Source organism: Meles meles, chromosome 19 (genome assembly GCF_922984935.1).
Source record: "Meles meles chromosome 19, mMelMel3.1 paternal haplotype, whole genome shotgun sequence".
Lineage (NCBI taxonomy): Eukaryota > Metazoa > Chordata > Mammalia > Carnivora > Mustelidae > Meles > Meles meles.
The window spans coordinates 56,500,092-56,641,714 of record NC_060084.1 but is presented as its reverse complement, the minus strand read 5'-3'; the positions used below and the strand labels follow the sequence as shown (position 1 = coordinate 56,641,714).

General features: G+C 46.4%; 4 protein-coding genes and 3 pseudogenes across 4 annotated transcripts; all 7 read right to left on the bottom strand.

Moving 5' to 3' along the window:
* Positions 1-9,390: 9,390 nt before the first annotated feature.
* LOC123930616 lies at positions 9,391-12,912 on the bottom strand (annotated as a pseudogene).
* An 11,383-nt stretch (positions 12,913-24,295) lies between these two features.
* Positions 24,296-28,943, bottom strand: LOC123930860 (leukocyte immunoglobulin-like receptor subfamily A member 6). Its single transcript, XM_045987290.1, is given in 8 exon segments — positions 24,296-25,004; positions 25,149-25,199; positions 26,769-27,071; positions 27,295-27,432; positions 27,435-27,572; positions 27,792-28,094; positions 28,239-28,526; positions 28,910-28,943. Coding segments are annotated over 8 exon segments (1,392 nt in total). The 3' UTR covers positions 24,296-24,867.
* Positions 28,944-56,388: 27,445 nt separating this feature from the next.
* LOC123930615 lies at positions 56,389-61,848 on the bottom strand (annotated as a pseudogene).
* Positions 61,849-79,547: 17,699 nt separating this feature from the next.
* On the bottom strand, positions 79,548-83,300 carry LOC123931057 (leukocyte immunoglobulin-like receptor subfamily A member 6). Its single transcript, XM_045987730.1, has 7 exons — positions 83,264-83,300; positions 83,073-83,108; positions 82,613-82,891; positions 82,169-82,471; positions 81,647-81,943; positions 81,129-81,431; positions 79,548-79,606 (listed from the first exon to the last, which is right to left on the bottom strand). Exons 1-7 carry the CDS (start codon positions 83,295-83,297, stop codon positions 79,548-79,550), a joined length of 1,311 nt encoding a protein of 436 aa, XP_045843686.1. The 5' UTR covers positions 83,298-83,300.
* Positions 83,301-109,284: 25,984 nt separating this feature from the next.
* LOC123930614 (leukocyte immunoglobulin-like receptor subfamily A member 6) lies at positions 109,285-123,804 on the bottom strand. Its single transcript, XM_045986813.1, is given in 8 exon segments — positions 109,285-109,440; positions 109,544-109,614; positions 111,141-111,443; positions 111,650-111,946; positions 112,171-112,474; positions 112,623-112,903; positions 113,085-113,120; positions 123,762-123,804. Coding segments are annotated over 8 exon segments (1,482 nt in total). The 5' UTR covers positions 123,796-123,804.
* Positions 120,279-123,707, bottom strand: LOC123931174 (annotated as a pseudogene).
* Positions 123,805-130,862: 7,058 nt separating the features above from the next.
* Positions 130,863-138,284, bottom strand: LOC123931056 (leukocyte immunoglobulin-like receptor subfamily B member 3). The gene is made up of 13 exons (XM_045987729.1): positions 138,210-138,284; positions 138,018-138,053; positions 137,552-137,839; positions 137,105-137,407; positions 136,584-136,880; positions 136,070-136,372; positions 135,714-135,764; positions 134,719-134,835; positions 134,340-134,382; positions 134,224-134,261; positions 133,968-134,020; positions 133,165-133,209; positions 130,863-132,970 (listed from the first exon to the last, which is right to left on the bottom strand). Exons 1-13 carry the CDS (start codon positions 138,241-138,243, stop codon positions 132,824-132,826), a joined length of 1,755 nt encoding a protein of 584 aa, XP_045843685.1. The 5' UTR covers positions 138,244-138,284; the 3' UTR covers positions 130,863-132,823.
* Between the last annotated feature and the right edge of the window lie 3,339 nt (positions 138,285-141,623).

Below are 141,623 nucleotides of genomic sequence, written 5' to 3'. Positions count from 1 at the left end.
AGAGAGACAGAAACAGAGAGAGAACGAAGAGTGAACATGAGCTGGAAGGAGGGACAGAGGGAGAAGCAGATTCCCCACTGAGCAGGCATCTCACAACACAGGACTCCATCCCAGACCCTGGGAACATGACCTGAGCACAAGGCAGATGTCTAATGGAATAAAACTCTAAGGCGCTCAAATCACAACTTAAAATAAAAGGAAAACCCATTTATTCCTTGGAGTCAGTGTAGCAGATCCCCACCTGGCTTCACCTCAAACGCCCCTGAGCTCACTCAAACTGATGGTGTTTCTGGAAGATTCCACCACTTGTCGCCGCTTGAGGACGGAAGAGCTCTGTGAGTCTAGAGAGGGTTCAGGGAATGGTTTGGGATTCATCTGTTCCAAAGCGGACCTGATTTTCACCCACTTATTTACTTATGAAAACAGAGTCTGTGTTTTGGGCTGAAGAGATGGAAGGCAATAGTGGACATCAGGGAAGGTGGAAATGGCGAGCACAGGAAAGTGAAGGAAAATGTATCCCATGAAGGTGGACCAGAGCTGCTGCTGTAGGAAGGTATGAACCATCCCTGCTGTGTAGAAGGAACCCTCAAGTCACAAGGATAAGGAAAGACAAGGGAGCAACCAAGGATGTCCAACATGTGGGAGGGAAAGAACAACAGATCACAGGGGGCGAGTCCTGGACATAGAGCAGACCAGGCATGTCCTACCATCTGAACCATGCTCCCCCTCGATGATGTCAGCAGAGAGATTAGCGAGGGTGAGCTGCACGCTTTCCTCCAGATCCCTCTGGGCACCTGGGATGCATGCCCACAGCTCTGCCACAGGGAATGTGGCTTTGCTCCCCCCTCGTGTTTAGCTTCTGGCTGCGTCTGGGGTCTTTCTCTGGCTGTGCTGAGCCTCTAGCAGCAGAATCCCGAGGACCACCAGGATCAAGACAGCCACACCCATGCGGGTCAGATTCTCCACCATGTAATCTCTGGGGTCTGAGGCTAGGAATGAGGACAGAGAGGTTGCAGAGGTCAGAGAGGATGCAAATTTCCCATATCCTGCATGTCCACCCAGGGGACCTGCTTCCCCCCAGAGAGAACACCCCCCTCCACAGAAGTCCCATCACTGGGACTTTCTCCTACTCAGCACTGCTGGGGTCTGAGTTGTTTTGGGGTGGGCTCACAGTGCCAGCTGCTTCTGCAGGAAGACAGAAGCAGATGGAAGGAGCTAGAGACCCCCATCCAGCCTGTCCTCTGCTCTGTGTCTATATCCCTCAGCCTGTCACTATGTGGTTTTTGTACAGTTCCTGAACTAGCCCTTCACTGCACTAGAGGGCTTTCCTCTGCTCTCCTCACTGGATTCCTTCAGCCTCCTTGTTCTCTTTGATTTCAGACTCTGCTTCTGAGTCACTCGGGATAGATTCTGGCTGTGCCCCACCAGCTGAGGATTGCAGAGAAAAATGGCCTCCCAGCACAGAAATCATCATGTCCTTGCATGTTCTCTGCTCAGTCTGGAACACAAGACCTTCTGGGCTCATGTCCCTGTAGATGAGAATTCCCACATATTCAGTAGCCAAGGTCCCAGCAGCGTCCATGGATGAGGGGCTTGAGTCAGGGGCTCCTAACTCTCCTGTCCCTCCATGTCAACCAGCTAGCAGCAGGGGTCTGCTGCATTATTCCTTCCTTCAGGTTCTGCACTTTATCCTGTTCCTACAGTATTCCTCCTTGGTATGTTAATTAATTAATTCTTCATATACTTACAGATACACACGTGCCAGACACACACACACACACACACACACACACACACAGACTGTGTGCACACATCTACAACAGACATATAAATATGTATCCACGAAAGGTGATGGTCAGTCACTGGGTCATACGAACACCGTTACTGCCTGCGTGCAGTGTGGATCAAGATGGGAAGAAGAGCTACATAAGTAAATAAACAAACAAATAATAAATAAATAAACCAAAAATATGAGACTCATTGAAACCGTGCTAAGACCGGGAGTGCCCAGGGCTTGTGCTCCACAAGGACCGTGTGAATCCATCTAAGCCCAATGCACACAGGAGAAGGAGGATGGTTTCTGAGTCTGGGGTCCCTGTCACCTGAGTTCCCTTTGTCATCCTCTGCAGGTGCTGCTCTAGAAGGTGTGAGAAGCAGGCAGGGGACACTGGACCAGCGACTACACACAACACAGAGTGGACACCAGTGCACACGGACATGGGGTGCAGCCTCCCTGGGGACTCCTGTGAGCCAGGCTTGGCCCCTCCTGGGTCTCAGGTGTGCACCGAGGGGCATGGAGGCCCCCAGGTGAGCACGGGGGGCAGCAGAGCGGTGCCCGCAGTGGGGAGGCTTCTGTCCAGGACAGTATCCCTGGGGCTGACACCACGGATCGGATTCTGCTATGGAGGGCCAGGAGGTGAGTGGGAGGCGCTGTCCACTAATCTTCATCCTCACTCACCCCCCAATGCCCCTACTCCTTACTCTGCTGAGACTGCAGGATGGGGACCCGGGAGCACACTGTGGATCTTCCCAACCTCTCCAGGGCAGGACCCTCCTCTGTGGAGCCCCCACGACTCACCTGCCTGCGCTTGGGTCCTGGAGCCCACACTCAGCCCTGGAAGAGAGTCCCTGTGAGAGGTTTGCCCCGAATCCTAGCAGAACCCCTCCTCCCGTGAACTTCCTGAGCCTGGGGTCTCTGACAGACCAGGGCCTGGCTGTGGGGGGAATGCTCCCAGACTAGGGTGTCCCCTCAGCTCCTCAGATCTCATCAAGACAGAGCAGGGCTGTGAGAGTGGGGGTTATGGTGTCTTTCTCTCTGGTTCCAGCTGTGCAGACAGAGGGCCCACTGTGACTACGGGACTGAGAGACACACAAGGTGTGCCGCACTCTCTGGTCTCAGTCCTTTAGGGCTTTTATCCGCCTTCTCCATTCTCCATTCTCCATTCCGCATTCCCATTCTATTTCTCTATCCCTTTTTCTTTTGTGTTTTGTGACTCCAAGCCAGTGTCTGTCTGTCCATCCATCTGTCTTTCTCTGTCGTCCCTCCATTCTGTGTGTGTGTTCACATGCACACATGCATTTCTGGTCTATTTACACAGACTTTCTACGTACATTGACACACATCGACTCTACTTTCTCTCTGATTGCATCTCTGTAGGCTTTGACCTCAATAATCCTGTACATCTGGGGTGACCTTCAACATAGGCCTGGGAATCATCTTTGGGAACCCGTAAAACGCACCACACACAGGGGCTGGTTCTGGCTGCTCCACCTGGGAGCATGGTTTCCTGGGGCCTATTGTGGCTCAACGACATGGGATGAAGGCGTGTGAGAGTGCATGTGGCATCTGTGGGTGCCACATGCGGTGAGGACCCAGGGCCCCTCGGTCACCAGCCTGAGACAGGCCAGCCTGGCCCTGAAACTTGGTCACATACATGGTGTGTCTTTGGGTTCACCTGGTAGAGAAAAGGGCATGGACTTTAACTGGAAACCACATTCTAATCTGTCCCACGTCTCTGAACAAACTCAGGGTGGAAGGGCACCCTGTCTCTGATGGGAGTGTACCCGACTCTCTCTGTCCCTTTGCTCTTTGTCTCCATTACTGACTCTCTGCCTCTGCCCCCTCTAACAAGCAGTTTCTACTGTTTCTCTTCTGTCATTGTCTCTCTTGGTGTAGCTCTTGCCAAGGCTGCCTCTCTTCATAAAAACCCACATTCATCTCTTTCTTCACCACCTGGGGCTTCCAGGTCTTAGAACATCCTATCTGTATCTCCAAGAGGATGGGGACAGATCTGGACAGTCTCACCTGTGATCACGATCTCCAGGGGGTCATAGGGGGCAGACCACACATGGGAGGAGCGATAGAGAGAACCAAAGCACCTGTAGGTCCCTACATGGGCGGCTGTCACAGGACCCAGGGAAAAGTTAGCATGGGAGCCCCCATGATGGTGCCGACCAGCACGGTACAAGGGGTCCTTGGATAGCCCCTCTCTGTGAAGAATGAAGCTTTCAAACAGGATCTCTGAGCAACAGACCAAGGTCACGTTCCCTCTTGATTTCACCGGGGGACCCGCCTGGGCTAACAAGGAAAGTTTCCTGTAGACTCCTAAGAACATAGATGTTATAAATTGAGAAGGAGCCACCCTGCCTCACCCCATTCCCTGGGATCCAAAATGACTGAGGGTGCCCTGTGTCTGTCTGTCTCCTTCTCCTCTGTGTCGTTTTCTGTCTGAGTGTCCCCGTCCCTCTCTGCCAACATGGATCTTATGGGCTAGGATCAAGGAAGGGGTTGAGAGGACTGGGTTCCTTCTGGAGACTGAAGGGCAGAATTTGAACTTGAGCCTTTTCTGGCTCCTGGGGGCAGCCTGTATTCCCTGTCTTGTGACTCCTTCCTCCATCATCAGGGCTAGCAGTGGCTGGTGGACTCTCTCAGGCAGCATGACTTTGAAGCTGATTCTCCTGCTTCCTTCTACTTTGTTATTACACTAAGTTCACCTGGATAATCCAGGATAATCTCCCCATGTCAGGGTCACCTTCTTATTAACCTTAATTCCATATTTAACCTTAATTTCCCTTGGCCTATTCATAGACGTGGAGTGTTATGATATAGACATCATTGGGGGGCCATTATTCTGCCCACCTTCATGAAATGCCCTTTTATCTACAATACTTGGAGCCATTCCCGTTGTTCTAATTGGACTTGACTAACACTCCCATCAGGAAACTCTGACATTAGAAAGATTGGGACAGTGACTAGCCCCTCTAGACAAATGATCTCTGACCTGTGACCACAATCACCAGGGGGTCACTGGGTGCTGACCACACAGAGGGGGAAGCACGGTAGGATCCACTACATCTGTAAGTCCCTGCATGTTCTGGGGTTATAGGGCCAATGAAGACACCATTTTGTGATATTGTGCTGTGGAGCTTGGAGATGAAGATGTCATTGTCCTTGTACAGTCTGAATATTTCAAACTTGTGATGGGAGTGACAATGAAGAGTCACATGCTGTCCTTGAGGAACCATGGGGCTTGGCCAGGCAGAGAGGAAGGGCTTGTTCTGACCACCTGGGGGAGGAGGAGGCACAGCATTGGTTTCCCTTCCCTTGGCTCAGAGACCTCCCTTCTTTCCAAGTCTCCATGGCTCCTTTCCAAACCCACCATGCCGACACCACACAAAGACTCCTCATGCCACACAGACATGTAGGCCTCTCCTACAACAACACGTCAGCTGAGAGTTCTGGGTGAGTGCTGAACAGTGGGCTCTTCCTAGGTGTTAGTAATGTAAGTCAGTTATGTAAAAGAAGACAAATGAGATGCTGAACAGAAGAGTGATGACCTAAGTGTATGCCAACATCAGCAAACATGACAGAGCCTTGTCGGAATGTGCTGGAATTCCAGGGGTCCTGGCATGGGGATCTCTCCCCTCTGCTGAGAACATCAGTGGCAGCTGCCTGGGGCTCCTACACTCGTGGGTGTGTTGGGGAGCTCGAGTAGTTGTCCCAACCTCAGACAGTCTGTTGTTCCTGTCACTGCTTGCCAACTCTGATCTAGAGACAGCAACAGTTTCTCCTAGACCCCCCAGGTCTGAGAAGCAGTATCCTCCAGATGGCTTTAGAGCCTGGCTCAGCCAAGGGGGTGTAGTGAGGGTCTCTGGACCAAAACTGGGACTAGGGTTTCCCTGGGTCCCCTACCTTCTAGTTCACAAGAGATTCACCCACAAATCCTCCCACAGTCAAACCATCACCCAACCTCCTGTACCGTCTGCTTTCCTATTGCAGGAATTCTCTTATTCTGAGTGGATGGCAGCCCAAGTTTTGGGGAAAGGACTCACCCACTTGTGCCCAGATCCTCTGGCTTAAGAAGAACCCTGGAAAGAAAGACTCACAATGGATTGTCCATCTCCATAGAAGACCCGGCCTCCCACTCCCCCCACCTGGATTGAGCTTCACCATTGGGTCTGCTTTGTCCCCATGGGAATGTTCTGCTGTGGGGAGACCCAGCCTCCCAGGCCAATATTCCCACCATGCATTCCCTCTCTTCGTCGCCTTCTGGGACTCACCAAGACATGCGAGGCTGATGACTGCAGGGGACATGGTGCTGCTCCTGCTGCACGATGACCCAACAGAGTTGACAAGTACACAGGATGTCATGAAATGGGGCCCAGCTCATGTTCATAAGCTGACCACAGCGAGGAAAGGTGACACACAGATGCTCTTTTTACTCTGCATCTAGGTGGCTGTGGGGGCTCAGCTGAGGGTAAAGTCCAGCTTCCTGAAAATCGTTTAGACTGGACCTGTCGTGTCACATCATTTACTGTGGTCAGACTTGAAACACATCTCAGACACCATGTGTCATACCCAGAATGATGAAAGGATAGCAGTTTTTTTTTTTTAAATCTAAGCTTCAAAATCTCCATATGTAACAAAGAACATATCTAGTAGATACTATTATAAAATGAATTATAATATATGAATCAAAATTTTTTCTTTTTTTAAATTTCTTTTCAGCGTAACAATATTCATTGTTTTTGCACCACACCCAGTGCTTCATGCAATACGTGCCTTCCCTATTACTCACCACGTGGTTCCCCCAACCTCCTACACCCCACCCATTCAAAACCCTCAGATTGTTTTTCAGAGTCCATAGTCTCTCATGGTTCATCTCCCCTTCCAATTTCCCTCAACTCTCTTCTCCTCTCCATCTCCCCGTGTCCTCCATGTTATTTGTTAAACTCCACAAATAAGTGAAACCATATGATAATTGACTCTCTCTGCTTGACTTATTTCACTCAGCATAATATCTTCCGGTCCCGTCCATGTTGCTACAAAAGTTGGATATTCATCCTTTCTGATGGAGGCATAATACTCCATCGTGTAAATGGACCACATCTTCCTTATCCATTCGTCCGTTGAAGGGCATCTTGGTTCTTTCCACAGTTTGGCGACCATGGCCATTGCTGCTATAAACATTGGGGTACAGATGGTCCTTCTTTTCGCTACATCTGTATCTTTGGGGTAAATACCCAGTAGTGCAATTGCAGGGTCATAGGGAAGCTCTATTTTTAATTTCTTGAGGAATCTCTACACCGTTCTCCAAAGTGGCTGCACCAACTTGCATTCCCACCAACAGTGTAAGAGGGTTCCCCTTTCTCCACATCCTCTCCAACACACGTTGTTTCCTGTCTTGCTAATTTTGGCCATTCTAACTGGTGTAAGATGATATCTCAGTGTGGTTTTAATTTGAATCTCTCTGATGGCTAATGATGATGTATCTGATAGCCATTTGTATATCTTCATTGTATCTGATAGCCATTTGTATATCTTCATTGGAGAAGTGTCTGTTCATATCTTCTGCCCATTTTTTGATATGATTATCTGTTTTGTGTGTGTTGAGTTTGAGGAGTTCTTTATAGATCCTGGTTATCAACGTTTTGTCTGCACTGTCATTTGCAAATATCTTCTCCCATTCTGTGGGTTGCCTCTTTGTTTTGTTGACTGTTTCCTTTGCTGTGCAGAAGCTTTTGATCTTGATGAAGTCCCAAAAGTTCATTTTCGCTTTTGTTTCCTTGGCCTTTGGAGACATATCTTGAAAGAAGTTGCTGTGGCTGATATCGAAGAGGTTACTGCCTATATTCTCCTCTAGGATTCTGATGGATTCCTGTCTCACGTTGAGGTCTTTTATCCATGTCGAGTTTATCTTTGTGTACGGTGTAAGGGAATGGTCGAGTTTCATTCTTCTACATATCGCTGTCCAGTTTTCCCAGCACCATTTATTGAAGAGACTGTCTTTTTTCCACTGTACATTTTTTCCCTTCATAAAATCTATCTATGAAAGACCCACAGGAACTATCATCCTCAATGGGAAAAAGCTTGCAGCCTTCCTGTTGAGATCAGGAACACAAGGATGCCCACTCTCACCACTCTTGTTCAACATAGTATTAGAAGTCCTAGCAACAGCAATCAGACAACAAAGAGAAATGAAATGTATCCAAATTGGCAATGAAGAAGTCAAACTCTCTCTCTTCGCAGATGACATGATTCTTTATATGGAATACGCAAAGGACTCCACCCCCAAACTACTAGAACTCATGCAGCAATTCAGTAACGTGGCAGGATACAAAGTCAATGTACAGAAAGCAGTGGTTTTCTTATACACTAACAATGAAAAGACAGAAAGGCAAATTAGAGAATTGATTCCATTTACTATAGCACCAGGAACCATAAGATACCTGGGAATAAACCTAACCAAAGAGGTAAAGGATCTGTATTCCAGGAACTACAGAACACTCATGAAAGAAATTGAAGAAGACACAAAAGGATGGAAGACCATTCCACGCTCTTGGATCGGAAGAATAAACATTGTTAAAATGTCTATACTGCCTAGAGCAATCTATAATTTTAATGCCATTCCGATCAAAATTCCACCGGTATTTTTCAAAGAGCTGGAGCAAATAATCCTAAAATTTGTATGGAATCAGAAGAGACCCCGAATTGCTAATGAAATGTTGAAAAACAAAAACAAAACTGGTGGCATCATGTTACGTGATTTCAAGCTTTACTACAAAGCTGTGATCACCAAGACAGCATGATACTGGCATAAGAACAGACACATAGACCAGTGGAAGAGAGTAGAGAGCCCAGATTGGACCCTCAACTCTATGGTCAAATAATCTTCAGCAAAACAGGAAAAAATATACAGTGGAAAAAAACCAGTCTCTTTAATAAATGGTGCTGGGAAAACTGGACAGCTATTTATTTATTTTTGAGAGAGAGAGACAGAAACAGGGAGAGCGACAGAGAGCGAATACAAGCCGGAAGGAGGGACAGAGGGAGATGAAGATTCTCCACTGAGCAGGCATCCCGCAACACAGGACTCCATCCCAGGACCCTGGGATCATGACCTGAGCCCAAGGCATGTGCCTCACAGGATGAAACTCTAAGGCGACCAAATCACTACTTAAATAAAAAAGGGAAAACCCATTTATTACTTGGAGTCAGTGTAGCAGGTCCCCACCTGGCTTCATCTCAAACGTCCCTGAACTCACTCAAACTGATGGTGTTTCTGGAAGATTCCACCACTTGTCGCCGCATGAGGACAGAAGAGCTCTGTGAGTCCAGAGAGGGTTCAGGGAATGGTTTGGGATTCATCTGTTCCAAAGTGGACCTGATTCTCAATGCAGGAGGGAAAGCACCACGGGTCATGGGGGATGAGTCCTGGGCATGGAGCAGCCCAGACATGTCCTGCTACCTGAACCATGCTCCTCCTCAATGTTGTCAGCAGACACATTAGTAAGCATGAGCTGCAGGCTTTCCTCCAGATCCCTCTGGGCACATGGGATGCATGCCCACAGCTCTGCCACATGGAATGGTGGCTTTGCTCTCCCTTGTGTTTAGCTCCTGGCTGTGTCTGGGGTCCTTCTCTGTCTGTGCTGAGCATCCAGCAGCAGAATCCCGAGGACCACCAGGATCAAGGCAGCCACGTCCATGCAGGTCAGATTCTCCACCGTGTAATCTCTGGGGTCCAAGGCTAGGAATGAGGACAGAAAGGTTGCAGAGGTCAGGGTGGACCCAGTCCTCCTGGCATCCTGCATGTCCACCCAGGGGACCTGCCTCCCCCGATAGGACACCCCCTCCATACCAGTCCCATCACTGGGACTTTCTCCTACTCTCCACTGCTGGGGTCTGAGTTGTTTTGGGGAGGGCTCACGGTGCCAGCTGCTTCTGCAGGAAGATGGAAGCAGATGGAAGGAGCTGGAGACCCCCGACCAGCCTGTCCTCTGCTCTGTGTCTATATCCCTCAGCCTGTCACTATGTGGTTTTTGTACAGTTCCTGAACTAGCCCTTCTCTGCACTATGGGGCTTTCCTCTACTCTCCTCACTGGATTCTTTCAGCCTCCTTGTTCTCTTTCATTTCAGACTCTGTTTCTGAATCACTTGGGAGAGATTCTGGCTGTGCCCCACCATCTGAGGGTTGCAAAGAAAAATGGACTCCCAGCACAGAAATCATCATGTCCTCACATGTTCTCTGTTCTCTCTGGGACACAAGACCTCCTGGGCTCATGTCCCTGCAGATGACAGTTCCCACTTATTCAGTAGCCGAGGTCCCAGCAGCATCCATGGACGAGGGGCTGGTGCCAGGGATCCTGACTGCCAGGAGCACAGAGGGACCAATGTCTTTGGCTGTGTCCTTGTCCCTCCATGTCAACCATCTCGCTTCTTTCAGGGTCTGCACTTTATTCTGTACCTACAGTATTCCTCCTTGACTATGTTCATTAATACATTCTTCTTATACTTACAGATACCCACAGTGCCACACACACACACACACACACACATCTGTGTGCACACATTGACAACACACATATAAATGTGTATCCATGAAAGGTGATGGTCAGTCAATGAATTATAGGAACACCCTTATTGCTTTTATGCAGTGTGGATCGAGATGGGAAGAAGAGCTACATAAGTAAACAAACAAATAATAAATAAATGAACAAAAATATACACAGGGAATAGGGCCTGGGTCCTCCCATGGACGGATGGCCGGGAGTCCAAGATCTAGGATGTCTGGTGTTCTCCTTCCTTCATTAGGACGACCCTGTGGAATCAGATCTGTGAGGCACACTGGAGGGTCACATTCCCTCCTGAGGTCACGACAGGGCTGGGCAGAGCTGAGAGGCTGGGTTTGCCCTGGGTTCCATGGAAGGGATAGTGGGTGGTTTAAATGGGGCTCATATACCCCACATTATGCCTAGGCTGGGCTACAAGAGGGAGACACCTGAGAGCTGACCCCCTTCCTGAGAGCAGAGTCTGGAGCTGAGCTCCTGAGTGGTCTTGCACCTTTCATCACCACCAGCCGTAGAGGGTCACTGAGCTCTGAGCAGCCAGTGGGACTGAGATAGTCACAGTGGTATCTTCCTGCATATACATCTGTCATGTGTGTGATGGAGAACTTGGCCTTTTCCCTGGTCTCCAGTGTCTTCCATGTGTCCCAGGTCCATGAGTCTCCCTCTTTATGCAGGTGGTACTTCTGGGCCTCCAGAATCCCCTAACAACAGATGGTCACAGGTGTCCCCCAAAGCCTCACAGAGCCTGGCCCAGCCCAGTTGGTGTGTTTGGCGAGAGTCTCTGGAAGTAAACAGAGGCTGGGACACAGACCTTCCTCATCCCCAGGTCCCAGCTCAGCTCCAAACCCCTAGACGTCCCCATCAGTCAGCCCAGAACTTCTGTTCTCCATCCCCTGCTGCCTGGTGGGTGACCCCTGTCCCCAGTTAGGAGGTGGGACTGGGGCCCCTAGGGATAGAGTCCCCTGCTTGCTCTCTGGTCCTGGGTCACACTCAGACCTGGGAGAGAGTCCCTGTGAGAGGTATGCCCCAAATCTAGCAGAACCCATCCTTCCCATGAGCCTTTGAGCCTGGCTGTGGGGCGGGTCCCTCCCAAACTAGGGTGTCCCCTCCCCTCCTCAGATCTCACCAAAACAGAGCAGGGCCATAAGGGTGGGGGTCATGACATCTCTTCTCTCTGGTTCTGGCTGTACAGACGGAGGCTGCACTGTGACTGTGGAAGAGACAGACACACAGAGTTTGGCCATGTTGATTCTGGTCTTCCCTGTCAGAGGGTTGTCACGTCAGCAGTCCCCAGGAAGCGGAACAGCCTCTCCCCAGGTCCAGCCTGACTTTGGTGTCCATGACGGTGCAGCAGGTGGACCCTGAGGATTCCTAAGGTGCCCCATCCAGGATCAGGAGACCAAGGCAAGTCCTTCCCTCCCAGAGGTAGCCCATTCAGTCGCCTTCTTCTTCAGTACATCCAGGGTCGCCACCATGGAGAGGGTCCCCAGATCCTGGGAATGCTGTGAAGGATGTGGGTTCCTGCTGCCCTGCGGAGGTCATGTCAGCACTGACATACCTGTGACAAATCTGCTTGGCTCAGGATGAAATCATGGTGACAATGAAGATAGAGGAGAAGTAGGGGCAAATAGGGAAGGAAACAGAGCCCCTCTCCTGGCGCTGGAGCGTGGGCTTCCTTTCTGCACAACCTCGTGGACTTCTCTATTTTCCTCTGAGTCTTTCCACTTCTGCTTCCTGGGAGCACACCTCTGAGTTCCCTGCTGGCTCCTCTGTGTCCCTTGTTCTAGGGGAAGACACATCCTCTCCAAACCCGGGGTCCTTTCCCTGAGCTGTAGGGTGCAATTCATGGTGAGTGCTGTGATTTGGGGACAAAAGGTGATTCTCGTGTTTGTACTACTGCCGTGTCCACTGCCCGGATGACCTTGCGCACATCACCTGGTCTGTTGCTTGCTGTCCTGAACCCCACTCAAAGTGCTTGTGGTGTCGGGGAACCTGGGCCATGGGTGTGATCAATCACTGATATTTCCTGACCTGATTAAGAGATGTGTGGCTGAGACACAAGAGGTCCATGTGTCAGACCCCACAATCAAGGTGGATCAAAGACGCATGTCCTTGAGAGACCCTATGCGTCCCTAAGCTGGGAAATGCTGTTGGTGATGTTTCTGAAATTGTTTGCAATAGCATTTTATAGGAAATATGAAACAAGGGTTCAGAATTGAGAAGGACCATAGCAGAAACAGAGGCAAATGCTGAGTGACCATCAGTGCCTGGAGTCCAGCTGAGGGTGGTCAAATATGATTGCTCCCTCTGTGTGGTCAGAAGAGGTGCCACATTCTCACAGGCAGGAAGGGTGTTGAGTTTCTGGGTGACTGTGGAAGCAGTGTGACCCCTCCACCATGTGTGGGATGGGCACTAGCATGTCTCTGCCCTCTGCCCCAGCCCAGAGGTCAGCCCTGAGTCACATCCCCTCTGTGTGTGTGTGGAATGGTTCTGTCCTGTGGACTCACCCTCCACTGGCATCTGCCCATGGGTGGGTGTGCAGTTCCCATGGGAGCCATCCCTCATGGACACATCCCTTCTCAGACGTTATGTTCGGAGAGTGGATTCACAGAGCATGGAGACAGGAACCATCCACTCCTTACAGTCCTGAAATCAGGGCAGCTCTGGGAGCAACTGTCTCTGGAACTCAGGGGTGTGGGAGGTGAGTGTCCAACAGGAATGGACATCAGAGAGTGACCCCGATATGTAAGCAGTGTTATGGAAGACTGTGTGCAGGGTTGTCCGTCATCATCAAGGTCGTGGAACAGCAGGAATGTGGGAAAATCATTTTGCACTAAGAATGTGAAATATTGAAGGGAAGAGACGAGTTGCTGGGAGAGTGGGTGGCCCCGTTTCATCTGGTCCCTTGAATTTACTGCATAACTATCAATCCATTCTGCACACCTTGAATTCAACCCGAGATGTAAGAAAAAAAATACCTGGAACTCTACAAGTAGAGAAGTGAGTGCTTTTTGCAAGGTGGGATGTCCACAGACGTGAATCTGAGGGGAGATACCAAAGACAAATAGAGGGAGAGGGAGCCTCCATGTGGCCTCCACCAGAATGTTATAGCCCCCGAGGGCAAAATATGAACCCTTAGAAATCTCCTCCACTGAGAGATATGGCTGCCTGAAAGGGGCTCTTGGGATCAAAGAGGCAGACTTTAGGTGGGTCAGTGTGGTCTCTGGATCCCAGAAGCCTCAAAAATAACGTAGTGCCTGAGACGGTAGAGTTCCCAAGCAGCGGAGTGGGGAAACTGGTTATGGTCAGTGAGCCCAGGAGGGGACTCTCAGCTTGATTCACCACAAACCCCAAGCTGTGGCAACTGGGGGGACTGCTCTCAGCCTGGGCACCCTGCAGAGGACTGGAACATGGGAACCTTCCACCATCTTCTGGGATGGGCAAAATGGGTCCACTCCTGACCAGGCATCAGCTCTCAGGGTGACAGCCTGGTAAAGGACATACAGGGCCATCCTCTGCCTTCCCCCAGGAAGGGCAGAGCATGTGTTCTCCATACAGTGACTGTTTTCTTTCCAGTATCCTACAAAGGGCAGTAACGTGGGACCCTCGACATTCTCCAGAAGGATCACTGTGGGTGTACACCGCAGGACTGTGCTGAGTTTGGCACACATAAAAATCAGGACATTTTATCCCAGAGGATTCACTAAAGGGAGGGAGCACAGTCCTTTCAGCTCTGAGCTGGAGATTGGGGCACAGTCATTTTTATTCTGATCCTCTAAATATGCACAGAAAGCCTTCAGGGGAAAAAAGGCACACAGAGGACCAGCTTACACTGAGCCTAGCCCACTGGCAAGGGGCAGTGAACTCCCACCCTGGCGAGGACATCTGAGATGGAGCATCGGAGCAGGCCTCTCCCCCAGAAGACACAGGTGCATGACTTTACGGATCCCACAAGAGTGTAGAACTCCCTTTTCTTTTGGATTAGTGTGGCCAATGGTTTATCAATCTTATTGATTCTTTCAAAAAACCAGCTTCTAGTTTCATTGATACGTTCTACTGTATCTCTGGTTTCTACCTCATTGATCTCTGCTCTAATCTTGATTATTTCCATTTTTGCATGTGGAGTTGGTTTGATTTGTTGTTGATTCTCCAGTTCTTTAAGGTGTAGAGACAGCTGGTGTATTCTGGATTTTTCAATTATTTTGAGGGAGGCTTGGATGGCTATGTATTTCCCCCTTAGAACCGCCTTTGCTGTATCCCATAGGTTTTGGACCGAAGTGTCTTCATCTCATTGATTTCCATGAATTGTTTAAGTTCATCTTTGATCTCCTGGTTGACCCAAGCATTCTTAAGCAAGGTGGTCTTTAGCTTCAAGGTGTTTGAGTTCCTTCTGAACTTTTCCTTGTGATTGAGTTCCAGTTTCAAAGCATTGTGATCTGAGCATATGCAGGGAATAATGTCAGTCTTTTGGTATTGGTTGAGTCCTGCTTTGTGACCCAGTATGTATTCTATTCTGGAGAAGGTTCCATGTGCACTTGAGAAGAATGGGTATTCTGTTGTTTTAGGGTGGAATGTTCTGTATACGTCTATGAGGTCCATCTGGTCCAATGTTTCATTCAATGCTCTTATTTCTTTATTAATTTTCTGCTTTGATGATCTGTTTATTTCTGAGAGAGGCGTATTAAGATCTCCTACTATTATTGTATTCATATCAATATGACTCTTTATCTTGATTAATAGTTTTCTTATGTAATTGGGTGCTCCCATATTGGGGGCATAGATATTCACAATTGTTAGATCATCTTGGCGGATAGTCCCTTTAGGAATGATGTAGTGTCCTTCTGTATCTCTGACTACAGTCTTTAGTTTAAAATCTAATTTATCTGATATGAGAATTGCTATCCCGGCCTTCTTTTGAGGCCCATTGGCATGAAAGATGCTTCTCCATCCCTTCACTTGCAGTCTGGGTGTATCCTTAGGTTCAAAATGGGTCTCTTGTAGACAACATATGGATGGGTCCTGTCGTTTTATCCAATCTGCAACCCTGTGTCGTTTTATGGGCGCATTTAGGCCATTCACATTGAGAGTGATTATTGAGAGATGGGTTTTTATTGACATCGTGTTGCCTTTGAAGTCTTTCTGTCTGTAGATTGTTTCTATATTTCTGTTCAACGATATTCTTAGGATTTTTTCTCTTTTATAGGACCCCCTTGGGGTTCTTTTTGACGTGGTTCTTTTTTGGTTTGTTTGTTTTTATATATTTATTTTTTCTCTTGTCATCTACTTTTATCAGCCTTTTTGTATGTCTGTTTTTGTTTGTATACTCATAAATCTTACCTTGGGGCCCATTTGGGCTGGGCCTTCTCTTTCTTTTATCTTTCTTTTTTCCCCTGTCACTCTCTCTCTCTTTTCTTTTTCTTTCTTTTATCTTTCTTTTGGGTGGGGACTCTTGATTGCTCAGAAGCATTCCAGGGTGCCCCTTGCCTGCACCATGGCCAATACATTCAGCCATCTCTCACCAAAATGATTAGGAGGATAAATGCCCTACAGAAGAAAAATTCAGAGGCTGGGCCTTCTGCAACAGAGCTAATGGCTATGGACTTAGACAATATGTCGGAAAGGGAATTCAGGCTAACAATTATCCAGGCAATAGCTAGGTTGGAGAAAGCCATGGATGACAATATGGAATTGATTAGGGCAGAAGTGAAAGCCACCAGGGATGATGTTCACAATGTTCTCAATGAGTTCCAATCTAAACTAAATTCTGTAAAAGCTAGGGTAACTGAGACAGAAGATAGAATTAGTGATCTGGAGGACAAACAGAGAAAAAGGATCAGGAGGAAGCCTGGTACAAACAGCGTAGAAGCCACAAAAAAACAGAATAAAGGAAATAAATGACTCCGTTTAATATTCCAATGTGAGAATTATTGGAATCCCTGAGGGGGAGGATAAAGAAAGAAGACTAGAAGATATAGTTGAACAAATTTTCCTTAATTTTCCCAATCTCGTGAATGGAACCATCGTTCGTGTACTAAAGGCAGAACGGTCTTCCCCCAAGATTATAGAATCTAGAAAGACCTCAAGACACCTGATAGTGAGAATGATGAATCATAATTGTAGACAGGAGCTCTTGAAAGCAGCTAGGACAAAGAAATTCCTTAGGGAACAGAGGAAAGCCCATCAGAATAACGTCAGACCTGTCCACAGAAACCTGACAAGCCAGAAAGGGCTGGCAAGATGTATTCAGGGCACTAAATGAGAGGAACATGCAGCCAAGAATACTTTATCCAGCAAGACTTACATTCAAAATGGATGGAGAGATAAAGAACTTCCAAGACCGGCAAGGTTTAAAAGAGTATGCGACCACCAAGCTGACACTGCAAGAAATATTAAGGGGGGTTCTTTAAAAGAGGAAAAATCCTAAGAATATCATTGAACAGAAATATATGGAGACAATCTATAGAAACAAACACTTCACAGGTAACACGATGTCAATAAAAATGTACCTATCAATAATCCCTCTCAACTGAATGGCCTGAATGCTCCCATAAAACAACACAGGGTTGCAGATTGGATAAAACGTCCATATGTTGTCTACAAGACATATGTTGTCTACAAGAGACCCATTTCAAACCTAAGGATACACCCAGACTGAAAGTGAAGGGATGCAGAAGGGTCTTTCATGCCAACGGGCCTCAGGAGAAGGCTGGGGGTAGCAACTCTTATATCAGATAAATTAGATTTTAAACTAAAGACTGTAGTCCGAGATACAGAAGGGCACTATATCATTCTTAAAAGGACTATCCACCAAGAAGATCTAACAATTGTGAATATTTATGCCCCCAATGTGGGAGCAGCCAATTACATAAGAAAACTGTTAATCAAGAGAAAGAGTCATATTGATATAAATACATCAATAGTAGGAGATCTTAACATGCCACTCTCAGTAATAGACAGATCATCAAAGCAGAAAATCAATAGAGAAACAAGAGCCTTGAATGACACATTGGGCGAGATGGACCTCATAGATATATACAGAACATTCCACCCTAAAACAACAGAATACTCATTCTTCTCAAGTGCACATGGAACCTTCTCCAGAATAGACCACATAAGGTCTCAAATCAGGGCTCAGCTGATACCAAAAGATTGAGATTATTCCCTGCATATTCTCAGATCACAATGCTTCGAAACTGGAGCTAAATCACAAGGAGAAGTTTGGAAGGAACTCAGACACCTGGAAGCTAAAGACCACCTTGCTTAAGAATGCTTGGATCAACCAGGAGATCAAAGATGAACTTAAACAATTCATGGAAACCAATGAGAATGAAGACACTTCGGCCACAAACCTATGGGATACAGCAAAGGCGGTCCTAAGGAGGAAGTACATAGCCATCCAAGCCTCCCTCCAAAAAATTAAAAACTCCAGAATACACCAGCTGTCTCTACACCTTAAAGAACTGGAGAATCAAAAACAAATTAAGCCAACTCCACACACAAGAAGGAAATAATCAAGATTAGAGCAGAGATCAATGAGATAGAAACTAGAGATACAGTAGAAGTATCAATGAAACTAGAAGCTGGTTTATTTGAAAGAATCAATAAGATGGATAAACCATTGGCCACACTAATACAAAGGAAAAGAGAGAAGGCCCAAATTAATAAAATTATGATTGAAAATGGAGAGATCACAGCTAACACCAAGGAAATAGAAATAATACTCAGGAGTTATTATCAACAGTTATATGCCAATAAATTAAGCAACCTAGATGAAATGGATGCATTCCTGGAAAACTAATAAACTTCCAAAATTGAACCAGGAAGACATTGACAACCTGAATAGACTGATATCTAGTAGCGAGATCGAAACAGTGATCAAAAACCTCCCAGAAAACAAGAGCCCAGGACCTGACGGATTCCCTGGGGAATTCTACCAAACTTTCAATGAGGAAATTACACCTATTCTCCTGAAGCTGTTTTAAAAAAATTGAAGCAGAAGGAAAACTTCCAGACTCTTTTTATGAAGCCAGCATTACCCTGATCCCCAAACCTGGCAAAGACCCCACCAAAAAGGAGAATTTCAGACCAATATCACTGATGAATATGGACGCTAAGATTCACAACAAGATCCTAGCAAACAGGATCCAACAGCACATTAAAAAGATTATCCACGGGGGCGCCTGGGTGGCTCAGTGGTTTGGGCCACTGCCTTCGGCTCGGGTCATGGTCTCGGGGTCCTGGGATCGAGTTCTGCATCGGGCTCTCTGCTCGGCGGGGGGCCTGCTTCCCTCTCGCTCTCTCTGCTTGCCTCTCTGCCTACTTGTGATTTCTCTCTGTCAAATAAATAAATAAATAAGATCTTAAAAAAAAAAAGATTATCCACCATGATCAGGTGGGATTTATTCCTGGGTTGCAAGGATGGTTCAACATTCGCAAATCAATCCATGTGATAGAACAAATCAATAAGAGAAGAGAGAAGAACCACATGGTCCTCTTGATGCAAAAAAAAACATTTGAAAAAATTCAGCATCCATTCCTGATTAAAACCCTTCAAAGTATAGAGATAGAGGGAATATTCCTCAACTTCATAAATCTAATCTATGAAAAACCCACAAAAAATATCATCCTCAATGGGAAAAAGCTCACAGCCTTGCCGTTGAGATCAGGAACACGACAAGGATGCCCACTCTCACCACTCTTGTTCAACATAGTATTAGAAGTCCTAGCAGACACATAGACCAGTGGAACAGAGTGGAGAGCCCAGATATGGACCCTCAACTCTATGGTCAAATAATCTTCGACAAAACAGGAAAAAATATTCAATGGAAAAAAGACAGCCTCTTCAACAAATGGTGCTGGAAAAATTGGACTGCTATGTGTAAAAGAATGAAGCTCAACCATTCTCTTACACCGTACACAAAGATAAACTCAAAATAGATAAAAGGCCTCAATGTGAGACAGGAATCCATCAGAGAATCCTAGAGGAGAACATAGGCAGTAACCTCTTCGATGTCAGCCACAGCAACTTCTTTCAAGATATGTCTACAAAGGCAACGGAAACAAAACCAAAAATGAACTTTGGGGACTTCATCAAGATCAAAAGCCTCTGCACAGCAAAGGAAACAGTCAACAAAATGAGGAGGCAACCCATGGAATGGGAGAAGATATTTACAAATGACAGTACAGACAGAAGGCTGATATCCAGGATCTATAAAGAACTCCTCAAACTCAGCACACACAAAACATAATTATGTCAAAAAATGGGCAGAATACATGAACAGACACTTCGCCAATGAAGACATACAAATGGCTATCAGACACACGAAAAAATGTTCATCATCACTAGCCATCACGGAGATTCAAATCAAAACCATATTGAGATACCACTTTACACCAGTTCGAATGGCCAAACTTAGCAAGGCAGGAAACAACATGTGTTGGAGAGGATGTGGAGAAAGGGGAACCCTCTTACACTGTTGGTGGGAATGCAAGTTGGTGCAGCCACTTTGGAGAACAGCGTAGAGATTCCTCAAGAAATTAAAAATAGAGTTTCCATATGACCCTGTAATTGCACTGCTGGGTATTTACCCCAAAGATACAGATGTAGTGAAAAGAAGGGCCACCTGTACCCCAATGTTTATAGCGGCAATGGCCACGGTCTCCAAACTGTGGAAAGAACCACGATGCCCTTCAATGGATGAATGGATAAGAAGATGTGGTCCATATACACTATGGAGTATTATGCCTCCATCAGAAAGGATGAATACCTTTTTGTATTTTTTGTATTTTTGTAGTTTTATCTCAACATGGATGGGACTGGAAGAGATTATGCTGAGTGAAATAAGTCAAGCAGAGAGAGTCGATTATTATATGATTTCACTTACTTGTGGAGCATAACAAATAACATGGAGGACATAGGGAGATGGAGAGGAGAATTAAGTTGAGGGAAATTGGGAGGGGAGATGAATCATGAGAGACTATGGACTCTGAAAAACAATCTGAGGGTTTAGAAGGGACGAGGGGTGGGAGGTTGGGGGAGCCAAGTGGTGGGTATTATTGAGGGTATGTATGGTGTGGAGCACTGGGTGTGGTGCATAAACAATGAATTCTGTTACACTGAAAAGAAATTAAAAAAAAAAACAAACAAAACAGAAGCCATGATGGAGGCTAATACACACTCAGGATCAGGGTTCTCTAGGAGGGGGAAGAGAAAAAAAATAAATTGTCATTTATTGAAAAAAAAAAAACAAAGGAATCATCTAATTAACAACAATTGATCTCTCGAGAAGGGAGGTAACAAAAGTGCTGCCCTGAGGAGGCTGGTGATCCCAGCTGCTCCTCTGCAAGGACATGTATCATCCTCTCCCCCAGGGGCCCCTGCTGGTACATGATGAAGCATGCGTGACAGTACATTGTTCTGAGGGAAGGTTACACACAAATTTATCTTTATTTGTACATTCATTTACTTATTTATTTATTTTAAAGATTTTATTTGTTTATTTTTGAGAGAGAGAGAGACAGAAACAGAGAGACAGAGAGCGAACACCAGCCGGAAGGAGGGACAGAGGGAGAAGCAGATTCCTCACTGAGCAGGCACCCCACAACACAGGACTCCGTCCCAGATCCCTGGGAACATGACCTGAGCCCAAGGCAGGTGCCTCACAGAATGAAACTCTAAGGCGCCCAAACCACTGAAAAAAAAAAGAAAAAAAGGAAAACCCATTTATTCCTTGGAGTCAGTGTAGCAGCTCCCCACCTGGCTTCACCTCAAATGCCCCTGAGCTCACTCACACTGATGGTGTTTCTGGAAGATTCCACCAGGTGTCGCCGCATGAGGACAGAAGAGCTCTGTGATATCGAAGAGGTTACTGCCTATGTTCTCCTCTAGGATTCTGATAGATTCCTGTCTCACGTTGAGGTCTTTTATCCATTTCGAGTTTATCTTTGTGTACAGTGTAAGAGAATGGTCGAGTTTCATTCTTCTACATATCGCTGTCCAGTTTTCTCAGCACCATTTATTGAAGAGACTGTCTTTTCTCCATTGAATATTTTTTCCTGTTTTGTCGAAGATTATTTGACCATAGAGTTGAGGGTCCATATCTGGGCTCTCCACTCTGTTCCACTGGTCTATGTGTCTGTTTTTATGCCAGTACCACGCTGTCTTGGTGATCACAGCTTTGTAGTAAAGCTTGAAATCGGGTAACATGATGCTGCCAGTTTTGTTTTTGTTTTTCAACAATTCCTTAGCAATTCAGGGTCTCTTCTGATTCCATACAAATTTTAGGATTATTTGCTCCAGCTCTTTGAAAAATACTGGTGGAATTTTGACAGGAATGGCATTAAAAGTATAGATTGCTCTAGGCAGTATAGACATTTTAACAATATTTATTCTTTCAATCCAAGAGCATGGAACAGTCTTCCATCTTTTTGTGTCTTCTTCAATTTCTTTCATGAGTGTTCTGTAGTTCCTCGAGTACAGGTCCTTTACCTCTTTGGTTAGGTTTATTCCCAGGTATCTTATGGTTCTTGGTGCTATAGTAAATGGAATCGATTCTCTAATTTGCCTTTCTGTATTTTCATTGTTAGTGTATAAGAAAGCCTCTGATTTCTGTATGTTGACTTTGTATTCTGCCACGTTCCCGAATTGCTGTATGAGTTCTAGTAGTTTGGGGGTGGAGTCCTTTGGGTTTTCCATATAAAGAATCATGTCATCTGCAAAGAGAGAGATTTTGACTTCTTCATTGCCAATTTGGATACCTTTTATTTCTCTTTGTTGTCTGATTGCCCTTGCTAGGACTTCTAATACTATGTTGAACAAGAGTGGTGAGAGTGGGCATCCTTGTCGTGTTCCTGATCTCAATGGGAAGACTGCAAGCTTTTTCCCATTGAGGATGATATTTGCTGTGGGTCTTTCATAGATAGATTTTATGAAGTTCAGGAATGTTCCCTCTATCCCTATACTTTGAAGCGTTTTCATCAGGAACGGATGCTGGATTTTGTCAAGTGCTTTTTCTGCATCAATTGAGAGGACCATGTGGTTCTTCTCTCTTCTCTTATTGATTTGTTCTATCACATTGATTGATTTGCGAATGTTGAACCAACCTTGCAACCCAGGGATGAATCCCACCTGGTCATGGTGTAACCTCTTCGATATCAGCCACAGCAACTTCTTTCAAGATATGTCTCCAAAGGCCAAGGAAACAAAAGTGAAAATGAACTTTTAGGACTTCATCAAGATCAAAAGCTTCTGCACAGCAAAGGAAACAGTCAACAAAACAAAAAGACAACCCACGGAATGGAAGAAGATATTTGCAAATGACAGTGCAGACAAAACGTTGATATCCAGGATCTATAAAGAACTTCTCAAACTCAACACACACAAAACAGATAATCATATTAAAAAATGGGCAGAAGATATGAACAGACACTTCTCCAATGAAGACATACAAATGGCTATCAGACACATGAAAAAATGTTCATCATCACTAGCCATCAGGGAGATTCAAATTAAAACCACATTGAGATACCACCTGACACCAGTTAGAATGGCCAAAATTAGCAAGACAGGAAACAACGTGTGTTGGAGAGGATGTGGAGGAAGGGGAACCCTCTTTCACTGTTGGTGGGAATGCAAGTTAGTGCAGCCACTTTGGAGAACAGTGTGGAGATTCCTGAAGAAATTAAGAATAGAGCTTCCCTATGACCCAGCAATTGCACTGCTGGGTATTTACCCCAAGGATACAGATGTAGTGAAAAGAAGGGCCATCTGTACCCCAATGTTTATAGCAGCAATGGCCACGGTCGCCAAACTGTGGAAAGAACCAAGATGCCCTTCAATGGATGAATGGATAAGGAAGATGTGGTCCATATACACAATGGAGTATTATGCCTCCATCAGAAAGGATGAATACCCAACTTTTGTATCAACATGGATGGGACCGGAAGAGATTATGCTGGGCGAAATAAGTCAAGCAGAGAGAGTCAAGTATCATATGGTTTCACTTATTTGTGGAGCATAACAAAGAACATAGAGGACATTGGGAGATGGAGAGGAGAAGGGAGTTGAAGGAAATTGGAAGGGGAGATGAACCATGAGAGACTATGGACTCTGAAAAACAATCTGAGGGTTTTGAAGGGGTGGGGGGTGGGAGGTTGGGGAACCAGGTGGTGGGTAATAGGGAGGGAACGTATTGCATGGAGCACTGGGTCTGGTGCAAAAACAATAAATACTGTTCTGCTGAAAAGACATTTTTAAAAAGTGGAAAAAAATTTCTATGCTATGTAGAGCAATCTACACTTTCAATGCCATCCCTATTAAAATGTCATTGACATTTTTCAAAGAGCTGGAACAAACAATCCTAAAATTTGTATGGAACCAAAAACACCCCAAATTGCCAAGGGAGACTTGAAAAAGAAAAAGCTGGGGCATCATGTTGCCTGATTTTAAGCTTTACAACAAAGCTGTGATCACCAAGACTGCATGGTATTGGCACAAAAACAGAGACATAGGCCAATGGAAGAGAATAGACACCCCAGAAATGGGCACTAAACTCCATGGTCAACTAATCTTTGAGAAATCAGGAAAAAATATCCAATGAAAAAATACAGTCTCTTCAATAAATGGTGCTGGGAAGACTGGACAGCTACATATAGAAGAATGAAACCGGACCATTCCCTTACACCATACACCAACTCAAAATGAATGAAAGACCAAAATGCCAGACAGGAATCCGTCAAAATCCTAGAGAAAAATATAAGTAGTAACCTCTTTGACACTGACCACAGTAACTTCTTTCAAGACATGTCTCCAAAGGCAAGTGAAAAAAAAGCAAAAATGAACTTTTGGAACTTAATAAAAAAATCAATCTGCACAACAGAAGAATCACACTTTTTAAAAAGAAAAACATTTATTTCTTGGAATCAGTGTGGCAGCTCCCCACTAGGCTCTCACTTCAAACATTCCTGAGCTAGCTCAGAATGATGGTATTCCTAGAAAACTCTACCAGGTGTCCTCATGAGGCGAAGAGAGTCCTATGAGTCCAGTGAGGCTTTAGGGAATGGTTTCAGATTCATCTGATTTCACTCAGTTATTTATTATGAAAACAGAGTCTGTGTTTTGGGCTGAGGAATGGAGGGCAATAGTGGACATCAGGGAAGGTGGAAATGGAAAGTGAAGGAAAATGTATCTCACGAAGGTGGACCAGAGCTGCTGCTGTAGGAAGATATGAATCAGTCCTGCCATGTGGGATGAACCCTCAAGTCACAGGGATGAGGAAAGACAGGGAGCAGTCAAGGATGTCCAACAATGCAGGAGGGAAAGCACCACAGGTCACGGGGGACGAGTCCTGGACAGGGAGCAGCCCAGACATGTCCTGCACCAGAACCATGCTCCCCCTCAATGTTGTCTGCAGACGGATCAGCGAGGGTGAGCTGCAGGCTTTCCTCCAGATCCCTCTGGGCACCTGGGATGCATGCCCACAGCTCTGCCACAGGGAATGGTGGCTTTGCTCCCCCTCGTGTTTAGCTTCTGGCTGGGTCTGTGGTCCTTCTCTGGTTGTACTGAGCCTCTAGCAGCAGAATCCCGAGGACCACCAGGATCAGGACAGCCACACCCATGCGGGTCAGATTCTCCACCATGTAATCTCTGGGTTGTAAGGCTAGGAATGAGGACAGAAGGGTTGCAGAGGTCAGAGAGGATACAAATCCCTCATATCCTGCATGTCTACCCAGGGTACCTGCTTTCTTAGACATGACCCCACTCATCCACATCAGAACCACTACTGAAAATTTCTCCTACTCACCACTCCTGAGGTCTGAGTTGTTTTGGGGTGGGCTCACGGTGCCAGCTGCTTCTGCAGGAGGACGGGAGCAGATGGAAAGAGCTGGAGACCCCCATCCAGCCTGTCCTCTGCTCTGTGTCTCTATCCCTCAGCCTGTCACTATGTGGTTTTTGTACAGTTCCTGAACTAGCCCTTCTCTGCACTATGGGGCTTTCCTCTGCTCTCCTCACTGGATTCCTTCAGCCTCCTTGTTCTCTTTCATTTCAGACTCTGCTTCTGAGTCACTCAGGATAGATTCTGGCTGTGCCCCACCAGCTGAGGGTTGCAGAGAAAAATGGCCTCCCAGCACAGAAATCATCATGTCCTTACATGTTCTCTGTTCTCTCTGAGACACAAGACCTCCTGGGCTCATGTCCCTGCAGATGACAGTTCCCACTTATTCAGTAGCCGAGGTCCCAGCAGTGTCCATGGACGAGGGGTTGGTGCCAGGGTATCCTGACTGTCAGGAGCACAGAGGGGCTGATGTCTGGGGTCGGGTCCCTGTCCCTCCATGTCAACCAGCTCCCTTCCTTCAGGGTCTGTACTTTGTTCTCTTCCTACAGTATTCCTCCTTGTCTATGTTCATTAATTCATTCTTCATTTACTTATAGATACCCACAGTGCCAGACACGCACACACACACACACACACACACACACACACACACACATACAGAGGGAGGGAGAGAGAGAGAGAGAGAGAGGGAGAGAGAGAGAGAGAGAGAGAGAGACTGTGTGCACACATCTACAATAGACATATAAATATGTATCCACGAAAGGTGATGGTCAGTCACTGGGTCATAGGAACACCGTTATTGCCTGCATGCAGTGTGGATTGAGATGGGAAGAAGAGGTACATAAGTAAACAAACAAACAAATAATAAATAAATATATAAACCAAAAAAAAATGAGAGTGATTGAGAACGTGCTAAGACCGGGGAGTGCCCAGAGCTTGTTCCCCACAAGGACCGTGTGAATCCATCTAACCCCAATACACACAGGAGAAGGAGGATGGTTTCTGAGTCTGGGGTCCTTGTCACCTGAGTTCCCTTTGTCATCATTGGCAGGTGCTGCTCTAGAAGGTTGGGGAAGCAGACACAGGGACACTGGACCAGCGACCACACACAATGCAGAGTGGACACCAGTGCACACGGACATGGGGTGCAGCCTCCCTGGGGACTCCTGTGATCCGGGATTGACACTCCTGGGTCTCAGGTGTGCACTGAGGGGCATGGAGGCCCCCAGGTGAGCACGGGGGTCAGCAGAGCGGTGCCCGCAGGTGGGGAGGCTTCTGTCCTGGACACTGTCCCGTGGGGCTGACACCACCATCAGATTCTGCTATGGAGGGACAGGAGGTGAGTGGGAGACGCTGTCCACTCACCATCATCCTCACTCACCCCCCACGCAGCCTCTACTCCTTACTCTGCTGAGACTGCAGGATAGGGGACACGGGTGCACACATTGGAATTGCCCAACCTCTCCAGGGCAGGACCCTCCTCTGTGGAGCCCACATGATGCCCAAGTTTGTTATTGTGTCAGGCTTTCCTGAGACATGGGTCCTGAGCTGACAGAGCTTAGACAGGACAGGGTCAGGGACTCTCACCTGAGACCAGCAGCTCCAGGGGGTCACTGGGCTGGGACAACAGGTAGGGGGAGGTGCTGGCAGAGCCGTAGCACCTGTAGGTTCCCCCGTGGGCTGAGGTCACAGGACTCATGGAGAATTCAGCCTGGTGCTGCCCAGCTCGAGACTGTGATCTAAGATGCAGCGGGGGATCGGCTGCCCCCTCCTTGGACAGAAGGAAATTGCCCACAGCGCTCCGTGACTGACACAGCAGGGTCACATTCTCTCCTGGAGTCACCATGGTTCCTGGCTGCACTGAGAGGGAGGGTGTGTAGGGCAGCTGCCCTAGAGAGAGAAAGGGTGGGTGAGGGGCTGTCCAGTCCTTGTTCTGAACTGAGTCTGTCTGTGTCCTCAGAGCCTTTCCCTTCCCATCCCCCATCTCTCTCTCTCTCTCTGTCTTTCCCTCTCTGGGGACTCCACACACCTGGTCCCGGCCTCCACCACCTGAGGCTCCCCTGGTAGGACCTGTACATAGTCTGGGGTCCTGACTGATGCCATGAGATATCACCTGCAAGCAGGATGTTCAGGGGGTCACTGGGGGCCAACCACTCGGAGGAGAGTGTGTGTCCACCGTAGCACGTGTACCGGCCCCCGTGGGAGGGTCTCACCAGGCCCAGGGGAAGGAAGTCTGCCCCTGAGAGTCCAGCTGGGGAGGGTCAGGTGCCCCCTCCTTGGAAAGAGTGAATCTGTCATAGCTGACATCAGAGCGACACTGGAGGGTCAGGCTCTGTCCAGAGGTCACAACAGGGCCCTGCTGGGTCAGGAGGGAGGGCTTCCCCAACACACCTGGGAGAGACCAGCCAAGGATGGCAGGGGTTGCCTCTCCCCAAACCTCCCCATCTCCTGATTAACCCCCTGGCCTCAAGTCACTCCCGGTGACTCTGACCTGTGAGTCCCCGTGGTCCCCTCACCCACCCTCTCATTGGGGCCTCCCTGCTTGCAGAGTCCCTGTTAACCTGTCTGGTGCCTCAAAACACGGATGGAGCAACAGTCAGAATTTCTCACCTGAGACCAGCAGCTCCAGGGGGTCACTGGGGTCCGACCACACCTGGGGGTTGTTGCTGTAATAGCTGTAGCATCGGAATGACCACCTGCGGCTGGGGGTCACAGGGCCCACATGGAACAGGGCCTGAGTCCCCCCTCGGCGGGCTGGCTGGGAGTCCAGGGTCCAGGAGGGCTGGCGCTCTCCTTCCATCATCAGGACGAACCTGTGGAGTCCCATCCGTGAGGCACACTGGAAGGTCACATTCCCTCCCGAGGACACAACAGGGCTGCGCAGGGCTGAGAGGGTGGGTTTGCCCAGGGATCCTAGGAGAGGAGGAGGGGGTGGTGTTAAATGGGGCTCAGACCCCCCACATTATCCCCAGGCTGGGCTGTGAGAGGGAGACACCTGAGAGCCCACCCCCTTCCTGCGGGCAGAGCCTGGGGCTGAGACCCTGTGTGGGCTCGCACCTGTCACCACCACCAGCTCCAGGGGGTCACTGTACTCTGACCAGCCGGTGGGACTGAGGTAGCTACAGCGATATCTTCCTGCATATACTTCGGTCATGTGCGTGATAGAGAACTTGGCCTTGTCCCAGGGCTCCAGTGGCTTCCATGTGTCCCAGGTCCTTGACTCTCCCTCTTTATGCAGGTGGTACGCCTGGGCCTCCAGTCTCCCCTGGCACCAGATGGTCACAGGTATGCCCCAGGGCATCACAGAGCCTGGCTCAGCCCAGATGGTGGGTTTGGGGAGGGTCCCTGGAAGGAAACAGAGGCTGGGACACAGACCTTCCCCATCCCCTGGTCCCAGCTCAGCCCCAAATCCCCAGATGTCCCCCTCAGTCAGTCCAGAATGTTTCTTCTCCCTCCCCTGCTGCCTGGTGGGTGACCCCTGTCCCCAGTGAGGAGGTGGGACTAAGACCCCTGGGGACAGACTCACCTGCCTGCGCTCTGGTCCTGGAACCCACACTCAGCCCTGGAAGAGAGTCCCTGTGAGAGGTTTGCCCTGAATCCTAGCAGAACCTGTCCTCCCATTAGCCTCCTGAGCCTGGGGTCTCCAACAGACCAGGGCCTGGATGTGGGGCAGGTCCCTCCCGGGTCCCTCCCAGACTAGGGTATCCCCTCCCCTCCTCAGATCTCACCAAGACAGAGCAGGGCAGTGAGGGTGGGGGTCATGGCGTCTCCTCTCTCTTGTTATGGCTGTGCAGATAGAGGCCCCACTGTGACCATGGGACAGACAAAACCACAGGGTGTGGCCACATGGAGGCCTCTCCTGCCTGTCACAGGGTTGTCATGTCAGCAGTCCCACAGGAAGAGGAACAGCCCCTCCCCAGACCCAGCCTGGCTCTGGTTTCCATGAGCATGCAGCGGGTGGACCTCGTGGATTCCTGAGGTGTCCCATCCGGATGAGGAGACCAGGGCAGGTCCTTCCCTCCCAGAGCCTGTCCCATGGGTCGCCTTCTTCCTCAGCATATCTGGGAGAGACCCTACCATGGAGAGGGTCCCCAGACCCTGGGAACGCTGCAAAGGATGTGGGTTCCTGCTGCCCTGCGGAGGTCATGTCAGCACCGACACACCTGTGACAAATCTGCTCAGCTCAGGATGAAATTATGGTGGCAATGAGGCTAGAAGAGAAATAGGGGCAAAAAGGGAAGGAAACATAGCCCCTCTCCTTCTGCTGGAGCGTGGGCTTTCTTTCTGCACAGCCTTTGTGGACTTCTCTATTTTCCTCTGACAGTGTCCACTTCCCCTTCCTGGAAGCACACCTCTGAGCCCCCTGCTGGCTCTTTTGTCCCTTGATCCAGAGGCAGAGACGTCCTTCCCACACTGTGATCCTTTCTGAGGGCTATAGGGGGCAATTCATGGGTGAGTGCTGTGATTTGGGGAACAAAGCTGATTCTCGTGTGAATACTACTGCCGTGTTCACTGCCCTGGTGACCTTGCACACATCACCTGGTCTGCAGCATGCTCTCCTGAACCCCACTCAAAGTGGTTGTGATCAATGACGGGTATTTCCTGACCTGATTAAGAGGGGTGTGGCTGAGACACAAGAGGTCCACAATCAGGGTGGACCAGAGATGCACATCCCCGAACACCCTGTGCGTCCCTACAGACGAGCAATGCTATTGGTGATGTTTCTGAAATGGTTTACAATAGCCTTTTGCAGGAAATAAGAAAGAAGAGTTTCTGGAATTGAGAGGGACCACAGCAGAACAGAGGTGAAAGCTAAGTGACCAGCAGTGCCTGGGGTCCAGCTGAGGGTGGTCAGATATGATTTCCAATTCTGTGTGGCCAGAAGCAGTGCCATATTCTCATGGGCAGGAAGGGTGTCGAGTTTCTAGGTGACTGTGGAATCAGCATGACCCTCCACCATGTGTGGGGTGGGCGCTGGCATGTCTCTGCCCTCTGCCCCAGCCCAGAAGTCAGCCCTGATCCACATCCCCTCTGTGTGTGTGTGGAATGGTTCTGTCCCGTGGACCACTCCATGGGCGTCTGCTCATGGGTGGGTGTGCAGTTCCCATGGGAGCCATCCCTCATGGACACATCTCTGCTCAGATGTTAAGTTTGGAGAGTGGATGCACAGGGCAGGGAGAAAGGAACCATCCACCCCTTACAGTCCTGAAATCTGGACAGCTCTGGAAGCAACTGTCTCTGGAACTCAGGGGTGTGGGAGGTGAGTGTCCAACAGGAATGGACATCAGAGAGTGACCCCGATATGTAAGCAGTGCTATGGAAGACTGTGTGTAGGGTCGTCCATCATCATCCAGGTCGTGGAACAGCAGGAATGTGGGAAACTCATTTTGCACTAAGAACGTGAAATATTGAAGGAAAGAAACAAGATGGTGGGAGAGTGGGGGGCCCGATCACATCCGGTCCCTTGAATTTACTGCATAACTATCAATCCATTCTGCACACCTTGAATTCAACCCAAGATGTAAGAAAAAAACATACCTGGAACTCTACAAGTAGAGAAGTGAGTGCTTTTTGCAAGGTGGGATGTCCACAGACGTGAATCTGAGGGGAGATACCAAAGACAAATGGAGGGGTGAGGGAGCCTCCATGTGTCCTCCACCAAGAAGTGCTATAGCCCCCAAGGGCAAAATATGAACCCTTAGAGATCTCCTCCACTGAGAGATATGGCTGCCTGAAAGGGGCTCTTGGTGTCAAACAGGAAGACTTCTTGGTGGGCCAGTGTGGTCTCTGGATCCCAGGAGCCTCAAAAATAACATAGTGCCTGAGCTGGTAGAGTTCCTAAGCAGCAGAGCAGGGAACCTGGTTATAGTCAGTGAGCCCAGGAGGGGACTCTCAGCTTGATTCACCACAAACTCCAAGCTGTGGCAACTGGGGGGACTGCTCTCAGCCTGGGCACCCTGCAGAGGACTGGAACATGGGGACCTTCCACCATCCTCCGGGATGGGCAATATGGGTCCACTCCCGACCAGGCAACAGCTCTCAGGGTGACAGCCTGGTAAAGGACAGTACAGGGCCACCCTCTGCCTTCCCCCAGGAAGGGAAGAGCATGTGTTCTCCATATGGTGACTGTTCTCAGTTCCAGTATCCTACAAAGGACAGTAGCATGGGACCCTCGACGTTCTCCAGAAGGATCACTGTGGGTATACACCGCAGGACTCTGCTGAGTTTGGCACACATAAAAGTCAGGACCTTTTATCTCAGAGGGTTCACTAAAGGGAGGGGAGCACAGTCTTTTCAGCTCTGGGCTGGAGATTGGGGCACAGCCATTTTTATTCTGATCCTCTAAATATGCACAGAAAGCCTTCAGGGGAAAAAAGGCGCAGAGAGGACCAGCTTACACTGAGCCTAGCCCACTGGCAAGGGGCAGTGAACTCCCACCCAGGCAAGGACATCTGAGAAGCAGCATCGCAGCAGGCCCCTCCCCCTGAAGACACAGGTGCACAAGTTTACGGATCCTAGAAGAGTGTAAATCTCCAGGGGCACCTGGGTAGCTCAGCAGGTTAAAGCCTCTGCCTTCAGCTCGGGTCATGATCCCAGGGTCCTGGGATCCAGCCCCACATCGGGCTCTCTGCTTAGCTGGGAGACTGCGTCCTCCTCCTCTCTCTCTCTGCCTGCCTCTCTGCCTACTTGTAATCTCTATCTGTCAAATAAATAAATCTTTAAAAGAGTGTAAATCTCCAGCACTACGGGAAAATAGAGAGAATTCAATTTTTTTCCTCATGATTCATTTCTCTTTTAGTTTAAAATTTTCCATTTCTCTTTTTTCTTGTTTCTCTTTTCAACTATTTTCCTATTTTATCAACTTGTTTTTAAGTCATTTTAAAACGTCCATTTCTTACATCTGCATTTTATACATATGTTGGTCATTTTGGCCTCCTTTCACTCTTCAACTTTATTTTCGTATATATGTAAGTTTTGCTTTCTTTACAATTTTGAGATCGAGTGTCTTAATCTCAAATTAGTATCAAAAAAGTGTCAAATTTAAAACACAGACCAAAATTCACTCAGGAAAATGCAGATCACCCCCCCCTTTATTTCCTTTTCTGTTTTCATTTCTGACCTCTTCGGATTTGTCTACTGTATATTCTGCTTGGGTCATATTTGATATTTTTAAAAGATTTTATTTATTTATTTGACAGAGAGGGAGAGATCACAAGCAGGCAGAGAGGCAGGCAGAGAGAGAGGGGGAAGCAGGTTCCCTGGTGAGCAGAGAGCCCGATGTGGGGCTCTATCCCAGGACCCTGAGATCACTACCAGAGTCGAAGGCAGAGGCTTAACCCACTGAGACACCCAGTCACCCCATATATTTGGTATTTTTGATTCTGCTCACTCACTCTTCCATTCTTGTCTGGTCAAAATGACTCAAAGTGGGAATTCACAACAAAACAAAGAACTAGAGGTAATGTTCTCTGCCACAGATGTAATCCATATGGATACCAGTAAGATGTCACAGCTGAAGTTCTGGATAACGATGATCAAGTTAATAGCTGGGCTTGAAAAAAGCATAAAAGACACTAGAGAATGTCTTAGCACGAAATGAGATCTAATCAGGCCAAATTAAAAATGCTCTAGCAGGTGGGGTCAAGATGGTGGAGAAGTAGCAGGCTGACAGGACATTAGGTATCAGGAGATCAGCTAGATAGCTTATCTAAACATTGCAAACACCTACAAATCCAGTGGGAGATCGAAGAAAAGAAGAACAGCAATTGTAGAAACAGAAAATCAACCACTTTCTGAAAGGCAGGACTGGCGGAGAAGTGAATCCAAAGCTACGGGAAGATAGACAGCAGCGGGAGGAGCTGGCTCCCGGCAAGCGGCAGAGCAACGGAGCACAAAATTAGGACTTTTAAAAGTCTGTTCCAATGAGGGACATTGCTCCAGAGGCTAAACTGGGGTGAAGCCCACGCGGGGTCAGCATGGCCCCAGGTCCCACAGGGTCACAGAAGGATCGGGGGTGTCAGAGTGTTGCAGAGCTTGCAGGTATTAGAATGGGGAAGCTGGCTACAGAGACAGAGCCAAGGAGTAAGCTCTCAGCTCGGGGTTACCTTGAACAGGTTGCAGGCTGGGTGAGCTTGGAGCGTGGCCAGAGGCAGGGGATACAGGAGTGATTGGGTGCTGTTCTCTGGGGGTGCACTGAGGAGTGGGGCCCCAGGCTCTCAGCTCCTCCAGGCTGGAGACTGGGAGGCCGCCATTTTCATTCCCGTCCTCCAGAACTCTACAGAAAGCATTCAGGGAACAAAAGCTCCTGGAAGCGAACCCAAGCTGATTACTTAGCCTGGCCCTTGGTAAGGGTGGTGCAGTTCTGCCTCATTCAATGACACTTGAGAATCACTACAACAGGCCCCTCCTCCAGAAGATCAACAAAAAATCCAGCGAGGACCAAGTTCACCTACCAAGGAGAGCAGGATCAATAACAAGGACAGCAGCGGAATTCCAGAGGAAGAAAAAGCAAAGCAAGGAACTCATGGCTTTCTCCCCATGATTATTTAGTCTTGCAGTTAATTTAATTTTTTTTCAATTTTTTTCTCCTCCTCTTAATTATTTTTTAACTTTTACCCTTTTCTTTTTTAACGTTTTTAAACTAGTTTATCATATATATATATATATATATATATATATATATATATATATCTTTTTTATATTTTTTCTTTATTTTCTTTTTAAAATATTTTCCCTTTTTTTCTGAACCTCTTTTTATCCACTTTCTCCCCCTCACGATTTGGGGTCTCTTCTTATTTGGTTAAAGCACATTTTCCTGGGGTCTTTGCCACCCTTTTAGTATTTTACTTGCTCCTTCATATCCTCTTATCTGGACAAAATAACAAGGCAGAAAAATTCATCACAAAAAAAGAACAAGAGACAGTACTGAAGGTTAGGGACCTAATCAATACAGACATTGGTAATATGTCAGATCTAGAGTTCAGAATGATGATTCTCAAGGTTCCAGCCAGGCTCAAAAAAGGCATGGAAGATATTAGAGAAACACTCTCTGGAGATATAAGAGCAGAAATAAAAGAACGAAAATCTAAGCAAGTTGAAATTTAAAAAAGCTATTAATGAGGTGCAATGAAAAATGGAGGCTCTCATTGCTAGGATAAATGAGGCAGAAGAAAGAATTAGTGATATAGAAGACCAAATGACAGAGAATAAAGAAGCTGAGCAAAAGAGGGACAAACAGCTACTGGACCAGGAGGGGAGAATTCGAGAGATAAGTGACACCATAAGATGAAACAACATTAGAATAATTGGGATTCTAGAAGAAGAAGAAAGAGAGAGGGGAGCAGAAGGTCTATTGGAGAGAATTTCCCTAATATGACAAAGGGAACAAGCATCAAAATCCAGGAGGTGCAGAGAACGCCCCTCAAAATCAACACGAATAGGTCCACACCCCATCAACTAATAGTAAAATTTACAAGTTTTAGTGACAAAGAGGAAATCCTGGAAGCAGCCCTGGAAAAGAAGTCTGTAACATACAATGGTAAAAATATTAGATTGGCAGCAGACTTATCCACAGAGACCTGGCAGGGCAGAAAGAGCAGGCATGATATATTCAGAGCACTAAATGAGAAAAACATCCAAACAAGAATACTCTATCCACCTAGGCTATTATTGAAAATAGAAGGAGAGATAAAAAGCTTCCAGGACAAAGAAAAACTGAAAGAATTTGCAATCACCAAACCAGCTCTACAGGAAATATTGAAAGGGGTCCTCTAAGCAAAGAGAGAGCCTAAAAGTAGTAGATCAGAAAGGTACAGAGACAATATACAGTAACAGTCACCTTACAGGCTAATAATGGCTCTAAATTCATATCTCTCAATAGTTACCCTGAATGTTAATGTGCTAAATGCCACCAATCAAAAGACACAGGGTATCAGAATGGATAAAAAAACAAAACCCATCTATATGTTTCCTACAAGAAACTCATTTTAGACCCAAAGACACCTCCAGATTTAAAGTGAGGGGGTGGAAAATAATTTACCATGCTAATGGGCATCAGAAGAAAGCTGGGGTGGCAATCCTTATATCAGATCAATTAGACTTTAAGCCAAAGACTATAATAAGAGATGAGGAAGGACACTATATCATACACAAAGGGTCTATCCAACAAGAAGATCTATCAATTTTAAATATCTATGCCCCTAACGTGGGAGCAGCCAACTATATCAACCAATTAATAACAAAATCAAAGAAGCACATCAACAACAATACAATAATAGTAGGGGACTTTAACACTTCCCTCACTGAAATGGACAGATCATCCAAGCAAAAGATCAACAAGGAAATAAAGGCCTTAAATGACACACTGGACCAGATGGACATCACAGATATATTCAGAACATTTCATCCCAAAGCAACAGAATACACATTCTTCTCTAGGGCACATGGAACCTTCTCCAGAATAGATCACATCCTGGGTCTTAAATCAGGTCTCAACCAGTATCAAAAAATTGGGATCATTCCCTGCATATGTTCAGACCACAATGCTCTGAAGCTAGAACTCAATCACAAGAGGAAATTTGGAAAGAATACAAATACATCGAGACTAAACAGCATCCTTCTAAAGAATGAATGGGTTAACCAGGAAATTAAAGAAGAATTGAAAAAATTCATGGAAACAAATAATGAAAACACAACAGTTCAAAATCTGTGGGACACAGCAAAGGCAGTCCTGAGAGGAAAATATATAGCGGTACAAGCCTTTCTCAAGAAACAAGAAAGGTCTCAAGTACACAACCTAACCCTACACGTAAAGGAGCTGGAGAAAGAACAAGAAAGAAACCCTAAACCCAGCAGGAGAAGAGAAATCATAAAGATCAGAGCAGAAATCAATGAAATAGAAACCAAAAAAACAATAGAAAAAATCAATGAAACTAGGAGCTGGTTCTTTGAAAGAATCAATAAGATTGATAAACCCTCAGGTTCTTGAAGGGTCAGGGGTGGGAGGTTGGGGGAACAGGTGGTGGGTGATGGGGAGGGCACGTTTTGCATGGAGCACTGGGTGTTGTGCAAAAAGAATGAATACTGTTACGCTGAAAAAAATAAATAAATAAAAAGGGAAAAAAAAAAAAAAAAAAAAAAAAAAAAAAAAAAAAAAAACCTAATGATGTATTTGATGGCGACTAACATAACACAATAAAAAAAAAAAAAAAGTCTGTGGTTCTTTAAAAAAAAAAAAAAAAAAAAAAAAAAAAAAAAAAAAAAAAAAAAAAAGATTGATAAACCCCTGGCCAGACTCATCCAAAAGAAAAGAGAAAGGACCCAAATCAATAAAATCATGAATGAAAGAGGAGAGATCACAACTAACGCCAAAGAAATACAGACAATTATAAGAACATACTATGAGCAACTCTACGCCAACAAATTGGACAATCTGGAAGAAATGGATGCATTCCTAGAGACATATAAACTACCACAACTGAACCACGAAGAAATAGAAAACCTGAACAGACCCATAACCAGTAAGGAGATTGAAACAGTCATCACAAATCTCCAAACAAACAAAAGCCCAGGGCCAGACGGCTTCCCAGGGGAATTCTACCAAACATTTAAAGAAGAACTAATTCCTATTCTCCTGGAACTGTTCCAAAAAATAGAAATGGAAGGAAAACTTCCAAACTCATTTTATGAGGCCAGCATCACCTTGATCCCAAAAGCAGACAAAGATCCCACCAAAAAAGAGAACTACAGACCAATATCCTTGATGAACACAGACGCAAAAATTCTCACCAAAATAGTAGCCAATAGGATTCAACAGTACATTAAAAGGATTATTCACCACGATCAAGTGGGATTTATTCCAGGACTGCAGGGTTGGTTCAACATCCGCAAATCAATCAATGTGATAGAACAGATTAATGAAAGAAAGAACAAGAACCATATGATACTCTCAATAGATGCTGAGAAAGCATTTGACAAAGTACAGCGTCCCTTCCTGATCAAAACTCTTCAAAGTGTAGGGATAGAGGGCACATACCTCAATATTATCAAAGCCATCTATGAAAAACCCACTGCAAATATCATTCTCAATGGAGAAAAACTGAAAGCTTTTCCGTTAAGGTCAGGAACACGGCAGGGATGTCCATTATCACCACTGCTATTCAACATAGTACTAGAAGTCCTAGCCTCAGCAATCAGACAACAAAAAGAAATTAAAGGCATCCAAATTGGTAAAGAAGAAGTCAAACTATCACTCTTCGCAGATGATATGATACTATATGTGGAAAACCCAAAAGACTCCACTCCAAAACTGCTAGAACTTGTACAGGAATTCAGTAAAGTGTCAGGATATAAAATCAATGCCCAGAAATCAGTTGCATTTCTGTACACCAACAACAAGACTGAAGAAAGAGAAATTAAGGAGTCAATCCCATTTACAATTGTACCCAAAACTATAAGATACCTAGGAATAAACCTAACCAAAGAGACTAAGAATCTATACACAGAAAATTATAAAGTACTTATGAAAGAAATTGAGGAAGACACAAAGAAATGGAAAAATGTACCATGCTCCTGGATTGGAAGAATAAATATTGTGAAAATGTCTATGCTACCTAAAGCAATCTACACATTTAATGCAATCCCTATCAAAATACCATCCATTTTTTTCAAAGAAATGGAACAAATAATCCTAAAATTTATATGGAACCAGAAAAGACCTCGAATAGCCAAAGGAATATTGAAAAAGAAAGCCAAAGTTGGTGGCATCAATTCCGGACTTCAAGCTCTATTACAAAGCTGTCATCATCAAGACAGCATGGTACTGGCACAAAAACAGATACATAGATCAGTGGAACAGAATAGAGAGCCCAGAAATAGACCCTCAACTCTATGGTCAACTAATCTTTGACAAAGCAGGAAAGAATGTCCAATGGAAAAAAGACAGCCTCTTCAATAAATGGTGCTGGGAAAATTGGACAGCCACATGCAGAAAAATGCAATTGGGCCACTTCCTTACACCACACACGAAAATAGACTCCAAATGGATGAAGGACCTCAATGTGAGAAAGGAATCCATCAAAATCCTTGAGGAGAATGCAGGCAGCAACCTCTTCGACCTCAGCCGTAGCAACATCTTCCTAGGAACAACGGCAAAGGCAAGGGAAGCAAGGGCAAAAATGAACTATTGGGATTTCGTCAAGATCAAAAGCTTTTGCACAGCAAAGGAAACAGTTAACAAAACCAAAAGACAACTGACAGAATGAGAGAAGATATTTGCAAACGACATATCAGATAAAGGGCTAGTATCCAAAATCTATAAGGAACTTAGCAAACTCAACACCCAAAGAACAAACAATCCAGTCAAGAAATGGGCAGAGGACATGAACAGACATTTCTGCAAAGAAGACATCCAGATGGCCAACAGACACATGAAAAAGTGCTCCACGTCACTCGGCATCAGGGAAATACAAATCAAAACCACAATGAGATATCACCTCACACCAGTCAGAATGGCTAAAATTAACAAGTCAGGAAATGACAGATGCTGGAGAGGATGCGGAGAAAGGGGAACCCTCCTACACTGTTGGTGGGAATGCAAGCTGGTGCAACCACTCTGGAAAACAGCATGGAGGTTCCTCAAAATGTTGAAAATAGAACTACCCTATGACCCAGCAATTGCACTACTGGGTATTTACCCTAAAGATACAAACATAGTGATCCGAAGGGGCACGTGTACCCGAATGTTTATAGCAGCCATGTCTACAATAGCCAAACTATGGAAAGAACCTAGATGTCCATCAACAGACGAATGGATAAAGAAGATGTGGTATATATACACAATGGAATACTATGCAGCCATCAAAAGAAATGAAATCATGCCATTTGCGACAACGTGGATGGAACTAGAGCGTATCATGCTTAGTGAAATAAGTCAATCGGAGAAAGACAACTATCATATGATCTCCCTGATATGAGGACATGGAGAAGCAACATGGGGGGGTAGGGGGATAGGAGAAGAATAAATGAAACAAGATGGGATTGGGAGGGAGACAAACCATAAATGACTCTTAATCTCACAAAACAAACTGGGGGTTGCTGGGGGGAGGTGGGATTGGGAGAGGGGGAGGGGGCTATGGACATTGGGGAGGGTAAGTGCTATCGTGAGTGCTGTGAAGTGTGTAAACCTGGCGATTCACAGACCTGTACCCCTGGGGATAAAAATACATTATATGTTTATTAAAAAAAAATTTGGAAGGGTAGGCGAACCATAAGAGACTATGGACTCTGAAAAACAACCTGAGGGTTTTGAAGGGTCAGGGGTGGGAGGTTGGGGGAACAGGTGGTGGGTAATGGGGAGGGCACGTTTTGCATGGAGCACTGGGTGTTGTGCAAAAAGAATGAATACTGTTACGCTGAAAAAATAAATAAAATGGAAAAGAAAAAAGAATGAATGGGTCAACCAGGAAATTAAAGAAGAATTGAAAAAATTCACGGAAACAAATGATAATGAAAACACAATGTTTCAAAATCTGTGGGACACAGCAAAGGCAGTCCTGAGAGGAAAATATATAGCGGTACAAGCCTTTCTCAAGAAACAAGAAAGGTCTCAAGTACACAACCTAAGCCTACACCTAAAGGAGCTGGAGAAAGAACAAGAAAGAAACCCTAAATCCAGCAGGAGAAGAGAAATCATAAAGAACAGAGCAGAAATCAATGAAATAGAAACCAAATAAACAATAGAAAAAAATCAATGAAACTAGGATCTGGTTCTTTGAAAGAATAAATAAGATTGATTAAACCCTGGCCAGGCTTATCAAAAAGAAAAGAGAAAGGACCCAAATAAATAAAATCATGAACGAAAGAGGAGAGATCACAACTAACACCAAAGAAATACAGACAATTATAAGAACATACTATGAGCAACACGATGCCAACAAATTTGACAATCTGGAAGAAAAGGATGCATTCCTAGAGACATATAAACTACCACAACTGAACCACGAAGAAATAGAAAACCTGAACAGACCCATAACCAGTAAGGAGATTGAAACAGTCATCACAAATCTCCAAACAAACAAAAGCCCAGGGCCAGACGGCTTCCCAGGGGAATTCTACCAAACATTTAAAGAAGAACTAATTCCTATTCTCCTGGAACTGTTCCAAAAAATAGAAATGGAAGGAAAACTTCCAAACTCATTTTATGAGGCCAGCATCACCTTGATCCCAAAACCAGACAAGGATCCCATCAAAAAAGAGGATTACAGACCAATGTCCTTGATGAACACAGATGCAAAAATTCTCACCAAAATAGTAGCCAATAGGATTCAACAGTACATTAAAAGGATTATTCACCATGACCAAGTGGGATTTATTCCAGGGCTGCAAGGTTCGTCCAACATCTGCAAATCAATCAATGTGATAAAACACATTAATAAAAGAAAGAACAAGAACCATATGATACTCTCAATAGACACTGAAAAAGCATTTAACAAAGTACAGCATCCCTCCCTGATCAAAACTCTTCAAAGTGTAGGGATAGAGGGCACATACCTCAATATTATCAAAGCCAACTATGAAAAATCCAAATATCATTCTCAATGGAGAAAAACTGAATGTTTTTCCGCTAAGGTCAGGAACATGGCAGGGATGTCCATTATCACCACTGCTATTCAACATAGTACTAGAAGTCCTAGCCTCAGCAATCAGACAACAAAAAGAAATTAAAGGCATCCAAACTGGCAAAGAAGAAGTCAAACTATCACTCTTCGCAGACGATATGATACTATATGTGGAAAACCCAAAAGACTCCACTCCAAAACTGCTAGAATTTGTACAGGAATTCAGTAAAGTGTCAGGATATAAGATCAATGCACAGAAATCAGTTGCATTTCTGTACACCAACATCAAGACAGAAGAAAGAGAAATTAAGGAGTCAATCCCATTTACAATTGCACCCAGAACTATAAGATACCCAGGAATAAACCTTACCAAAGAGGCTAAGAATCTATATAAAGAAAACTATAAAGTACTCATGAAAGAAATTGAGGAAGACACAAAGAAATGGAAAAATGTTCCATGCTCCTGGATTGGAAAAATAAATATTGTGAAAATGTCTATGCTACCTAAAGCACTCTACACATTTAAAGCAATCCCTATCAAAATACCATCCATTTTTTCAAAGAAATGGAACAAATCATCCTAAAATTTATATGGAACCAGAAAAGACCTCGAATAGCCAAAGGGATATTGAAAAAGAACGCCAAAGTTGGTGGCATCACAATTCCGGACTTCAAACTCTATGACAAAGCTGTCATCATCAAGACAGCATGGTACTGGCACAAAAACAGACACATAGATCAATGGAACAGAATAGAGAGCCCAGAAATAGACCCTCAACTCGATGGTCAACTAATCTTCGACAAAGCAGGAAAGAGTGTCCAATGGAAAAAAGACAGCCTGTTCTATAAATGGTGTTGGGAAAATTGGACAGCCACATGCAGAAAAATGAAACTGGACCATTTTCTTACACCACACCTGAAAATAGTCCAAATGGATGAAGGACCTCAATGTGGGAAAGGAATCCATCAAAATCCTTGAGCAGAACACAGGCAGCAACCTCTTCAACTTCAGCCACAGCAACATCTTCTTAGGAACATCACCAAAGGCAAGGGAAACAAGGGCAAAAATGAACTATTGGGATTTCATCAAGATCAAAAGGTTTTGCAAGGCAAAGGAAACAGTTAACAAAACCAAAAGACAACTGACAGAATGGAAGAAGATATTTGCAAACGACATATCAGATAAAGGGCTAGTGTCCAAAATCTATAAGGAACGTAGCAAACTCAACACCCAAAGAACAAACAATCCAATCAGGAAATGGGCAGAAGACATGAACAGACATTTCTGGCAAAGAAGCCATCCAGATGGCCAACAGACACATGAAAAAGTGCTCCACGTCACTCGGCATCAGGGAAATACAAATCAAAACCAAAATGAGATATCACCTCACACCAGTCAGAATGGCTAAAATTAACAAGTCAGGAAATGACAGATGCTGGAGAGGATGCGGAGAAAGGGGAACCCTCCTACACTGTTGGTGGGAATGTAAGCTGGTGCAACCACTCTGGAAAACAGCATGGAGGTTCCTCAAAATGTTGAAAATAGAACTACCCTATGACCCAGCAATTGCACTACTGGGTATTTATCCGAAAGATACAAACGTAGTGATCCGAAGGGGCATGTGCACCCGAATGTTTATAGCAGCCATGTCCACAATCACCAAACTATGGAAAGAACCTAGATGTCCATCAACAGATGAATGGGGGGGAGTCAAGATGGCGGGGAAGTAGGAGGAGGCACCTTTCAACCTGTACCCTAAAGTGAGCTGATTACCTACCAAAGAACTCCGACCATCCATGAAATCAGCCTGAGATCAGAATTATTCACATCTGGATCTCTACAGGAGCAGAAGACGCCAGTGGCAGGTAAAGCCGACTGGGAACGTCGGACTGATATCGGAAGATAAACAAAAGGGGGAGGGAGCCACCAGAGGTGACAGATTGGAAAGTAATACCCCAACAGGAGAGTGCCCTGCGTCTGGGGACCAGCATTAACTTGGAGTCTGGTTGAAAGCACTCAAAAAACAAAGAGCAAAGGATCGCGGGGAGAAATAGTGGGAACCTGGGCGGTTAGGGTCAGGGACCTAAGTCCCCGGACCCAGGACAGCCTCCCCTGGCGCTGAGCCAGAGAGAGAGTGGCGGAGAAATCAGGTCTCCATCCCTGAGCCACCAGTGCACCTGACCCACCAGCGCGCCCGAGAACGAGTGGGGTCTGGCTCCCGTGAGGGGCTGGGAACCTGGCCAGACGGCAATCCTGAAATGTGCGCGTCCCACACCCTCCCTTGGGAGAGGTGCTCATAGGCGCTAAACTGGAGCTCTGGCATCCGGAAAAACCAGACATTCCCAGCCAGGGACAGCGGGAAAATCTCAGTGTGCGATCTCTGCTCGGAACCTCTCTGACGGTCTGGAGCTGCCCAGACAGCCGCCGCTGCCCTGGTATTGGGTACAACAAGGAGCTCCTGCATCCCCAGGGACCGTGACTCAGAACCAACTCTGCCAGCTGCTCTACAGAGCATTGTGAGGTTTCTCTCTGAGAGGGAGGTTGGGGTACAGTTTGCTCTCCTCTAAAACTCCCAAAACCATCAAAAGCTGTCAAGGCGAGAGAAAACAGCTGAAAGAACATAAAAACCCCCAGAGAACAAAAACCTGAAAAAAACAGTTTCCTCAGAGCCCACCCCCTTTAGGGGAGTGGGAGGACCTAACTCAGGGAACATCATTGTCTGAAAACCACCTGGCAGGCCCCTCCCCGAGAAAACCATCCAGGAAGGAAGGAAAAAAAAAAAGACTATAAGAGATCAACCACCACTACTTCATAAATACAACTTTTATTTTTTAACCCTTTACCAATATTCTGGTTCTTTTTTTTATATATATACAGATAATTTTTTAACCTATTTACCATCACGCTGAGATGTCCAGTACATCAAATTCTTTAATAACCTTCTAACCTGAACTTTTTGATACATACACCCATGTTTTTCTTTTGCTTTTCTATTTTTTAATTCTTTTTAAATTTTAACTTAGTTTAGTCTAGTTTATTCTTTTTTAATTTTTATTTTCTACTATACATATAGAGTTAAACTTCAAAGTAATCCCCTTTTCCCAATCAATGCTACCCCTATAGGCAAACCAGTTTCTAATCCCCCTGTAACTTAGGAAAGTTGAGTCCCTTAACAAAAACATCAAGATACATTCAGGAAGAATCAAAATAACCTTCCTCACTCACACTGAGAATTTATAACCATTCTCCCAATTTTTCCTTCTGTCAGTGTTTCTGTGAATTTGTGTTTGTCCTGATAATATATAAACCTTATACTTGGGGTTCTTTCTGATGAGGTTCTTCCCTTTTTTTGCTTATATATATATTTTTTTCTCTTGTCATATACTTTTATCAGTCTTTTTGGTTGTCTGTTTTTATTTGTATACTTCATAAATCTTACCTTGTGGCCCATTTGGGCTGAGCCTTCTCTTTTATCTTCCCTTTTTGTCCTATCTCTCTCTCTTTTTTTCCTTTTTTCTTTTCCCTTTTTTTTTCCTTTCTTCTTCTCTATTTATTTTTCTTTTCTTTTTTCTCATTTGGGTGGGGAACCCTGATTGCACAGAAGCGTTCCAGGGTGCACCTTGACTGCATCATAATCAATAAATCCAGCTGCATCTGTTCAATCATCTCTTACCAAAATGACTAGGAGGAGGAATACCCAACAGAAGAAAAATACAGAGGATGGACCTTCTGCAACAGAGCTAATGGCTATCGACATAGACAATATGTCAGAAAAGGAATTCAGACTAACAATTATCCAGGCAATAGCTAGGTTGGAGAAAGCCATGGATGACCAAACAGAATTGATTAGGGCAGAACTGAAAGCCACCAGGGATGATGTTCAAAATGCTCTCAATGAGTTCCAATCTAATCTAAATTCTCTAAAATCTAGGGAAACTGAGAAAAAAGATAGAATTAGTGATCTGGAGGACAAACAGATAGAAAGGATCAGGAGGAAGCTTGGAACAAACAGCTCAGAAGTCATGAAAACAGAATCAGGGAAATAAATGATGCCATGAAACATTCCAACATCAGAATTATTGGAATCCCTGAAGGGGAGGAAAAAGAAAGAAGTCTAGAAGATATAGTGGAAGAAGTTGTCTATGAAAATTTTCCTAATCTCACGAACGGAAACAACGTTCATGTACTAGAGGCAGAGAGATTTTCTCCCAAGATTTTAGATTCTCAAAAGTCCTCGCGACACCTTATAGTTAAAATGAGGAATTATGTTTCACGACAGAGCCTCTTAAAAGCAGCTAGGACAAAGAAGCTCCTTACATACAGAGGAAAGCCCATTAGAATAACCTGTCCAGGGTTATTGTCCAGACCTGTCCAGAGACCTGGCAAGCCAGGAAGGGCTGGCAAAATATATTCAGAGTACTAAATGAGAAGAACATGCAACCAAGAATACTCTATCCAGCAAGACTGACATTTAAAATGGATGGAGAGATAAAGAGTTTCCAAGACCGGCAAGGCTTAAAAGACTATGCAACCACCAAGCCGACACTGCAGGAAATATTAAGGGGGGTCCTATAAAAGAGAAAAAATCCTAAGAATATCATTGAACAGAAATATAGAAACGATCTACAGACAGAAAGACTTCAAAGGCAACACGATGTCAATAAAAACCTATCTCTCAATAATCACTCTCAATGTGAATGGCCTAAATGCGCCCATAAAACGACACAGTGTTGCAGATTGGATAAAACGACAGGACCCATCCATATGTTGTCTACAAGAGACCCATTTTGAACCTAAGGATACACCCAGACTGAAAGTGAAGGGATGGAGAAGCATCTTTCATGCCAATGGGCCTCAAAAGAAGGCCAGGGTAGTGATTCTCATATCAGATAAATTAGATTTTAAACTAAAGACTCTAGTCAGAAATACAGAAGGACACTACAAAATTCTTTTTTTAAATTCATTTATTTTATCAGCGAAACAGTATTCATTGTTTGCACAACACCCAGTGCTCCATGCAAAACGTGCCCTCCCTATTACCCACCACCTGTTCCCCCAACCTCCCACCCCTGACCCTTCAAAAACCTCAGGTTGTTTTTCAGAGTCCATAGTCTCTTATGGTTCGCCTCCCCTTCCAATTTTTTTTTATAAACATATAATGTATTTTTATCCCCAGGGGTACAGGTCTGAAAATCGCCAGGTTTACACACTTCACAGCACTCACGATAGCACATACCCTCCCCAATGTCCATAACCACCTCTCCCTCTCCCAACCCCACCTGCCCCCAGCAACCCCCAGTTTGATTTGTGAGATTAAGAGTCATTTATGGTTTGTCTCCCTCCCAATCCCATCTTGTTTCACTTATTCTTCTCCTATCCCCGTAACCCCCCATGTTGCTTCTCCATGTCCTCATATCAGGGAGATCATATGATAGTTGTCTTTCTCCAATTGACTTATTTCACTAAGCATGATACCCTGTAGTTCCATCCACGTCGTCGCAAATGGCAAGATTTCATTTCTTTTGATGGCTGCATAGTATTCCATTGTGTATATATACCACATCTTCTTTATCCATTCATCTGTTGATGGACATCTAGGTTCTTTCCATAGTTTGGCTATTGTAGACATGGCTGCTATAAACATTCGGGTACACGTGCCCCTTCGGATCACTATGTTTGTATCTTTAGGGTAAATACCCAGTAGAAGGACACTACATAATTCTTAAAGGGACTATCCGCCAAGATGATCTAACAATTGTGAATATCTATGCCCCCAATATGGGAGCACCCAATTACATAAGAAACTATTAATCAAGATAAAGAGTCATATTGATATGAATACAATAATAGTAGGAGATCTTAATATGCCTCTCTCAGAAATAAACAGATCATCGAAGCAGAAAATTAATAAAGAAATAAGAGCATTGAATGAAACATTGGACCAGATGGACCTCATCGACGTATACAGAACATTCCACCCTAAAACAACCGAATACTCATTCTTCTCAAGTGCACATGGAACCTTCTCCAGAATAGACCACATACTGGGTCACAAAGCAGGACTCAACCGATACCAAAAGACTGACATTATTCCCTGCATATGCTCAGATCACAATGCTTTGAAACTGGAGCTCAATCACAAGGAAAAGTTCAGAAGGAACTCAAACACCTGGAAGCTAAAGACCACCTTGCTTAAGAATGCTTGGATCAACCAGGAGATCAAAGATGAACTTAAACAATTCATGGAAACCAATGAGAATGAAGACACTTTGGTCCAAAACCTATGGAATACAGCAAAGGCGGTTCTAAGGGGGAAATACACAGCCCTCCAAGCCTCCCTCAAAAACATTGAAAAATCCAGAATACACCAGCTCTCTCTACACCTGAAAGAACTGGAGAATCAACAACAAATCAAACCAACTCCACACGCAAGAAGGGAAATAATCAAGATTAGAGCAGAGATCAATGAGGTAGAAACCAGAGATACAGTAGAACGTATCAATGAAACTAGAAGCTGGTTTTTTGAAAGAATCAATAAGATCGATAAACCATTTGCCACACTAATCCAAAAGAAAAGAGAGAAAGCCCAAATTAATAAAATTATGAATGAAAAGGGATAGATCACAACTAACTCCAAGGATATAGAAACAATCATCAGAAATTATTACCAACAGTTATATGCCAATAAGCTAAGCAACCTAGATGAAATGGATGCATTCCTGGAAAACTACAAACTCCCAAAATTGAACCAGGAAGAAATTGACAACCTGAATAGACTGATATCTAGTAACGAGATTGAAGCAGTGATCAAAAACCTCCCCAAAACAAGAGCCCAGGACCTGACAGATTCCCTGGGGAATTCTACCAAACTTCCAAAGAAGAAATAACACCAATTCTCCTGAAGCTGTTCCAAAAAATTGAAGCAGAAGGAAAACTTCCAGACTCTTTTTATGAAGCCAGCATTACCCTGATCCTCAAACCAGGCAAAGACCCTACCAAAAAGGAGATTTTCAGACCTATATCACTGATGAGTATGGATGCTAAGATTCTCAACAAGATCCTAGCAAACAGGATCCAACAGCACATTAAAAAGATTATTCACCATGACCAGGTGGGATTCATCCCTGGGTTGCAAGGTTGGTTCAACATTCGCAAATCAATCAATGTGATAGAACAGATCAACAAGAGAAGAGAGAAGAACCACATGGTCCTCTCAATTGATGCAGAAAAAGCATTTGACAAAATCCAGCATCTGTTCCTGATGAAAACACTTCAAAGTAAAGGGATAGAGGGAACATTCCTGAACTTCATAAAATCTATCTATGAAAGACCCACAGCAAATATCATCCTCAATGGGAAAAAGCTTGCAGCCTTCCCGTTGAGATTCCTGATCTCAATTCCTACACGACAAGGATGCCCACTCTCACCACTCTTGTTCAACATAGTATTAGAAGTCCTAGCAACGGCAATCAGACAACAAAGAGAAATAAAAGGTATCCAAATTGGCAAGGAAGAAGTCAAACTCTCTCTCTTTGCAGATGACATGATTCTTTATATGGAAAACCCCAAAGACTCCACCCCCAAACTACTAGAACTCATACAGCAATTCAGTAACGTGGCAGGATACAAAGTCAATGTACAGAAATCAGTGGCTTTCTTATACACTAACAATGAAAATACAGAAAGGCAAATTAGAGAATCGATTGCATTTAGTATAGCACCAAGAACCATAAGATACCTGGGAATAAACCTCACCAAAGAGGTAAAGGATCTGTATTCGAGGAACTACAGAACACTCATGAAAGAAATTGAAGAAGACACAAAAAGATGGAAGACCGTTCCATGTTCTTGGATCGGAAGAATAAACATTGTTAAAATGTCTATACTGGGGGCGCCTGAGTGGCTCAGTGGGTTAAGCCACTGCCTTCGGCTCAGGTCATGATCTCAGGGTCCTGGGATCAAGCCCCGCATCGTGCTCTCTGCTCAGCAGGGAGCCTGCTTCCCCCTCTCTCTCTCTCTGCCTGCCTCTCTATCTACTTGTGATCTCTCTCTCTGTCAAATAAATAAATAAAATATTTAAAAAAAATGTCTATACTGCCTGGAGCAGTCTACACTTTTAATGCCATTCCGATCAAAATTCCACTGGTATTTTTCAAAGGCTTGGAGCAAATAATCCTAAAATTTGTGTAGAATCAGAAGAGATCCTGAATTGCTAAGGAAGTGTTGAAAAACAAAAACAAAACTGGCGGCATCACGTTACCCGATTGCAAGCTTTACTACAAAGCTGTGATCACCAAGACAGCATGGTACTGGCATAAAAACAGACACATAGACCAGTGGAACAGAGTGGAGAGCCCAGATATGGACCCTCAACTCTATGGTGAAATAATCTTCGAGAAAACAGGAAAAAATATTCAATGGAAAAAAGACAGTCTCTTCAATAAATGGTGCTGGGAAAACTGGACAGCGATATGTAGAAGAATGAAACTCAACCATTCTCTTACACTTTACACAAAGATAAATTCGAAATGGGTAAAAGACCTCAACATGAGACAGGAATCTATCAGAATCCTAGAGGAGAACATAGGCAGTTACCTCTTCGATATCAGCCACAGCCACTTCTTTCAGGATATGTCTCCAAAGGCCAAGGAAACAAAATCAAAAATGAACTTTTGGGAGATCAAAAGCTTCTGCACAGCAAAGGAAACAGTCAAGAAAACAAAAAGGCAACCCACGGAATGGAAGAAGATATTTGCAAATGACAGTGCAGACAAAACGTTGATATCCAGGATCTATAAAGAACTTCTCAAACTCAACACACACAAAACAGATAATCATATCAAAAAATGGGCAGAAGATATGAACAGACACTTCTCCAACGAAGACATGCAAATGGCTATCAGACACATGAAAAAATGTTCATCATCACTAGCCATCAGGAAGATTCAAATTAAAACCACATTGAGATACCACCTGACACCAGTTAGAATGACCAAAATTAGCAAGACAGGAAATAACGTGTGTTGGAGAGGATGTGGAGGAAGGGGAACCCTCTTTCACTCTTGGTGGGAATGCAAGTTAGTGCAGCCACTTTGGAGAACAGTGTGGAGATTCCTGAAGAAATTAAGAATAGAGCTGCCCTATGACCCTGCAATTGCACTACTGGGTATTTACCCCAAAGATACAGATGTAGTGAAAAGAAGGGCCATCTGTACCCCAATGTTTATAGCAGCAATGGCCATGGTCGCCAAACTGTGGAAAGAACCATATTGCCCTTCAAGGGATGAATGGATAAGGAAGATGTGGTCCATATACACAATGGAGTATTATGCCTCCATCAGAAAGGATGAATACCCAACTTTTGTAGCAACATGGACGGGACTGGAAGAGATTATGCTGAGCGAAATAAGTCAAGCAGAGAGAGTCAAGTATCATATGGTCTCACTTATTTGTGGAGCATAACAAATAACATGGAGGACATGGGGAGATGGAGAGGAGAGGGAGTTGAGGGAAACTGGAAGGGGAGATGAACCATGAGAGACTATGGACTCTGAAAAACAACCAGAGGGTTTTGAAGGGGTGGGGGGGTGGGAGGTTGAGGAACCAGGTGGTGGGTAATAGGGAGGGCACGTACTGCATGGAACACTGGGTGTGATGCCAAAACAATGAACACTGTTATGCTGTAAATAAACAAATAAAAAAAATTAAATTAAATTAAAATATAATAAAAAAAAGAAAAAAAAAGAAATGAAATCTTGCCATTTGCGACGACGTGGATGGAACTAGAGGGTATCATGCTTAGTGAAATAAGTCAATCGGAGAATGACAAGTATCATATCATCTCCCTGATTTGAGGAAGTGGAGATGCAACATGGGGGGTTAGGGGGATAGGAGAAGAATAAATGAAACAAGATGGGATTGGGAGGGAGACAAACCATAAATGACTCTTAATCTCACAAAACAAACTGAGCATTGTTGGGGCATGGGGGGGGTTGGGAGAGGGTGGTGGGGTTATGGACATTGGGGAGGGTATGTGCTATGGTGAGTGGTATGAAGTGTATAAACCTGGCAATCACAGACCTGTACCCCTGGGGATAAAATTACAATATATGTTTATAAAAAATAAAAAATTAATAAAAAATTAAAAAATGCTCTAGCAGATGCTGCTGAAATTGGATGCTCTAACAGCAAGGGTAAAGGAGGCAGAAAATACAGTGAGTGGGGTAAAAGACAAGTTGGTGTGAAGGAAGGAAAGAGAGGTAAACAACTAACAGCTCATGAGGACAGACCTTGAGAAATCAGGGATGTTATGAAATAAACCGATGTCAGAGTTATTGGAACCTGGGATGGGGCAGAAGGTGTATTTGAGCAACCAGAGATGAGAACTTCCTGAACCTGGGAAAGGAAACAAGCATTTGTGTCCAAGAGCTAGCGATGACCCCTCCCCAAATTAATATAAAAATAGATAAACACCCCCAACATATAATACTGAAACGCAAATTTCAGAGATAAAGAGAAAATCCTGAAAGCAGTTTGGGACAAGAGGATCCTCACCTGTGGACAGAGAAACATCACACCAACATCAGACCTGTCCACAGAGACCTGGCAAGCCAGAAAGGGGAGGCGGGACACATTCAGGTTCTAAATGAGAGGAATATGCAGCCAAGAATCCTTCACCCAGCAAGGCTGTCGTGCAGAACTGATGGAGAGGTGAAGAATTTTCAGGACAGACAGATACTGAGAGGACATGTGACCACCAAGTCAGCCCTGCAAGAAATATTAAGGGGGATTCTGTAAGCAAAGAGAGAGCCCAAACATAACATGGACCGCTAAGAAACAATCTGCAGAAAGAGGATGTTAGGGGCACCTGGGTGGCTCAGTGGGTTAAAGCCTCTGCCTTCAGCTCAGGTCATGATCCCAGGGTCCTGGGATCGAGCCCCGCATCGGGCTCTCTACTCAGTGGGGAGCCTGCTTCCCCCTCTCTCTCTGCCTGCCTCTCTGCCTACTTGTGATCTCTGTCTGTCAAATAAATAAATAAAATCTTTTAAAAAAAAAAAAGAAAGAGGATGTTACAGGCAGTACAATGGCACTAAGTTCATATTTTTAAAAACATTTTTAATTGTGTGATGTTAGTCACCATACGGTACATCATTAGTTTTCGATGCAGTGTTCCATGATTCATTGTTTGCGTATAACACCCAGTGCTCCATGCCGTCCATGCCCTCCTGAATACCCACCACCAGGGTCACCCACCCCCCCCTAAAATCCTCAGTTTGTGTCTCAGAGTCCAGAGTCTCTCATGGCTCATCTCCCCCTCCAATTTATCCCCTGTCTTTTCCCCCTTCCTTCTCCCAATGTCCTCTGTGCTATTCCTTATGTTCCACATATGAGTGAAACCACATGATCATTGACTTTCTCTGCTTGACCTACTTCACTCAGCATAATCTCCTCCAGTCCTGTCCATGTTGATGCAAAATTTGGCTATTCACCCTCTGTGATGGCTGAGTGATATTCCATTGTATATATGGACCACATCTTCTTTAATAGTGACTCTGAAGTAAATGGGCTTAGTGCTCCAATCAAAGGACACAGGGTACCAGATCAAATAAAGAAGTAAGAGCCATCCACATGTCTAGAAGAGACCAGGTTTATTTTTTAAATTTAAATTCAATTAAGCAGCATAAATCCATCATTAGTTTTTTTTAGATGAGGAAAAATGGTTTTATTATATTTCACATATTCTCAGCATCTACCATTCAACAGAAGTGCTCAAATACTGTTGTTGTTGTTGAATTTAGAAAGCTAATCAATATAAATCATTAAAGGCATATGTTCTCATTTGTCTCAGTTAGTATAGATCCTATGTCTGAATTTTGCTTTTAAAGTCTGTATTCTTTTTTTTTAATTTCTTTTTGGTGTCCCAAGATTCATTGTTTATGCACCACACGCAGTGCTCCATGGGTTCCCTGCCCTCCTGAATACCCACCACCAGGCTCACCCATCCCCACCCCCTTCCCTCCCAAACCCTGTTTGTTTCTCAGAGTCCACAGTCTCTCATGGTTCATCTCCCCCTCCAATTTCCCCCACTCACTTCTCCTCTCCATCTCCCAATGTCCTCCATGTTATTCCTTATGCTCCACATGTAAGCAAAACCATATGATAATTGATTCTATCTGCTTGACTTATTTCACCCAGCATAATCTCCTCGAGTCATCATCAGTTTTTTTTCAAGATTTTATTAATTCAAATCAGAACCACATTGAGTTACCACCTTACACCAATTAAAAAGGCAAGAATTCATCTATTGAAGGTTATCTTGGTTCTTTCCACAGTTTAGAGACTGTGGCCATTGGTGCTATTGTTAGGGTCCGTTATCAAAGGAATGAGACTGAGACAAAGTAAAATTATACAAAGCTCTATTTTATGCCAAGCATTAGAAGTCAGACTTACCGGCTAGGGTCATCTTCGAAGAGAGCGACCACCCCCCAGTTTACAGGCTCAAGAATCGACTGACCGGTCAGGGCCACCTCTAAAGAGAGCGACCCCTCCCAGTCTTACAGGCTACCTTATATTGGGTAAAATTGCAACCCGTATCTTGGTATCTCAACCCACTGGGTTTATGTATCTCTTGCTGATTGGCTAGTTCCATCCGGTCTGGTGACTTGTTATTTAAAATTACCCCATACCAGGAACTGTTACAAACAGTACTTTTTGGGAAGGCTTAGTCAGTTAACATATTCAGTGTGAATAATAAGATGGTCATCCTTCCCAAGATGGAGTCATTTTGGTTTGGGCAAGACCTTCTCAGTGTTACAAACAGTACTTCACACTGATTAGATGTCTCCATCTGGCCTGACTCGTCCTTGTATTCTGGGCTCTGTTATCAAGAACTAGCCGACTACATTTTACTGGTTTCCTGGACTTGCTTTTAAGTAAGTTTCTCTGGGGGGAGGGTCAATTTAAGTTTACTGCACAAACAACAAAATGGCTATTTAACCGAGATGGAGTCGCTCTGGCTAAATAGGTCCTACGGCTATGAATATTGGAGTACAGATGGCCCTCCTTTTCACTACATCTGTAACTTTGGGGTAAATACCCAGCAGTGCAATTGCTGGGTCATAAGGTAGCTCTATTTTTATTTTTTTATTTTATTTTTTTAAAGATTTTATTTATTTATTTGACAGACAGAGATCACAGTAGGCAGAGTGGCAAGCAGAGAGAGGGGGAGAAGCAGGTTCCCCGCTGAGCAGAGAGCCTGATGTGCGGCTCGATCCCAGGACCCTGGGATCATGACCTGAGTCAAAGGCAGAGGCTTTAACCCACTGAGCCACCCAGGCACCCCAGTAGCTCTATTTTTAATTTTTTGAGGAACCTCCACACTATTTCCTAAAGTGGCTGAACCAATTTGCCTTCCCACCAACAGTGTGGGAGGGCTCCCCTTTCTCCACATCCTTTCGAACATTTGTGTTTCCCTGTCTTGTTAATTTCTACCATGCTAACTGGTGTAAGGATTGGTTGGTACCTCCAATTATGTGAACTGAATGCTGTGCCGAATACAAATGGTCATAAGAAACATACTTGGATCATCCCCGTCACAGAGAGAAAGATGTCAAGTTCTCACCTTTAAAGATGAAGGCCAGGTGCTGATTGCTAACCATGACTTCATGAATTGTTGGAAACTCCCTTTTATTTCTGATGAGCTTTTGTGTGCATTATGAATTGTCGGTGTGTTTTATCAAAAGCTTTGTCTGCATCTGTTGAGATTATTTCTTCATTTTTAAATTTTTATTATTATGTTCAATTAGCCAACATATAGTACATCATTTTTAAATTCTGAATTATAGTTAACATATGATATTAGTTTCAAGTGTCCGTCATAGTGAATTAGCAATTATATACATTAGGCAGTGCTCACTCTAAGAAATCCATTACCATGTGTCACACAAAAATGATTACTGATTATATTCCCTAAAGTGTAATTTTCATCCCTGGTGCTCATTTACTATGTAACTGGAAGTTGGTACGTCTTAATCCTCTTCAGCTTTTCACCAGTCTCCCCATACTCCTCCCTCTGGTTTGTGAGATGATCATTTTCACTTATTCTGTTAATGTATCAGATGATAGTGATTGAGTTAAGCTACTCTGTTCCTCCCCTCCCCCCAACATCCAGTGTGGTCATGATGTAGAGTCCTATGGCTGGATCTTATTTGTGAACGTTTTGTTTAGAGATATACGTCTAGGTTTACATGAATGAAATTTCCATGCCTTTTTCATTCTGCAATTACCTTGCCAGTTTCTGGGGTTCACAGTTCCCTGGCCTGATCCAATATTGCTTCCTCCCTTTTTATTCTCAGGAAAGGTTTGTGTCATTTTGGTGTGTGTATATTCATGTGTGTATGCGTGTGTGTAAGCATGTGTGTGTTTCCTAAGGGCGTAAGTGTTTGGAGGAAATTGGCAATGAAGCTTCCTCAACAGACACAAATATAACAAAATGATTATTGCCATGCCATTAGCTCACACTTCCCTGCCATACCACAGCTGCCTTTCTTGTATGTGATGAGAACATTTAGATCTACTCTCTTCGCAACATTCAAGAATAGGATACGGTGTTATGAGCTGTGGTCATCATGCTGTACATGAGATCCCCAGAACTTGGGGTCTTACAACTGTAAAGACCTTGTTCTTCTGACTATAATCCTGACCAACACCTCCCTATTTCCACAGTCCAGCCCTTACGGCCACCACTCTGCTCTCGATTTCTCTCAGTTTCCACATACTTCATATGGGGGATGGTGTGATCACAGTCAATGCATTCAAGGTATTCATAAGGTGATACATATTTTCTACTTCTCCATCAATGTAGTAGCTTCTATTTTGAGAATTTTATCCATTTCATCTACATGTCTCACATATCAGCATAAAAGAGTTAATAATGTTCCATTCTAAATTTAAAGTCTGTAGGATGGGACGCCATCCTAATAATGGTGATGTGTACCTCCTCCCTCCCTCTCTCTCTTCTCTTGGTTTTGTGGCTAAGCTTTATAAATGTGACCATTGCTTACAAAAAGGAACACTTTCAGCTTCATTGATTTTTCTCTATTTTTAAATTTGTCCTCATTACTAGCTATGTCTTGTCTTTATTATTTTCCTCCTTCTACCTTTGTTTGGAATAACTTGCTATTCTTTTTCCAAATTCTCGATAGAATAGATTCTGTCATTAATTATTTTAGGCTTTTTCTGTTCGAATACATTGGGTCTTGGTTCTTATTTTCCCATTTCATAGGTTTGATGTGTAACATCTACATTGTCCTTCAGTGTAAACATTCTCTCATTTCCATTTGGATTTTCTCATTTCATTCATGGGCAATTGAGAAGTCTGTTGCTTTGATTTCCAAAGTTTAGGGGTATTACTATCTTTGATTGCAGAATCAGTGACTCCCAGAGGGTCCCGCAGTTCTTACTGGTCCATGTGAAGAGTCCAGGCTGGCTGGGGTCGTCATTAGGTAGCACCCACTGTGGGCAGCTCCTGTGCCTTCCAGGGTCCCTATGTTTCCCCTCCGTGGAGTGTGGGGTCTGGGCCCCTCTTGGGCTAGTGCATGGCCAGAGCAGTATACACACTGGGCTCTGCTGGGGGATCCCCTGATTGGGAGGGAGGGGATGCACTTGTCTCCTGTCTGAGGGTCAAGTGGTGCAGCTGGGCGTAGGTCACATCCTGGGGGGTGTCAGATGCAGCAAGTGGGAAAGCAAGGGGAGGTTTGTGATTGAGGAGGGGGAGCCTGGACACTTGGAGAAGAAGGGACCCACCTGACCCTGTTTTCCTCTGCTTGTCTGTACTTCCAGTCCAGCAATCCCTCCGACACAGGGGAAGGAGAAGTGGCAAGTCCCCACCTGAGTCTTGATCTTGACTAGCTCACCTGGGCCTACGTTGGTCCTTGGGGGTCTTCATCTTGCGTGTTCTGCTGTGGACAGACAGTGAGGGGGAGGTTTGTCTCCTTGATTCCCCTCAAACACCTCAGACAATTTTCCCCATGGTTGCCAGAGCGATGCTTCAAACTTTCCTGCTCATTAGGTCAGGCGAGCTCTCCAGGGGCTTCCTGAGCCTTTGGGGTGTGTGATTCAACTCTGGCTCTGATTCTATTCTGGACAGTGTTTCTTGCTCATTCTGGACAGTGTTTCTTGCTCATGTGGTTCTATTCTGGACAGTGTTTCTTGCTAATGTGGTTGCACCTGCATGGGCCATGCTCCAGATAAAGCATGTTGTTTCCTCAGGACCTTTGCACCTGATACTCTCTACCCTGCTTTATTTTCCTTGGCCACACGTTGCCCTTGAGGATGCTGCCCACTTCCATGCATATTGTACGCCATCCACAAAGTGAACTCATGGAGGGTGGTCAGATTTGTACACAGCTATGCCAGCAGCACTAGGTGGGGCCTGGCACTAGGTGGGCTCCCTGTGCCTTTTTCTGGCTGAATGAATGAAGGGACTTAGTGACTAGTGGGAGAATCATTTCTTCATGCACCCTCTTGAGACATGGGCATGCACCCCAACAAGCAGAAGTCAGACAGTGGTGGGGAGCCAGACAAGGGGAGCACAGAGGAGGCCCCACAAGGTCACAGTGGGCTGATCCTGGGTACCCAAGGAGCATGAGGGCCCCTGCGGGACACTACTGTGAGGACCTGGAAGTGTCCACTGGCGTCAGTTTGGCACCACAAGGACCCTGGGGTCTGCACGAGGGCTGGGAGTCTCACCCAATGGTCCAGATCTAAACCCTCTTCAGGCTGAGTGTCTTGCATGGCAACATCTGCTGGGACAGAACGGGGTGTGTCTCTTGGCAAGGTCCCCTGAGCCCTCTTCTCAGCGCTATAGACACCGCCCTGCTCTCAGATAGGGCATCTGCCATCCCGTGGATTCAGCAGTGGGCTGAGGGGCCTGTGGAATTCAGTCCCCAACTCCTACCCAACCCCACCCCCAGGGCGGACCCCTTCCTCTCACAGAGGCTCTCCTCCTGGGCGGCAGGGGCTGGGCTGGAGCTGGGGAGGAGACAGGGTGTTAGGGGGGCATAGTGGGTGCAGGTGGTGGGATTCTGGGGGACTGGGGGCAGGAGTTACCTGTCGTGCAGGCTTCTGACCTTGGGGTCCGGGTCTGCAGCCCCTGCAGGATGTTTGGAATCAGTTTTGCGCTGGGCTGGGAGGGTACGACCCCCACCCCCAACCATGTGATTCCAGGGAAAGGCGCCCTTCACACATACTGTCTGTGTTTCTCCATCTCCCCAGATTGAAAGAGGGAAAAACCTTCAACTGGCACGTGGGGGCTGACCTGGGGGTTTCTTTCTAGGTTCTCTGGGTTGAGGTTCTGCACAAGTGTCCTTCTACGCTGGCCTTTCTGACTACTCTGGTTTCCCTCTGACCACTGTCCTGAACCCATCCACATTCAGCCCACAGGGCAGCCACCACCCCTGGAGCCCGTCACCCCCTTTTCTTCTTACCTGACTTCCTGCCTTTGCCCCAATGCTGGTGTCGAACCCGGAGGAGGACGAGGAGGCCGAGCAGCAGGACGAAGGCCACCGAGGCCGCGATGAGGACGTACAGGTACCAGTGGGGACCTTGGGCAGGAGCTACACCATGAATGAGCCAGTGATGCCATTTAACTGAGCTCCTACTGTGTGCCAGGCACCTGCTGGGCTCTGTGCACTCAGCTCTGTACCCATCAACGATCACCCAGCAGATGATTGCTGCCCTTCCCGCCCACGCCACAGAGTGAAAACTGAGACATAGAGAGGTCATTCATGTGTCTCAGGTCGCCCAGCATGGAGGTGGCAGGGCTGGGACTGGAAACCAACTGTGGGTTTCCTGTGTTTTGCTCATGCTGTCCCCTGTGCAGACACCAGCTCGCAGTTCTGGGCTCCCCATCTGGGGCACAGCCTGTCTCTGCATCTTCTTCTGGAGCTGAGAGTCCTTCCAGATTCCCCTTATTACCCGAATGTTCCCAGCCATTGTCCTCCCTCCCCTCCCCGTACAATGTCGCTGTCATGGCTGCGAAAGGACCCATAGATCACTCCCTGGGGGTCTTCCCCATGAGCCCTCCTCTCCCAGGATCAGAGTCATGGTCTGACGGGAAATCTACTCTGGTCCACGACTCTCTCCTTTACACTTGGGGAAACTGAGGCCCACACAGGGAGGGGCATGTGCCAGCCAGCACCTCCGGAGGACCCTGAACTGAGGGGGCAGCTCAGCCTCCGCTCCCCATGGACCCGCCCACTAAGGCTGACAGAGACCCTCACTCACCCTCAGAGCCTTCTGGGGTCAGCAAGGGTGAGGTACGGATCCTGCAGGACTCCCCACTGCACCTGGATGCACCTCTCCCACTCTGCCCCTCCCCCTCCCCCTGCCATGACCACCCCAGCTCCCCTCGACCAGCCTCAGAGATGCTGGAGTCCCTAGGTCCCCCTGGCATCTCTGAAAGCCAAGAAGAAAAGTCCCTGGACAGCAGCCCCTGTGACTCACTGTCAGCTGAGCCTGGCCCTGTGGTTGTGGGGCCGGGACCCACAGAAGGTCCTGGGGAAAAGACAGGGGTGTGGGGCAGTGAGCTGGAGCTTCCCCTGACTCCTTATCGCTGCTGAAACTCTTCCTCCTCATGTGCCTGTGGCCCCAAATGTCCGCCTCCACCGGGACAATTCTGGAGCTGGAGGCGAGGTACAGGCAAGGGTGGGAAGACCCTGTTTCCCTCCTGCACTGTGAGGGGTGGACCCTTCTGCTGACGTTCCCTTGGAACCCCTCACTGCCATCCTAGACCAGAACCCTCGTGGACACAGGGCCCTGAAGCAATGTTGGGACACAGAGGGGACAGGGTCAGCGACTCTCACCTGAGATCAGGAGCTCCAGGGGGTCACTGGGCTGGGACAACAGGTAGGGGGAGGTGCTGGTGGAGCCATAGCACCTGTATGTAGGTCCCCCTGTGGGCTGAGGTCACAGGACTCATGGGGAATTCAGCCTGGTGCTGCCCAACACTGTACTGTGATCTAAGATGCAGCAGGGGATCGGTTGCCCCCTCCTTGGACAGAAGGAAGGTGTCCACAGAGCTCTGTGACTCACACAGCAGGGTCACATTCTCTCCTGGGACCACTGTGGGTCCCAGCTGCACTGAGAGGGAGGGGGTGTAGGGCAGCTGTCCTAGAGAGAGAAAGGGAGGGTGAGGGACTGTCCAGCCCTCGTTCTGAACTGTGTCTGTCTGTGTCCTCCGAGTCTTCCCCTTCCCATCCCCCGTCTCTCTCTGTCTCTCCCTCCCCGGGAACCCCCCACGCCTGGTCCCAGCCACCACCACCTGGGGCACCCCAGGGAGGACCTCAGCAGAGTCTGGGGTCCTGACTAATGCTATAAGCCCTCACCTGCAAGCAGGATGTCCAGGGGGTCACTGGGGGCCGACCACTCAGAGGAGAGCGTGTGTCCACCATAGCACGTGTACCAGCCCCCTTGGAAGGTTCTCACAGGGCCCAGGGGAAAGTCTGCCCCAGGGAGTCCAGCCTGGGTCTGCCGGCCACGCTGCCGGGGAGGGTCAGGTGCCCCCTCCTTGGAAAGAGCGAATTGTCGTAGCTGACATCAGAGCGACACTGGAGGGTCAGGCTCTGTCCAGAGGTCAAGACAGGGCCCTGCTGGGTCAGGACGAAGGGCTTCCCTGACACACCTGGAAGAGACCAGCCAAGAATGGCAGGGGCTGCTTCTCCCCAAACCTTCCTTCTCTAGCCCTGACCCCCGGGTCTCACAGTCCGTCACCCTCCATGACTCTGACCTGTGAGTCCCTGTGGTTCCCTCACCCACCCTCTCATTGGGGCCGCCCTGGCTGCAGAGTCCCTGTTAACCTGTCTGGTGCCTCAAAACACAGATGGGGCAACAGTCAGACTTTCTCATCTTAGACCCGCAGCTCTAGGAGGTCACTGGGGTCCGACCACACATGAGGGGTGTTGCTGTAATAGCTGTAGCATTGAAATGTCCACCTGAGCCTGGGTGTCACGGGGCCCACAGGGAACAGGGCCTAGGTCTCCCCACGGGGGGCTGGCTGGGAGTTCAGGGTCCAGGAGGGCTGGCCTTCTCCTTCCTTCATCAGGAGGGACCTGTGGAATCCCAGCCTTGAGGCACACTGGAGGGTCACGATCCTTCCTGAGGTCACGACAGGGCTGGGCAGGGCTGAGAGGCTGGGTTGGTCATGGGATCCTAGGAGAGGAGGAGGGGGTGGTGTTAAATCGGGCTCAGACCCCCAAGGTATCTCCAGGCTGGGCTGAAAGAGGGAGACACCTGAGAGCTGACTCCCTTCCTGAGGACAGAGTCTGGGGCTGGGACCCTGAATGGGCTCCCACCTGTCACCACCAGGTCTAGGTGATCACTGTACTCTGACCAGTTATTGGGACATTCATAGTCACAGCGGTATCTTCCTGCATATACATCTGTCATGTATGTGATGGAGAAGTTGGCCTTGTCCCCAGACTCCAGTGGCTTCTGTGAGTCCCAGTTCCATGAGTCACCCTCTTTATGCAGGTGGTACTCCTGGGCCTCCAGGCCCCCTTGACACCAGATCGTCACACCAGTGCCACAGGGCATCACAGAGCTGGGGCTCAGCCCAGATGGCGGGTTTGGGGAGGATCCCTGGAAGGAAACAGAGGCTGGAACACAGACATTTCCCACCTCCAGGTCCCAGCTCAACCCCAAACCCCCAGAAGTGCCCCCTGGGTCAGCCCAGAACTGCTGGTCTCCATCCCCTAATGCCTGTTGGGTGACCCCTGTCCTTAGTGAGGAGGTAGGACTGGGACCTTTGGGGACAAACTCACCTGCTTGTACTTGGGTCCTGAGGTCTACACTCAGCCCTGGAAGATAGTCCCTATGAGAGGTTTGCCCTGAATCCTAGCAGAACCCCCTCCTCCCCAAGAGCCTCCTGAGCCTGGGATCTCTGACAGACCAGGGCTTGGCTGAGGTGGGGTGGCTTCTTCCCACATTAAGGCGTCCCTTTCCCTGCTCAGATCTCACTGAGACAGAGCAGGGCCATGAAGGTGGGGGTCATGGTGTTTCGTCTCTCATACCCTTGCTGTGCAGAGGGTGAGACCACAATGCCCACAGGATAGGCAGACATAGAGGGTGTGGTGCTCAGAGGTAGTTGTCCTATCATGGGGTTGTCATGTACGTAGGATATGACAATAGGAAGCCAAACAACCCCTGCCCAGAGGCCTAGCCTGGCTCTGGTGTCCATGACGGAGCAGGGAGGGAAGAATAAGGCTCCCTGAGATGCCCAATCAGGTGAGGAGACCAGGGGAGGTCCTTCCCTCCCAAGTCTCCCCCATGGGTCTCCTTCATCTCCACAACACTGGTCCTCACCATGGATGGGTCCCCAGACCCAGAGCTGCTTCAGAGGACATGGGTTCCTGCTGTGCTGGGGAGCTCATGTCAGTGCAGACACTCGTGTGATGTCTCTGAATGGCTCAAGTCGAGGTCACGGAGGCAATGAGCCCAGAGGAGAAAAAGAAGCAAATAGGGAAGGGAACACAGACCCTCTCTTGGACCTGGAGTGTGGGCTCTCTTTCTGTCACAGCCTCCAAGGACTTCTCTGTTTTCCTGTGACATGGTCCACACCCCATTCATGGGCACATGCCTGTGTGAGTCCCTCCTGGCTCTTTGTTGCCCCTTATTCCAGGGACAGAGATATCCTCCCCACCCTGTGTCATTACTACTCCAGTGTCCACTGCCCAGGTGACCGTGAGCACAGTGATCTGGTCTGTAGCATGCTATCCTGACTCTATTCCTCAGAGTGGTTGTGGGGTCAGTGGGACCTAGATTGTGGATGGGATGAATCTTGTTAGATTCCTGACTTGATTAAGAGGAGTGTGGTTAAGACCGAAGCAGTCCATGTGTCAGACTCCACAGTCAGGTTAGATCATTGATCATTTTGAGAAGTCCCAGGGAAGACTGAGAGAGAAAGGTGGGAATTAAGAACAACTAGAGACAGAAAGCTGCGATCAGGAGGTCTCCACAGGCTGATGACCCAGTAGAACCCCAACATGCCTGAGAGACTATTTTACAGTTCAATAACAAGAATGTTTATTAGGGAGCTTGAGGTTGGAGGAACACAAGTCCCAGGTGACCGCCTTGCTTCAAAGCAAGAGACTTTTCTCAAGCATATTTATAGAGGAGCTCAAGGACTGTTTCAGCATGACCACCAGAGCTAATGTGGTCCCAATCAAGTAGTGAATGAACTGCAGGGATTGTGAGAGATAGTCCTTGGCAAGACTCCCTAGACTGCAAGGACCCTGTCAGCTTGAAGTTAGGTCTCCACATCCTTGAGAGACCCCATGTGTTCTTAACACTGAGAAATGGTATTTATAATGTTTCTCAAATTATTTGAAACAGGTATTTGCAGGAAATGAGAAACAAAAGTTTCTGAAATTGACATGGACCACAAAAGAAACAGAATTGAAAGCTGAGTGACTGCCAGTGCCTGGGGTCAAGTTGGGGGTCATCATATTTCATTTCTGCCTCTGTGTGACCAGAACAGGAGTCCACATAATCACAATCAGGAAGGGCATCCAGTGTCTCACTGACTGTGGAAGCAGTGTGACCCTTCTACCATGTGTGGGGTGGGTCCTGGCATGTCTATGCCCATTGACCTAGCCCAGACATCAGCACTGAGCCATGTCCCCCCACCCACTCCTCTCTCTCTCTCTCTCTCTATGTGTGTGTGTGTGTAAGAGTTTTGTCCAGTGAAACCCCGCACAGGCAGCTGTCCACGTGTGAGGGTGTGGCTTCCATGGTAGTCATCCCTGCCAGACACATCCCTGCTCAGATGCTAAGTTGGGACAGTGGATGCCAGAAGTCAGTGGGGCTGTAACCACCCACCCCTTACAGTCCTGAGCTTCAGGACAGCCCTGGAAACAATTATCTCTGGAACTCAGGGGTGTAGGAGGTGAGTGCCCAACAGGAATGGACATCAGAGACTGACCCTAATGTGATAAGGAGTGCTCAGGAACACTGTGTGCAGACTCATCAATCATAATCCAAGACGTGAAATGGCAGGAATATAGGAAACTCATTTTATGTTAAAAGTGTGAACTACTGAAAAATTGGAGCACATTGAGTGTTTGCAGCAATAATAAAGTTATATTTTAAAAGAGATAGAAATCTGGAAATGAATTACCTCTGGAGGTAAAAATAATAAAAATAAAAACTTAATGTGACTAATCATTCTATCTGTGAGAAGATGCAGCTGAAAGGCAGAACAGAAAATTGGAAGACAATGCTGAGGATGTTTTGTCTGATGCCAGCCAGACAGACTGAAATGAGAACATGCAGATACCCAGGGAACAGGGGGCCAGTGGATACTGTGAGTCTGGAAAGAGCAGAGAGGAAGGTATGAGGCAACAGTCCCAGGGGCCAGTGGTCAGGTGTTGTAAAGAGATATAGACAGAACAGCAGCCTGCTGGTATGCATGGATGTGTCCCTCAGATCTGTGTCTCCATATCTCCCGATAAAGCAAAGGAAGTTGAAGGGAGCTGAGTTTTGAGCAGAAGAAAAAAGCAGAGAGATTTGGGACATGCCCTTGTACGGAATCATGAATGAGGGATGCTTTACTCACCCAAGGGAGCTTGAAAGGACAAAGGTAAAAGGGTCGGCAGGGCCCACATCCTCAAGCACAAGGAGACAGGGACTTCGTGTAGCCTTGGGCTTCCTCTCTATGATGGAGGAGGAGAGCCCCTAAGCAGCTGTGTTTGCAGCTCCTCATCATTGTGTCCCATCCTGTACTTGGAATAAGGCAATGTTTTCTAACTTTTTCTTTTTTTTTTTTTAATTTGGGAAATCAAAGAAGATTTAATTTATTATTTAAAATATTTTTACATCCGAATAGAAGTTTATTTTTTGAGTGTTCCAAGATTCATTGTTTATACACCATACCCATTGCTCCATGCAATACCTTCCCTCCTTAATGCCCACCACCAGGCTCTTCCATACCCTCCTTTCAAAATGCTCAATTTGTTTCTCAGTGTCTACAATCTCTCATGGATTGTCTCCCCCTCTGATTTCCCTGAATTCACTTTTCTTCATTTTCCTTCTCCTAATGTCCACCATTATATTCCTTATGTTCCACAAGTAAGTGAAACTCTGCTGTTCTCTTCTAGACAGCATGTGGATGGTTCTTATTTTTTTATTCAATCTGATACCCTGTGTCTTTTGATTGGAGCATGAAGCCCATGTAACTCAGAGTCACTATTAAAAGATGAGGTCCATATATAGAATGGAATATCAGTCAGACATCAGAAAGGATGAATACCCAATTTTTGTATCAACATGGATGGGACTGGAGGAGATTATGCCGAGTGAAATAAGTCAAGCAGGGAAAGTCAATGATCATATGGTTTCACTCTTATGTGGAACATGAGGAATAACATGGAGGACATTGGGAGAAGGAAGAGGAAAATGAAGGGGTAAATTGGAGGGGGGAGATGTTCCAGCTGTGCTGGGGAGCTCCTGTCAGCACAGACACTCATGTGATGTCTCTGAATGGCTCAGGTCAAGGTCATGGTGGTAATGAGCCAAGAGGAGAAATATGGGCAATTAGGGAAGGAAACACAGCCCCTCTCCTGGCCCCGGAGTGTGGGCTTCCTTTTTGTCACAGCCTCCAACGACTTCTCTATTTTCCTGTGACATGGTCCACACCCCATTCATGGGCACATGCCTGTGTGAGTCCCTCCTGGCTCCTCGGTGCCCATTGTTGCAGGGACAGAGACGTCCTCCCCACCTGGGGTCTTGCTGTAGGGAACAATACTTGAGTGAGTGCTCTGATATGGGAGACAAAGCTGATTCTCACTTAAATACTACTCCAGTGTCCACTGCCCAGGTGATCTTGAGCACAGTGACCTGGTCTGTAGCATGCTGTCCTGAACCCCACTCTCAGAGTGGTGTGCGGGTCAGTGAGACCTCGAATGTAGATGGGATGAATCTTGTTATATTCCTGACCTGATTAAGAGGAGTGTGGTTAAGACCAGAGAGGTCCATGTGTCAGATCCCACAGTGAAGGTGGACCAGAGATGCATCTCTCAAGAGACCCCATGAGCTGTTAGCACTCAGAAATGCTATTTCTGAAATTATTGACAAAAACCTATTTTAGGAAAGAGAAACAAAAATTTCTGTAATTCAGGGGACTTCAATAAAACAGAGGCCAAAGCTGAGTGACCACCAGTGTCTGGGGTTAAGTTGGGGGTGGTCAAACTTGATTTCTGCCTCTCTGAGGTCAGGGGGGTGGCCAGGTCTTCACGGGCAGGAAGGATATTCAGTTTCTGGCTGACTGCAGAAGTAGTGACCCTTCCACCTTGTGTGGAGTGAGCACTGACATGTCTATGCCCACTGACCGAACCCAGAGGTCTGCACTGAGCCACGTCCTCTGTGTATATGTGTGGAATGGTTCCATCCAGTGCACTGCCCAGCCAGTGTGAAATGCCATGAAGGACAGCTTTTTAAAAACTGATTATTTCTTAGAGCCAGTGTAGCAGCTCACCACCAGGCTGTCACTTCAAACACCTGAGTTCCCTCAAACAGATGGTATTTCTGGAAAACTCTGCCAGGTCTCATCAGATGAGCAGAGAAGAGTTCTATGAGTCCAGAGAGGGTTTTGGAAATGGTCTCCCATTATCTGTTTCCAAGTAGACCTTATTTTTACCCCCACGTATTCACTGATTCAAAACCAGATTATGTGTTCTATAAGGAACAGAAGTATACTTCAAAGAATGTGCTTAATAAAAATGAAGGAGAATGTGTATATGTATAGAAGTGGACCAGCATGTGAGGGTGTGTGTAGGTGTGGGTCCACACCTGCAACATGAATGCAGTCTCATGTCATGGGAGTGAGAAAGGCAGGACCAGTCAGGGACAATCAGTATTCATAGAGAGGAAATTACCAGCTTTATGGCACAAAAGTCCTCTACAAACGAGAAATGTTCTCTCCACACATTTCCTACATGCCAACCATTTTTACTCCTCTGGACATTCTCAACACACAGTTCCCTCAGTGTAATGCTCCAGATTTTCTTCCAATATTTACCCCACTCAGTGTTGATGATCTACCTTGCTGAATGGTCAGTCTTCTATCTCTTAGATTTCTCTCCTGGTTCCATCTTGGGGTCTTCTCTGACTGCCATGCTTGAAAGAGCAGCACCTGAGAACCACCAGGATCACAGCAGACATGCCCATCTGGATGAGATTCTCCACTGTTATTCCAGTTTCTGACTGACTGTGGAAGTAGTGACCCTTCTACCTTGTGTGGAATGGGCACTGACATGTCTATGCTCACTGACCCAGCCCAGAGGTCAGCACTGAGCCACATCCCCTGTGTATGTGTGTGGAATGGTTCCATCCAGTGCACAACCCCCAGTGGTGTCTTGCCCATGTATGAGTGTGTGGCTCCCTTGGGAATCATCGCTGCCAGACACATCCAAGCTCCAGTTCTAAGCTGGAAGATGGATGCCAGGGGGGAATTGGGACTCTGACCATGTACCCCTTACAGTCCTAAGCTTCTGGAAAGCTCTGTGAGCAGCTTTGTCTGGAACTCAGTGGTGTGGGAGGTGAGTATTCAACAGGAATGGACATCAGAGAGTGGCCCCAATGTGATAAGGAGTGCTATGGAAGACTGTGGAGAGTCGTCAATCATAGTCCAGTGGAACAGCCTGAATATGGGAAACTCATTTTCCATTAAGCACATGAAACATTGTAGAAGTGAACATTGGATTTTTGAAGCAATAACAAAAGTTATATTATGGAAGAAGATAGAAATTGGAAATGCGAAAAACAAGACAAGATGTTGGGGAAGTGGGAGGAGGCGCTGTTTCATCCTGTACTCTAAAGTGAGCTGATTACCTACCAAAGAACTCTGATCACCCATGAAATCATCCTGAGATGAGAATTATACTCTTCTGGATCTCTATGCGGGCAGAAGATGCCAGTGGGCAGGTAAAGCGGAGTGGGAACATCGGACTGATTTTGGAAGATAAACAAAAGGGGGAGGGAGCCACCAGAAGTGACCCATTAGAAAGTAATACCCCAATACGAGAGTGCCCTGTGACTGGGGACCAGCATTAACTTGGAGTCTGGTTGAAAGCACTCAAAAAGAGCAAAGGATCATGGGGGGAAATTGTGCGAATCTGGGCGGTTACGGACAGGGGCTTAAGTCCCCGGACCCAGCACAGCCACCCCTGGTGCTGAGCCAGAGAGAGTGTGGGGAAGAAGCCAGGTCTTGGTCCCTGAGCCACCAGCGTGCCTGAGAGCATCTGCGTGGCAGCTCCCATGAGGGGCAAGGAGCCTCACCATCCAGCAAAACCACAGCCTTTTGCACCCTCTGCTTGTGCCACGCTACCAGAGTCTGAGTCGTGCCCCACACCCCTGCCTGAGAGAGGTGCATGCAGGTGCCAGTCAGAGGTCTCTGGGCACTCCCAGCCCGGGCTAGCAGGAAAATCTCAGTGTGCTATCCCTGCTTGGGACCTCTCTGGCGATCTGGAGCTGCCCAGATAGCCGCGGCTGTCGGCTATCGAGGCTTCGGATACAAGTGGGAGTTCCTGTGACCCCAGAGACCGTGACTGGGAATGTGCTCTGCCAGCGGCCTAGGGAGAATTTATGTGCTCTGGAGCACCCAGAGGGGAACAGAGGCTTCTGTTCTGAGCTGTTCTGGAACAGCTTCTCTCTGAGAGGGTGATCTAGGGGCACTTTACTTTCCTCTAAACCTCCAAAAACCATCAAAAGCTGCCAAGGCAAGAGAAAACAAATGAACACAAAACCTCCAGAGAACAAAAGCCTGAGAAACTGGTTTCCTCAGAGCCCACCCCCTTGATGGGGGCAGAGGACTTAACTCAGGGAACACTGCCTGAAAAACCATGCGGCAGGCCCCTCCCCCAGAAGGCCAAAAACAACAAAAACAAAAAAGACAAGAGGACAACCACTACTACTTCATGGATACAACTTTTATTTTTAATTCGTTCCCACTATTCTGGTTCTTTTTTTTTTTTTTTAGATAATTTTTAAAACTATTTACCATCACAGTGAAATGTCCAGTACATCAAATGCCATAATAACCTCTTAACCAGACCTTTTTGATACATATACCTGTGTTATTCTTTTACTTTTCTATTTTTAAATTTAATTTAATTTTAGTTTAGTTTATTCTTTTTTTATTTTTATTTTTTAATATTCACATAGAGTTAAACGTCAAGGTAATCCCCTTTCCCCAATCAATGCCACCCCTTAGGTAAACCACCCCTAAAGGTTAATCCCCCTTTATCTCAGGAAAGTTGAGTCCTTTAACAAGGATATCAAGATACATCCAGGAAGAATCAAAATAACCTTCCTCACCCACACTGAGAATTTATAACCTCTCTTCCATCTTTTTCTTCTGCCAGTGTTTCTGTGTATTTGTTTTTGTCCTGGTAGTATATAAATCCTATACTCGGGGTTCTTTTTTGTTTGTTTGTTTTGGTTTTTTTTTTAAATATTTATTTTTATTTATTTACAGCATAACAGTGTTCATTGTTTTGGCATCACACCCAGTGCTCCATGCAGTACGTGCCCTCCCTATTACCCACCACCTGGTTCCTCAACCTCCCACCCCCCCTGCCGCCCCTTCATAACCCTCTGGTTGTTTTTCAGAGTCCATAGTCTCTCATGGTTCATCTCCCCTTCCAGTTTCCCTCAACTCCCTCTCCTCTCCATCTCCCCATGTCCTCCATGTTATTTGTTATGCTCCACAAATAAGTGAGACCATATGATACTTGACTCTCTCTGCTTGACTTATTTCGCTCAGCATAATTTCTTCCAGTCCCGTCCATGTTGCTACAAAAGTTGGGTATTCATCCTTTCTGATGGAGGCATAATATTCCATTGTATATATGGACCACATCTTCCTTATCCATTCATCCGTTGAAGGGCATCTTGGTTCTTTCCACAGTTTGGCGACCGTAGCCATTGCTGCAATAAACATTGGGGTACAAATGGCCCTTCTTTTCACTACATCTGTATCTTTGGGGTAAATACCCAGCAGTGCAATTGCAGGGTCATAGGGAAGCTCGATTTTTAATTTCTTCAGGAATCTCCACACTGTTCTCCAAAGTGGCTGCACTAACTTGCATTCCCACCAACAGTGTAAGAGGGTTCCCCTTTCTCCACATCCTCTCCAACACACGTTGTTTCCTGTCTTGCTAATTTTGGCCATTCTAACTGGTGTTAGGTGGTATCTCAATGTTGTTATAATTTGAATCTCCCTGATGGCTAGTGATGATGAACATTTTTTCATGTGTCTGATAGCCATTTGTATGTCTTCATTGGAGAAGTGTCTGTTCATATCTTCTGCCCATTTTTTGATATGATTATCTGTTTTGTGTGTGTTGAGTTTGAGAAGTTCTTTATAAATCCTGGATATCAACCTTTTGTCTGTACTGTCATTTGCAAATATCTTCTCCCATTCCGTGGGTTGCCTTTTTGTTTTGTTGACTGTTTCCTTTGCTGTGCAGAAGCTTTTGATCTTGATGAAGTCCCAAAAGTTCATTTTCGCTTTTGTTTCCTTGGCCTTTGGAGACATATCTTGAAAGAAGTTGCTGTGGCTGATATCGAAGAGGTTACTGCCTATGTTCTCCTCTAGGATTCTGATAGATTCCTGTCTCACGTTGAGGTCTTTTATCCATTTCGAGTTTATCTTTGTGTACGGTGTAAGAGAATGGTCGAGTTTCATTCTTCTACATATCGCTGTCCAGTTTTCCCAGCACCATTTATTGAAGAGACTGTCATTTTTCCATTGAATATTTTTTCCTGTTTTGTCGAAGATTATTTGACCATAGAGTTGAGGGTCCATATTTGGGCTCTCCACTCTGTTCCACTGGTCTATGTGTCTGTTTTTATGCCAGTATCGGGGTTCTTTTTGATGAGGTTCTCTGTTTGTTGTTTTTATATATTTATTTTTTTTCTCTTGTCATCTACTTTTATCAGCCTTTTTGTTTTTCTGTTTTTGTTTGTATACTTCATAAATCTTACCTTGGGGCCCATTTGGGCTGGGCCTTCTCTTTTATTTTATCTTTCTTTTTTCCTGTCTCTCTCTCTCTCTCTCTCTTTTTTATTTTGGGTGGGGACTCTTGATTGCTCAGAAACATTCCAGGGTGCACATTGCCTGCACCACTGGGGTCAATATATTCAACTACATCCATTCAGCCATCTCTCACCAAAATGACTAGGAGGAGGAATGCCCAACAGAAGAAAAATTCAGAGACTGGACCTTCTGCAACAGAGCTAATGGCTATGGACATAGACAATATGTCGGAAAGGGAATTCAGGCTAACAATTATCCAGGCAATAGCTAGGTTGGAGAAAGCCATGGATGACAAATGGAATTGATTAGAGCAGAAGTAAAAGCCACCAGAGATGATGTTCACAATGTTCTCAATGAGTTCCAATCTAATATAAATTCTCTAAAAGCTAGGGTAACTGAGATAGAAGATAGAATTAGTGATCTGGAGGACAAACAGAGAAAAAGGATCAGGAGGGAACCTGGAACAAACAGCTTAGAAGCCACAAAAACAGAATTATGGAAATAAATGACATTATGAAACATTCCAACGTCAGAATTATTGGAATCCCTGAGGGGGAGGAGAAAGAAAGAAGACTAGAAGATATAGTTGAACAAATTCTCCATGAAAATGTTCCCAATCTCGTGAATGGAACCAGCATTTGTGTACTAGAGGCAGAATGGTCTCTAGACCATTCTAGAATCTAGAAAGACCTCAAGACACCTGATAGTGAGAATGATAAATCATAATTGTTGACAGGAGCTCTTGAAAGCAGCTAGGACAAAGAAATTCCTTATGTACACAGGAAAACCCATCAGAATAATGTCAGACCTGTCCACAGAAACCTGGCAAGCCAGAAAGGGCTGGCAAGATGTATTCAGGGCACTAAATGAGAAGAACATGCAGCCAAGGATACTTTATCCAGCAAGACTTACATTCAAAATGGATGGAGAGATAAAGAGCTTCCAAGACCGGCAAGGTTTAAAAGAGTATGCAATCACCAAGCCAACACTGCAGGAAATATTAAGGGGGGTTCTATAAAAGAGGAAAAATCCTAAGAATATCATTGAACAGAAATATATGGAGAAATCTATAGAAACAAAGACTTCACAGGTAACACGATGTCAATGAAAACGTATCTCTCAATAATCCCTCTCAACGTGAATGGCCTGAATGCATCTATAAAATGACACAGGGTTGCAGATTGGATAAAACGACAGGACCCATCCATTTGTTGTCTACAAGAGACCCATTTTGAACTTAAGGATACACCCAGACTGAAAGTGAAGGGATGGAGAAGCATCTTTCATGCCAATGGGCCTCAAAAGACAGCTGGGGTAGCGAATCTCATAAATTAGATTTTAAACTAAAGACTATAGTCAGAAATACAGAAGGACACCATGTCATTCTTTTTTTTTAAGATTTTATTTATTTATTTGACAGAGAGAGATCACAAGCAGGCAGAGAGGCAGGCAGAGAGAGAATGAGAGGGAAGCAGGCTCCCCGTGGAGCAGAGAGCCTGATGCAGGACTCAATCCCAGGACCCTGAGATCATGACCTGAGCCGAAGGCAGCAGCTCAAACCACTGAGCCACCCAGGCACCCGACACCATGTCATTCTTAAAGGGACTATGCACCAAGAAGATCTAACACTTGTAAATAATTATGCCCCCAGTATGGGAGCAGTCAATTACATAAGAAAACTATTAATCAAGATAAAGAGTCATATTGATATGAATACATTAATAGTAGGAGATCTTAACATACTGATCGCAGTAATAGATCATCGAAGTGGAAAATCAATAAAGAAACAAGAGCTTTGAATGACACATTGGACCAGATGGACCTCATAGATATATACAGAACATTCCACCCTAAAACAGCAGAATACTCATTCTTCTCAAGTGCATATGGAACCTTCTCCAGAATAGACCACATACTGGGTTACAAATCAGGACTCAACCAATACCAAAAGACTGACATTATTCCCTGCATATTCTCTGATCACAATGCTTTGAAACTAGAGCTCAATCACAAGGAAAAGTTTAGAAGGAACTCAAACACCTGGAAGCTAAAGACCACCTTGCTTAAGAATGCTTGGATCAACCAGGAGATCAAAGATGAACTTAAACAATTCATGGAAACCAATGAGAATGAAGACACTTTGGTCCAAAACCTATGGGATACAGCAAAGACAGTTCTAAGGGGGAAATACATAGCCATCCAAGCCTCCCTCAAAAAAATTGAAAAATCCAGAATACACCAGCTGTCTCTACACCTTAAAGAACTGGAGAATCATCAACGAACTAAGCCAACCCCACACACAATAAGGGAAATAATCAAGATTAGAGCAGATCAATGAGATAGAAACTAGAGATACAGTAGAATGCATCAATGAAACTAGAAGCTGGTTTTTTGAAAGAATCAGTAATATTGATAAACCATTGGCCACACTAATCCAAAAGAAAAGAGAGAAGGCCCAAATTTATAAAATTATGAATGGAAAGGGAGAGATCACAACTAACACCAAGGAAATAGAAACAATCATCAGAAGTATCATCAACAGTTATAGGCCAATAAGTTAAGCCACCTAGATGAAATGGATGCATTCCTGGAAAACTATAAACTCCCAAAATTGAACCAGAAAGAAATTGACAACCTAAATAGACTGATATCTAGTAATGAGATCGAAGCAGTGATCAAAAACCTCCCAACAAACAAGATCCCAGGACCTGATGGACTCCTTGGGGAATTCTACCAAGCTTTCAAAGAAGAAATAACACCAATTCTCCTGAAGCTGTTCCAAAAACCTGAAGCAGAAGGAAAACTTCCAGACTCTTTTTATGAAGCCAGCATTACCCTGATCCCAAACCAGGCAAAGACCCCACCAAAAAGGAGAATTTCAGACCAATATCACTGATGAATATGGACGCTAAGATTCACAACAAGATCCTAGCAAACAGGATCCAACAGCACATTTAAAAGATTATCCACCATGGCCTGGTGGGATTCATCTCTGGGTTGCAAGAATGGTTCAACATTTGCAAATCAATCAATGAGATAGAACAGATCAATAAGAGAAGAGAGAAGAACCACGTGCTCCTCTCAATTGATGCAGAAAAAGCATTTGACAAAATCCAGCATCTGTCCCTGATTAAAACGCTTCAAAGTATAGGGATAGAGGGAACATTCCTGAACTTCATAAAATCTATGAAAAACCCACAGCAAATATCATCCTCAATGGGAAAAAGCTCACAGCCTTTCTGTTGACATCAGGAACAGTACAAGGATGCCCACTCTCACCACTCTTGTTTAGAAGTATTAGAAGTCCTAGCAACAGCAATCAGACAACAAAGAGAAATAAAACGTATCCAATTTGGCAAGGAAGAAGTCAAACTCTCTCTCTTCGCAGATGACATGATACTTTATATGGAAAACCCAAAAGACTCCACCCCAAACTACTAGAACTCATACAGCAATTCAGTAATGTGGCAGGAAACAAAGTCAATGTACAGAAATCAGTAGGATTCTTATACATTAACCATGAAAACACAGAAAGGGAAATTAGAGAATTGATTCCATTTACTATAGCACCAAGAACCATGAGATACCTGGGAATAAACCTAACCAAAGAGGTAAAGGATCTGTACTCGAGGAACTACAAAACACTCATGAAAGAAATTGAAGAAGACACAAAAAGATGGAAGACCATTCCATGCTCTTGGATTGGAAGAATAAACATTGTTAAAATGCCTATACTTCCTAGAGCAATCTATACTTTTAATGCCATTCCAATAAAAATTCCTCCAGTATTTTTCAAAGAGCTGGAGCAAATAATCCTAAAATTTGTATGGAATCAGAAGAGACCCCGAATTGCTAAGGAAATGTTGAAAACAAAACTGGCGGCATCACGTTATCTGATTTCAAGCTTTACTACAAAGCTGTGATCACCAAGACAGCATGGTACTGGCATAAAAACAGAAACATCGACCAGTGGAACAGAGTAGAGAGCCCAGATATGGACCCTCAACTCTATCGTCAAATAATCTTGGACAAAACAGGAAAAAATATTCCATGGGAAAAAGACAGTCTCTTCAATAAATGGTGCTGGGAAAACTGGACAGCGATATGTAGAAGAATGAAACTCGACTATTCTCTTACACCATACACAGATAAACTCGAAATGGATAAAAGACCTCAACGGGAGACAGGAATCCATCGGAATCCTGGAGGAGAACATAGGCAGTAACCTCTCTGATATCAGCCACAGCAACTTCTTTCAAGATATGTCTCCAAAGGCCAAGGAAACAAAATAAAAAATGAACTTTTGGGACTTCATCAAGATCAAAAGCTTCTGCACAGCAAAGGAAACAGTCATCAAAACAAAGAGGCAACCTATGGAATGGGAGAAGATATTTGGAAATGACAGTACAGACAAAAGGTTGATATCCAGGATCTATAAAGAACTCCTGAAACTCAACACACACAAAACAGATAATCATATCAAAAAATGGGCAGAAGGTATGAACAGACACTTCTCCAATGAAGACATACAAATGGCTATCAGACACATGAAAAAATGTTCATCATCACTAGCCATCAGGGAGATTCAAATTAAAACAACATTGAGATATCACCTTACACCAGTTAGAATGGCCAAAATTAGCAAGACAGGAAACAACATATGTTGGAGAGGATGTGGAGAAAGGGGAACCCTCTTACACTGTTGGTGGGCATGCAAGTTAGTGCAGCCACTTTGGAGAACAGTGTGGAGATTTCTCAAGAAATTAAAAATCGAGCTTCCCTATGACCCTGCAATTACACTGCTGGGTATTTACCCCAAAGATACAGATGTAGTGAAAAAAGGGCCATCTGTACCCCAATGTTTATAGCAGCAATGGCCACGGTCGCCAAACTGTGGAATGAACCAAGATGCCCTTCAATGGACAAATGGATAAGGAAAATGTGGTCCATATACATGATGGAGTATTATGCCTCCATCAGAAAGGATGAATACCCAACTTTTGTAGCAACATGGATGGGACTGGAAGAGATTATGCTAAGTGAAATAAGTCAAGCAGAGAGTGTCAAGTATCATATGGTTTCACTTATTTGTGAAGCATAACAAAGAACATGGAGGACATGGGGAGATGGAGAGGAGAAGGGAGTTGAGGGAAATTGGAGGGGGAGATGAACCATGAGAGACTATGGACTCTGAAAAACATCCTGAGGGTTTTGAATGGGCGGGGGATGGGAGGTTGGGGGAACCAGGTGTTGGGTAATAGGGAGGGCATGTATTGCATGGACCACTGGGTGTGGTGCAAAAACAATGAATACTGTTATGCTGAAAAGAAATTTAAAAAAAAAGAACTCAATAAACTTTAGTTAAAAGTAAAAAAAAAGAAATTGGGAAATGAATTAATTAAATTCTCTGGAGGTAAAAAAATAAAAATAAAAACTAGTGTGGCTAAGCATTACATCTGTGAGAAGCAGCAGCTCAAAGGCAGAACACGAAATTGGAAGACAATGCTGAGGATGTTTTGTCCGATGCCAGATAGACAGACTGAAATGAAAACATGCAGATACCCAGGGAACAGGGGGCTGGTGGATACTGTGAGTCTGGATAGAGAGCAGCGAGGAAGGTGTGAGGCAACAGTCTCAGGGGTCAGTGGTCAGGCATTTTAAAGAGACAGAGAGAGAGCAGTGGCGTGGTGGTATGCATGGATGTGTCCCTGAGATCTGTATCTCTGTATCTCCCAATAAAGCAAAGGAAGTTGATGGGAGCTTTTGAGCAGAATAAAAAAGCAGAGAGATTTGGGACATGCGCTTTTACGGAATTATGAGTGAGGGATGCTTTACTCACCCAAGGGAGCTTGAAAGGACAAAGGTAAAAGGGTCAGCAGGGCCCACATTTTCAAGCACAAGGAAACAGGGACCTCATGTAGCCTTGGGCTTCATCTCTGTGAGGGAGGAGGAGAGGCCCCCAGCAGGTGTGTTCGCAGCTCCTCACCGTTGGGTCCCCTCTTTTACTTGGAATAAGGCAATGTTTTCTTTCTCTTTCTTTTTTTTTTAATCTGGGAAATCAATGAAGTTTTATTTATTTATTATTTAAAATTTTTTTTAACATCTCAATTAAATTTTATATTTTTAGTATTCCAAGATTCATTGTTTATGCACCACACCCATTACTCCATGCAATACCTGTCCTCTTAATACCCACCACCAGGCTCCCCCAACCCCAGCCATACAATACCCTCAGTTTGCTTCTCAGAGTCTACAATCTCCATGGTTCCTCTCTCCCTCCGATTTCCCTCAATTCACTTTTCCTTTTCCTACTCCTAATGTCCTGCATGTTATTCCTTATCCCCCACAAGTGAGTGAAACTCTGCTGGTCTCTTCTAGATAGCATGTGGATGGCTCTTACTTTTTTGTTCAATCTGATACCCTGTGTCTTTTCAGTGGAGCATTTAACCCATTTAAATTCAGAGTCACTATTAAAAGAAGATGTGGTCCATAAATACAATGGAATATCACTCAGCCATCAGAAAGAATGAAAACCCAACTTTTGCATCAACGTGGACAGGACTGGAGGAGATTATGCTGAGAGAAATAAGTCAAGCAGAGAGAGTCAATGATCATATGGTTTCACTCATATGTGGAACATAAGGAATAGCATGGAGGACATTAGGAGAAGGAAAGGGAAAATGAAGGGGGTAAATTGGAGGGGGAGATGAACCATGAGAAACTCTGGACTCTGAGAAACAAACTGAGGGGTTAGAGTGGAAGCGGGGGATGGGTGAGCCTGGTGATGGGTATTCAGGAGGGCACATGTTGCAGGGAGCACTGGGTGTTGTACACAAACATTGAATCATGGAACACTGCATTAGAAACTAATGATGTACTGTGTGGTGACTAAATAACAAAAAATCTGCATAAGATTATCAGATTTCAAATCTATTCATTAGATGTGGTGAGTGCACAAAATCAATTTTTTACGCTAAATGCCTGCTCAAATGTATACAATTATGAAGTATTTCATAACTTACATTACATAAACATGCAAAGAAACAGGCAGAAGGCACAATCACAACTGCCACTTCCCAACAGCGAGCAGGAGAAGAACGAGGCACAAACAAATTCACTTCCAGAGAGCAGGTGCAGGGGTCGGCAGGTGCGGAGACTGCAGCCCAGAACAACTCCTCAGGCTCATGTTCTTTAGATACGAGATAACAAACAACAAAGGAGGAAGCAGATTATAGATAAACGAGATATGCCTGAAAGAGCAGTATGGGATTAGTGGTTAAGTAAACACATTTAAGGAATCATCTAATTAACTACAGGTGATCTCCTGAGAAGGGGAGAAAACAGAAGTTCCGCCCTGAGCAAGCGGGTGACCCCAGCTGCAAGGACATGTATCATCCTCTCCCCCAGGGGACCCTGCTGGTACACGATGAAACATGTGTTGTAGTAGTACATTGTTCTGAGGAAAAGTTACACACAACTTTATCTTTATTTGTACATTCGTTGACATTTATTTATTTTAAAGATTTTATTTGTTTATTTTTGAGAGAGAGAGACAGAAATAGAGAGACAGAGAGCAAACACAAACCAGAAGGAGGGACAGAGGGAGAAGCAGATTGCCCACTGAGCAGGCATCCCACAACACAGTACTCCGTCCCAGGACGCTGGTATCATGACCTGAGCGCAAGACAGATGCCTCATGGAATGAAACTCTAAGGCGCTCAAATCACAACTAAAAAAAAAAAAAAGCAAAACACATTTATTCCTTGGAGTCAGTGTAGCAGCTCCCCACCTGGCTTCACCTCACACACCCTGAGCTCACTCACACTGATGGTGTTTCTGGAAGTTTCCACCACGTGTTGCCACGTAAGGACAGAAGAGCTCTGTGAATCCAGAGAGGGTTCAGGGAATGGTTTTGGACTTCTATTTCAAAGCAGACCTGATTTTCACCCACTTATTTATGTATGGAAACAGAGTCTGTGTTTTCTGCTGAGGGATGGAGGACAGTAGCACACATCAGGAGAGGTGGAAATGGAAAGTGAAGGATAATGTATCCCACAAAGGTGGACCAGAGCTGCCGCCGTAAGAAGGTATGAACCAGCCCTGCCTTGTGGTATGAACCCTCAAGTCACAAGGATAAGGAAAGACAAGGGAGCAGTCAAGGATGTCCAGCAATTCAGGAGGGAAAGCACCACAGGTCACGGGGGACGAGTCCTGGACACGGAGCAGCCCAGGCATGTCCTGCACCTGAACCATGCTCCCCCTCGATGTTGTCAGTAGAGAAATTAGCGAGGGTGAGCTGCACGCTTTCCTCCAGATCCCTCTGGGCACATGGGATGCATGCCCACAACTCTGCCAAAGGAAATGGTGGCTTTGCTCCCCCTCGTGTTTAGCTCCTGGCTGAGTCTGGGGTCCTTCTCTGGCTGTGCTGAGCCTCTAGCAGCAGAATCCCAAGGACCACCAGGATCAAGGCAGCCACGCCCATGCGGGTCAGATTCTCCACCGTGTAATCTCTGGCGTCCGAGGCTAGGAATGAGGACAGAAAGGTTGCAGAGGTCAGAGAGGACACAAATACCTCATATCCTGCATGTCCACCCAGGGGACCTACTTCCCCAGACAGGACACCCCCTCCATACCAGCCCCATCACTGGGACTTTCTCCTACTCACCACTGCTGGGGTCTGAGTTGTTTTGGGGTGGGCTCATGGTGCCAGCTGCTTCTGCAGGAAGATGGAAGCAGATGGAAGGAGCTAGAGACCCCTGTCCAGCCTGTCCTCTGCTCTGTGTCTCCATCCCTCAGCCTATCACTATGTGGTTTTTATACAGTTCTTGAACTAGCCCTTCTCTGCACTAGGGGACTTTCCTCTGCTCTCCTCACTGGATTCCTTCAGCCTCCTTGTTCTCTTTGATTTCAGACTCTGCTTCGGAGTCACTCGGGATAGATTCTGGCTGTGCCCCACCAGCTGAGGATTGCAGAGAAAAATGGCCTCCCAGCACAGAAGTCATCATGTCCTCGCATATTCTCTGCTCAGTCTGGGACACAAGACCTCCTGGGCTCATGTCCCTGTAGATGACAGTTCCCACATATTCAATAGCCAAGGTCCCAGCAGCGTCCATGGACGAGGGGCTGGTGCCAGGGGATCCTGACTGTCAGGAGCACAGAGGGACCCATGTCTGGGGTCGTGTCCCTGTCTCTCCATGTCAACAAGATCCCTTCCTTCAGGGTCTGCACTTTATTCTGTTCCTAGTATTCCTCCTTGGATACATTCATTAATTCATTCTTCATATACTTACAGATACCTACAGTGCCAGACACACACACACACACACACACACGGAGAGATAGAGAGAGAAAGAGAGAGAGAGAGACTGTGTGCACACATCTACAACAGACATATAAATATATGTATATTCATATGTATACAAAAGGTGATGGTCAGTCACTGGGTCATAGGAACACCGTTATTGCCTGCATGCAGTGTGGATCGAGATGGGAAGAGTTACATAAGTAAATTAACCAACCAATAAACAAACAAAAAGGTAAATGAGACTCATTGAAAAAGTGCTAAGACCCGGGAGTGCCCAGAGCTTGTTTCCTACAAGGACCATGTGAATCCAGTCTAAACCCAATGCACGCAGGAGAAGGAGGACTGGTTTCAGAGACTGGGGTCCCTGTCACCTGAGTTCTCTTTGTCATCATCTGCAGGTGCTGCTCTAGAAGGTGTGAGAAGCAAACACAGGGACACTGGACCAGGGTCCACACACAACGCAGAGTGGACACCAGCTTCACATGGATATCGGGTGCAGCCTCCCTGGGGACTTCCTTGAGCCTGGATCGACACTCCCAAGTCTCCGGTGCTCACCAAGGTGCATGGAGGCACCCAGGTGAGCACGGGGGCAGCAGAGCGGTGCCCGCAGGTGGGGAGGCTTCTGTCCAGGACACTGTCCTGTGGGGCTGACACCACGGATTGGATTCTGCTATGGAGGGACAGGAGGCGAGTGGGAGGCGCTGTCCACTCACCCTCGTCCTCACTCACCCCCCATGCAGCCCCTACTCCTTACTCTGCTGAGACTGCAGGATGGGGACCCGGGTGCACACAGTGGAACTGCCCAACCTCTCCAGGGCAGGACCCTCCTCTGTGGAGCCCCCATAACTGCCACCTGTGTTACTGTGTCAGGCTTTCCTGAGATGTGTGTCCTGAACTGACAGAGCTCAGACAGGACAGGGTCAGGGCCACTCACCTGAGACCAGGAGCTCCAGGGGGTCACTGGGCTGGGACAACAGGTAGGGGGAGGTGCTGGCGGAGCCATAGCACCTGTAGGTCCCCCCGTGGGCTGAGGTCACAGGACTCATGGAGAATTCAGCCAGGTGCCGCCCAGCTCGGGACTGTGATCTAAGATGCAGCAGGGGATTGGCTGCCCCCTCCTTGGACAGAAGGAAAGTGTCCACAGAGCTCCGTGACTGACACAGCAGGGTCACTCTCTCTCCTGGGGCCACCGTGGATCCTGGCTGTACTGAGAGGGAGGGTGTGAAAGGCAGTTGTCCTAGAGAAAGGAAGGGTGGGTGAGGGGCTATCCAGTCCTTGTTCTGAACTGAGTCTGTCTGTGTCCTCTGAGTCTGTGCCGTCCCAACCCCTGTCTCTCTCTGTCTTTCCCTCCCTGGGGACCCCACAGCATTGGTCCTGGCTACCACCACCTGGGGTTCCCCTAGCAAGAGCTGTGCAGAATCTGGGGTCCTGACTAACGCTGTGGGCCCTTACCTGCGAGCAGGATGTCCAGGGGGTCACTGGGGGCCGACCACTCAGAGGAGAGGGTGTGTCCACCGTAGCATGTGTACCGGCCCCCATGGGAGGGTCTCACAGGGCCCAGGGGGAAGTCTGCCCCAGGGAGTCCAGCCTGGGTCTGCCGGCCAAGCTGCTGTGGAGGGTCAGGTGCCCCCTCCTTGGACAGAGCGAATCTGTCGTAGCCGACATCAGAGCGACACTGGAGGGTCAGGCTCTGTCCAGAGGTCAAGACAGGGCCCTGCTGGGTCAGGAGGGAGGGCTTCCTTGACACACCTGGGAGAGACCAGCCGTGGATGGCAGGGGCTGTGTCTCCCCAAGCCTCCCCTTCTCCTGTTCTGACCCCCAGGTCTCACTGTCCGTCGACCTCAGTGACTCTGACATGTGAGTCTCTGTGGTCCCCTCATCCACACTCTCATTGGGACCGCCCTGTGAGCAGAGTTCCCGTTAACCTGTCTGGTGCCTCAGAACATGGATGGGGCAACAATCAGACTTTCTCACCTGAGACCAGCAGCTCTAGGGGGTCACTGGGGTACGACCACACATGGGGGGTGTTGCTGTAATAGCCATAGCATCGGAACAACCACCTGAGGCTGGGGATCACGGGGCCCACAGTGAACAGGGCCTGGGTCCCCCCATGGGGGGCTGGCTGGGAGTCCAGGGTCCAGGAGGGCTGGCCTTCTCCTTCCTTCATCAGGATGAACCTGTGGAATCCTGTCCATGAGCCACACTGGAGGGTCACATTCCCTCCTGAGGTCACGACAGGGCTGGGCAGGGCTGAGAGGCTGGGTATGCCCTGGGATCCTAGGAGAGGAGGAGGGGGTGGTGTTAAATGGGGCTCAGACCCCCACATTATCCCCAGGCTGGGCTGTGTTAGGGAGTCCCCTGAGAGTTCCCCCTTCCTGAGGGCATAGTCTGAGTCTGGGACCCTGAGTGGGCTCGCACCTGTCACCACCACCAGTGCCAGTGTGTCACTGGGCTCTGACCAGCCAGCCCAACTGAGATAGTCACAGCGGTATCTTCCTGCATGTACATCTGTCATGTGGGTGATGGAGAAGTTGGCCTTGTCCCCGGGCTTCTGTGAGTCCCAGTTCCATGAATCTCCCTCTTTACGCAGGCGGTACACCTGGGCCTCCAGGCCCCCCTGACACCAGATGGTCACAGGTGTCCCCCAGGGCATCAGAGAGCCTGGATCAGCCCAGATGGTGGGTTTGGGAATAGTCCCTGGAAGGAAACAGAGGCTGGGACACAGACCTTCCCCACCCCCAGGTCCCAGCTCAGCCCCAAACCCCCAGACATCCCACTCTGTCAGCCCAGAACTGTTGGTCTCCATTCCCCACTTCCTGGTGGGTGACCCCTGTTCCCAGTGAGGAAGTGGGATTTAGTCCCCTGGGGACAGACTCACTTGTCTGCACTTGGGTCCTGGAGCCCACACTCAGCCCTGGAAGAGAGTCCCTGTGAGAGGTTTGCCCCGAATCCTAGCAGATCCCCTCCTCCCGTGAGCCTCCTGAGCCTGGCGTCTCCAAGAGACCAGGGCCTGTCTGTGGGGCAGGTCCCTCCCAGACTAGGGGGTCCCCTCCCCTCCTCAGATCTCACCGAGACAGAACAGGGCCGTGAGGGTGGGGGTCATGGCGTCTCCTCTCTCTGGTTCTGGCTCTGCAGACAGAGGGCCCACTGTGACCACAGGACAGACAGACACACAGGGTGTGGCTACGTGGAGGCCTGTCCTGCCTGTCACAGTGTTGTCACATCAGCAGCCTCACAGGAAGGGGAACAGCCCCTCCCCGGGCCCAGACTGGCTGTGGTGTCCATGATGGTGTAGCAGGGGGAACCGAAGCCTTCCTGAGATGCCCCATCCAGGTGAGGGCACTAGAGCAGTTCCTTCCCTCCCAGAACCTTTCCCATGGGGTCTCCGTCATCCTCAGCACAGCCCTGGGTCCTTACCATGGATGGGTCCCCAGACTCAGAGACGCAGCAGGGGACATGGGTTCCTGCAGTGCTAGGGAGCTCATGTCAACACTGACACTCGTGTGATGTGTCTGAATGCTCAGGTCGATGTCACGGTGGCAATGAGCCTAGAGGAGAAATACAGGCAATTAGGGAAGGAAACACAGCCCCTCTCCTGGCCCCGGAGTGTGGGCTTCCTTTTTGTCACAGTCTCCAAGGCCTTCTCTATTTTCCTGTGACATGGTCTACACCCCATTCATGGGCACATGCCTGTGTGAGTCCCTCCTGGCTCCTCGGCACCTTTGTTGCAGGGGCAGAGACATCCTCCCCACCCTGGTGTCTTGCCTGTATGCTGTAGGGAACAATACTTGGGTGAGTGCTCTTACATGGGAGACAAAGCTGATTCTCATTTTATTACTACTCCAGTGTCCACTGCCCAGGTGACCGTGAGCAGAGTGACCTGGTCTGTAGCATGCTGTCCTGAACCCCACTCTCAGTGTGGTTCTGGGGGTCAGTGGGACCTAGAATGTGGATGGGATGAATCTTGTTAGATTCCTGACCTGATTAAGAGGGGTATGGTTAAGACCGAAGAGGTCCATGTGTCAGATCCCACAGTGAAGGTGGACCAGAGATGCATCTCTCAAGAGACCCCGTGAGTTGTTAGCACTCAGAAATGCTACTTATGTTTCTGAAATTATTGACAACAACCTATTTCAGGAAAGAGAAACAAAAATTTCTGGAATTTGGGGGACTTCAATAGAACAGAGGCCAAAGCTGAGTGACCACCAGTGCCTGGGGTCAAGTCGGGGGTGGTCAAATTTGATTTCTGCCTCTCTGTGGTCAGGTGGGTGTCCAGATCTTCACAGGCAGGTAGAGAATCCAGTTTCTGGCTGACTGTGGAAGTAGTGACCCTTCTACCTTGTGTGGAGTGAGCACTGACATGTCTATGCCCACTGACCCAGCCCAGAGATCAGCATTGAGCCATGTCCTCTGTGTGTGTGTGTGGAATGGTTCCATCCAGTGCACAACCCCCAGTGGTGTCTTGCCCATGTATGAGTGTGTGGCTCCCTTGGGAATCATCCCTGCCAGACACATCCAAGCTCTGGTTCTAAGCTGGAAGATGGATGCCAGGGGGTAATTGGGACTGTGACCATCTACTCCTTACAGTCCTGTACTTCAGGACAACTCTGGGAGCAACTATGTCTGGAACTCAGGGGTGTGGGAGGTGAGTATTCAACAGGAATGGACATCAGAGAGTGGCCCCAATGTGATAAAGAGTGCTATAGAAGACTGTGTGCAGAGTCGTCAATCATAGTCCAGTGGAACAGCCAGAATATGGGAAACTCATTTTCCTTTAAGCACATGAAATATTGAAAAAGTAAACATTGGATTTATGAAGCAATAACAAAAGTTATATTGTGGAAAAAGATAGAAATTGGAAATGAATTAGTCAAATACTCTCAAGGTAAAAATAAAAATAAATAATAATAATAATCATCTTAGCCAACATGTAGTACTATATATTGGCTAAGTGGACATAATAAAAATAAATAAATCATTGATATAACAGAATGCAAGTACTTGTTTCATCTATGAAAAGACACAGCTGAAGAGCAGAACGTGAAACTGGAAGACAATGCTGAGGATGCTTTGTCGGGTGCAAAACAGACAGACTGAAATGAAAGCCTGCAGATATCTGGGAACAGGAAGGACACTGGGTACTGTGAGTTCCAGAAGGAAAGCAGTGAGGAGGGTGTCAGGCAACAGTCGCATTGGCCAATAGTCAGGTGTTTTACAGATGGAGACAAAACAGGCAGGTGCTGGTGTTCATGGAAGTTCCATGAAATCTGTGTTTCCATATCTCATGGTGGAGTGAAGGAAGTTGATGGAAGCTGACCTTTGAGCAGAAGAAAAATAGATATTTGGGAAAAACACCTGTAAGAAATGATGAGTGAAGAATGCTTACTCACCCATGGGATTGTGAAGGGAGAAAGACAAAAGGGTCAGCAGGGCCCACATTCCCAAGTCCAAGGAGACTCTGGGCACCAAAAGAAGGGGCACATTGGTGGGTGATTCAGTGAAGTGTCTGACTCTTGGTTTTGGTTCAGATAATGATCTCAGTGACTTGAGATTGAGCCCTGTGCTGGTGAACATGCTCAGAGATGAGTCAGGTTGAGACTCTCTCCCTCTCCCTCTGCTTCACCATCAACCCCTTCCCTTACACTCTCTCTCAAGTAGATAAAATAAATGTTTAAAATAGAAGTAGGGGCCACTGGGTGGCTCAGTCCATTAAACATCTGTCTCTTGATCTTGGCTCAGGTCTTGATCTCAATTTCATGTTACAAACCCTGTGTTGGGCTCCATGATGGACCTGGAGTCTACTTAGAAAAGAAAGGGGAAAAATAAAATAGAAGAAGGCATACAAGCACGTTGGGATCACCAGCGAGGTGTGCCAGTAGCTGGATCACACTCACATATGAAAGACAGTGTATCCATGACTCCCACCTGGGCACACGGTGCCTTCACAGAGGTCCTTGATATTGGCCATGATGGATTTATTTACACTAAAGAAAAGGTGAAATGTTATGAAGGACAGCTTATTTTTTATTTTTTATTTTTTATTTTTTTATTTATTTTTTTAATTTATTTATTTTTATTTGTTTATTTACAGCATAACAGTGTTCATTGTTTTGGCATCACATCCAGTGCTCCATGCAGTATGTGCCCTCCCTATTACCCACCCCCTGGTAAGGACAGCTTTTTAAAAACTGATTATTTCTTAGAGCCAGTGTAGCAGCTCACCAGAAGAACACCCTTGAGTTTCCTCAAACAGAGGAAGATGTGGTCCATATACACAATGGAGTATTATGCCTCCATCAGAAAGGATGAATACCCAACTTTTGTATCAACATGGACGGGACTGGAAGAGATTATGCTGAGTGAAATAAGTCAAGCAGAGAGAGTCAAGTATCATATGGTCTCACTTATTTGTGGAGCATAACAAAGAACATGGAGGACATGCAGAGATGGAGAGGAGAAGGGAGTTGAGGGAAACTGGAGGGGGAGGTAAACCATGAGAAACTATGGACTTTGAAGAACAATCTGAGGGTTTTGAAGGGGCAGGTGTTGGGAGGTTGGGGGAGCTTGGTGGTGGGTATTAAGGAGGGCAGGTATTGCATGGAGAACTGGGTGTGGTGCAAAAATAATGAATTCTGTTACATTGAAAAGAAATAAAAAAAAAAAACCAGATGGTAATTCTGGAAAACTCTATGAGCTATCATCGGATGAACAGAGACATCTGCTTCCTGTTTCTCAGGACAAAATGAAGCATCACATGTTTATTTTTGCCTCCTCTTTAGATGGAAGGTGAGACACAGGAGATGTTCACCTCAAGGGATTGAGATGGTATTAGTTAGTTTCAAGAACTCCCTAGAGATGAGGGAAGGGAATACTTAGGCATTCCTATGTCTCCTCAACCACGGGCTCTATGTTTGACTCTCTGGTGTAGCTGATACCCTCATACCATCACAAAACAAGTCAGACTCCAAGAGAGGTGAGTGAGGAGGAATTGTGGGTTATCTGCCTGGGGTCAGAGGGTCACATCCTGTCAAAGATGCAGTTGACCCCAGTGGACATGCAGGGATCCCGGGGTGATTTCAGTCTTCCCTGACCGCCACAACCTCTAATCTCAAACAACCAGGATTACACAGTGGGTAATGTCAACCAGATGGGCATGTCTGCTGTGATCCTGATGGTTCTTGGGGTGCTTCTCTTTCAAGCACCTCTGTCAGAGTAGACCCCAAGATGCAGCCAGGAGATAAATCTGAGAGAGAGAAGACTGTCTGTTCAGCAAGGTAGATCCTCACCACTGAGTGGGGTAAATCCTGGAAGAGAATCTGGAACATTACACTGAGGGAACTGTGTGTTGAGAATGTCCAGAGGAGTAAATATGGTTCACATGTAGGAAATGTGTGGAGAGAACATTTCTCACTTGTAGAGGACTTTTGTGCCATGAAGCTGGTAATTTCCTCTCTATGAATACTGATTGTCCCTGACTTGTCCCTGCCTTTCTCACTCCCATGACATGAGACTGCATTCATGTTGCAGGTGTGGACCCACACCTACACACACCCTCACACGCTGGTTCACTTCTATACATAGACACATTTTCCTTCATTTTTATTAACCACATCCCTTGAAATATACTTCTGTTCCTTACAGAACACAAATCTGGTTTTGAATCACTGAATACATGGGGTAAAAAGAGAGTCTACTTGGAAACAGATAATGGAAGACTATTTCCTAAACCCTCTCTGGACTAATAGAGCTCTTCTCTGCTCATCTGATGAGACCTTGTAGAGCTTTCCAGAATTACCATCTGTTTGAGGGAACTCAGCGGTGTTCGAAGTGACAGCCTGGTGGTGAGCTGCTACACTGGCTCAAAGAAATAATCAGTTTTTAAAATCAGCAAGGTGGAGGAGTGAAAAGCAGGATCCACCTTTTCATCCCCTCACATCAGCCAACTTCTGTCCCCTGACTTGGGATGAGATATTTCCACAGCACTTTCTATTCTTCAATCTATCCATCTATTATTTTAAGGAATGACATATTGGGATTTCTGCAACCCACCATGCAATCTCTCTAGGAAGAAGGATTACCACAATTAACATAAATCCAATTACTCATTCAGTTTGCCATCTAGATAGAGTGATTGGTAGAAATGAACAAAAAGAGTTTTAGTCTATACTCCTGAGGGAGAAGGAGGTAGTATGCTAAAGAGGGCTATTACCCACCTATCCCTGGTGTGGACTGTGAGCAAGAGATCCTCCTGAGGCCACACTCTCTTCCCTTAAGCTTGAAGAAGGTGTGCCAGTGGGAGGGTCCAGCTCCTCCCCTTACCTGTCACCACCAGGGACAGGAAGTCATCCTGCTGTGACTAGCTATTCCTGCTCTGATATGCACAATGGTATCACCCTGAATCGTGTGAGCTCATGGATGCAAAGGAGAAACTTGTCTTGTTGCTGGAATCCTGTGAGGTCTTCACGAAGAAGGCTTCAGAGACCTTCTCTTTATACAGACAGTAGACATCAGCCTGCAGAGATGCCTGACCCCAGATGGTCACAGGGCTCCCCTTGGTGGCTATGGGGCTTGGATCAGCCCAGATGAAGGGTTAGGGGAAGCCTCCTAGAAGAATCAGATGGAGAGTTGCAAGGGTGACTTCTCCTCTCATTTCCCTGCTTGTAACCCTGAGGACCCTCCCATATTGGTCATTATCAGTCCTGCCCCTCTGAGTCCCCTAGCTGCCCAGTGGGGTTGTTGGGTTGAAGCAGGATTTCTAGGGAGGGCTCACCCACCTGTGCCTGGTCCCATGAGGCCTGACATATGCTGAAAGTGTCATTAGATGCAATACATATAACAACTACAATGTAAAAGGGTGAGGATACACTCATTTAGATGTTTTAAGCTTCCTGCATTTCACTTGAAGAGGTAAAATACTAATTCTAACTTGACTGTGTTAAGTTAGGTATGCATATGATAATATCTAGATCGCTGCTTAACAGTACCCAAGAGGTATAGTTAAAACCCCAATAGGGATATTCAATTGGAATCCTAAAAAGATTTCTTAAAGCCAAGAAAAGGCAGATAATGGAAATAGTAGAACAAATGAAAGAGGAGAGAAGCAAAAATAAAATGGAGATCTGCACGTTTTGCATGGAGCACTGGGTGTTGTGTAAAAGAATGAATACTGTTACGCTGAAAAAATTAATAAAAGGGGGAAAAAAAAAAAAAAAAAAAAAAAAAAAAAAAAAAGAACTGGAGAATCAACAACAAATCAAACCAACTCCACATGCAAGAAGGGAAATAATCAAGATTAGAGCAGAGATCAATGAGGTAGAAATGAGAGATACAGTAGAACGTATCAATGAAACTAGAAGCTGGTTTTTTGAAAGAATCAATAAGATCGATAAACCATTAGCCACACTAATCCAAAAGAAAAGAGAGAAGGCCCAAATTTATAAAATTATGAATGAAAAGGGAGAGATCACAACTAACACCAAGGAAATAGAAACAATCATCAGAAATTATTACCAACAGTTATATGCCAATAAGCTAAGCAACCTAGATGAAATGGATGCATTCCTGGAAAACTATAAACTCCCAAAATTGAACCAGTTAGAAATTGACAACTTGAATAGACCGATATCTCATAACAAGATTGAAGCAGTGACCAACAAACTCCCAAAAAAGAAGAGCCCATGACTGACAGATTCCCTGAGGAATTCTACCAAACTTTCAAAGAAGAAAGAACACCAATTCTCCTGAAGCTGTTCCAAAAAATTGAAGCAGAAGGAAAACTTCCAGACTCTTTTGATGAAGCCAGCATTACCCTGATCCCCAAACCAGGCAAAGACCCTACCAAAAAGGAGAATTTCAGACCAATATCACTGATGAACATGGATGCAAAGATTCTCAACAAGATCCTAGCAAACAGGATCCAGCAGCACATTAAAAAGTTTATCCACCATGACCAGGTGGGATTCATCCCTGGGTTGCAAGGTTGGTTCAACATTCGCAAATCAATCAGTGTGATAGAACAAATCAATAAGAGAAGAGAGAAGAACCACATGGTCCTCTCAATTGATGCAGAAAAAGCATTTGACAAAATCCAGCATCCGTTCCTGATGAAAACGCTTCAAAGTATAGGGATAGAGGGAACATTCCTGAACTTCATAAAATCTATCTATGAAAGACCCACAGCAAATATCATCCTCAATGGGAAAAAGCTTGCAGCCTTCCCATTGAGATCACGAACACGATAAGGATGCCCACTCTCACCACTCTTGTTCAACATAGTATTAGAAGTTCTAGCAATGGCAATCAGACAACAAAGAGAAATAAAGGTATCCAAATTGGCAAGGAAGAAGTCAAACTCTCTCTCTTTGCAGATGACATGATTCTTTATATGGAAAACCCTAAAGACTCCACCCCCAAACTACTAGAACTCATACAGCAATTCAGTAACGTGGCAGGATACAAAGTCAATGTACAGAAATCAGTGGCTTTCTTATACACTAACAATGAAAATACAGAAAGGGAAATTGGAGAATCGATTCCATTTACTATAGCACCAAGAACCATAAGATACCTGGGCATAAACCTAACCAAGATATAAAGGACCTGTACTCGAGGAACTACAGAACACTCATGAAAGAAATTGAAGAAGACACAAAAAGATGGAAGACTGTTCCATGCTCTTGGATTGGAAGAATAAACATTGTTAAAATGTCTATACTGCCTAGAGCAATCTATACTTTTAATGCCATTCTGATCAAAATTCCACCAGTATTTTTCAAAGAGCTGGAGCAAATAATCCTAAAATTTATATGGAATCAGAAGAGACCCCGAATTGCTAAGGAAATGTTGAAAAACAAAAACAAAACTGGCGGCATCACGTTACCCGATTTCAAGCTTTACTACAAAGCTGTGATCACCAAGACAGCATGGTACTGGCATAAAAACAGACACATAGACTAGTGGAACAGAGTGGAGAGCCCAGATATGGACCCTCAACTCTATGGTCAAATAATCTTCGACAAAACAGGAAAAAATATTCAATGGAAAAAAGACAGTCTTTTCAATAAATGGTGCTGGGAAAACTGGACAGCGATATGTAGAAGAATGAAACTCGACCATTCTCTTACACCATACACAAAGATAAACTCGAAATGGATAAAAGACCTCAACGTGAGACAGGCATCTATCAGAATCCTAGAGGAGAACATAGGCAGTAACCTCTTTGATATCAGCGACAGCCACTTCTTTCAAGATATGTCTCCAAAGGCAAAGGAAACAAAAGCGAAAATGAACTTTTGGGACTTCATCAAGATCCAAAGCTTCTGCACAGCAAAGAAAACAGTCAACAAAACAAAAAGGCAACCCACGGAATGGGAGAAGATATTTGCAAATGACAGTACAGACAAAGGTTGATATCCAGGATCTATAAAGAGCTTCTCAAACTCAACACACACAAAACAGATAATCATATCAAAAAATGGGCAGAAGGGGCGCCTGGGTGGCTCAGCGGATTGAGCCACTGCCTTCAGCTCAGGTCATGATCTCAGGGTCCTGGGATCGAGCCCCGCATCGGGCTCTCTGCTCCGCGGGGAGCCTGCTTCCTCCTCTCTCTCTGCCTACCTCTCTGCCTACTTGTGATCTCTCTCTGTCAAATAAATAAATAAAATCTTTTTAAAAAATGGGCAGAAGATATGAACAGACACTTCTCCAACGAAGACATACAAATGGCTATCAGACACATGAAAAAATGTTCATCATCACTAGCCATCAGGGAGATTCAAATTAAAACCACATTGAGATACCACCTGACACCAGTTAGAATGACCAAAATTAGCAAGACAGGAAACAACGTGTGTTGGAGAGGATGTGGAGAAAGGGGAACCCTCTTCCACTGTTGGTGGGAATGCAAGTTGGTGCAGCCACTTTGGAGAACAGTGTGGAGATTCCTCAAGAAATTAAGAATAGAGCTTCCCTATGACCCTGCAATTGCACTGCTGGGTATTTACCCCAAAGATACAGATGTAGTGAAAAGAAGGGCCATCTGTACCCCATTGTTTAAAGTAGCAATGGCTACGGTCGCCAAACTGTGGAATGAACCAAGATGCCCTTCAACGAATGAATGGATAAGGAAGATGTGGTCCATATACACAATGGAGTATTATGCCTCCATCAGAAAGGATGAATACCCAACTTTTGTAGCAACATGGGCGGGACTGGAAGAGATTATGCTGAGCGAAATAAGTCAAGCAGAGAGAGTCTAGTATCATATGGTCTCACTTATTTGTGGAGCATAACAAAGAACATGGAGGACATGGGGAGATGGAGAGGAGAGGGAGTTGAGGGAAACTGGAAGGGGAGATGAACCATGAGAGACTATGGACTCTGAAAAACAACCAGAGGGTTTTGAAGGTGCGGGGGGGGGGGGGAGTGAGAGGTTGAGGAATCAGGTGGTGGGTAATAGGGAGGGCACGTACTGCATGGAGCACTGGGTGTGATGCCAAAACAATGAACACTGTTATGCTGTAAATAAACAAATAAAAAAAAAGAAAAGAAAGTCACTGATTTCTGTACATTGACTTTGTATCCTGCCACGTTACTGAATTGCTGTATGAGTTCTAGTAGTTTGGGGGTGGAGTCTTTGGGGTTTTCCATATAAAGAATCATGTCATCTGCGAAGAGAGAGGGTTTGACTTCTTCCTTGCCAATTTGGATACCTTTTATTTCTCTTTGTTGTCTAAGCAACCTAGAAGAAATGGATGCATTCCTGGAAAACTATAAACTCCCAAAATTGAACCAGTTAGAAATTGACAACTTGAATAGACTGATATCTCGTAACAAGATTGAAGCAGTGACCAACAACCTCCCAAAAAAGAATAGCCCATGACTGACAGATTCCCTGAGGAATTCTACCAAACTTTCAAAGAAGAAAGAACACCAATTCTCCTGAAGCTGTTTCAAAAAATTGAAGCAGAAGGAAAACTTCCAGACTCTTTTGATGAAGCCAGCATTACCCTGATCCCCAAACCAGGCAAAGACCACACCAAAAAGGAGAATTTCAGACCAATATCACTGATGAATATGGATGCTAAGCTTCTCAACAAGATTCTAGCAAACAGGATCAAGCAGCACATTCAAAAGATTATCCACCATGACCAGGTGGGATTCACCCCTGGGTTGCAAGGTTGGTTCAACATTCGCAAATCAATCAATGTGATAGAACAGATCAATAAGAGAAGAGAGAAGAACCACATGGTCCTCTCAATTGATGCAGAAAAAGCATTTGACAAAATCCAGCATCCGTTCCTGATGAAAACGCTTCAAAGTATAGGGATAGAGGGAACATTCCTGAACTTCATAAAATCTATGAAAGACCCACAGCAAATTTCATCCTCAATGGGAAAAAAGCGTGCAGCCTTCCCGTTGAGATCAGGAACACGACAAGGATGCCCACTCTCACCACTCTTGTTCAACATAGTATTAGAGGTCCTAGCAATGGCAATCAGACAACAAAAAGAAATAAAAGGTATCCAAATTGGCAAGGAAGAAGTCAAACTCTCTCTCTTTGCAGATGATATGATTCTTTCATTGTTTTTTAAAAGATTTTAATTTAATTTTTTCAGTGTTCCAAGATTCATTGTTCATGAACCACACCAAGTGCTCATGCATAGCATGCCCTCCTTTTTTTTTTTTAAAGATTTTATTTATTTATTTGACAGACAGAGTTCACAAGTGGTCAGAGAAGCAGACAGAGAAAGAGGAGGAAGCAGGCTCCCTGCTGAGCAGACAGCCCAAAGTGGAGCCCAGGACCCTGAGATCATGACCTGAGCCAAAGACAGGGACTTTAACCCACTGAGCCACCCAGGTGCCCCTTAACATGCCCTCCTTAATACCCACCACCAGGCTCACCTAACCCCCCACCTTCCTCCCCTCCAAAACCCTCGGTTTGTTTCTCAGAGTCCACTGTCTCTATGGTTCATCTCCCCTTCTCCTTTTCAATTTGGGCAATACATCTTTATATTATTTCTTATTTTATTCATTTTTTTATTTAAATTCAATTAGCCAGGGTATAGTACATCATTAGTTTTTTATACAATGTTCACTGATTCATTAGTTATGCTCAAAACTTTGAAATTTTGGAGAAATACAAGTATTATTCTATCCATTGCCTTGCTTATCCCTTTGTTTTGTTTCATTTAATTAGTTGGTACCTCCAATTATGACTTGATTGCTGTGCTGAATACAATTGCTCAAGAGAAACCTACTTGGAACATTCCTCATCACAGAGAGAAGAATTTCAAGTATATATACACATATATAATTTTTAAATTATGTCATGTTAATCACTGAATAGTATTTCATTTGTTTTTTATGTGGTGTCTCATGATTCATTGTTTGCATATAACATCCAGTTCTCACTGCAACACATGCCCTCCTCAATACCCATCACGAGGCTAACCCATCACCCTGACCTCCTCCTCTCTGAAACCCTCAATTTGTTTCCTGGAATCCAGAGTCTCTCGTGGTTTTTCCCTGCCTATGATTTTCACCCCCCCACCTTTATTTTTCCCATCCTTCTCCTAATGTTCTCCATTCTATTCCTTATGTTCCACATATGAGTGACTCTATATGCTAATTGTCTTTCTCTGCTTGACTTATTTCACTCAGAATAATCCCCTCCAGTCCCATCCATGCTGATGTAAATGGTGGGTATCCATCCTTTCTGATGGCTGAGTAATATTCCATTGTCTATATGAACCACATCTTCTTTATCCATTCTTCTGTTGAAGGGCATCTCAGTTCTTTCCTCAGTTTGACTATTGTGGACATTGCTGCTGTGAACACTGGTGTGCATATGGTCCTTCTTTTCACTACATCTGTATCGTTGGTGTAAATACACTGTAGTGCAATTCCCAGGTGTTAGGTAGCTTCATTTTTAACGTTTTGAGGAACCTCCATACTGTTTTCCAAAGTGGTTGCACAAGCTTGCATTCCCACCTGTGGTGTAAGAGGGTTTCCACCATAAAAGATGATGTCCAGATGCTGATGGCTAATCATGCCTTCATAGATGGTAGGAAACACCTTTTTATTTCTGCTGAGTTTTTGTTTTCATTATGAATTGTTCGTGTGTTTTCACAAATGCTTAGTCTGCATCTGTTGAAATTATTTCTTAAGTTTTAATTTTTTATTCCATAGGGTTTCTTTAAAATTTTATTTTATTTTTTCAGTGTTCTAAGATTCATTGTTTATGTACAACACCAAGTGCTAAGTTTTTTTTACATCTTTTTAAAAATTTAATTTCTTTTCAGTGTAACACAATTCATTGTTTATGCACCACACCCAGTGCTCCATGCAATCTGTGCCCTCCTTAGTACCCACCACCAGGCTCACCCATCCCCCCAACCTCCTCCCCTCCAAACCCCTCAGTTTTGTTCTCAGAGTCCACAGTCTCTCCTGTCCATATATGCATGTACAGTTGTTTCACATTTTTGAAATTATCAGCTTTCGCATTTTTTAAAATTTAATTTATTTATTTTTTTCAGCGTAACAGTATTCATTGTTTTTGCACAACACCCAGTGCTCCATGCCCCCAGTGCTCATCACAACACGAGCCACCTTTTTTGTGTTTCAGTTTATATTGCTAAGATATACACATACCAATTTTTATAGCTCCATTTCATTGTTTTGGACTGCAATATAGTATTTCTTGCATGAATATATCAACATGTATTTATCCATTCTCGTTATTATAGATATCTGGCTAATATGCATATCTAGATAATACAGGCGATAGCACTTTAACAATAGTATTCTTCCAACCCATAGACATGGGATATCTTTCATTTGTTTGTGTCTTCTTCATTTTTTTTTTCATCAAAAGTCTTACAGTTTTCAGGGTATAGCTTTCACCTCTTTGGTTAAATTTATTCCCAAATATATTATTATTGATGTTATTATAAATGAGATTGTTTCCTCCCCCTCCACACCAATTCAGCTTTTATTGTATCTTTCAAATATCACAAATATTGCATTATAGTTGTCACTAACATAACACAATCAAAAATAACAATAAAAAGTAAAGTATCAAAATAAGTCTGTAAAATTATCTGGCATCTCGCAGTTTCTGTAGCTGGACAACTTAGATCTTGTTCACCAGCCGGCTGAGGGGTTCTTTTCTCAGAAACATAGATACCACCCAAACATTTTTTGGTAATCCTTCATTTTAACTCTTCTGGAGCAGCTGAATTTGATACAAGTTCAATCTCATTTCCTTCAAGAGTTATCTCATCTCTCTGGGCTTTAGTTACTAAACAAGCAATACCTGGCCTCCCCCAAACCCTGTGGATGCGTTTTTCACCAAAAAATTTTGGATTTTGATGGGAAAACCCTTCTGCCAAGTGACAACAGTATTTCTAATGTCCCGCTGAGGTTTATGAGAGAACTAAACGGTTGCACTTAAAACAAAAGTGCATGTCACCTTGTTATCTGAAGGGTGTGGAACAGCATACAGAGATTTGTCTGTGGGATTGCTGTGAGAATAAGCAGCACTGTGACCCAGGTCTGGTCCCTACAGTACTTCAAGTCACAAGGGGAATATGGGCTTCATGTGGATACACAGGACCCTACCCTGACCTGACAACTCCACTTGCCAGGGGCAATTTCTGTTGGGGGCATTTGCAATGCCCAGCCATTGCTTGGGGCCTGCTGGCTTATTCTGGGATCTCATAGAGCCTGTTTATCCTGGAGCTCAGAGCATTTCTCTTCCTGCAGGTATAGAGGTATAGAGGGTCATATTGTCCTTGCCATGGATATGGGTCAGCATATCTAAGACCCTCATGCATGGTGAACCCTGGAGGAAATGAGGGTCTTTCTTCAAGGGTCCCATTCTTTTCTCTCTCCAGAAGTAAGGACAATAAGGGAAGGAACTATTAGCTGTGGGGCAAGAAGTATTTCAGGGATTGTCATTAGAGGTTTTCCTGTGTTGGAAACTCTCTACACCCAAATGTCATTTCCACTTTTTTTTAAAAGATTTTTTTTATTCATTTATTTGACAGACAGATCACAAGTAGGCAGAGAGGAAAGCAGAGAGAGAGAGGAAGCAGGCCCCCCACTGAGCAGAGAGCCAGACGAGGGCCTCGATCCCAGGACCCTGAAATTGTGACCTGAGCTGAAGGGAGAGGCTTAACCCACTGAGCCACCCAGGCGCCTGAGTCATTTTCACATTTTTTTTAAAATTTCTTTTCAGCATAACAGAATTCGTTGTTTATGCACCACACCCAGTGCTTTATGTAATACATACCTGGCTCCACCCACCTCCTAACCCCCGCCCTTTCAAAACCCTCCAATTGTTTTTCAGAGTCCATAGTCTCTCATGGTTCATCTCCCCTCCAATTTCCCTCAACTCCCTTCTCCTCTCCATCTCCCCAGGTCCTCCATGTTCTTTGTTATGCTCCACAAATAAGTGAAACCATATGATACTTGACTCTCTCTGCTTGACTTATTTCGCTCAGCATAATCTCTTCCAGTCCCGTCCATGTTGCTACAAAAGTTGGGTGTTCATCCTTTCTTTTTTTTTTAAGATTTTATTTATTTATTTATTAATCAGAGAGAGAGAGAGAGTGAGCACAGGCAGACAGAGTAGCAGGCAGAGTCAGAGGGCAAAGCAGGCTCCCCGCTGAGCAAGGAGCCTCATGTGGGACTCGATCCCAGGACGCTGGGATCATGACCTGAGCCGAAGGCAGCCGCTTAACCAACTGAGCCACCCAGGCGTCCCGTATTCATCCTTTCTGATGGAGGCATAATACTCCATAGTGTATATGGACCACATCTTCCTTATCCATTCGTCCGTTGAAGGGCATCTCGGTTCTTTCCACAGTTTGGCAACTGTGGCCATTGCTGCTATAAACATTGGGGTACAGATGGCCCTTTTTTCACTATATCTGTATCATTGGGGTAAATACCGAGTAGCACAACTGCAGGGTCATAAGGAAGCTCTATTTTTTTAATTTCTTAAAGAATCTCCACACTATTCTCCAAAGTGGCTGCACCAACTTGCATTCCCACCAAGAGTGTAAGAGGGTTCCCCTTAATCCACATCCTCTCCAACATATGTTGTTTCCTGTCTTGCTAATTTTGGCCATTCTAAGTGGTGTCAAGTGGTATCTCAATGTGGTTTTAATTTGAATCTCCCTGATGGCTGGTGATAATGAACATTTTTTCGTGGGTCTGATAGCCGTTTGTATGTCTTCATTGGAGAAGTGTTTTTTCATATCTTCTGCCTATATTTTGATATGATTATCTGTTTTGTGTGTGTTGAGTTTGAGAAGTTCTTTATAGATCCTGGATATCAACCTTTTGTCTGTACTGTCATTTGCAAATATCTTCTCCCATTCCGTGGGTTGCCTTTTTGTTTTGTTAACTGTTACCTTTGCTGTGCAGAAGCTTTTGATCTTGATGAAGTCCCAAAAGTTCATTTTCGCTTTTGTTTCCTTTGCCTTTGGAGACATATCTTGAAAGAAGTTGCTGTGGCTGATATCGAAGAGGTTACTGCCTATGTTCTCCTCCAGGATTCTGATGGATTCCTTTCTCATGTTGAGGTCTTTTACCCATTTCGAGTTTATCTTTGTGTATGGTGTAAGAGAATGGTTGAGTTTCATTCTTCTACATATAGCTGTCCAATTTTCCCAGAACCATTTATTGAAGAGACTGTCTTTTTTCCACTGTATATTTTTTCCTGTTTTGTCGAAGATTATTTGAACATAGAGTTGAGGGTCCATATCTGGGCGCTCTACTCTGTTCCACTGGTCTATGTGTCTGTTTTTATGCCAGTACCACGCTGTCTTGGTGATCACAGCTTTGTAGTAAAGCTTGAAATCAGGTAACGTGATGCCACCAGTTTTGTTTTTCAACATTTCCTTAGCGATTCGGGGTCTCTTCTGATCCATACAAATTTTAGGATTATTTGCTCCAGCTCTTTGAAAAATACTGATACCAAAAGGCTGAGATTATTCCCTGCATATGCTCAGATCACAATGCTTTGAAACTAGAGCTCATTCACAAGCAAAAGTTTGGAAGGAACTCAAACACCTGGAAGCTAAAGACCACCTTGCTTAAGAATGCTTGGATCAACCAGGAGATCAAAGAAGAACTTAAACAATTCATGGAAACCAATGAGAATGAAGACACTTTGGTCCAAAACCTATGGGATACAGCAAAGGCGGTCCTAAGGGGGAAATACATAGCCATCCAAGCCTCCCTCAAAAAAAATTGAAAAATCCAGAGAGGGAGGAGTCAAGATGGCAGAGAAGTAGCAGGCTGAGACTAGATCAGGTAGCAGGAGATCAGCTTGATAGCTTATCTAAACATTGCAAACACCTACAAATCCAATGGGAGACCGAAGAGAAGAACAGCAATTCTAGAAACAGAAAATCAACCACTTTCTGGCAGAGAAGTGAATCTAAAACGACAGGAAGATGGACTGCAGGGGGAGAGGCCGGCTCCCAGCAAGCGGCGGAGCAACAGAGCACAAAATCAGGACTTTTAAAAGTCTGTTCCACTGAGGGACATTGCTCCAGAGGCTAAACCGGGGTGAAACCCACGCGGGGTCAGCATGGCCCCAGGTCCCGCAGGGTCACAGAAGGATGGGGGGTGTCGGAGTGTCACAGAGCTCTCAGGTGTTAGAATGGAGAAGCTGGCTACAGAGACAGAGCCGAGGACTGAACTCTCAGCTTGGGGTTACCTTGAACTGGTCACGGGCTGGGTGAGCTCGGAGTGCGGCTGGAGGCTGGGGATATGGGAGTGATTGGGTGCTGTCCTCTGGAGGTGCACTGAGGAGTGGGGCCCTGGGCTCTCGGCTCATCCGGGCCAGAGACTGGGAAGCCGCCATTTTCATTCCCATCCTCTGGAACTCTACAGAAAGCGTTCAGGGAACAGAAGCTCCCAAAAGCGAACCCGAGCGGATTACTTAGTCCAGCACCCGGTAAGGGCAGTGCAATTCCGCCTCTGGCAAAGACACTTGAGAGTCACTACAACAGGCCCCTCCCCCAGAAGATCAACAAAATATCTAGCCAGGACGAAGTTCATCTATCAAGGAAAGCAGGTTCAATACCTAGGACAGCAGCAGAATTCCAGAGGAGGAGAAAGCAAAGCACGGAACTCATGGCTTTCTCCCCATGATTCTTTAGTCTTGCGGTTAATTCAATTTTTATTTTCAATTTTTTTTCTTTCTTTTTCTTCTTCTGCTAAATTTTTTAAAACTTTTACCCTTTTCTTTTTTAACGTTTTTTTTTGAATTTTAATTTATTTATTTTTTCAGCATAACAGTATTCATTGTTTTTGCACAACACCCAGTGCTCCATGCAAAACGTGCCCTCCCTCTTACCCACCACGTGTTCCCCCAACCTCCCACCCCTGACCCTTCAAAACCCTCAGGTTGTTTTTCAGAGTCCATAGTCTCTTATGGTTCGCCTCCCCTTCCAATTTTTTTTTATACACATATAATGTATTTTTATCCCCAGGGGTGCAGGTCTGTGAATCGCCAAAAAAACAATAGAAAAAATCAATGAAACTAGGAGCTGGTTCTTTGAAAGAATCAATAAGATTGATAAAACCCTGGCCAGACTTATCAAAAAGAAAAGAGAAAGGACCCAAATAAAAAAATCATGAATGAAAGAGGAGAGATCACAACTAACACCAAAGAAATACAGACATTTATAAGAACATACTATGAGCAACTCTACGCCAACAATAGTGACAATCTGGAAGAAATGGATGCATTCCTAGAGACATATAAACTACCACAACTGAACCAGGAAGAAGTAGAAAACCTGAACAGGCCCATAACCAGTAAGGAGATTGAAACAGTCATCACAAATCTCCAAACAAACAAAAGCCAGGGCCAGACGGCTTCCCAGGGGAATTCTACCAAACATTTAAAGAAGAACTAATTCCTATTCTCCTGGAACTGTTCCAAAAATAGAAATGGAAGGAAAACTTCCAAACTCATTTTATGAGGCCAGCATCACCTTGATCCCAAAACCAGACAAGGATCCCACCAAAAAAGAGAACGACAGACCAATATCCTTGATGAACACAGATGCAAAAATTCTCACCAAAATACTAGCCAATAGGATTCAACGGTACATTAAAAGGATTATTCACCACGATCAAGTGGGATTTATTCCAGGGCTGCAAGGTTCGTCCAACATCCGCAAATCAATCAATGTGATACAACACATTAATAAAAGAAAGAACAAGAACCATATGATACTCTCAATAGATGCTGAAAAAGCATTTGACAAAGTACAGCATCCCTTCCTGATCAAAACTCTTCAAAGTGTAGGGATAGTGGGCACATACCTCAATATTATCAAAGCCATCTATGAAAAACCCACCGCAAATATCATTCTCAATGGAGAAAAACTGAAAGCTTTTCCGTTAAGGTCAGGAACACGGCAGGGATGTCCATTATCACCACTGCTATTCAACATAGTACTAGAAATCCTAGCCTCAGCAATCAGACAACAAAAATAAATTTAAGGCATCCAAATCAGCAAAGAAGAAGTCAAACTATCACTCTTCACAGATGATATGATACTATATGTGGAAAACCCAAAAGACTCCACTCCAAAACTGCTAGAACTTTTACAGGAATTCAGTAAAGTGTCAGGATATAAGATCAGTGCACAGAAATCAGTTGCATTTCTCTACACCAACAACAAGACAGAAGAAAGAGAAATTAAGGAGTCAATCCCATTTACAATTGCACCCAAAACTATAAGATACCTAGGAATAAACCTAACCAAAGAGACTAAGAATCTATACACAGAAAATTATAAAGTACTCATGAAAGAAATTGAGGAAGACACAAAAAAATGGAAAAATGTTCCATGCTCCTGGATTGGAAGAATAAATATTGTGAAAATGTCTATGCTACCTAAAGCAATCTACACATTTAATGCAATCCCTATCAATATACCCTCCATTTTTTTCAAAGAAATGGAACAAATAATCCTAAAATTTATATGGAACCAGAAAAAACCTCAAATAGCCAAAGGGATATTGAAAAAGAAAGCCAAAGTTGGTGGCATCACAATTCTGGACTTCAAGCTCTATGACAACGCTGTCATCATCAAGACAGCATGGTAATGGCAGAAAAACAGACACATAGATCAATGGAACAAAATAGAGAGCCCAGAAATAGACCCTCAACTCTATGGTCAACTAATCTTCGACAAAGCAGGAAAGAGTATCCAATGGACAAAAGACAGCCTGTTCTATAAATGGTGTTGGGAAAATTGGACAGCCACATGCAGAAAAATGAAACTGGACCATTTCCTTACACCACACCTGAAAATAGACTCAAAATGGATGAAGGACCTCAATGTGAGAAAGGAATCCATCAAAATCCTTGAGGAGAACACAGGCAGCAACCTCTTCGACCTCAGCTGCAGCAACATCTTCCTAGGAACATCGGCAAAGGCAAGGGAAACAAGGGCGAAAATGAACTATTGGTATTTCATCAAGATCAAAAGCTTTTGCAAAGCAAAGGAAACAGTTAACAAAACCAAAAGACAACGGACAGAATGGGAGAAGATATTTGCAAACGACATATCAGATAAAGGGCTAGTATCCAAAATCTATAAGGAACTTAGCAAACTCAATACCCAAAGAAGAAACAATCCAATCAAGAAATGGGCAGAGGACATGAACAGACATTTCTGCAAAGAAGACATCCAGATGGCCAACAGACACATGAAAAAGTGCTCCACATCACTGGGCATCAGGGAAATACAAATCAAAACCAAAATGAGATATCACCTCACACCAGTCAGAATGGCTAAAATTAACAAGTCAGGAAATGACAGATGCTGGCGAGGATGCGGAGAAAGGGGAACCCTCCTACACTGTGGGTGGGAATGCAAGCTGGTGCAACCACTCTGGAAAACAGTATGGAGGTTCCTCAAAATGTTGAAAATAGAACTATCCTATGACCCAGCAATTGCACGACTGGGTATTTACCCTAAAGATACAAACGTAGTGATCCGAAGGGGCACGTGTACCCGAATGTTTATAGCAGCAATGTCTACAATAGCCAAACTATGGAAAGAACCTCGATGTCCATCAACAGATGAATGGATAAAGAAGATGTGGTATATATACACAATGGAATACTATGCAGCCATCAAAAGATATGAAATCTTGCCATTTGCGACGACGTGGGTGGAACTAGAGGGTATCACGCTTAGTGAAATAAGTCAATCGGAGAAAGACAACTATCATATGATCTTCCTGATATGAAGATTGGAGATGCAACATGGGGGGTTAGGGGGATAGGAGAAGAATAAATGAAACAAGATGGGATTGGGAGGGAGACAAACCATAAATGACTCTTAATCTCACAAAACAAACTGGGGGTTGCTGGGGGGAGGGGGTGTTGGGAGAGGGGGAGGGGGCATTGGGAGAGGGGGAGGGGGTTATGGACATTGGATAGGGTATGTGCTATCCTGAATGCTGTGAAGTGTGTAAACCTGGTGATTCACAGACCTGTACCCCTGGGGTTAAAAATAAATTATATGTTAATTTTAAAAAAAGAAAGATGAATACCCAACTTTTTTTTTTTATTTGTTTATTTACAGCATAACAGTGTTCATTGTTTTGGCATCACACCCAGTGCTCCATGCAGTACGTGCCCTCCTCATTACCCACCACCTGGTCCCTCAACCTCCCAACCCCCCCACCCCCCCGCCGCCCCTTCATAACCCTCTAGTTGTTTTTCAGAGTCCATAGTCTCTCATGGTTCATCTCCCCTTCCAATTTCCCTCAACTCCCTCTCCTCTCCATCTCCCCATGTCCTCCATGTTCTTTGTTATGCTCCACAAATAAGTGAGACCATATGATACTTGACTCTCTCTGCTTGACTTATTTCGCTCAGCATAATTTCTTCCAGTCCCGTCCATGTTGCTACAAAAGTTGGGTATTCGTCCTTTCTGATGGAGGCATAATACTCCATTGTGTATATGGACCACATCTTCCTTATCCATTCATCTGTTGAAGGGCATCTTGGTTCTTTCCACAGTTTGGCGACCGTAGCCATTGCTGCAATAAACATTGGGGTACAAATGGCCCTTCTTTTCACTACATCTGTATCTTTGGGGTAAATACCCAGCAGTGCAATTGCAGGGTCATAGGGAAGCTCTATTTTTAATTTCTTCAGGAATCTCCACACTGTTCTCCAAAGTGGCTGCACTAACTTGCATTCCCACCAACAGTGTAAGAGGGTTCCTCTTTCTCCACATCCTCTCCAACACACGTTGTTTCCTGTCTTGCTAATTTTGGCCATTCTAACTGGTGTCAGGTGGTATCTCAATGTGGTTTTAATTTGAATCTCCCTGATGGCTAGTGATGATGAACATTTTTTCATGTGTCTGATAGCCATTTGTATGTCTTCGTTGAAGAAGTGTCTGTTCATATCTTCTGCCCATTTTTTGATATGATTATCTGTTTTGTGTGTGTTGAGTTTGAGAAGTTCTTTATAGATCCTGGATATCAACCTTTTGTCTGTACTGTCATTTGCAAATATCTTCTCCCATTCCGTGGGTTGCCTCTTTGTTTTGTTGAGTGTTTCCTTTGCTGTGCAGAAGCTTTTGATCTTGAGGAAGTCCCAAAAGTTCATTTTTGCTTTTGTTTCCTTGGCCTTTGGAGACATATCTTGAAAAAAGTTGCTGTGGCTGATATCGAAGAGGTTACTGCCTATGTTCTCCTCTAGGATTCTGATAGATTCCTGTCTCACATTGAGGTCTTTTATCCATTTCGAGTTTATCTTTGTGTACGGTGTAAGAGAATAATACCCAACTTTTGTAGCAACATGGACGGGCCTGGAAGTGATTATGCTGAGTGAAATAAGTCAAGCAGAGAGAGTCAAGTATCATATGGTTTCACTTATTTGTGGAGCATAACAAATGACATGGAGGACTTTGGGAGATGGAGAGGAGAAGGAAGTTGAGGGAAATTGGAAGGGGAGGCCAACCATAAGAGACTATGGACTCTGAAAAACAACCTGAGGGTTTTGAAGGGGCGGGGGTGGGAGGTTGGGGGAACCAGGTGGTGCGTAATAGGGAGGGCACGTATTACATGGAGCACTGGGTGTGGTGCAAAAACAATGAATACTGTTATGCTGAAAAAATAAACTAATTAATTTAAAAAAAAAGAGTACAAGGACATTAAAAAAATTTTTGAAAAATCCAGAATACATCAGCTGTCTCTACACCTTAAAGAACTGGAGAATCAACAACAAAGCAAACCAACTTCACACATAAGAAGGGAAATAATCAAGATCAGACCAGAGATCAATGAGGTAGAAATTAGAGATACAGTAGAATGTATCAATGAAACTAGGAGCTGTTTTTTTGAAAGAATCAATAAGATCGATAAACCATTGGCCACACTAATCCAAAAGAAAAGAGAGAAAACTCAAATTAATAAAATTATGAATGAAAAGGGAGAGATCACAACTAACACCTAGGAAGTAGAAACAGTCATCAGAAATTATTATCAACAGTTATATGTGAATAAGTTTCGCAACCAAGATGAAATGGATGCATTCCTGGAAAACTAAACTCCCAAAATTGAACCAGGAAGAAATTGACAACCTGAATAGACTGATAACTAGTAATGAGATCGAAGCAGTGATCAAAACCCTCCCAAAAAACAAGAGCCCAGGACCTGACAGATTCCCTGTGGATTCTGCCTCTTTGTTTTTTGACTGTTTCCTTTGCTGTGCAGAAGATTTTGATCTTGAAGAAGTCCCAAAAGTTCATTTTCGCTTTTGTTTCCTTTGCCTTTGGAGACATATCTTGAAAGAAGCTGCTGTGGCTGATATCGAAGAGGTTACTGCCTATGTTCTCCTCCAGGATTCCAATGGATTCCTGTCTCATGTTGAGGTCTTTTATCCATTTCGAGTTTATCTTTGTGTATGGTGTAAGAGAATGGTGGAGTTTCATTCTTCTACATATAGCTGTCCAATTTTCCCAGCACCATTTATTGAAGAGAATGTCTTTTCTCTATTGGATATTTTTTCCTGCTTTGTCGAAAATTATTTGACCATAAAGCTGAGGGTCCATATCAGGGCGCTCTACTCTTCCACTGGTCTATGTGTCTGTTTTTAACCACATTCACAAATAAATCAATGTGATAGAACAAATCAATAATAGAAGAGAGAAGAACCACATGGTCCTCTCAATTGATGCAGAAAAAGCATTTGACAAAATCCAGCATCCGTTCCTGATTAAAATGCTTCAAAGTATAGGGATAGAGGGAACATTCCTCAACTTCATAAAATCTACCTATGAAAAACCCATAGCAAATATCATCCTCAATGGGAAAAAGCTCACAGCCTTCCCGTTGAGATCAGGAACACGACAAGGATGTCCACTCTCACCACTCTTGTTCAACATAGCATTAGAAGTCCTAGCAGCAGCAATCAGATAACAAAGAGAAATAAAAGGTACCCAAATTGGCAAGGAAGAAGTAGAACTCTCTCTCTTCACAGATGACATGATACTTTATATGGAAAACTCAAAGACTCCAGCCCAAAGTACTAGAACTCATACAGCAATTCAGTAATGTGGCAGGATACAAAGTCAATGTACAGAAATTAGTTTCTTTCTTATACACTAACAATGAAAACACAGAAAGGGAAATTAGAGAATCGATTCCATTTACGATAGCACCAAGAACCATAAGATACCTGGGAATAAACCTAAGCAAAGAGGTAAAGGACCTGTACTCGAGGAACTACAGAACACTCATGAAAGAAATCAAAGAAGACACAAAAAGATGGAAGACTGTTCCATGCTCTTGGATCGGAAGAATAAACATTGTTAAAATGTTTGTACTGCCTAGAGCAATCTATACCTTTAATGCCATTCCAATAAAAATTCCACCGGTATTTTTCAAAGAGCTGGAGCAAATAATCCTAAATTTGGATGGAACCAGAAGAGACCCTGAATTGCGAAGGAAATGTTGAAAAGGAAAAACAAAACTGGCAGCATCACGTTACCTGATTTCAGGCATTACTACAAAGCTGTGATCACCCAGACAGCATGGTACTATCGTTTCCACTTTAAAAAAATGTTTATTTTATATATTTTTAAAAGATATTTTATTTATTTATTTGACAGAGATCACAAGTAAGCAGAGAGGCAGGCAGAGAGAGAGGGGAAAGCAGGCTCCCTGCTGAGCAGAGAGCCCCATATGGGCCTCGATCCCAGGACCCTGAGATCATGTCCTGAGCCGAGGGCAGAGGCTTAACCCACTGAGCCACTCAGGCACCCTATTTCCACTTTTTAATACAACACTAAGTTCGAGGGGTTCTGTATCCATTGTCACGGCCAAGCCCCTATTAAGTTTCCATCTAGGAATGGAGTGGAGAGAACTTTGGCCCTGGTGACCAGCACCCTTGCACACAGCTGTCTGCCCTGAACTCTCAGAGATTAGGGATGGGACAGACGAGGAATGAGCTGGAAGTGATGTTCCTCCCAGCTGACAGGATGATGGTCTGGTAGGAGAGGGCGTGTCCATGAGGAAGAACAGACAGAATCTTAGAGAAGGACCTATACATAGCTCAGGCATTTGTATGGTTTACCACCGTAATGGATTATGGGAAGCTTTTCCTTCCATTATTTATGGGGTTGAAGTTAGTCTGTTGTGCTTAAAAAATGACTGGTCTCTTCGTGAACATTATGTATGTGATGGATTAATCCTATATGCAGGGTTCTTGACATGTGCTTTCCTATACACGATGTGGAGGATAAAATTGATCTGTACACTGCTGGTGGTTTCAGTTTTTGATTTTTCAACCTTAAAACATCCCATTCCACATTTGCCATTAAATACTAATTGTGTGGGATTGAACTCTATGGTTTGTGTCTACACTGAGCAACACACTTGTCAATATTCTCCCGCAGGTGCCCATGCATACACACATGGTTTCCTCTAGGGTGTGGACTCCTGGGGCAGAGCTGCGTCCCTGCTTTCACCGGGTGATTCTGATCCGCTCCCCAACTGGTCCTTAGCAATTTATACTCTTACCAGGAATGCACTGGGATTCTAAGTACACAGTATTTTCTCCAGCGATGGATATTGCCATTGTGTTCTCTTGCCTGTCCTGTGGCTGTAGTAGGACTTGTGTGTCACAGTTTCCCTGAAACCGTGGCATTACACTGAGCTGGAAAATACCAGGATGTTTACAATACAGGGAGGCACACTTGCACCTTGGGATCACCCGTGAGGCAAGCCCACAGCTGGATTACACTCACTCATGAAGACAATGTATCCATGACTCCCACCTGGGCGCACAGTGCGTTCACACAGCTCCTTGATGTTGCCAATGACGGGAGTGTTTACACCAAAGAAATGGGCAAATACTACGAATCACAACTTTAAAAATAAAAAACAAACCAAACATTTAATCCATGGAGTCAGTGTAGCAGCTCCCCACCTGGCTACACTTCAAATGCCCCTGAGCTCACACAAACTGATGGTGTTTCTGGAAGATTCCACCAGGTGTTGCCGCATGAAGACAGAAGAGCTCTGTGAGTCCAGAGAGGGTTCAGGGAATGGTTTTGGATTCATCTGTTACAACATGGTCCAAATTTTCCCCCACTTATTTACTTATGAAAACAGAGTCTGTGTTTTGGGCTGAGGAATGGAGGGCAATAGTGGACATCAGGGAAGGTGGAAATGGAAAGTGAAGGAAAATGTATCCCACAAAGGTGGACCAGAGCTGCTGCTGTAGGAAGGTATGAACTAGTCCTGCTGTGTGGGAGGAACCCTCAAGTCACAGGGATGAGGAAAGACAGGGGCAGTCGTGGATGTCCAACAATGCAGGAGGGAAAGCACCACAGGTCACAGGGTACGAGTGCCGGTCAGGAAGCAGCCCAGACATGTCCTGCACCTGAACCATGCTCCCCTTCGATGTTGTCAGCAGAGAGATTAGCGAGAATGAGCTGCACGCTTTCCTCCAGATCCCTCTGGGCACCTGGGATGCATGCCCACAGCTCTGCCACATGGAATGGTGGCTTTGCTGCCCCTCGTGTTTAGCTTCTGGCTGAGTCTGGGGTCCTTTTCTGGCTGTGCTGAGCCTCTAGCAGCAGAATCCCGAGGACCACCAGGATCAAGACAGCCACGCCCAGGCGGATCAGATTCTCCTCCGTGTAATCTCTGGGTTCCAAGCTAGGAATGAGGACAGAGAGGTTACAGAGGTCAGAGAGGACCCAAATCACCCAGGATCCTGCATGTCCACCCAGGGGACCTGCTTCCCCAGACAGGACACCCCCTCCATACCAGAACCACTATTGAGAATTTCTCCTATCCACCACTGCTGGGGTCTGACTTGTTTTGGGGTGGGCTCACGGTGCCAGCTGCTTCTGCAGGGAAGACAGAAGCAGATGGAAGGAGCTGGAGACCGCCGTCCAGCCTGTCCTCCGCTCTGTGTCTCTATCCCTCAGCTTGTCACTATGTGGTTTTTGTACAGTTCTTGAACTAGCCCTTCTCTGCACTAGAGGGCTTTCCTCTGCTCTCCTCACTGGATTCCTTCAGTCTCCTTATTCTCTTTGATTTCAGACTCTGCTTCTGAGTCACTCGGGATAGATTCTGGCTGTGCCCCACCAGCTGAGGGTTGCAGAGAAAAATGGCCTCCCAGCACAGAAATCATCATGTCCTCGCATGTTCTCTGCTCAGTCTGGGACACAAGACCTCCTGGGCTCATGTCCCTGTAGATGAGAATTCCCACATATTCAGTAGCTGGGGTCCCAGCAGTGTTCATGGACGAGGGGCTGGAGCCAGGGACTCCTGACTGTCAGGATCACAGAGGGGCTGATGTCTGGGGTCGGGTCCCTGTCCCTCCATGTCAACCAGTTCCCTTCCTTCAGGGTCTGCACTTTATTCTGTACCTACAGTATTCCTTCTTGGTATGTTAATTAATTCATTTTTCATATACTTACCGATACCCACAGTGCCAGACAGACAGACAGACACACACACACACACACACACACACACACAGAGAGAGAGGGAGAGAGAGAGACTGTGTGCACACATCCACAACAGACATATAAATATGTATCCACGAAAGGTGATGGTCAGTCACGGGGTCAGGAACACCGTTATTGCCTGCGTGCAGTGTGGATCGAGATGGGAAGAAGAGCTACATACTTAAATAAACAAATAAATAATAAATAAATGAACAAAAGGATAAATGAGACTCATTGAAAACGTGCTAAGACCGGGGAGTGCCCAGAGCTTGTTCCCCACAGGAACCATGTGAATCCAGTCTACCCCAATGCACACAGGAGAAGGAGGACTGGTTTCTGAGTCTCACCTCCCTGTCACCTGAGTTCCCTTTGTCATCATCTGCAGGTGCTGCTCTAGAAGGTGTGAGAAGCAGACACAGGGACACTGGACCAGGGTCCCCACACAACGCAGAATGGACACCAGTGCACCTGGACATGGGGTTCAGCCACTATAGGGAATCCCGTGACCCAGGCTTGGCCCCTCCTGGGTCTCAGGTGTGCACCGAGAGGCATGGATGCCCCAGGTGAGCATGGGGGGCAGCAGAGCGGTGCCCTCAGGTAGGGAGGCTTCTGTCCAGGACAGTGTCCTGTGGGGCTGACACCACAGATCGGATTCTGCTCTGGAGGGACAGGAGGTGAGTGGGAGGCGCTGTCCACTCACCATCGTCCTCACTCACCCCCCACGCAGCCCCTACTCCTTATTCTGCTGAGACTGCAGGATGGGGACCCGGGAGCACACTGTGGATCTTCCCAAGCTCTCCAGGGCAGGACCCTCCTCTGTGGAGCCCCCACAACCCCACATGTGTTACCATGTCGGGCTTTCCTGAGACATGTGTCCTGAGCTGACAGAGCTCAGATGGCACAGGGTCAGGGCCGCTCACCTGAGACCAGCAGCTCCAGGGGTTCACTGGGCTGGGACAACAGGTAGAGGGAGGTGCTGGCAGAGCCATAGCACCTGTAGGTCCCCCCATGGGCTGGGGTCACAGGACTCATGGGGAATTCTGCCTGGTGCTGCCCAGCTCGGTACTGTGATCTAAGACGCAGCAGGGGATCGGCTACCCGCTCCTTGGACAGAAGGAAAGTGTCCACAGAGCTCCTTGACTGACACAGCAGGGTCAGTTTCTCTCCTGGGGCCACCGTGGGTCCCAGCTGCACTGTGAGGGATGGTGTGTAGGGCAGCTGTCCTAGAGAAGAGGAAGCAGGGTGAGTGGCCGTCCAGCCCTTGTTCTGAACTGAGTCTGTCTGTGTCCTCCAAGTCTGTCCCTTCCCATCCCCTGTCTCTCTCTCTCTCTCCCTGGGGAGCCCCCAACCTTGGTCCCGGACCACACCTGGGCTCCCCAACAGGACCTGTGTGGAGTCTGGGGTCCTAACTATCGCCATGAGCCCTTACCTGCGAGCAGGATGTCCAGGGGGTCACTGGGGGCCGACCACTCGGAGGAGAGCATGTGTCCACCATAGCACGTGTACCGGCCTCCGTGGGAGGGTCTCACAGGGCCCAGGGGGAAGTCTGCCCCAGACAGCCCAGCCTGGGGCTGCCCACCAAGCCGCCAGGGAGGGGCACGTGCCCCGTCCTTGGACAGAGCGAATCTCTCGTAGCCGACATCAGAGCGACACTGGAGGGTCAGGCTCTGTCCAGAGGTCACGACAGGGCCCTGCTGGGTCAGGAGGGAGGGCTTCCTCGACACACCTGGGAGAGACCAGCCAAGGATGGCAGGGGCTGTGTCTCCCCAAACCTCCCTTTTCTCTTCCTGACCCCCAGGTCTCACTGTTTTTCACCCCCGGTGATTCTGACCTGTGAGTCCCCGTGGTCCCCTCACCCACCCTCTCATTGGGGCCGCCCTGGGAGCAGAGTCCCCGTTAACCTGTCTGGTGCCTCAGAACACAGATGGGGCAACAGTCAGACTTTCTCACCTGAGACCAGCAGCTCCAGAGGGTCACTAGGGTATGACCACACATGGGTGGTGTTGCTGTAATAGCCATAGCATCGGAGCGACCACCTGTGGCTGGAGGTCACAGGGCCCACAGGGAACAGGGCCTGGGTTCCCCCATGGGGGACTGGCTGGGAGTCCAGTGTCCAGGAGGGCTGACCGTCTCCTTCCTTCATCAGGACGAACCTGTGGAATCCCATCTGTGAGGCACACTGGAGGGTCACGATCCCTCCTGAGGTCACAGCAGGGCTGGGCAAGTCCGAGAGGATGGGTTTGCCCAGGGATCCCTAGGAGAGGAGGAGGAGAATGTGAAATGAGGCTCAGACCCTCACATTATCCCCAGGCAGGGCTGTGAGAGGGAGACTCCTGAGAACCCACCCCCTTCCTGAGGGCAGAGCATGGGGCTGGCACCCTGTGTGGGCTCGCACCTGTCACCAACACCAGCTCCAGGGGGTCACTGAGCTCTGACCAGCTGGTGGGACTGAGGTAGCTACAGCGATATCTTCCTGCATGTACATCTGTCACGTGTGTGATGGAGAACTTGGCCTTGTCCCCAGGCTCCAGTGTCTTCCGTGTGTCCCAGGTCCTTGACTCTCCCTCTTTATGCAGGCAGTACTCATGGGCCTCCTGGTCCCCCTGAAACCAGATGGTCACAGGTGTCCCCCAGGGCATCACAGAGCCTGGCTCAGCCCAGATGGTGGGTTTGGGGAGGGTCCCTGGAAGGAAACAGAGACTGGGACACAGACCTTCCCCACCCCCAGGTCCCAGCTCAGCCCCAAACCCCCAGATGTTCCCCTCGGTCAGTCCAGAACATCTCTTCTCCCTCCCCCGCTGCCTGGTGGGTGACCCCTGTCCCCAGTGAGGCGGTGGGACTAAGACCCCTGGGGACAGACTCACCTGCCTGCGCTCTGGTCCTGGAGCCCACACTCAGCCCTGGAAGAGAGTCCCTTTGAGAGGTTTGCCCTGAATCCTTGTAGAACCCCTCCTCCCCTTGAGCCTCCTGAGCCTGGGGCCTGGAAAGCAGGGCCTGTCTGTGGGGTGGGTCCCTCCCAGACTAGGGAGTCCCCTCCCCTCCTCAGATCTCACCAAGACAGAGCAGGGCAGTGAGGGTGGGGGTCACGGCATCTCCTCTCTCTGTTCTGGCGGTGCAGATGGAGGCCCCACTGTGACCACCGGAGAGACAGAACCACAGGGTGTGGCCACATGGAGGACTGTCCTGCCTGTCACAGGGTTGTCACGTTAGCAGTTCCCAGAAAGGGGAACAACCCTTTCCGAGACCCAGCCTAGCTCTGGTGTCCATGACGGTGGGCAGGTGGACCCTGAAGCTTCCTAAGGTGCCCCATCCAGGTGAGGAGACCAGGGCAGGTCCTTCCCTCCCATGGGTGGCCCATTTGGTCTCCTTCTTGCTCAGCACATCCGGGGTCCCCACCATGGCAAGAGTCCCCAGACCCTGGGAATGCTGTGAAGGATGTGGGTTCCTGCTGCCCTGCGGAGGTCATGTCAGAACCAACACACCTGTGACAAATCTGCTCTGCTCAGGATTAAATCATGCTGGCAATGAAGCTAGAGGAGAAATAGGGGCAAATAGGGAAGGAAACACAGCCCCTCTCCTGGCCCTGGAGCGTGGGCTTTCTTTCTGCACAGCCTCGTGGACTTCGCTCTTTTCCTCTGACACTGTCCACTTCCCCTTCTTGGGAGCACAACTCTGAGTCTGGGCTGGCTCCTCTGTGTCCCTCGATCCAGGGGAAGAGACATCCTCCTCACACCCGGAGTCCTTTCCGTGAGCTGTAGGGAGCAGTTCATGGGTGAGTGCTGTGATTTGGGGAACAAAGCTGATTCTCGTGTGAGTACTACTGCCCTGTCCACTGCCCTGGTGACCTTGTGCACATCACCTGGTCTGTAGCATGCTGTCCTGAACCCCACTCAAAGTGGTTGTGGGGTCAGGGGGACCTTGCACGTGGGTGCGATGAGTCATTGATAGTTTCCTGACCTGATTAAGAGGGGTGTGGTTGAGACACAAGAGGTCCATGTGTCAGATACCACAATCAGGGTGGACCAGAGATGCTCGCCCTCCAGAGAACCTATGCGTCCCTATAGATGAGGAATGCTGTTGGTGATGTTTCTGAAAGGTTTAATAATATTTTGTAGGGAATATGAAACAAGGGTTTGGGAATTGGGAGGGACTACAGCAGAAACAGAAATGAAAGCTGAGTGACCAGCAGTGCCTGGGGTCCAGCTGAGGGTGGTCAAATATGATTTCCACCTCTGTGTGGCCAGAAGCAGTGCCATATTCTCATGGGCAGGAAGGGTGTCGAGTTTCTGGGTGACTGTGGAATCAGCATGACCCTCCACCATGTGTGGGGTGGGCGCTGGCATGTCTCTGCCCTTTGCCCCAGCCCAGAGGTCAGCCCTAAGCCACATCCCCTCTGTGTGTGTGTGGAATGGTTCTGTCCCAGAGATCCACCTTCCACTGGCGTCTGCCCATGTGTGGTGCGCAGTTCCCATGGGAACCATCCCTGATGGACACATCCCTGCTCAGACATTAAGTTCGGAGAGAGGATGCACAGGGCAGGGTGACAGGGACCATCCACCCCTTACAGTCCTGAAATCAGGGCAGCTCTGGAAGCAACTGTGTCTGGAACTCGTGGGTGTGGGAGGTGAGTGTCCAACAGGAATGGACATCAGAGAGTGACCCCGATATGTAAGCAGTGCTATGGAAGACTGTGTGCAGACTGGTCCATCATCGTCCAGGTCGTGGAACAGCAGGAATGTGGGAAAATCATTTTACATTAAGAATGTGAAATATTGAAGGGAAGAGACAAGATGATGGGAGAGTGGGGGGCCCCATTTCATCCGGTCCCTTGAATTTACTGCATAACTATCAATCCATTCTGCACACCTTGAATTCAACCTGAGATCCAAGCAAAAAGCATACCTGGAACTCTACAAGTAGAGAAGTGAGCACTTTTTGCAAGGCGGGATGTCCAGAGACGTGAATCTGAGGGGAGATACCAAAGACAAATGGAGGGGTGAGGGAGCCCCCATGTGTCCTGCACCAAGAAGTGTTATAGCCCCCGAGGGCAAAATATGAACCCTTAGAAATCTCCTCCAGTGAGAGATATGGCTGCCTGAAAGGGGTCTTGGGATGAAACAGGCAGATTTCTAGGTGGGTCAGTGTGGTCCCTGGATCCCAGGAGCCTCAAAATAACATCGTGCCTGAGCCGACTGGGCAACAGCTCTCGGGGTGACAGCCCAGTAAAGGACAGTACAGGACCACCCTCTGCAATCTCCCAGGAGGGGCAGAGCATGTGCGCTCCATACGGTGACTGCTCTCAGTTCCAGTATCCTACAAAGGGCAGTAACACGGGACCCTCGACGTTCTCCAGAAGGATCACTGTGGGTGTACACCGCAGGACTCTGCTGAGTTTGGCACACATAAAAGTCAGGACTTTTTATCCCAGAGGGTTCACTAAAGGGAGGGAACCACAGTCTTTCAGCTCTGAGCTGCAGATTGGGGCACAGCCATTTTTATTCTGATCCTCTAAAGAGCCACAGAAAGCCTTCAGGGGAAAAAAGGCACACAGAGGACCAGCTTACACTGAGCCTAGCCCACTCGAAAGAGGCAATGAATTCCCGCCCCGGCAAGGACATCTGAGAAGCAGCATCGCAGCAGGCCCCTCCCCCTGAAGACGCAGGTGCACAAGTTAATGGATCCCACGAGAGTGTAGAACTCCAGCACTAGAGGAACATAGCAGAGAGAATTCCATTTTTTCCCCTCAAAATTCATTCTCTTTCAGTTTAAAATTTTCCATGTCTCTTCAAAACCCTTTTGAAGGGGTGGGGGTGGGAGGTTGGGTGAGCCAGGTGGTGAGTATTATGGAAGGCACCCATTGCATGGAGCACATTGCATGGGTGCGGTGCATAAACAATGAATTCTGTTACACTGAAAAGAAATTTTAAAAATCTGTAATAACTACAGCAAAATGAAAAAAATTTTTCATTTCTCTTTTTTCTTGTTTCTCTTTTTATTTTCCTATTTTATCAACATGTATTTAAGTCATTTTTTAAACTTTCATTTCTTACATCTACATTTTATACATATGTTGCTCATTTTGGCCTCCTTTCTCTCTTCAGTTTTATTTGTGCATATATGTAAGTTTTGCTTTCTTTGCAATTTTGATATCAAGTGTCTTAATCTCAAATTAGTGTCAAAAAAGTATCAAATCTCAAACACAGACCAAAATTCACTCAGGAACAAGCAGATCACCCCCCCCTTTAATTTCCATTTCTGTTTTCATTTCTGACCTCTTTGGATTTGTCTAGTGTGTATTCTGCTTGGGTCATAATTGATATTTTTTAAGATTTATTTGACAGAGAGAAATCACAAGCAGGCAGAGAGACAGGCAGAGTGAGAGGGGGAAGAAGGTTTTCTGCTGAGCAGAGAGCACAATGCTGTGCTGGATCTCAGGACCCTGAGATCATGACCCGAACCGAAGGCAGAGGCTTAACCCACTGAGCCAGCCAGGCCCCCCATATATTTGGTATTTTTGATTCTGCTCACTCACTCACCCATTCTTGTCTGGGCAAAATGACTCAAATTGGGAATTCACAACAAAACAAAGAACCAGAGTAATGTTCTCCGCCACAGATGTCATCCATATAGATACCAGTAAGATGTCACAGCTGAAGTTCTGGATAACGATGATCAAGTTAATACCAGGGCTTGAAAAAAGCATAAAAGACACTAGAGAATGTCTTAGTGCAGAAATGAGATCTAATCAGGCCAAATTAAAAATGCTCTAGCAGATGCTGCCGAAATTGGATGCTCTAACAGGGAGGGTCAAGGAGGCAGAAGAGACATTGAGTGAGGTAGAAGACAGGTTGGTGCAAAGGAAGGCAGTCGAGGGAAAGAGAGGTAAACAACTAACAGCTCATGAGGACAGACCTTGGGAAATCAGGGATGTTATGAATTACACCAACGTCAGAATTACTGGGAACCTGGGGTGGGGCAGAAAGTGTATTTGAGCAACCAGAGCTGAGAACTTCCCTAACCTGGGAAAGGAAACAAGCATTCATATCTAAGAGGTAGAGATGACCCCTCCCCAAATTAATATAAAAATAGATCGACACCCCAACATGTAATACTGAAGCTTGCAAATTTCAGAGATAAAGAGAAAATCCTGAAAGCAGGTTGGGACAAGAGGCTCCTCACCTGTGGACAGAGAAACATCACCCCAACATCAGACCTGTCCACAGAGACCTGGCAAGCCAGAAAGAGCAGGCAGGACATAGTCAGGTACTAAATGAGAGGACATGCGGCCAAGAATCCTTCACCCAGCAAGACTGTCATGCAGAATTGATGGAGAGGTGAAGAGCTTTCAGGACAGACAGAAACTGAGAGGACATGTGACCACCAAGCCAACCCTGCAGGAAATATCAAGTGGGATTCTGTAAGCAAAGAGAGAGCCCAAACGTAACAAGGACCACTAAGAAACAATACACAGAAAGAGGACGTTACAGGCAGTACAATGGCACTAAGTTTGTATCTTTTAAAAATTTTTAATTGTGTGATGTTAGTCACCATACAGTACATCATTAGTTTTCGATGCAGTGTTCCAAGATTCATTGTTTGCATATAACACCCAGTGCTCCATGCCGTCCATGCCCTCCTGAATACCCACCACCAGGTTTATCCACCCCCCCATCCTCCCCTCAAAAACCCTCAGTCTGTTTCCCAGAGTCCAGAGTCTCTCATGGTTCATCTCCCCCTTCGATTTATCCCCATCATTTTCCCCTTCCTTCTCCCAATGTCCTCCGTGCTATTCCTTATGTTCCACAGATGAGTGAAACCACATGATCATTGACTTTCTCTGCTTGACTTATTTCACTCAGCATAATCTCCTTCAGTCCTGTCCATGTTGATGCAAAAGTTGGGCATTTATCCTTTTTAAAAAATTTTCTTATTCCTTTTCATGTACCAGAATTCATTGTTTATGCACCACACCCAGTGCTCCATGCAATATGTGCCCTCCTTAATACCCACCATCAGGCTCTCCCAACCTTTAGCACCCTCCCCTTCAAAACCCTCAGATTGTTTTTCAGAGTCCACAGTCTCTCATGGTTTGTTCCCCTCCAATTTCCCCCAACTCCCTTCTCCTCAAAAGCGTATTCATCCTTTCTGATGGCTGACTGATATTCCATTGTATAAATGGACCACATCTTCTTTTAATAGTGACTCTGAATTTAAATGGGCTTAATGCTCCAATGAAAAGACACAGGGTATCAGATTGAATAAAAAAGTAAGAGCCATCCACATGCTGTCTAGAAGAGACCAGCAGAGTTTCACTTACTTGTGGGGCATAAGGAACAACATGGAGGACATTAGGAGAAGGAAAGGAAAAGTGAATTGAGGGAAACCGGAGGGGGAGACAAACCATGAGAGACTCTGGACCCTAAGAAACAAACTGAGGGTTTTAGAGGGAATGGGGGGAATGGGTGAGCCCAGAGATGGGTATTCAGGAGGGAACGGATTGCAGGTGCACTGGGTGTTGTACACAAACAGTGAATCATGGAACACTGCATTAGAAACTAATGATGTACTGTGTGGTGACTAAATAACAAAAAATCTGCATAAGATTATTAGATTTACAAATCTATTCGTAAGATGGGGTGAGTGCACAAAATCAATTTTTATGCTAAATGCTTGCTCAAAAGTATACAAATATGAAGTATTTCATAACTTACATTACATAAACATGCAAAGAAACAGGCATAAGCCACAATGACAACTGCCGCTTCCCAATGGTGAACAGGAGAAGAACGAGGCACAAACACGTCAGCTTCCAGAGAGCGGAAGCAGGGGTCCGCAGGTTTGGAGACTGCAGCCCAGAACAACTCCTCAGGCTTGTGTTCATTAGATAACAAGATAACAATCAACAAAGGAGAAAGCAGATTATGGATAAACGAGATATGCCTGATCGAGCAGTATAGGATTTGGGGTTGAGTAAACACATTTAAAGGAATCATCTAATTAACTACAGGTGATCTCCAGAGAAGGGGAGAAAACAGAAGTTCCGCCCTGAGCAAGCGGGTGACCCCAGCTGCAAGGACGTGTATCATCCTCTCCCGCAGGGGCCCCTGCTGGTACACAGTCAAGCATGTTTGGTCAGTAAATCGTTCTGAGGGATGGTTACATACAACTTTATCTTCATTTGTACATTCATTTACTTATTTATTTACTTTAAAGATTTTATTTATTTATTTTTGAGAGAGAGAGACAGAAATAGAGAGACAGAGAGCAAACACAAGCTGGAAGGAGGGACAGAGGGAAAAGCAGATTCCCTGCTGAGCAGGCATCCCGCAACACAGGACTCCATCCCACGACCCTGGGAACATGACCTGAGCACAAGACAGATGCTACATGGAATGAGACTCTAAGGTGCCCAAATCACAACTTAATAAAAGAGGAAAAACCATTTATTCCTTGGAGTCAGTGTAGCAGCTCCCCTCCTGGCTTCACCTCACACACCCTGAGCTCACTCACACTGATGGTGTTTCTGGAAGTTTGCACCAGGTGTCATCGCATGAGGACAGAAGAGCTCTGTGAGTCCAGAGAAGGTTGAGGGATCTGTTCCAAAGTGGACCTGATTTTCACCCACTTATTTACTTATGAAAACAGAGTCTGTGTTTTGGGCTGAAGGGACGGAGGACAATAGTGGACATCAGGGAAGGTGAAAATGGAAAGTGAAGGAAAATGAATCCCACGAAGGTGGACCAGAGCTGCTGCTGTAGGAAGGTATGAACTAGTCCTGCCATGTGGAACGAACCCTCAAGTCACAGGGATGAGGAAAGATGGGGGCAGTCAAGGATGTCCAACAACACAGGAGGGAAAGCACCACAGGGCACGGGGGATGAGTCCTGACAGCGAGCAGCCCAGACATGTCCTGCACCTGAACCATGCTCCCCCTCGATGTTGTCAGCAGAGAGATTAGCGAGGGTGAGCTGCAGGCTTTTTGCCAGATCCCTCTGGGCACCTGGGATGCATGCCCACAGCTCTGCCACATGGAATGGTGGCTTTGCTCCCCCTCATGTTTAGCTCCTGGATGGCTCTGGGGTCCTTCTCTGGCTGTGCTGAGCCTCTAGCAGCAGAATCCCAAGGACCACCAGGATCAAGGCAGCCACGGCCATGCAAGTCAGATTCTCCACCGTGTAATCTCTGGGGTCCGAGGCTAGGAATGAGGACAGAAAGGTTGCAGAGGTCATAGAGGACCCAAATCACCCAGGATCCTGCATGTCCACCCAGGGAACCTGCTTCCCCAGACAGGACATCCCCTCCATACCAGCCCCATCACTGGGACTTTCTCCTACTCACCACTGCTGGGGTCTGAGTTGTTTTGGGGTGGGCTCATGGTGCCAGCTGCTTCTGCAGGGAAGAAGGAAGCAGATGGAAGGAGCTAGAGACCCCCATCCAGCCTGTCCTCTGCTCTGTGTCTCTATCCCTCAGCCTGTCATTATATGGGTTTTGTACAGTTCCTGAACTGTACAAAAGCCCTTCTCTGCACTAGGGGACTTTCCTCTGCTCTCCTCACTGGATTCCTTCAGCCTCCTTGTTCTCTTTGATTTCAGACTCTGCTTCTGAGTCACTTGGGATAGATTCTGGCTGTGCCCCATCAGCTGAGGGTTGCAGAGAAAAATGGCCTCCCAGCACAGAAATCATCATGTCCTCGCATGTTCTCTGCTCAGTCTGGGACACAAGACCTCCTGGGCTCATGTTCTTGCAGATGACAGTTCCCACTTATTCAGTAGCTGAGGTCCCAACAGTGTTCATGGACGAGGGGCTGGTGCCAGGGGATCCTGACTGTCAGGAGCACAGAGGGGCTGATTTCTGGGCTTGGGTCCCTGTCCCTCCATGTCAACCAGCTCCCTTCCTTCACAGTCTGCACGTTATTCTGTACTTACTGTATTCCTCCTTAGATATGTTCATTAATTCATTCTTCATATACTTAGAGATACCCATAGTCCCAGACACTTAGAAGGAGAAAGAGAGACAGACAGACAGACAGACAGAGAGGAAGAGAGAGACTGTGTGCACACATCTACAACAGACATATAAATATGTATCCACGAAAGGTGATGGTCAGTCACTGGGTCATAGGAACACCGGTATTGCCTGTGTGCATGTGGATGGAGATGGGAAGAAGAGCTACATAAGTAAATAAACAAATAAATAAACAAAAAAATTAATGAGACTCATTAAAAACGTGCTAAGACTCAGGAGTTCCCAAAGCATGTGCCCCACAAGGAAACGGTGAATCCAGTCTAACCCCAATGCACACAGGAGAAGGAGGACACATTTCTGAATCTGGTGTCCCTGTCACCTGAGTTCCCTTTGTCATCCTCTGCAGGTGCTGCTCTAGAAGGTGTGAGAAGCAGACATAGGGACACTGGACCAGTGCCCACATACAATGGAGAGTGGACACCAGCTGCACACGGATATGGGGTACAGCTTCTCTGGGGATCCCTGTGACCCGGGTTGGCCCCTCCTGGGTCTCAGGTGCTCCCCAAGGGGCATGGAAGCCCCCAGGTGACCGGGGGAGACAAGAGTGGTGCCCTCAGGTGGGGAGCTTCTGTCCAGGAGAGTGTCCTGTGGGACTGACACCACCATCAGATTCTGCTATGGAGGAACAGGATGTGAGTGGGAAGCACTGTCTACTCACCCTCATCCTCACTCATGCCCCATGCAGCCCCTACTACTTACTCTGCTGAGACTCCTGGATGGGGGACCCTGGGTGCACACTGTGGATCTTCCCAACCTCTCCAGGGCAGGACCCTGTACTTGGAGCCCCCGCGACCCCCATGTTTGTTACTGTGTCAGGTTTTCCTGAGATGTGGGTCCTGAGCTGACAGAGCTCAGACAGGACAGGGTCAGGGCCGCTCACCTGAGACCAGCAGTTCCAGGGGGTCGCTGGGCTGTGACAACAGGTAGGGGGAGGTGCTGGCAGAGACGTAGCAACTGTAGGTCCCCCCCATGGGCTGAGGTCACAGGACTCATGGGGAATTCTGCCTGGTGCTGCCCAGCTCGGTACTAGGATCTAAGACGCAGCAGGGGATTGGCTACCCCCTCCTTGGACAGAAGGAAAGTGTCCACAGAACTCTGAGACTGACACAGCAGGGTCACATTCTCTCCTGGGGCCACCATGGGTCCCAGCTGCACCGAGAGGGAGGGTGTGTAGGGCAGCTGACCTAGAGAGAGGAAGGGCAGGTCAGGAGCTGTCCAGCCCTTGTTCTGAACTGAGTCTGTCTGTGTCCTCCAAGTCTGTCCCTTCCCATCCCCTGTCTCTCTCTCTCTCTCTCCCTGGGGAGCCCCCACCCTTGGTCCCGGCCACCACACCTGGGCTCCCCAGGTGTGTGGAGTCTGGCGTCCTAACTATTGCCGTGAGCCCTCACCTGCGAGCAGGATGTCCAGGGGGTCACTGGGGGCCGACCACTCGGAGGAGAGCGTGTGTCCACCATAGCACGTGTACTGGCCCCCGTGGGAGGGTCTCACAGGGCCCAGGGGAAAGTCTGCCCCAGAGAACCCATCCTGGGGCTGCCCGTCAAGGTGCTGGGGAGGACCAGGTGCCCCATCCTTGGACAGAGTGAATCTGTTCTGGCCGACATCAGAACAACACTGGAGGGTCAGCCTCTGTCCAGACGTCACAATGGGGCCCTGCTGTGTCAGGCTTCCCTGACACACCTGGGAGAGACCAGCCATGGATGGCAGGTTCTGCTTCTCCCCAAACCTCCCCTCTCCCATCCTGACCCCCGGGTCTCACTGTCCGTGACCTTCAGTGACTCTGACCTGTGAGTCCCCGTGGTCCCCTCACCCACCCTCTCATTGGGGTTCCCCTGGGAGCAGAGTCCCTGTTAACCTGTCTGGTGCTTCAAAACAGATGGGGCAACAGTCAGACTTTCTCACCTGAAACCAGCAGCTCCAGGGGGTCACTGGGGTCCGACCACACCTGAGGGGTGTTGCTGTAATAGCCGTAGCATCAGAACGTCCACCTGTGGCTGGAGGTCACAGGGCCCACAGGGAACAGGGCCTGGGTTCCCCCACGGGGGACTGGCTGGCAGTCAGGTGTCCAGGAGGGCTGACCTTCTCCTTCCTTCATCAGGATGAACCTGTGGAATCCCATCCATGAGGCACACTGGAGGGTCACCTTCCCTCCTGAGGTCACGACAGGGCTGGGCAGGGCTGAGAAGCTGGGTTTGCCCTGGGATCCTAGGAGAGTAGGAGGGGGACATGTGAAATGGGGCTCAGACCCCCCACATTATCCCCAGGTTGGGCTATGAGAGGAGAAACCTGAGTGAGGAGGTGGGACTAGGACCCCTGGGGACAGACTCACCTGCCTGCGCTCTGGTCCTGGGGCTCACACTCAGCCCTGGAAGAGAGTCCCTGTAAGAAGTTTGCCCCAAATCTAGCATATCCCCACCTCCCTTGTGCCTCCTGAGCCGGGGGCCTCTGACAGATCAGGGCCTGGCTGTGGGACGGGTCCCTCCCAGACTAGGGTATCCCCTCCCCTCCTCAGATCTCACAGAGACAGAGCAGGGCTGTGAGGGTAGGGGTCATGGTGTCTCCTCTCTCTGGTTCTGGCTGTGCAGATGGAAGGCACACTGTGATCACGGGACAGACAGGCACAGAGGGGGTGGCCACAGAGAGGCCAGTCCTGCCTGTTACAGTGTTGTCATGTCAGCAGTCCCACAGGAAGGGGAACAGCACTTTCACAGGGCTCTGCTGACTCTGGTGTCCATGACAGTGCAGTGAGTAGACTCCAAGGCTTCCTGAGATGACCCATTCAGGTGAGGAGACCAGGGCAGGTCCTTCCCTCCCATAGCCTTCCCCATGGGTCTCCTTCATCCCAGCACACCCCTGGGTCCTCAGCATGGATGGGTCCCCAGCCTCAGAGATGCTGCAGGGGCCATGGGTTCCTGCTGTGCTGGGGAGCTCATGTCAGCACAGGCACTCATGTGACATCTCTGTTGGCTCAGGTCAAGGTGACGGTGGCAATGAGCCCAGAGGAGAAAAACGGGCAATTAGGGAAGGAAACACAGCCCCTCTCCTGGCCCTGGAGTGTGGGCTTCCATTTGTTCCATGTGTGAGTGTGAGGCTCCCAAGGGAGACATCCTGCCAGACACACCAAGCTGAGGTGCTAAGCTGGAAGATGGATGACAGGGGGTAACTGGGACTGTGACCATCTGCCCCTTACAGTCCAAAGCTTCAGGACAGGTCTGGGAGCAACTGTCTCTGGAACTCAGGGGTGTGGGAGGTGAGTATCCAACAGGAATGGACATCAGAGAGTGGCCCCAATGTGATAAGGAGTGCTATGGAAGATTGTGCACAGAATCATCCATCATAGTCCAGTGAAACAACAAGAATACGGGAAATTTGTTTTCCTTTAAGCACATGCAATACTGAAAAAGTGAAAATTATTTTGAAGCAATAACAGAAGTTAAATTATGGAAGAAGATAGAAATTGGAAATGAATTAGTCAAATACTCTGGAGGTAAAAAATAAGAATAATAATAATAAAATCTTAGCCAACATGTAGTACTATATATTGGCTAAGCGGACATAATATAAATAAACAAATAAATAAATCATTGATATAATAGGATGCAAGTACTTGTTTCATCTATGAAAAGACACAGCTGAAGAGCAGAACGCGAAACTGGAAGACAATGCTGAGGATGCTTTGTCAGGTGCAAAACAGACAGACTGAAATGAAAGCCTGCAGATATCTGGGAACAGGAAGGACACTGGGTACTGTGAGTTCCAGAAGGAAAGCAGTGAGGAGGGTGTCAGGCAACAGTCGCATTGGCCAATAGTCAGGTGTTTTACAGATGGAGACAAAACAGGCAGGTGCTGGTGTTCATGGAAGTGTCCATGAAATCTGTGTTTCCATATCTCATGGTGGAGTGAAGGAAGTTGATGGAAGCTGACCTTTGAGCAGAAGAAAAATAGAGATTTGGGGGAAACACCTGTAAGAAAGGATGAGTGAAGAATGCTTACTCAACCATGGGATTGTGAAGGGAGAAAGGCAAAAGCAGCAGGGCCCACATTCCCAAATCCAAGGAGACCCTGGGCACCAAAAGAAGGGGCACATTTGTGGGTGATTCAGTGAAGTGTCTGACTCTTGGTTTTGGTTCAGATCATGATCTCAGTGACTTGAGATTGAGCCCTGTGTCGATGAACATGCTCAGAGATGAGTCAGGTTGAGACTCTCTCCCTCTCCCTCTGCTTCACCATCATCCCCTTCCCCTACTCTCTCTCTGTCTCTCAAATAAATAAAATAAATGTTTAAAATAGAAAGAGGTGCCACTGGGTGGCTCAGTCCGTTAAACATCTGCCTCTTGATCTTGGCTCAGGTCTTGATCTCAGGTTCATGTTACAGACCGTATGTTGGGCTCCATGCCAGACCTGGAGTCTACTTAGAAAAGAAAGGGGAAAAATAAAATAGAAGAAGCACATTGGGGTCACCAGTGAGGTGTGCCAGTAGCTGGATCACACTCACATATGAAAGACAGTGCATCCATGACTCCCACCTGGGCACACAGTGCCTTCACGGAGGTCCTTTATATTGGCCATGATGGGTGTATTTACACTAAAGAAAAGGTGAAATGCCATGAAGGACAGCTTTTTAAAAACTGATTATTTCTTAGAGCCAGTGTAGCAGCTCACCACCAGGCTGTCCCTTCAAACACCCCTGAGTTCCCACAAACGGATGGCATTTCTGGAAAACTCTACCAGCTATCATCAGATGAGCAGAGAAGAGCTCTATGAGTCCAGAGAGGGTTTAGGGAATGGTCTTCCATTATCTGTTTCCAAGTAGACCCTACTTTTACCCCATCTATTCAGTGATACAAAACTAGATTTTGTGTTCTATAAGGAACAGAAGTATGCTTCAAAGGATGTGGTTAATAAAAATGAAGGAGAATGTGTATATGTATAGAAGTGGACCAGCCTGTGAGGCCATGTGTAGGTTGTGGGTCCACACCTGCAACACGAATGCAATCCCATGTCATGGGAGTGAGAAAGGAAGGGACTGGTCAGGACAATCAATATCAGTAGAGAGGAAATTACGAGCTTAATGGCACAAAAGTCCACTACAAACAAGAAATGTTCTCTCCACACATTTCCTACATGCCAACCATTTTTACTCCTCTGGACATTCTCAATACACAGTTCCCTCAGTGTAATGCTCCAGATTTTCTTGCAGAATTTACCCCACTCAGTGGTGAGGATCTACCTTTCTAAATGGTCAGTCTTCTATCTCTTAGATTTCTCTCCTGGCTGCATCTTGGGGTCTTCTATGACAGAAGTGCTTGAAAGAGCAGCACCCAAGAACCATCAGGATCACAGCAGACATGCCCATCTGGACGAGATTCTCCACTGTGTAATCCTGGCTGTTTGAGGCTAGAGATTGCAGTGGTCAGGGCAGACTGAAATCACCCCAGGATCCCTGCATGTCCACTGGGGTCAACTGCATCTTTGACAGGATGTGACCCTCTGACCCCAGGCAGATAACCCACAATTCCTCCTCACTCACCTCTCTTGGAGTCTGACTTGTTTTGTGATGGTATCAGCTACACCAGAGAGTCAAATATAGAGCCTGTGGTTGAGGAGACATAGGAATGCCTAAGTATTCCCTTCCCTCATCTCTAGGGAGTTCCTGAAACTAACTAATACCATCTCAACCCCTTGAGGTGAGCATCTCCAGTGTCTCACCTTCCATCTAATTAGGAGGCAAAAATAAACATGTGATGCTTCATTTTGTCCTGAGAATCAGGAAGGTGGAGGAGTGAAAAGCAGGGTCTGCCTGTTATACCCACACATCAGCCAGCTCCTTTTGGTCCCTGACTTGGGATTATATATTTCCACAGCACATGCTATTCTTCAATCTGGACATTTTTATTTTAAAGAGTGACATGGTGGGGTCTCTGCAATCCACCATTCAATCTGTCTAGGAGGAAAGATTACCACAATTACCATAAATCCAATTACTCATTCAGTTTGCCATCTAGATAGAGTGCTTGGAAGGAAATGAACAAGAAGAGTTGTAGTCTACACTCCTGAAGGAGAAGGAGGTAGTATCCTAAAGAGGACCATCACCCACCTATCCCTGGTGTGGACTGTGAGCGAGAGATCCTCCTGAGGCCACACTCTCTTCCCTTAAGCTTGAAGAAAGCATGCCAGTGAGAGGGGGCCAGATCCTGCCCTATCTGTCACCACCAGGGACAGGAGGTTACCCTGCTGTGGCCAGCTATTGCTGCTCTGATATACACACTGGTATCACCCTGAATCGTGTGAGCTCATGGATGCAAAGGAGACACTGGCCTTGGTGCTGGAATCCTGCGAGGTCTTCACGAAGAAGGCTTCAGAGACCCTCTCTTTATACAGAGAGTAGACATCAGCCTGCAGCATCGCCTGACCCCAGATGGTCACAGAGCTCCCCTTGGTGGCCATGGGGCTGGGATCAGCCCAGATGAAGGGTTTGGGGAGGCCCCTAGAAAGGAATCAGATAGAGAGTTATAAGGATGACTTCTCCTCTCATTTCCCCACTTGTAACCCCGAGGGCCCTCCCACATTGGTCATTATCAGCCCTGCCCCTCTGTGTCCCCTAGCTGCCCAGTGGGGTTGTTGGGCTGAAGGAAGTTTTCTGGGGAGGGCGTACCCCTCTGTGCCTTGTCCCACAGGACCTGACACATCCTGAAAGTGTCATATGACTAAAAGTCATACATATGACTGCTACAATGTAAAAGGGTGAGGATACAATCATTTAGATGTTCTAAGGTTCCTACATTTTACTTGAAGAGTTAAAATACTAATTCTAACATGACTGTGTTACATTAGGCATATGATAATATGTCGATTACTGTGTAACAGCGCCCAAGAGGTATAGTTAAAACTCCAATAAGGATATTCAATTGGATTCCTAAAAAATTTCTTAAAGCCAAGCCAAAGAAAAGGCAGATAATGGAAATAGCAGGACAAACAAAAGAGGGGAGAAGCAAAAATAAAACGGTGATTTAATAACAACCTCATCAGTATTTACATTATATGTCAGCGGTCTAAACACAACACTTCAAAGAGAAATATTGTAGGATAGGTTCAAGAAAAACAACTATAAGCAAGACTCTACTATTTGCGTCTATAAGAAATTCACTTCGAATGTAATGATGTAAATAGGTTAGAAGTAAAAGAATGAACGATGTGGATGAACCTCGGAAACACTAAAAAATCCAGACTCAGAGGTCACATCTTGTGTGACTCCATTTATATGACCTGAATAGACAAATTCAAGAGACAGGAATTGGAGCAGAGATTGACAGGGGCTGATGGCAAAAGCACATGTGAGTAATTATGTAATGGGTAGGGACTTTCCATTGGGATATTAAGAACGTTCCAGAAATGGATAGTGGTGATGATTGTCTAACTTGGTAATGTAGTTCATGCCACTGAATTATATATCTTAGCAATGGTTAAAATGGTAAATTTCATGGTCTGTATATTCAACCATATTAAGAAAGTAGGAGAGGGGCACCTGGGTGGCTCAGTGGGTTAAAGCCTCTGCGTTTGGCTTGGGTCATGATCCCAGGGTCCTGGGATTGAGCCCCATATCGAGTCCCATATCAGGATCTCTGCTCAGCAGGGAGCCTGCTTCTCTTCCTTTCTCTCTCTGCCTGCCTCTCTGCCTACTTGCGATCTCTGTCTGTCGAATAAATAAATAAAATCTTTTAAAAAATGAATTACCCTATCTTTAAAAAAAATAAAATAAATTAGAAAGCAGGAGAAAGAAAAATGTACAACACAAACACTAATCCAAAGAATATTGAAGTCATTGAATTAGCTTCCAACTGCTGCCGTCACAAATGACCACAAACTTGGTGTCTTTAAACAACATAAACAGATTATCTTAAAATTCTGGAGGTCAGAAGTACAAATAGAGTCTAACGGGTATAAAGTCAAGGAATAGAGAAACATTCACTTACTTTGTCTTCATTCAGAACCAGAATTCTGAATGCAATTGACTTCTAAATATTGACCACATACATAGTGAATCTGGAAAACTCCTTTCCGTTGTTTTTTTTTAATTAAATTTTATTTTTTTAGTGATCCAAGATTCATTGTTTATGCACCACACCTAGTGCTCCATGCAATATGTGCCCTCCTTAATACCCACCACCAGGCTTACCTAACCCCCCATCTCCTCCCCTCCAAAACCCTCAGTTTGTTTCTGGGAGTCCACAGTCTCTCATGGTTCATCTCCCCCTCTCCTTTTCAATTTGGGCAATTCATCTTTATATTATTTTTTATTTTATTTTTATTTATTTTTTAATATAAATTCAATTAGCCAAGATACAGTACATCATTAGTTTTTTATACAATGTTCACTGATTCATTAGTTATGTTCAAAACTGTGAAATTATGGAGCAATACAAGTATTATTCTATCCATTTCAGTGCTTATCCTTTTGTTTTGTTTCATTTAATCAGTTGGTACCTCCAATTATGAATTGATTGCTGTGCTGAATACAAATGCTCAAAAGAAACATACTTGGATCATTCCCCATCACAGAGAGAAAGAATTCAAGTTCTCACATTCATATTATTTATATATGTACACATATATTATATTTATATATAAATTTTTTATTATGTCATGTTGGTCACTGTACAGTACTTCATTTGTTTTTGATGGAGTGTTCCATGATTCATTGTTTGCATATAAAATCCAGTCCAGTGCTCGCTGCAACACATGCTGTCCTCAATACCCATCACCAGGCTAACCCATCACCCCAAACCCCTACACTCTGAAACCCTCAGTTTGTTTCCCAGAGTCCAGAGTCTCTCATGGTTTGTCTCCCCCTCTGATTCCCTCCACCACCTTTATTTTCCCCTTCCTTCTCCTAATGTCCTCCATGCTATTCCTTATGTTCCTCATATCAGTGAAACCATATGATAATTGTCTTTCTCTGACTTATTTCACTCAGCATAATCCCCTCCAGTCCCATCCAAGCTGATGTAAATGGTGGGTATCCATCCTTTCTGATGACTGAGTAATATTCCACTACATATATGAACCACATCTTCTTAATCCATTCCTCTGCTGAAGGGCATCTTAGTTCTTTCCTCAGTTTGGCTATTGTGGATATTGATGCTATGAACATTGGGGTGCATATGGCCCTTCTTCTCACTACATCTCTATCTTCAGGGTAAATACACTGTAGTGCAATTGCTGGGTGGTAGTGTAGCTCTATTTTTTTAAAATATTTTATTTATTTATTTGACAGAGAGAGAGGTCACAAGTAGGCAGAGAGGCAGGCAGAGAGAGAGGGAGAAACAGGCTCCCCGCTGAGCAGGGAGCCCGATGCGGGGCTCGATCCCAGGACCCTGAGATCATGACCCGAGCCGAAGGCAGAGGCCTAAACCACTGAGCCACCCAGGCACCCCGGGTAGCTCTATTTTTAACTTTTTTGGGACCCTCCATACTGTTTTCCAAAGTGGTTGCACCAGCTTGCATTCCCACCTATGGTGTAAGGGTGTTCCCACCTTAAAAGATGATGTTCAGATACTAATTGATAATCATGCCTTCATAAATGGAAGAAAACAACTTTTTATTTCTGCTGAGTTTTTGTTTTCATTATGAAATTCTGGTGTGTTTTATCAAAAGCTTTATATGCATCTGCTAAAATTATTTCTTATATTTTAATTCTTTTTATTCCATAGGGTTAAAATTTTTTTATTTTATCTTTTCAGTGTTCCAAGAGTCATTGTTTATGTACAACACCCAGTGCTAAGTTTTTAATTATAGTCGATATATATTAGTCCAACATAATGAGCCAACATTTATATACATTATGCAGTTCTTACTATAAGATGTGCAGTTACCATGTGTCACACAAACAATTATTACAATATCATGGATTATATTCCCTAAGCTGTATTTTACACCCCTGGGGCACCTTTATTATGTAACTGGAAGTTTGTACACCTGTTCACCCATCTCCCCATCCCCCTCCCCTCTGGATTGTGAGAAGGTAAGTTTTAACTTATACTGTTAATATATGCATTATATTGGTTGAGTTTTAAAATTTTCAGTTACTCTGCCTTCCCCTACCCCCCAAATCCAGTGCCGTCATGAGGTAGAGTCCTTTTCATACATTGCTGAATCTCATCTGTGAACGTTTTGTTTATAGAGATTTGCATTGGAGTTTATGTGAGGGAACTATCTGTGCCTTTCCATTCTGGAATTTCCTTGCCTAGTTTTGGTGTCTATTTCTCCTTAGCATGATACAATATTGTTTCTTTTTTTATTCTCAGGAAGGGCACGTATAATTTCATTGTGTGTGTGCATGTGTGTGTGTTTGAGTGTATGCATGTGTGTGAGTGTTTGCTTGTATGTGTGCATTGTATCCATGTGGGTGCAGGAGCGTGTGTGTTTCCTTAGGGCATCAGTGTTTGGAGGAAATTGCCAATGAAGCTTCCTCAACAGACACAAATGTATATTACAAAATGATTGTCGCCATGCCGTTAGCTCACACTTCCATGCCATACTGTATCTGCCTTTCTTGTATGTGATGAGAACATTTAGATCTACTCTATTTGCAACATTCAAAAATAAGATATGGTATTATGAGCTGTGGTCATGATGTGGTACATGAAATCCCCAGAACTTGTGGTCTTACAACTGTAGAGACCTTGTTCATCTTCTGCCTATAATCCTGACCAACACCTCCCCATTTCCACATGTCAGCCCTGCCGGCCACTACTCTGCTCTTGATTTCTCTCAGTTTCCACATACTTCAGATGGGGGGCGGTGTGATCACAGTCAATGCATTCAATGTATTCATAAGGTGATACATATTTTCTACTTCTCCATCAATGTAGTAACTTCTATTTTGAGAATTTTATCCATTTCATCTACATTGTCTCATATATCATCATAAAAGAGTTAATAATGTTCCATTCTAAATTTAAAGTCTGTAGGATGGGATACCATCCTCATAATGCTGATGTGTAACTCCTTCTTCTCTCTCTCTCACCTCTTGGTTTTGTGGCTAAGATTTATAAATGTGACCATTGCTTACAAAAAGGAACACTTTCAGCTTTATTGATTTTTCTCTATTTTTAAATTTGTCCTCATTACTAGCTAGATCTTGTCCTTACTTTTGTTTGAATAACTTGCTATTCTTTTTCCAAATTCTCGATAGAATAGATTCTGTCATTAATTATTTTAGGCTTTTTCTGTTCGAATACATTGGGTCTTGGTTCTTATTTTCCCATTTCATAGATTTGATGTGTAACATTTACATTGTCCTTCAGTGTAAACATTCTCTCATTTCCGTTTGGATTTTCTCATTTCATTCATGGGTAATTGAGAAGTCTGTTGCTTTGATTTCCAAAGGGTAGGGGTATTATTATCTTTCATGGCAGAATCGATGACTCCCAAAGGGTCCCAGCAGTTCTTACAGGTCCATGTGAAGAGTCCAGGCTGGCTGGGGTCGTCATTAGTTGGCCCCCACTGTGGGTGGTTCCTGTGCCTTCCAGGGTCCCTGTGGTCCCACTCCCTGGTGTGTGGGGTCTGGACCCCTCCTGGGCTAGCGGATGGCCAGAGCAGCATACACACTGGGCTCTGATGGGGGCGCCCCTGATTGAGAAGGAAGGGATGCACTTGTCTCCTGTCTGAGGGTCAAGCAGTTCAGCTGGGCGTAGGTCACATCCTGGGGGGTGTCAGATGCAGCAACCTGCAGTGGGGAAAAGAGGGGAAATTTGTGATTGAGGAGCGGGAGCCTGGACGCTTGGAGAAGAAGGGACCCACCTGACAGTCCAGCTGCCCATCTTCTTCTGCTTGTCTGTCCTCCAAGGCCAGCAATCCCTCCAACATGGGGGAAGGAGAAGTGGCCAGTCCCCAACTGAGTCTTGATCTTAACCGGCTCACCTGGGCATACGTTGGTCCCTGGGGGTCTTCATCCTGTGCGTTCTGCTGCGAACAGACAGTGAGTGGGAGGTTTGTCTCCTTGATTCCCCTCAACCACCTCAGACAATTTTCCCTATGGTTGCCAGAGTGATGTTCCGAAACTTTCATGCCCACTAGGTCACTTTCCCGGTGAACTCTGCGGGAGCTTCCTGAGCCTTGGGGCTTGTGATTAGTACTCTGGCTCTGATTCTATTCCAGACAGTGTTTCTTGCTCATTTGGTTGCAGCTGCATGGGCCATGCTCCTGATAAAGCATGTTGCTGCCTCAGGACCTTTGCACCTGCTACTCCCTCCCCTTGTTTTATTTTTCTTGGCTACACATTGCCCTCAAGGATGCTGCCCACTTCCGTGCATATTGTTTACCACCCACAAGGTGAGCTCACGGAGTGTGGGTCAGATTTGCTCACAGCTATGCAGGCAGCACTAGGTGGGGCCTGGCAAATGCTGGGCTCCCTATGTCTTTTGCTGGCTAAATGAATGAAGGGGCTTAGTGACCAGTGGGAGAATCATTTCTTCATGCACCCTCTTGAGACATGGACATGCATCCCAAGAGCCAGAAGTCAGACAGTGTTTGGGGAACCAGACAAGGGGAGCACAGAGGAGGCCCCACAAGGTCACAGTGGGCTGACCCTGGGTGCCCAAGGAGCATGAGGGCCTCTGAGGGACACTACTGAGACTGGGTGGTGTGAGGACAAGGAAGTGTCCACTGGATTCAGTTTGGCACCACAAATGCCCTGGGGTCTGCACAAAGTCTGGGGGTCTCACCCGATGGTCCAGCTCCAAACCCTCCTCAGGCTGAGTGTCTTGTATGGCAGCGTCTGCTGGGACAGAACGGGGTGTGTCTCTTGGCAAGGTCCCCTGAGCCCTCCTCTCAGCGCTACAGACCCCACCCTGCTCCCAGCTAGGGCATCTGCCATCCCGGGGATTCAGCAGTGGGCTTAAAGGCATGTGGGAATTCAGTCCTCAACCCCTACCCAAGACCCTCCCAGCCCACCCCCCAGGGTGGCCCCCTTCCTCTCACAGAGGCTTTCCTCCTGGGCGGCAGCGACTGGGCTGGAGCTGGGGAGGAGAAAGCATGTTAGGGGGGTATAGTGGGTGCAGGTGGTGGGATTCTGGGGGACTGGGGGCAGGAGTTACCTGTCATGCAGGCTTCTGTCCTTGTGCTCCAGGTCTGCAGCCCCTGAAGGACATTGGGAATCAGTCTCCCTCTGGGCTGGGTGGTTACAACCTGCCCCCAACCACGTGGTTCCGGGGAAAGACACCCTTCACACATACTGTCTGTGTGTTTCTTCACTTCCCCAGATTAAATGGAGGGAAGTACCTTCAACTGGCTCGTGGGGGCTGACCTGGGGATTTCTTTCTAGATTCTCTGAGTTGAGATTCTGCACAAGTGTCCTCCTACGCGGACCTTTCCCATCGCTCTTCTTTTCCTCTGACTGCTGCCCTGACCCCATACTTGGTTGGCCCACAGGGCAGCCACCATCCCCTGGGACCTGTCACCTCCTTCCCTTCTCACCTGGCTTCCTGCCTTTGTCCCGACGCCGGTAGCGAACTAGGAGGAGGACGAGAAGGCTGAGCAGCAGGACAAAGGCCAGCGTGGCCCCAATGAGGATGTACAGGTACCAGAGGGGACCTTGTGCAGGAGCAACACCATGAATGAGCCAGTGATGCCATTTAACTGAGCACCTACTGTGTGCCAGGCACCTGCTGGGCTCTGTGCATTCAGCTCTGACCCTGTCAATGATCACCCAGCAGACAACTGCTGCCCCTCCTGCCCACTCCACAGACAGAAAACGGAGGCACAGAGAGGTCATTCACATGTCTCAGGTCGCCCAGCATGGAGGCAGCAGGGTTGAGACTAGAACCAGGGCTGTGGGTTCCCTGTGTTCTGTTCATGCTGCCCCCTGTGCAGACACAAGCTTGGGGCTCTGGGCCCTTCATCTGGGGCACAGTTTGTCCCAGCATCTTCTTCTGGAGCTGAGAGTCATTCCAGATTTTCCTTATTACCTGAATGCCCCCAGCCATTGTCATCCTTTCCTTCCCCCTACGATGTCACTGTCATTGCTGCAAAGGGACAGAACTCCCCATAGATCACTCCCTGGAGGTCTTCCCCATGAGCCCTCCTCTCCCAGGATCAGAGTCATGGTCTGATGGGAAATCTACTCTGGTCCACAACTCTCTCCTTCACACTTGGGGAAACTGAGGCCCACACAGGGGAGGGACATGTGCCACCCAGCACCTCCAGAGGACCCTGAACTGAGGGGGCAACTTGGAGCTCCCCATGGGCCCACCCACCAAGGCTGACAGAGACCATCATTCACCCTCAGAGCCTCTTGGGGTCAGCAAGGGTGAGGGGTGGGACCTGCTGTGCTCCCTACTGCACCTGGCTGCTCCTCCCCCACTCGGGACCCCCACCCCCGACAAGCCTCAGAGCCCCGGAGCCCTGCCATCCCCCTGGCATCTCTGAGAGCCTAGAAGAAAATCCCCTGGACAGCAGCCCCTGTGACTCACCATCTGCTGAGCCTGGCCCTGTGGTCGGGGGGCTTGGGTCCATATAGGGTTCTGGGGAAAAGAGAGGAGTTGGGGGGGTGCCTGGAACTTCCCCTGAGACCCTATCTCTGCTCACACTCTTCCTCCTCATGTGCCCCGATCCCCAAGCTCCTCCTCCACTGGAAGAATTCTGGTGCTGGGGCAAGGGAAGGGCAAGGGTGGGAGGACCCTCTTTCCCTCCTGCACTGTGAGGGGGTGGACGCTCTGCGGACACTCCCTTGGAGCCCCTCACTCCCATCCTAGACCAGAGCCCTCGTGGACACAGGGCCCTGAAGACAATGTTGGGACACAGAGGGGACAGAGTCAGCAACCCTCACCTGAGACCAGGAGCTCCAGGGGGTCACTGGGCTGAGACAACAGGTAGGGGGAGGTGCTGGCGGAGCCGTAGCACCTGTAGGTCCCCCCGTGGGCTGAGGTCACAGGACTCATGGGGAATTCAGCCTGGTGCTGCCCAGCTCGGGACTGTGATCTAAGACGCAGAGGGGGGTTGCCTGCCCCCTCCTTGGACAGAAGGAAGGTGTCCACAGCGCTCCGTGACTGACACAGCAGGGTCACATTCTCTCCTGGGGCCACCGTGGATCCCGGCTGCACTGAGAGGGAGGGTGTGTAGGGCAGCTGTCCTAGAAAGAGGATGGGCGGGTGAGGGGCTGTCCAGCCCTTGTTCAGAACAGAGTCTGTCTGTGTCCTCTGAGTCTGTCCTTTCCCATCTCCCATCTTTCTCTGTCTCTCTCTCCCTGGGGACCCCACATCCCTGGTCCTAGCCACAACCTGGGGCTCCCCTGGCAGGACCTGTGCAAAGTCTGGGGTCCTGACCGATGCCATGAGCCCTACCTGCGAGCAGTATGTCCAGGGGGTCACTGGGGGCCGACCACTCGGAGGAGAGTGTGTGTCCACCATAGCACGTGTACTGGCCCCCGTGGGAGAGTCTCACAGGGCCCAGGGGGAAGTCTGCCCCAGAGAGCCCAGCCTGGAGCTGCCGACCGAGCTGCTGTGGAAGGTCAGGTGCCCCCTCCTTGGACAGAGCGAATCTGCTGTAGCCGACATCAGAGCGACACTGGAGGGTCAGGCTCTGTCCAGAGGTCAAGACAGGGCCCTGCTGGGTCAGGAGGGAGGGCTTCCCCGACACACCTAGGAGAGACCAGCCAAGGATGGCAGGGGCTGCTTCTCCCCAAACCTCCCTTCTCTAGCCCTGACCCCCAGGTCTCACAGTCTGTCACCTCCAGTGACTCTGAAATGTGAGTCCCCGTGGTCCCCTCACCCACCCTCTCATTGGGGCTCCCCTGGGAGCAGAGCCCCCGTTAACCTGTCTGGTGCCTCAAAACACAGATGGGGCAACAGTCAGACTTTCTCACCTGAGACCAGCAGCTCCAGGGGGTCACTGGGGTCCGACCACACCTGGGGGTTGTTGCTGTGATAGCCGTAGCATCGGAACGTCCACCTGTGGCTGGGGGTCACAGGGCCCACATGGAACAGGGCCTGAGTCCCCCCTTGGGGGACTGGCTTGGAGTCCAGGGTCCAGGAGGGCTGGCGCTCTCCTTCTGTCATCAGGACGAACCTGTGGAATCCCATCCGTGAGGCACACTGGAAGGTCACTTTCCCTCCCAAGGACACAACAGGGCTGCGCAGGGCTGAGAGGGTGGGTTTGCCCAGGGATCCTAGGAGAGGAGGAGGGGGTGGTGTTAAATGGGGCTCAGACCCCTCACATTATCCCCAGGCTGGGCTGTGAGAGGGAGACACCTGAGAGCCCACCCTCTTCCTGAGGGCAGAGCCTGGGGCTGAGACCCTGTGTGGGCTTGCACCTGTCACCACCACCAGCTCCAGGGGGTCACTGAGCTCTGACCAGCCGGTGGGACTGAGGTAGTTACAGCGATATCTTCCTGCATATACTTCTGTCATGTACGTGATAGAGAACTTGGCCTTGTCCCCTGGCTCCAGCGGCTTCTGTGTGTCCCAGGTCCTTGACTCTCCCTCTTTATGCAGGCAGTACTCATGGGCCTCCAGGCTCCCCTGACACCAGATGGTCACAGGTGTCCCCCAGGGCACCACAGAGCCTGGCTCAGCCCAGATGGTGGGTTTGGGGCAGGTCCCTGGAAGGAAACAGAGACTGGGACACAGACCTTCCCCACCCCCAGGTCCCAGCTCAGCCCCAAGCCCTTAGACACTCCCCTCAGTCAGCCCAGACCTGCTGTTCTCCATCCACTGCTGCCTGGTGGGTTACCCCTGTCCCCAGTGTGGAGGGGTTGGGACCTCTGGTGACAGACTCACCTGCCTGTGCTCGGGTCCTGGGGCTCACACTCATCCCTAGAAAAGAGTCCCTGTGAGAGGTTTGTCCTGAATCCTAGCAGATCCCCTCCTCCCCATGAGCCTCCTGAGCCTGGGGCCTCTGACAAACGAGGGCTTGGCTGTGGGGTGGGTCCCTCCCAGACTAAGGTGTCCCTTCCCCTCCTCAGTTCTCACCGAGACAGAGCAGGACTGTGAGGGTGGGGGTCATGGCGTCTCCTCTCTCGTTCCAGCTGTGCAGAAGGAGGGCCCACTGTGACCACCAGACAGACACACACATACGGTGTGGGCACTCGGAGGCCACCCCTCCCCATCACGGGTTTGTCACGTCAGCTGCCCCACAGGAAGGGGAACAGTGTGGCTGTCATTTCTCCGGGGCTGAGGCTGGGGCAGGCAATGGGCTTTGGAGATGTTTCTGATCACATCTGAGGCTCCCCCCGAACCACGAACTCCTCCTGTCTTCCTAGCCCGATACCGGCCTTGTGGACCAAGCTTCAACAGGGTTTTTTTTTTTTTTTTTTTTCAGGCTTCTTTTCTCATTTTATTTATTTTTTCAGCGTAACAGTATTCATTCTTTTTGCACAACACCCAGTGCTCCATGCAAAACGTGCCCTCTCCATTACCCACCACCTGTTCCCCCAAACTCCCACCCCTGACCCTTCAAAACCCTCAGGTTGCCCCAACCTCCCACCCCTGACCCTTCAAAACCCTCAGGTTGTTTTTCAGAGTCAGGTTTTTATTGAATGTTTGCATTTTGTCTGGCCCAGAAACACTAGAGTGGACTAGACTGATTCAAACTAGTTTGTGGAGCTCAGATTAGCAAAACAGAAAACTAAAAGCAAAAAAGCACAATCAAAAAAGGACTGTCTGGTGTATTATTTTCCTGTTGCATTCTTGCCATAACCAATTACTACACGCTGGTGGGTTAAAGCAGCACAGACATATTATCTTATTGTTCCGAAGGGCAGAATTCCAACATGGACACCCCTGAGTTATAGTCGAGGTGTCCGGGGCTGTACTCCTTCTGGAGCCCCTGGGGGCGAATCCGTTCCCTTGCCTTTCTAAGCTGGGTGCCCTGCCCGTATCCCTTGCCGCCCTCCTTTCATTTCTGGCCCCCTGACCCCTTCCTTCACTCATAAGGACCCTTGTGATGACTCAAGGCCAAGCATTCTGCCTCCACTAAATCCCAGGAGCAACCCAGAGCTGCTTCACAAAAGGAGAGTAGTTCTCTGCAGAATCGGTATAGTGTGGCTGCAAAAACTTTAATGTCTGTGTTGTGCTTCATCTATATAGTTCCCTGCCAAACCATGTTGACCCCATCTGCCACCGAAGCTCCAAACACCACTGGATCTTTGGGATCATAAATCTCAGGCTTTCTGCAGCCTGGACCTGTTGCAAGGACTTCTCTTGCCCAGCACTCCACTCAAAACCAACAGCCTCTCCAGACACTCAGTAAGTGCATGGCGGTAGCATGCCCCAGGGAGCCGTATGTTGTGTCCACCTTCCAAAGATGGCCCACTAGGGACTGAGCTATTGTCTCATTAGTAGGAGGATGAGATGGAGCAAAGAGTCTTCACCTTGGGTGGGGCATCTCAACATGCCTCAGGCAGCTGGAGTCCTGGAAATATCACCAAAGTGGCAAGAACCTGAAATCTGGGGAGATTTATTTCCCACCGTTTTACAAAGCACCTAGCATAGTTGCTACTTCCTGTTTCACAGATGGAATCCACACGGTATGTACTGGACCTTAGTGATGTCCTCTGCAATGGAGGGACAGTCACGGTCCCGGCAGCCTGGATAACACAGAGCTGGAGACACGCGCAGAGTTGGAGACGCACGCAGAGCTGGAGATGGCGTGCAGGGCTGGGGATGCACGCAGGGCTGGAGATGGACACAGAGGTGCACAGGGCTGAACACGTGACATGGACCCGAACAAATGTGGACATGGACAGTGTGTGGCTGGCTCTGAGAACTAACCGCAGACTGAACCTGAAGATCTTTATGAAAGGATCCAAGAAAATAAACACACCATTCAACAGCTGCACACCAGGTGCCAGGAGATAGATTTCCTTATGAGTTTTCAGCTGGAGCAGAAGTGGAAATTAGAATCACCTGGTGTACAAGAACACACTTCTCCAAGGTCCATCTCTCTTTTGTGCAAACTAAGCAGGCAGGTCGAGCGGGGAGTGGAAGGCGTCCCTGGCTCTGTGTCTTTCCGAGTTCTTGGTGGTGGCATGAATCTGTAATCTCTCCAAGAGTGCAGACTTACTTCTGTTTCCCTATTTTGGTAGGGAGAGGTGTTTCCAGCACCTTCCACCATGCCTTTCCCTCACTGAATCTCTTACTCCATGCATCAGAAAACCCGTGTCTGCTGTTGAGAGTGTCTGTTCCAGAATGAGAGAAATAACCACAAGGGTGGTTCCAGGGACCCACTAATCACACCTCCTCCTAGAGCTTCTGCTCTCACTGGTCCACTCAGAAGTCAGTGTTTTGGGGGCCTCCAGAAGTAACTGAATATGTAACAAAATGGTAAGATCAACAAGGCACGTTTTAGGGGGAAAAATTCCGCAGGAGGAAACAGGTTACTATTTTACCAGTGAAGAAGGCAATGATGTTGTTTTTAAGGGAGGGGAGAAGCCGGTGCCCAGGGAATGGAGACTCTGTCCACCCTCAACTTCTGCACACTTTCCAAAAACTGGATGTGCGTGACACACAGCTCATTCAATCTTCTTCCTCTCTGAAGAAATAGACTCTATTGGAAAGAACTCCTCACCCCATTTCTCCTAAATAGAAGTTCCCACTCTCTGACTTCCCATTTCAAAGTCAATACCAGATCTGAATCTGTCTCTCTTGGTGTCCCCACTCCTATCTCTCCTAAAGTCCCACCCAAGGGTCCCCTTGCCCTACAGATCCAACATAATCTCCAACATAATCTCACGGGTGTCTAGGACCTACACAGAAGTGACTAATTTTGCATTTCAAACTGATCTTATGCTACTTACACAGTGTCTCTCCCTGCCTCATAAATCATCCCTGGTAAGTTAGGGGGTATATTTGAGAATTTGTTATAATGATTCTATAAACAAGCAGAAGGAGTTAAGCTATAAATCACCCATGGAATTCTAAGCTGCATCTTCTCATCATTGAATCATGAGCACACCTCACACTGAACTTCAGCCTGTAGAAGACAATAAACAAACATTTACACAGCAAATGACTACATTATTAATGATTGGTTGATAATTGCTTAATTGATCACCAATGCTTAATTTAAGACTATTTATTCATGAATGGTAAATTGATAACACACCACCGAGAAGATAACTTGAGGGGAATTTTAAAGTGGGATTCAAGGCTCATTCTAAAAGTACAAAATGATATCACAAAAATATGACTCACTTTGCTTCCCTGCAGCGTAAGGCAGAGCAGGATGGTGATTTTTTGCAACCTTGGTGACTCTCCTGACTGCCCCAGCTGTGCAGAGGGGCCCCGGGGACAGAGTCTGAAAGGCCATGCTGAGTAACAGGATGCGTGGGTAGGCGTGCATTACCCGCCCATCCTGGCTGCGTTTCAACACTGACATTTTACCAG

What these genes read in the sequence shown, in the direction of transcription:
- LOC123931057 (XM_045987730.1), bottom strand. Translation starts at nt 83,297, where the DNA reads ATGACCCCCACCCTCACGGCCCTGTTCTGTCTCG. An exon ending in CAGGACCCAAGTGCAGACAA is followed by an intron (nt 82,892 to 83,072) that starts GTGAGTCTGTCC and finishes GTTTCCTTCCAG; the next exon opens with GGACTATTCCCAAACCCACC. An exon ending in CCTGGACATCCTGCTCGCAG is followed by an intron (nt 81,432 to 81,646) that starts GTAAGGGCCCAC and finishes TCCTTTCTCTAG; the next exon opens with GACAACTGCCTTTCACACCC.
- LOC123931056 (XM_045987729.1), bottom strand. Translation starts at nt 138,243, where the DNA reads ATGACCCCCACCCTCACAGTCCTGCTCTGTCTCG. An exon ending in CAGGACCCGAGCACAGGCAG is followed by an intron (nt 137,840 to 138,017) that starts GTGAGTCTGTCA and finishes GTTTCCTTCCAG; the next exon opens with GGACCTGCCCCAAACCCACC. An exon ending in CCTGGAGCTCCTGGTCTCAG is followed by an intron (nt 135,765 to 136,069) that starts GTGAGGGTTGCT and finishes TCTTTTCCCCAG; the next exon opens with AACCCTATATGGACCCAAGC.